General features: G+C 30.9%; 2 protein-coding genes across 2 annotated transcripts; both read right to left on the bottom strand.

Moving 5' to 3' along the window:
- Positions 1–39,934: 39,934 nt before the first annotated feature.
- On the bottom strand, positions 39,935–95,970 carry LOC147070945 (uncharacterized). Its single transcript, XM_085949268.1, has 9 exons — positions 95,961–95,970; positions 92,689–92,999; positions 91,203–91,319; positions 79,226–79,417; positions 73,262–73,484; positions 69,038–69,255; positions 56,905–57,038; positions 55,503–55,737; positions 39,935–39,970 (listed from the first exon to the last, which is right to left on the bottom strand). The coding sequence occupies exons 1-9, from the start codon at positions 95,968–95,970 to the stop codon at positions 39,935–39,937; spliced, it is 1,476 nt and encodes a 491-aa protein (XP_085805394.1).
- A 2,670-nt stretch (positions 95,971–98,640) lies between these two features.
- On the bottom strand, positions 98,641–111,633 carry LOC147070944 (uncharacterized). The gene is made up of 8 exons (XM_085949080.1): positions 111,566–111,633; positions 110,175–110,396; positions 108,832–109,085; positions 107,354–107,583; positions 105,890–106,017; positions 104,942–105,109; positions 100,322–100,472; positions 98,641–98,971 (listed from the first exon to the last, which is right to left on the bottom strand). The coding sequence occupies exons 2-8, from the start codon at positions 110,314–110,316 to the stop codon at positions 98,641–98,643; spliced, it is 1,404 nt and encodes a 467-aa protein (XP_085805206.1). The 5' UTR covers positions 110,317–110,396; positions 111,566–111,633.
- Between the last annotated feature and the right edge of the window lie 32,546 nt (positions 111,634–144,179).

Raw genomic sequence — 144,179 nt, 5'->3', positions numbered from 1 at the left:
CGTCCAGTTGTCCAGGCGCCAAATCGTCCGAGGCTCTTATTTGCTGCCATGTAACTTTGTGACCTGTTGTTGTTTAGCGTTACTTGAGTATCACTGTATGACTGTATTTTACTAGCGGGTGTCCACTCGCCGAGCAACGTGCCAGGCCCATTACAATTTTACCAGCTTGTCAATCTTTATCTCCCCGCATATTATTTTCTGCCTACAAGCGGCAAAGAGTGGAGGTAGGTTGTTAAGATCCGACATAAATAGTACACATTAAACTTTATAGGTCATAATTATTGGTTTTCATCATACAAAGAATAAAAATTGCAGATGGTGTTGGTTAGTATTCAAAATTCATTAAAACACTGCCTAACCAAACCGTAATAATTTAAGTATGATATGGGTATTCTGACAAAAATAGTGCATACTTTTTCAGTGGTACTTATTTATTTTCGTTGAATTAAGAATATATATTTCAGATAGCGTTGGTTAGTCTTTTAAAAATGCCTTAAGCCCTGTCTGAACCAAACAATAATAGACAAAAAATATTATTCTGTCTCTAAAATAACTTAATTATTTATAAATTAAAGACATAATTTTAGATACTCGTATTTTATCAGTATTTGGCTTGGTTCACTCAGGATGTATTTTAATTTAAAAAATTAACCAAAACTATCTGCAATTTGTAGCTTTAGTTCAATGAAAACAAATACGTATGACTGACAAAGTTTAGTGTGATAATATTTACATAATTATATTATGTTCGATTTAAACAGCCTACTTCCACCCTTCGTTACTGTTGTCTACTTATCCATTGGATTTTTTCGTAGTCTTTCCGGATTATGTTTAATATGCATCTTTTCATACCACGTTGCGAGGTACAAAAGTTTTTGGAATTTTGGCGATCTAAATGTAAAATAGCTTCTTACAGTTAGGGTACCTTGAACTGTTTGAAAACCACTTACATTAGGCATTAAGAGTACCTATCTATACATTAATAATGATTACAACATTTTTTGTTTTACATTACTTACATTATAAAATATATAAAAAAATAATTCATTGGTTGGTAATATAACCTTTCTGAATATTTTATTACTAGCACAGTTTTACGTCACAAAAAAATGAAACGAGAAAAGCCATAAAACAAGATATCACATATGCATAAAAAGCAAATAAAACCTTTTTGACTTTCCACGTTCAAATAAAATTTTCAGATACTACGTTATACGTATTATGTGTACAGTGCTTCATTGAATAAATTAATGCGAATTTAACTTTAAAAGAAAAACGTTACATAACGTAATTAAATCATGGAGATACTTGGGTTGAAAATACCAGCTTCGATAACGAAACCGGTCTGGTCCTTATAGAAGTCGTCGTGAAAGAAGTATTATCATTTTACAACGCAAACATTGTGTTTTGACGATTTACGTCGACAATGAGCTTTTTTATTAATTAAAAATATATATGCAGTATACTGCATATATGACGCCTAATGACAATAGTATGGTGAAATCATGTTGCAATAGTAGAAACGGAACGATTACCTTGCGAGATAATCACCTAAATATGTTGTGACTACAGAAGAGGTTAAGACGATACATCAGTGAAACGGCAAATAATTTTCAACTATAGGCGCGACGAAATTTTGGACTCGCTGGTATTCGGAGAGAGAACGTCGAGCTGGGAACACGTCAGTTTGTTTCGTGATGGCGACGGGGGTATTAATTCTTAAATCGTGTAAAGATGACTAAAAACGTCACCCATTTACAAGGAAACATGTCAATGAACATATTATTATTGTTACTAATAAAACAATAAACAGAACATTAAATGAACGCATGTTGGATTTATATGACAAATTATATTTCGTTCGGCATGCGTCATTTGCACCCACGACCCGCAATCCGCGCATCGCCTAGCCACGATCTTTTAAGACCATGACTCAACTGAGGTATAGCCTTAATAATGTGCAGGGTTTTGAATGTGTGAGTGTCCTACGAAAATAAACCACATATTATAAAAGTGCAATATTGCGTTTTCCAATTTCAAATACACCAATATTGAATGAGCGTCAGTGCATAAACCGAAAGCAGTTGTCAGAATGAAATACATGTGTATTCTTCACACGTGCTTAAGTTTATCCCACACTCGAGATTGGTTGCCTGTTTCTCCACATCCATAAGGTATTTCAGTTCCCATTATTTATGAGTTCCCTGATTATGACTTCGCCGGAATCCCATATAGAACCCCCGGATGAGAACCCGGAACATAAGGTATATAAAATATATGTACTGGGCCACGAGAATCAGTAAAAACTTTCCGATTCCATTTTTTCTTTAATTATTAAGATACTTAGTAATACTTATATTTTGGCCGGCCTCCTAAAACATGGTATAATTTGCATATTATGGCTACATAATTGACTACAAGAGTACTTAGTAGGTATTCTATATTGAAGTTCTATTGCTTGCGCTTTATGTTTGAATGTGTATTTCTGCACGTATTACCAGCGTCGAGGTAGAAATGGTCCAGCTGTCATGGCGTCTAGATTATGTACGCCAAATCATCTCATAGTTTAAAATTTGGAGCTTTGACTTAGATAAGAAAGAGGAAAAAGAGACTTTAAGCATTTATCCAACAAATAACTTTGCAGCCCCAAACAGTTTGCAACCAAGTTTTGTAAAACACCGAGATTTACGCGTTATAAATTTACTTTTTAAATTTATTTAGAAGAATGTTTTTACACAGACATTTTTTTCGGTTGGCTTATAAAGTTTTTGCGTATAAAAAAACTTTGGAGGTCGTTTTGGATTAAATAAACTTGTTTAAATTAGTGACTGACGTTATGTTTGTAAGATTAAATATTGTTTTCAAGTTTTAAGTTATTATGAAAGATTAATACAATTTTGCTGGCAAAAGAATTATTAAGACTTAGCAGCTGATTTTATTAGAATTTTAAATTCGTATAATTTTTACTGGTATTATTATAATGTTAATTAGACTACGTATACAAAATATTAATCATTAGGTCCATAATATTAACTGGTTAGTTTCAGTACTTGTGAATAATGTTATTTTAATATTTTAGTGCCTATATAAAACAGTACGTACTTTAATGTAAAAAGAACTCTGAAGGTTAACTAACACTTTTTTTTCCGACCATGTCCGATCCTAATAGGATCATATGGGCCTCCACAAAGTAGAGGTTTGTATTAACAGATTTTGTTTTTTTACGAGAAGTAGATGTCAGCCACTTGCTGAACCTATTAGGTCCGTACCCTGACTCACACACAAATTGAAAAACATTATGTGTACTTGCCAGACCCAGGATTCGAACCTGAGACCCACGGCGAGATAGTCCAACGCTCAAGCCGCGCGACCACCGTGTTTATGTTTCACTAATTCAATAATACAGTTTTTAAGATTTTTTAATAATATGTTTCTTTAGTACATATAATAAATCTTGTTAGTAAGTATTGCTAAAAGGTAAACCTGGATCACTAAAAATCATTCAAAAGGAATAATATAAAACTAATAAGAAATATTTTTTTTTTATATTTTTATAACTTCAACTAGTTTGTTCACTTACTTCATAATTTTATACTGATAGGAACATAATATAATAATTCATAGTTTAATTTAATGTATACTGATATCATTCTATATTAATAATTAATTGGAGTATGGCCCATTTGCGGGTATATTGGCACTGTTTGCTAGAAAACTATATCAAAACAACTACAAATTGTTTTTTCTGTAACCTTAGTTCCAATATAGAATGAATTTAAAACATATATAGCGTGGTCGATTTTACAAATAATATTACAAAAACAATTTCAAAATCTAAGCTATATAGTTGTAATATTGAAGATATTTAAATACATATATACAAGTGCGCTGCATCTAATATTAATATATAATTAACTATTTCTTTTATTCAACGAATAATTCACAAGATTTAAGAATATATCATTATGATTATTGAACATATATTATTTTGAAAAAAACACTTTCTGATAGAGTATATGATAACCAATAGAAAAAATCTTTTTTTTTGAAAAAAGTAAGTCACCCCGACGGGGAATCGAACCCTGTATCTCCCGAGTATACGCCTCATCCGTCGCATTACCATTATGCTACGGCGTGACATACTAATAGCGAACAAATTTAATGGTAATGCGACGGATGAGGCGTATACTTGGGAGATACAGGGTTCGATTCCCCGTCGGGGTGACTTACTTTTTTCAAAAAAAAGATTTTTTCTATTGGTTATCATATACTCTATCAGAAAGTGTTTTTTTCAAAATAATCTATGTTATATTAATATTATTAATTCAAAATAATTCTACATAAACCTGTGTAAGTACATAAGTTAAATATTGTATTACAACACAATACTTTAATAAATGTTATGGATGATTTGATCTTACCGTTAATTTTTAGAACTTTAACTTTAACTTCAAATTTCGTGCGATTTTGTAAATAAAATAGTTTATAAAACAACCAACAGACGCCTTCCCAATCCCAGAGTGGTTTTTTTATCGGTACCGACTGCAAAAAAAATATTTAATCAATATCGACTACCACATTCATAATATTATTATCTACCCATAACGCAAACTAGAGCTGAGGTTTATTTTGTAAATGAATTACGACACTACGCCATTATTATATTCTTTGAGAATTTCAAAGCCCTACACAAAGTCCATTCTGTATCGACGTATTACATAATATTAATATTATAAGATAAAATTTATTTAGATGTTTTTTGAGTTGTTTAAATAATAATATTGTAACGTCATGGGAACTTCATATTATATTAAATACACAAAACTGCCATATTGAAATCTCTGTCAAACCTTTGTCTTATATTATAATATCTACTACTTGAAGCCGAAAGGTCTATTAGTGATGCAAATACATCAAAAATTACGGTAAGAATTATACTATTATTAATCACCGGCTTATTATTGGTTTCATTATGTTCAATGACTTGAGTTACCCCATCTTCATCCGTCATATATATGCAACCATGATTTGTGCACGACCGCCTTTGTGTCTGAATGAAAAGATTTTAGTGTTATACTTATTTGTCCCCACACAAAGCTGCATGGGACTGATGTATCAACCATGCACCTTGGTGATTAATGAAAGAATTTAGAAAGTGATGAATCAAATAAGAGATAGAAAATTTTAAGTCCTCCCTAGAATGCAGCAATTTTTTTAAATACCTCAAAATTGACCTTGATTAATATCAAGTCGGAGTGATCAATTGGGACCGTGTGTGGATGAACCCTTGCCAAACAGTCCATCAGCGGGTAGTCCCAAGAAGACGTGTTCAGTGTCTTCATGATCGTGCCCGCATGTTCTGGCCCATAATCGTCCAGAACATTCTATCAGGCATATTCACGATAAAAAACCGTACTGAAAAATGTTGTTTTTGACTAATTATTATAATTTAGTTGCGCACTTCGGCTAAATTTAGATTTTACAAGTATTAACTTTAACGAAATAAGCTTAAATACTGTACTTAATATCAAACATTACTATGTTTTCCCACAGTTGAGTTGAACCACCAAAAGCCTAGAATTAACATATAAATCCCACTAGATTTTTCCCTAACTTCTCCACAAAACTAGTTATTATAATTGCCCGACAATCGGCTTACTCACAAGTTGGCAGTAGCGCCAACTTTTACGGCCATATTAACCGGTTGTGTGTTGTAAAATTTTAAGATACTTTACAAAACTTTCCGTGCATGAATTTATTTTCCGCATTTAACATATTATATTTTGTACTATTACTGTAGAGTCCGTATTAAAAAAATCTTTTACATACTTAAGTACCTATATTATTTTGATTACAGTAGCGAAGACCCCTCATTAAACGATTATTTACCTTTTGTATTGAAAAAATACTGAAGAATTGACGTTGGATTTTATGTGTCACATCGTGTCAGGAAAATTGCACGTATGCAGTTTGCCGTATCACAGTTCATCATAAACTGTCGTATCAGAAAACTTTAGCCATATAGCTTTGGGGAATTTGAATTTAAATTCTAATGGATTTAAGTGTTGTACTATTCCATTATTTACAATTACGTATTAAAAACCACAGAAGAAATAGGTGTATATTAAATTTAAAAATAAACTCATATACTTAGTAGGTATATATTTATATAAAACTATGAATCATTAAAAAGTAGATTAGTAAGTATCAAGTATCAAGTCGTTCTAATGATGGCATCGTTATTATCACAAATTTGATACTAAACAATATCAAATTATTATTTGAATAAAATCTAATAAAATAATTACAAGATAAAAAGAACTTTTTAAATACGTTTTTAAATTTTTTGTTGAATTATTATGCTCAATATGCTCAAACTTGTACTTGATATGAAGTAAATAAAAAGCAAACAAACAAACAAATAAAGAATACTGAAATGTTATTTTGATTTCCATAGTAACGCACGTTTATATTAATAATTTAGTTGCTAGGACCACCCGCTTAGTAACCAATAATAGTGTATTGAATTACGGATTTCTTCCAAAATAACTTTTCATACAAAACAGAATTAATTGAAAATGAATTCCATTCTACTTAAAGATGGCTAAAAGTATTAAAAAATTGCATTGGCATCGTGTTCTGATATATTCTAAGAGTTTCAAATGTCTAGCTAGTCGGGAAGTTAGTGAACAATTGATTGCAATATTTGTACTGGATAAACAACCACCGGACAAATAAGAATACGACCTAATAAAAACGTTGTAAATAAAAAATGGAACATTACTAACTATCAAATGCTCCATGAACAACGAGTTATTTTTCGTTTTCAGATTTTATATGATTTAATACCGTAAAAAAGATTATAATTCGTATTTAAATGTCAATAAATATTTATTTTTCATAGATTGTTTCTCATTTTTTATAGAAAGTATTTTTGGTTGTATATATTATAAAAATGTATAATTGATAGTTAACTTAAGGGGGGACATGCTCGTCGAAGGTCAAAATTGAGTTTTTATTGTATTTTCAAACCATGATCCTGGACACTCCTTAAACGTTGTAGATAATCTATTTATATAATTTTGAAGCCTTATTATCCTTTATAGTTATTTTAAACATTTATTGACTGCATGAAGTATTTTTATTACATAAAATAGTATTCTTTTAAACCTCTCGCTCTAATGTTTCAGAATATAGTCATATTTCGGTACATAACTGTGCAGTGGTGTTAAGATTTTTTACATTTATTAATTTTTAAACGCATTTATAAAACTATTTGTATAATTTATTACGAGACAATTTTTGTAAAATATTCACGATAAAAAATTATATTGATAATCTCTGTGATCCCAAATTTGACAAGAATTAGGCATTTTATTATTCAAAAAATCGGCAAGATTAACACATTTGAAGATAATTCTAAAGATACTCATTATAAGCTATGTTTTTGACCATTCAAGTGTGATAAACATCTTATGAATAATGATTGCTTTATAATAATTATTGACCTTTGAATAAGGTAGTGTTTTTTTGAAATAAGCCATTTCTTTTGTCATTCCCCAGTAGTTAAGCTACAACATACGGCCGTAGCCATAAATTGACAAACTATAATTGAAGTAGGGAGTAAAATGATATTGACGCGCGTGTTTGAACATGTACCGTTTAAAAAAATAATAAAAAAAAATCAGTTAGGTACATGTTCAAACACGCGCGTTAACATAATTTTACTCCCTATTTTAATTATAGTTTGTCAATTTATGGCTATGGCCGTATGTTGTAGATTAACCACTGGGGAATGACAAAAGAAATGGCTTATTTCAAAAAAACACTACCTTATTCTTAGGTCAATAATTAATATAAAGCAATCATTATTCATAAGATGTTTATCACACTTGAATGGTCAAAAACATAGCTTATAATAATTATCTTTAAAATCATCTTAAAATGTGTTTATCTTGCCGATTTTTTGAATAATAAAATGCCTAATTCTTGTCAAATTTGGGATCACAGATATTATCAATATAATTTTTTATCGTGAATATTTTACAAAAATTATCTCATAATAAATTATACTAATGGTTTTATAAATGCGTTTAAAAATTAATAAATATAAAAAATCTTAACACCACTGCACAGTTATGTACCGAAATATGACTATATTCTGAAACATTAGAGCGAGAGGTTTAAAAGAATACTATTTTATGTAACAAAAATACTTTATGTAGTCATTAAATGTTTAAAATAACTATAAAGGATAGAAAGGCTTAAAAATTATATCAATAGATTATCTACAACGTTTAAGGAGTGTCCAGTATCATGGTTTGAAAATACAATAAAAACTCAATTTTGACCTTCGACGAGCATGTCCCCCCTTAAATATCAATAAATAATATAACCGTGAAATCAATACACATTATTATGTATGAATGTAAGTTAAAACTTATATTCTTTACAACTTGCATCAAAATTTTTCATAAATTTTATATGAACGATAAAGATAGACATTGCCAAATCTGACCCAAATAATTCTCCCATAACGTCTCAGCAATTGATCAATGTGCCACCAGAACAAACAAACTTTGTACGAAAAGTATAAATTGGACTAGAATGGTCACTTAGTTGTCAGATATACGAACTCTATGGACCAAATTCCCATAAGTGCAAGAAGACCGCTGCATTTGTGCATTTAGTGCATTTCTCATATTGATGGTCCAATTTATAATGTCGCAAAACTTCCTCGGTAATGTCGCTACTTGGGCGTGTAGATTACGAATGCATGCTAAGGGTTTGTGAAACAAATAGATAACATTGTAACGAAAGTCATAACTTAACAATTTACCATAATGTACACTTTAGTTAAATTTCTCCTCTCGAATGCCATGTGTAATTTTACAATGTAAGATTATATATTTATATTCTAATCGTGTCACTTACTATAGGTTTAGATAATGTTTATTTTATCATTATTAATGTATTAATAGATAAAAATATTTACCCCGGATAGAAATTGAACTTATAACCATTGAATTCCAAGGCTGTAAATCTGTGAATCATCATAATGGTCGAGTGGAACTATTTTGTTCTCTTGTCTCTTTTAAATTAAGTTACTCTAAAATTTACCACTCATTATTACTAGGCGATTGTTTTTGTTTTTCTTATATTGCCTGTCTTTTCATCATATATTTTTTATGTTTTTTAGTCGATCTTATTCTTCATTTTCTAATATTTCCATATATTCTATATTTTTTTCTTTCAATCAATGTTTATTAGCCAAATTAACCTTTTGTGTCTGCTTCTTATAAGTACCATCACTTATTTGGATAGTATAATTACGACATTTTCCTAACAATTAATTATCGAAATTTTCTGTTATGAAAAATTATTTTTATGTATTTATTGAGGCATTTATTTACACCCACAGGTATTTATTCATCACCCACGGTGGCCGCGCGGCATAAGCGTTGGACTATTACGCCGTGGGTCTCAGGTTCGAATCCTGGGTCTGGCAAGTACACATATTGTTTTTCAATTTGTGTGTGAGTCAGAGTGTGGACCTAATAGGTTTAGCAAGTGGCTGACATCCATTTCTCGTGAAAACAAAATCTGTTAGTACAAACCTCCTTTCTATGAAGGCCCATATTATGATCTTATTAGGATTGGACACGGTTAGAAAAAAAATATTGAAGAATGCTTCATTCTTAAATCATTTCAATTTATATATTATGTATATGTTAATAACCAATGTTTCTTTTTTAAGACATCTTTGACAGTGCCTTTTAACCTTTTTGCGTTACAGCACATTACTTTTATACATACGATTAATTGTAGTGTCAAATAATAGCACCTGTAAACGTGCATCAATTTACTGGCATCATAGTGCTTAAACTAAGCTATCACCATAATAACTGTTTACACGCAAAATTACTGACTGTCTCGTTAATCTCATTCTTCAAGGGTAAGCAATAGGCGTTGTTGTCAATGTATGGTACTATTTGACAGGTTATGAAACTTGGTAAACATCATAATGTTATCGTTTAACTGCGCATGCTTATACGTGATGCAAATTGAAACTATCTTGTGAAAATTCAGAAGCCGCTAAAATTTTCTGGTCCATGCATGCAGTCTTGCAATATTCACGATAACGTGTTTTTTTCATTTTATTGTTATGGTCGCGACAATACGTACCTACTATCGCCGGTAAATCCATACACGTGCAAACAGGCTATGTGGCTGTAATGCAAATATTTACGTAGGTACATAATATTGCTACAAAACTTAAGTTTAAGGCTTCTTTGGCAGCTAAGTCTAAACAATATGTAGACAATATATTATATGTTATTTCTTTGCTGTACCTTTTTCAAAATATAAATCAACACTTCAATGATCATTTAAAATACATTAATAGTATTTGCATTTTGTTTTTGAGACCTTATTTTATTGTATAACATTGTTTATGTTTTTTTTTTATTATTAATAATATTATTTTCTTCTTCTCTCTTGTTATATTGTAAATATCATATTGTGCACGTTCTGAATTATGTGCACAATGTTTTGCTTTCTTAAATAAATAAATATCGTCGGAAGTGGTGGGTCTTATTAGAAATTTTAAACTATGGTTCTAAGTAACATGTCCATATTTACTTCAAATTCATTGTTAAACTATCTGACAATTTATCTGTAAATTTAAAAACGGATTTCAAGTACATTTTAAATAGAAAAGAGGAGAGTTTAGAGTATTTATATTTTAAGTCAACCAGTAGAATTAATTTTTGACAATGAAATTGAAGGAAGGTTATCAATTTAGTTTATCCATTCTACGGTGAACAAAATAATTGGAATCTCAAATTATCCATTCATTCGGAATAACAAGCTACCTATTGTTATACAAAATTTCAAAAATTGATTGTGAATCGTTGTATTGTACCGGCCGTTTTAATATTCTCATCGCAATTTCGCATTCGCGAAAACTTACTATAAATTTTGATAATTTTACCAACGGCATAGTCGGTAAGTTTTCCATGGTAGCAGATGTCGTAAAACTAAGCTTTTCCGATCCACGCTTTTACGCCATCATTATTCAAAGAATGTAATATTCTACGTGATTTCAAGGATTTCGTCACTTTTATTATTTCTTGAACGGGCCGTGTTTTTGCATTTTAAAACATTAATATCTACGGCTATGTTTAAAATACTATCGGATAAATATATCTTTTGCAAAGACATGGCGGGAATTTTAATATTTATATTATTATAGTAGTTTTAGACGAAAATTGTCGCACGTTTAAGTCGTCAAGTACACCTAAAGCATGAAAAAAACATAAATAAATGTACATTTCATAATAATTATTCAAATATAACTGTAGTAGCCAGTGGCGCACCCAGGATTTAATATTGGGGGAAGGGGTCCAAGGAGGAGAATGTAAATTAGTCCTATAGGCTCTTTTTCTTCTTTACAGCTTAATTTCTCGTTTATCGGTCTTTTGTCTATTGCACTCGGTGTACCTACACCATGGTCCCCACATCAGGCTAGGATATTTGGGGGGCCCTCTATCTACCGTTAAGATTAAAGGGAGTGTAAAACAATACATTAACGTTTTTCAAATTGTGTTTTAGTTCAAATTAAGGGTACTTACTTATACAGTGAATTATAGGCGATTTTTAATAAATCTACTTTAATAATGGAGCTGTCGAGCATTGACACATAATAATCAAAAAATATATTGCACAATTATATAAGTAATTGAAAATATTAATGGCCATGAAGTGTAATAGCGCCGCAGGCGACTTTTTTACTATTAAAGCTAATTTATGATGTGTGTTTATCTCACTTCTCTGGTCAACCCGACATGCCGGGCCCCCCCACAGCCCGGGCCTCCAGGCTAGAGCCCTGTCAGCCCTCCCCAGCCATGACCTACACCACTCCGGAATTCGGGTGGACACCCAGAATTTTTCGACATTTCCATTAGAGATTGAGTTTCTAAAAAAACCCGACATTAGTGTTTCGAAATTTTTGTGTTAGAAATTAAAATCTAAGAATTTTTTCTAAAGAGGGTGCTGGAGAATTTCAAATCATTTTTTTGCCGTGTTTTTATTTGTCTAATCTATTGGCTTTCAATTTCAATGTTTTGGGGGGGGGCAAGGCCCCTTGCCCCCCCCCTGGGTGCGCCACTGGTAGTAGCAAGTTATTCGATGTAATGACTACTTAAAGTACGCACATATTATATCGCTTTTGTAGCATTACTAAGTCATGGTGAGTTTCTCAAGGGTGTTGAGTATCATACTAATACACGGCATTCCAGTCATATGAAGAAATTATTTAGTCAAACTGGAGTGTTCGTTACACGATAGTATCAGTGTACCCCTAAAATTTGGCGTTGAAATCAAAAGTTTTTTGGATTTGGTATGATGTCACATCCCCATCCAGCTATAAATACAAGAGCACAGGTGGTACGAGTAAATATGTGTTGAATTTAGCAACAATATCCACGCGACTCTCAATTCGTTGAATGCTGAGAATTTTCAGAGAAAAAACTCTCACTTGAAATTTTGATGGTCTTAGTCTTGGCTATCTGCTCCGGACACATTAACAGATATAAAAAAAAAACTGCTAATGCTTTACATGCAAGGGCCTCATGATACGCTTGATTAATACCGAGTGTGGTGCGGGGCGGTTGATTTGGATGGCGTCTTTATTTGTGTTGTACAATAATTAAGGGTCGGGCCGACTTTAGGATATCTTCCCTTTCTACTGACATTAAATTTGGCAATATTCCCAGAGTATGTGATCAACAATTTATAATTTTTCATAAGCATAATAATATAAGAGATTCTATTAGACCAAACTGATAGTGTGGACGCAAAACCATAGTATCTGATAAAAATCGATTGATAGATAAAAACTGTATAACCACAAACGTATATTATTCAACACAATAAATAATTACCGGTGCTATTAACACTATTTGATGTGGCTTAGTTCTGCAACATATTTGATTTATACACTACCAAAATTTATTTAATTTGAATTCATCATATTCTTATACAAATTGACATTTTCAGAGCATTCAATTCAATCATTCTCAAAATCGTGTTTCCTATCGGACACCATATTAATCATTTATACATTTCTTGTAATTTCGTTTATTACTTTCCGTATATGTACCTACTCGATATGCTAATACTGCATTGTATGCATTTGTCAAGCTATTATGAGAGTATCATATTATAATTGGTCATCTTTGACGTCCGTTTCAGTCAGTGTATTTATTAGAATTTGAATTTACGTCTGTTTTTTCTTTAACCTTACCATTTTAATACATATTTTCCCTGTCTCACTCATTCCAACATAATAATGCATTACAGACAGAAAGATATATAGATAAATCAATACAAAAATATAATGTTACTAAGATTTATTGGAATACACAGTATTTATTTATGTATAGATGTGTAATAGTTGATGTAATTAGAATCAGACTCGATTTAGTTTATACTGTGTTCTAACTATTCCATAAATGTGCTATGCATGTTACCATATTTAATGGCTCGCTGTAACTTGCGGGCTAATCGTTACTAGAGAGGTAATCATTTAAATCTAGCTCTATCTTCCTAAATTTGAATAAGCCTCGATTTATTCAGGAGAACTGAGAGAAAATATAATTATTAAATCAAGGATTTGAATGCTATTTTTAATATTTAATATTCTAGGTATTTTTATTTTCTAACTGAATTGTTTTAACAGAAGAAGTAAACGATATTTTATTCTAAAAACGAGTTATTAAAATCGTGGTTATAAAGCGTAAAATAATTATAAAATGGGCTGAATCCGAAACAAGGTTATAGCAGAATTCAAATTAACGTAATAAAATACTTTGTTATAAATAAAATACCTATCAAAATATATTAATATATTGTTAAAAAACAATTGCGGTTTATTTCTTTCAGAATTATGGCTTTTTGTTCTTCTGTAAAGCTTCTTTGATTCTTCTGGCCCAGGACTGTTGAATTATTGTAGGTACATGATTTTGCCTTTAATTGATTGTTATCGGTTGATGAAGAACACCTACTTCAAGCCATACCAAAAATATTATTAATTTAGTTTTTTTTTTTTTTAGTTCCTGCTTTGTCACCCGTTTTGTTCTCAAGCATTTAATAAATACCTACTCTTATTTGAATTAAAATTATTAATAAAACCGAATTTGATTGTCCTAAATACAGACCTAACAAATTAACGTTAACATTATATGATTCTATGAGTATATAAATCCGATAAAATAACATTTCCATTTAAATTATGTATAATTCAAATGACAAAAACCATAATTATTTTCATAGAAAATTTATGAGAAATGCCACCACCATCTTTAGATTAATAAAGCCTGAGCATAACTTTTTGCACAAGCAACGAGTGGTCCACTGTTCAGCTGTCAACATCAGATCCCAGATTGCTTGACATATTGATTCGCCCTTTCTCGTTTCAAATTGAATTATAAAAAAAAATCTCAATTCAAATATAGTAACTATCAGTGTTATTAATAAATAATATACATTCCTGTTATTTATCAGCTGTCAAAGTCAGACTAGTCCTTCACACAAAAACCGGTGGTAATATCGATTTCCAAAAAATATGTAGCATTGATCTATGCATTACATTTGTAGAAGGTGTGTCAATGCTAGTTTATTATTTATCATGTAACTTATCTATTCAAATCAAAATATTCCCTGTGTGAACACGACAGATGCGTCAGTATGAGCACTTGATAGAACAATGACAGGCAATGGCAGTTAATACATAGACAACAACGGGAGGGGCGGAAAAACTAGGACCAGTCGTTGTGAATGTATCGGCTATCTACTTGAGTCGGCAATGGAAATGCACAATTTGTGTCTCAAGCCGAGAAAGAATGTTTTTTTATTATTTCTTATGACCTCTTTCATTAGCTAATCTAAACTATTGAAATAATGATAATATTTATTGGTTGTTTATATTATAAAATTCCCATTTGTAGTTTCTTTTCTTGATTGACAGGGAGACATTAACAGTTCAACCTCTTACCCCAAACGGTACACAGTCAGTAATCAGATAGCTAAATCGGACATACCGACCCTATCTTTTGGCGTATGTAACAATATTATATCCATCTATCTTTGACGTAGGTCACATCCATAAATAATTAGTCAATTACATCGTTTAATATAAATTTATTCACGACACTGTGTTTTGTTAACGTGTTTTTGTTTTATTGATGATATATTCGCAACACATATTTATTGAGGTTATTATTATTATTATATCGACGACAATAAAGGCTCTGGCACACAAAACGCGATCTGTTGTGGCGGGCAGCGATCGCACGATCGTCGTAGCGGTCAGCGATATAAGTACGTCCCATAAGCCGTGATACATTTGTGAACGATCCAGTATTGTGGTTACTTCCTAGCAGGCAGATGTGTATTCATTTTTATGGTTTTTGTTCGGAATCAGTAGTTTGGATAAGGAGAAACTCCTTTTTCTATTAGTACTACAAAGTAATAGAAAAAAGACGATGTTGGGTATAATAATATGACACCAATACGAAAAGGAAAAGATTGAGGGAGTACCACCGCCTCTGTATTGCGCTTCAATCTCATGAAGATAGATTTTTTCTATATTTTTGAGTCGTAAAAATAAACATGTTCTTTCATTTTTTCGATAATTTCGTCACAAATCGCGTAGTCGTTTTTGTAATTTTGTACAACCGCTGCTTGCTGCGACAGATCGCCCTCTGTGTAGCTGGGATGATTCACTTTTGTGTATACAACTAGATCCCCGCCTGCCGCAACAGATCACGTTCTGTGTATCAGAGCCTTATTGGTTTGTTATGTCGTAGGTTCAAAACTCGGGTTTGGCAAAATCATATTTTTTTTTTTAAATATATTTGGAACCAAAGCATTGTCTTAAATATGTTGAACAAGTGGCAAACATTTATTTTTCTCATCGAATTGTAGAAGAAAAGGTATATTTTTATGGATTATTTGTTAGGTTCGATTAGGTGAAGTTAGGTTAGGTTGTGTTAGGTAAGGTTGTGCTAGGTTAGGTTTTCTTTCTTGAATATGACCTTTGATCCTGCCCTCAACTTCCTCTCGTGCAATGACTAATAAAATTTAGCATAGTAACATGTGGTTTCCAAAATCACCATTGATCAGTATGATATAGTATTTCAATTCATCAATTTTGTCAAAATCGGCTATGTAAATTGTCGTTGTTCTCGCCTGGCTTCCCGTAAACCGACTTGTACCTGTAAAGCTACTGAATTAATTTTACTAAATATACCGAAATAAATCATAAAAATTCATTCATTATCCAATTATAATTATTGTAACCATATTCCATTATTAAAATTCATTCTGATTTTATCTGATATAATATTTAAGAGCGGTAATGTCTATTTAGCGAATAATTAACCAGGTTGCTGGCTTTTAGCCATTTCGGAGAGTAATTTAAATTAATTCTCCGGTGCATTGAGGCATTCATTTAGGGGAGAGATAATTTGCAAATGAAGTGAGGCGCCCACTGCCTTTAGACCATTCTGTTTCTTTCTTAACTACGCAAAATTATATTACTTTTTATGCTAGATCCGCTCAATTATTTTTTATGTAATTGCTAGTCGAATTGGGGCATTTTATTGTACTTAAGGGTGGATACAAAATAGAGGAAAACAGCAGAGAAAATACATTCTGAGTCTCTTTTTAGGAATATCAATATTCATTTTGATCATCGAAATAATCCCTTACTAAAATTAAAATAATATAATTATTACACTATTATGTGAGTATTATAAATTATAATACTAATTTTGTCATCGGTAAATTGACATGTTTATGGTGGCCGTGCGGCTATCGCGTCGGTTTATAATGTCGTAGGTCCCTGGTTCAAATCCCAGGCCTGGAAAATTTACTTGTTGTTTTTCAATGTGTGTTTGAATATGGGTTAGTAGGTTATGCGTAGGTTTTTCGTAAATGAAAATTAAATAAGTATTTATACTTCTTCCACTCCATGGAAGCCCATATTATTTTCTTAGGATCGAGCATGGTAAAAAATAAATATATATATATTGAAAATTGCACGACACTGCAAGATTCGGTAAATATTTTTCATTCCAAGCTTTAGCCATTGTCATGGCCGTGTGAAGTATATATACAATCTCGGTATTGTCTGATTTTTAAAACCGGTATTTCAGTATAGAAAAATACTGGGATACCGGTTTTGAAATACCAGTATTGCAATTCCTACGCCTTGGTGCCAGTGTATGACAGCATTTTAAATTTGTCAGGAGGTTATCCACTCACCACACGACATTAGTCCATTACGAGTTCATCTGCTTGGCGAGCTCTATCACATCGTCTGCTTCCTTATTTATAGATTTATTTTGTAGTCTATCCACGTTATGCCTAACATGCACTTTTCTATATCATGTTGTGCTACTCGTAATTCGTTTATGTCTCTTACATTTTCCTTATTTCAAATGAATCCTTGAGTACTGGCAGTAAATATTGGTTGAACACTGTATGTTTTGTAGGTGTTCGTGGGCATTGAAGAACTAGGTACCGAGAAGAGTGAAGGTAGCTAGGGGATACCTTCATCGAGCAATGAATTAACTACGGCTTTAAATGACGATGGCTGATCACAGAGGAAGATCACGACCATCACCCTCCAAAGGAAAATACAACCACGCAATACAACAAACCTTGCATCTATCCCAGAGTCCAGTGGGATTTATTTCTTTGGAGGAGGCCTTCACTCGAATAGGGGTTCTTACAAACCAAACAAACACATAGACCAAATATTATTTAAGTTACAAATACAAAAATATATACTATATAAACGTTACATAGCACTGTTTAATATATAAACATTATTTATCAGTATTATATAAAATATATATATCTTAATATATATTATATGTATTATACAAAAATATACTTAGATGAAATATAAAAAAATCATAGATAGACATATATACATAACAGATATAATTATAGGTTATATATACATTAGATATAGTCAATTCACTGTCATTTACTTTTTATCTGTAAGAAATAAAAAGGCTTTTTTATTTTATTTTATTTATTATTAATGACGATGAAATCGTGTAGCTACTGAAATTTTAAATGTGTGAATAAATAATTATTCTGTGCTTTTTATTTATATCCTTATTCAGATATCCAAGCAGTAACTTTCCTTAGTCAAAATCATGCCTTGATAAGTTATTGATTTATTAGCATGGAATGATAAAAACTCACACCACTATTTTGTACGTCATTTTTTCAACCAGCAAAATAATATTTCTTACCAAAACTTTAACAGCCAGAAGGCTTGTTGTAATTAATTATTCCCAGCAGATATAACATAATATTATTTTGTTTATAAACTAGCAGTGTTTAAGAAGTAACTTAGTTTTGTTCAAGGCATTGAACTGACGTTTGGTCGGCCTATAAATAAACTGTGAGAGTTAAACTCGAATATCAAACATCACTTGAAAAGTAATAAATTGCTCCGAGTCGAAACTTGTCCCTAAGTTTTTTTGGCAATCATTATTACTAAGGGAAGGTGTATTAGTGACGTCGAAATGGCCCTACTCAGCCAAGCGCGTATACTATATTGTTCAAGATCGTATCTCCGAAAATATGATTGTAAAAAAAGCTGTTGCGATGAAAATAGATTCAGTTGTATGAAACATTTAAGGGTGTGGTTTATAATATTGAAAATAATACCTACATAAATTATAGACTAATGTGATTGTCTTGGTAAGTGAAGGGTTCCAGAGACAGTCACCGGCTACTAAATAAAAAGAAAAACATATTGACTATAATGCATACTTAACTCAATATAAAAAGTATTTTTTTATCGGTGTCTTGAAGCTTGAATAATAAACGCTTAAATATACCATACACATTTTTTGAATATAACTCCATGTTAACATTTTTTCATAACGTCATGGATTTGCTAATATTCTTGAGAAATCAATTTATTTATTTAAGAAAACAAAACATTGTGGACATAACAAATTTAAATTTAAGGCGTTCACAACATGAGATTTACATTATAACAAATATTACCCTTACAAAAGAAAAGACGAGAATAATATATAAAATAATAATAATAATAAATAAAAAAACATACTTAAGTACAATTTTATGCAGAAAAATAAAATTTTGAATACAAAATACACGTCACCGAAAATTTCTACATCTTTGGGAAGCACATTAACTAGTCTTGCACCCCTCGCTAATGGTGTCTGATAGCCTTGACATGAGGAAACGGTTCCGATCCAGAATAAATCAAGGCTGCGACCACGTAGGTAAATGACAGGCGCATGTAAATTCAAATTTATTAGGACACCAGGATTGGAAACCATCATTTATGATAACAGGCAAGTTACAGGTTATGAGACGACCGTGATTGCAAATTACAGGGAGTTACTTCAAGACAGCCGAGCGCGTAGGCATGTTAAACATATCGCGCCATATCTGATACGATACGAATAGGTCCGCGTTAACTACAGAATGATTCATAAAAAATGGACCTGTTTAATCTTCGTTGCACTAAATCTGATACGGTACCCCTCAACATAATTAAAGTCAGTGTCTGGTATTCTGTGTACCCCACCCCTAGATCCGTAATCCACTGACGAGCATCCATCTTAAAATTACAGTCAACTGCTTAAAGTGCCAAAGTAACATCGACCATAAATTAGACGACTGGACTGAAAGTAAGAACGAACAGTTTCATAAAAACATTAATACAATTATATTTTTTTTATTCAGTCTCAAAAACACATGTTTTTTAAAAAAATATAAGATTCTTTATTATATAAAGAAATCACCCTGAAAGTGTAAGACATAAGTGTGAGTCTCACTCGGTTGGTTTTTTAATATTATCATGTATGTTCCTGAGGTTTTTCGTAGTTATGTTATTCCTATAACATTACAAATAAATTTTCATTGAACATAATATCTGTTATGACACTTATTCTAATAATTATGAACACGTGTGTTATATGTTTTATAATCCGGTCAGGTTTAATAAAGAATACTTTAAAAAGTACTATAACCACGTATATTTTGAAATGTGTATTTATACGATGAAAAAAATAGACCATTTTAATGACATAATATAACATCTTTCATACACAGTCTACAGATTGTTCTAACTTATCTATTAATAATAACCGAAATTAATATTTTTATTTGTTGTATAGCACTTAGGGCCTTAAGGGTTTCATGTAAGATTATGTATTTGGGCTTAGAATATTGACGTTGACAAGTGAAAATAGGGTGATGTATGTATATTAACTAAAGACAGCCAAATATCAGAATGGTTTACACCATCTGATGTGTGGAAGCAGCGACGTAAAAAAATATCGTGCCTGGATGAATCGAGTGTGAGGGAATTCTTCGCAAAGTGTCAATTTATCGGCGGAGAATGGAAGAAAAACAACTTTATTCAGTTTCCTTTATATTTTCCTTTTTTTACAATTTGTAACGCGAAACATTTCTATTGTTTGCATTTGATTTGAGTAAATACCAAAAGAATACATTTTCTTAGGAAATATGCGAAAAAAAACATGAAATATATATTCATCCGAACGATCTAACAATGGGAAATAAATTCGTATAAAGCATGTTAGGAAATAGGGAAAGAATAGTTTGAAGGTATTTAAATAATAACATCTGAGGATGAACATTTTATTCTTTTTTTATATCGAAAGATATAAGCCAAAATAGGGCGTAACAAACAAATTACACCTTTAAAGAAGATAATTTAGAAATAGGGATGTTATTACTTAATACATATTTTATACTAACTACCTTATTAAATATAACTGTAGCCGAGTTGCGTAATAACTTTTGCTGAAGCAAAGAAATAAAAATAATTTTCGCCACAATGGACTTTGCACCCTGTTTGTATTAACAATCTAAATATTATATAATAAATATACATGCATAAACAATAAGTATATAATATTTAAATTATTCAATTTTTTAATAGACTATTGAATAAATTCTGTATTTAAATAACAGGTAGGTATAAGTATAAATAAAATGACTGATATTTTCACATAAATAAATAAATAAAACAAATTATAATATTTCTAATATTATTATTACACAAAGTATTAAAATTCTTAGAATAATATTATTAAAAATTAAAAAGCTTTACAAATTCAATGAAAATTTTCTTCTGGAATATTTAATAAATAATAATGTACAAGTTTTATAGTACCTATCAACATTTTCAAATAATTTTAGATTTAACATAATATAAATTTCTTTATCAGTAATAATAAATAACGAGATAATATTTTTAAAAGTATAAACAGTGTGAATTCTATATTATCGAAATTTGTTTCTGCAAAAGTGCGTATGATATGACAGTTTTAAATTTTACGATAAAGCGAAATAAAGTTCAGTATTAATTGTATCAGGTTTGCATATTATAATAAATTACTAAATCTTTATCCAAAAATCAGATAAAGTTCATCCGGTGGGGGTTTTTGGGATGTCTAAATTGAAATTATAAATAATTTTACCACAACATTAATTAACACGTCCTTTACGCCCTTTTGTTGAAACATCGATATTATGACAGATACTTCAGAGATCTGTGCTTGTGAGTGGATGACACAAGATACAAGGATGGAGATGAACATAAAAGAGTGAGGCAGTTTTAATCCCGAAGTACGACGTATCCGTCACAATATAAAAAATCACCCTATAGTTACATTAAGTTTTGAAGATTTGTATAAATAATGGTTTATATTACGGTTACAATATATAAACAAATAAATATAATATTTTATACTGTCACCGTCGTAATAATACATCGATAAGATAAGTGTACCGATTTATTATTGGAATCATTGACCAAAGCAGAGCCATTTATTTTTAAATTCTCGTTGTTTTAATAATACGTGCTTCCATGGTAAAAATTAATAATATTGGCTTTTAAAATAAAATTAGTATACTTGAGAAAGAATGAGAGTTCAGTTGTTCTTCGCCATTAAAATACGAACAAGATATCATTAATAATTACAAGATAAAAAGAACTTTTTATATACCACGTTTTTTAATTTTCTGTTGAATCATATAAACTTTACAATTATAATTTAGGACAAATAAGGCAATTGTCAACAAATCATTTTTTGCTATTTTGCGACTAACAAAAAAATATAGAATACTGAGATGTCATTTTGATTTCCATAGTAACGCACGTATATATTAATAATTTAGTTGCAAGGATCACACCCTTACCAACCAATAATAGTGGATTGGATTAAAGATTTCTTCCGAAATAACTTTTTCCTACAAAACAGAATTAACTGAAAATGAATTTAATTCTTCTTAAAGATGGCTAAAAGTATTAAAAGAATGCATTGGCATTGTGTTTTGGTATATTCTAAAAGTTTAAATTGTCTAGCTAGTCGGGAAGTTAGTTAAAAAGCGATTGCAAGATTTGTACTGGATAATCAAAAAACAAGAATACGAGCTAAGAAAAACGTGGTAAAAAATGTAGCTTACAAGCCTTGTTTTTTTGGGCCGAGAGAGCGTACTGTAATTTTGAGCCTCACCAATAAGTAAAAAATATATTCCATAATCGTGCTTTGATGTTCATCAGTAACAAAATAAATGTGTTTAGTAGGACTCGATCGTAAATGAAGTACATATTATTCTCAATTGCAAACACGTCGAATCGAAAGTGTGTTGCCATACAATACAAGATAATTAATATATTACATAATAAAATAATATAGGTAAATTAAATTGAGTACACGTTCACAATTACTTATTTATACGATTCCTTGGGTAAAAAGTTCGAGAATTGAGCTGGCATTCGTTGAAGGAACGAAGATATACTGTTTTTTAGATATTGAAAACGGTATCAAACACTGAACACCAGTGAGTTTTCCAGTCGAGTGTATTTTCCAGCCCTAGAAACAAAGCAATTTTATATGTTTGTGTATTGAAATTTCATTCAGATATCTTAACAGATTTACATTTCAGTCGAAGAATTTTTTTGAAATTCCATTTATTATAAGACAGTGGATTTATTGATTTTCCTGAATAACGTAGAATATTTATGAAAAACTATTGGCCCGTTTCTAATTTGTTGTAAGACAACTTATTCTTTTGTAAATGTCTTCAGGTATTACTAATATACGTAGATTTTTTTCTTTTCAGTGGGCATATCCAACTTCAAGGATTCTGTGATCTACTGTTAAGTATCAAAACTAGCTATATATATATATTTTCTAAAATCGTTAAATTTTAGCTCATATAAACGATAGAACGTTACAAATTAAACAACTCTAAACAAGGTTTTCATTATAACAAAGAAATATTCAATTTCTCATCTGTCGTGAAAATCGTTAATATTTATTTATTTATTTAGAAAAAGAGTATTACGGCATTACAGCGATTGGCCAATGCGCCATAATACATAATATTATATACAAAATTATAAAAATATCTTAATTACAAATAACAACTAATATAACAAGAAAGTAGAAAAGACAGCTTGTGTTTATGTAAATATTAAAGAAACTTGATAATATACACAATTATAAATTTAACCTATTTAACACGTACACAAACATTATATAGTTAATAAAAAATAAATCAACCTTTATGGTGCCATTAAATAAGTTAATCGCACGATATACAGCATCATTAAATATAACATCTGTTTATAAATATGTTTTAGTGTCTGGCGTTTCCTGTCAAACTATACTTCTACTATGCAAACTATGCAAAAGCCTACATCGCGACGGTAAATATAAAATAAGCATCAGTTAAATGGTAAAGATTTGAATCTTTTCTCTCTCTCTTACCACTGTGGCTGGTCGTGAGTGATGCAATACGAATCAAGTGATACAATAAGATCACGCGGGCTTCCTCGCTTATATATGCCTATTATATTGTAATGATCGGCACATACTTCTTTTACTCAAAATTATATTTTACCGTAATACATCAACATCGCATAAATTATATGTGAACTGTAACATCGTACATTTCGATAAACTCAAAAAAAAATACATATAACTTAGAGTTAGAATTTGACTGACAAAAAATTGTTTTACCCCGTCTTAAAAAACAGTAAAAAAATAAACAATAAATAATTGTACCTAATTTTCAAAATTATATTTTACCATAATACATCAACATCGCATAAATTATATGTGAACTGTAACATCGTACATTTCGATAAACTCAAAAAAAACATATAACTTAGAGCTAGAATTTGACTGACAAAAAATTGTTTTACCCCGTCTTAAAAACCAGTAAAAAAATAAACAATAAATAATTGTACCTAATTTTCAAAATTATATTTTACCATAATACATCAACATCGCATAAATTATATGTGAACTGTAACATCATACATTTCGATAAACTCAAAAAAAATACATATAACTTAGAGTTAGAATTTGACTGACAAAAAATTGTTTTACCCCGTCTTAAAAACCAGTAAAAAAATAAACAATAAATAATTGTACCTAATTTTCAAAATTATATTTTACCATAATACATCAACATCGCATAAATTATATGTGAACTGTAACATCATACATTTCGATAAACTCAAAAAAATACATATAACTTAGAATTAGAATTTGACTGACAAAAAATTGTTTTACCCCGTCTTAAAAACCAGTAAAAAAATAAACAATAAATAATTGTACCTAATTTTATAATATATTAACGCAAATTTTAAATTCAAAAAATAACTGAGACGAAAATAAAGGAATCGTTTATTTTAATCGGGTCGAGAAAGAAAACAAATAATATGATACCCTTATAAATAGTTTAAAAGATCAATTTGATAAGAAGAAGGACTTTCATTCCTTCTGCGATTACCTCTAGTATTCATAATATACTAATTGTATTCAGAGAAAATCATGAAACGTTATCTTAAAATTCGAGCATTATACTAGTGGCTTCAAAGATATAAAATTTTATTATACTACAAATTAAAAAAAAATACTTACTCCTGAAAATGAATACTGGTAAATATAAAGCATTTCTCGGCTTGTTGCTACGAACAACAGGGGATTTTCTATCTTCTTATCTGAAAAATAAAAAAACCAATTGATATGTAATAAATTAGTTTTATTTTTATAAATTAATTAGAATTTGAGAATTTAAACAGTTTTTTTATTATAATAGATTTGTCGAATTATCAACCTACTGACAGTGGTTTTTCTGTTTCTGCTTTGAACGTTTGGTTTAATTAGGCATTTACAGTTCCATTTACTAATTACACAATATTGTGAATAAATTAAAAATAATAAGTTTATTTTTAATACAAAACACATGAAGGTAGTTATTTATTAAAATATTTATTAGAATAATACTAAATAATAAACAAATTTCAGTTTCAATTTCCGTTGATACGATCCCAACGCCCAAGTGCGATTTTTTACGTCCCTCCCCAACAGCCATTATTCGTCGCTGATGTTATTCATATAAATGAATTTTCGTTACGAATTCAGAATAAATTGTATTTTCCGTGTTATTTGAAAGCGGAAAAATCGTTAGTATGAAATATTTGATCCATTTATTAACGAGAAAACATTATTTATTCAAAACTTTGAAAAACTGTATTAAAAACACACACACATAAAGAGAGAATATTTCAAACACAAATAATAAACTCGGCGTTCGGGGAAATTACACCCGCTCAAGTTATTTGGTAAAAGCCATACATCTAAATTTACAAAAAGGTTTATTCAGCGCCTCAGTTTTTACACAAAACCAAAAAAGGTCTATCAACATCCCTCATAAGAGAGAGAAAAAGACTTCGTGGAACTAGAGCAAGGGTGGTTACTCCAAATAGCAGACAGAATATAATATTGCTCGAAAAAAAAATGTCCCACTTTTTTATCCCGACCAGAAATGATTGAGTAACCTGATATGCCATGTGAAAGTCACATCTTGTATTACGACTTACACCACTCTTAAAAACAAGAAGGCTTATAACAATATTGACTACGTTGTAGGTCAACTTATTTGCCTAAGTTTTTTTGTTATTATCAACGCGAAGAAATCCAATGTTTAGTTTAATGGTACTAATCCTGGTAAAGATTTTTTTCGGATTACTGATGGATAAAACACGAGTGTTGCTAACTTGAAATACATGAAAATGGCAAGAAATTGAAGAACTCTCGCTATGGTACTACTAAAATTATCTGATATTCACGATTATAGACAGTTAAAACTAAATACCATCAGTTTAATGCTTGTATTCTGATAGTGGTGTTATACGGTAGTTAGAATAGTATAGTATATAATATAGTATAAGTATCAGAACAAACAGATATATAGTTATAGTCGGGGCGGATATTAGATATGAATTTAAGAGTAATGCCGAGATACAGGAGAAGCAGTGCAGCGTCTCGTCATATTGAGGGTGATTTTGATTCAGCCATGTGCTCCGAATACATTAAAACTCAACACTAACTGAATTCTAATAACCTAAAAGTCCACTAAATTAGATCTACGCGATGCGTACGGTAGAAATTTAGGATGATTGCACCAGCAGAGAACTCGCAAAAAGACTGGCAAACGACAAGGTTTCTTAAAGTACTCAAATGCTTTAACTAAGATGTAAATATAAACTTGGAAGGAGAGGAAGTTTTTTTATCATATTTAAAAAAAAACCTCTTCTTACAATAGTACTACAGCCAATCAAATGCTGGGCTCATCGATAAATATCTTTTTCCATTCTCCCCTGTCTCCAGCGTTTTTTATGATTGTTAAACGCCAAGCACGTCGTTATTTATATACCTACCAAAGCTTTGGTATTTTCACATTTATACCTCTAGAAATCAAACCCGGAATCCCGGAAAAATATGAGAATCTAGTGTATTGATATTAAAAGCATAAATTTGATTTTTTATGCAGTGAAAAATCATTATTGAGATAAGCAATCATGTAAAATTGCAAATAGTAGTTTGTAACACGTCAAATACATGGCCATAATATTTAAAATTTGTAATCTACGCAGAATATATTATTTTTCTTCAGTTACCAATTCAACTACACTGAAAACTATTTTGAATTGCTTAAACTTTCGTAATGAAGAAACTTTGTATCACAGTCTCTATTAGAACCCCTTTGTAATAATTTCATTTTGAATATAAATACATAGGTAAAGTTGTTTCATAATAATTGATATATTCATGTATTTTAATATTGACGAATAATTTATACGACTAGGAAAAATTGAGGCGTCTGGAAACTTTAGAAAGTTTCCATAAATATCCATAGCTCAGACGATATCTGCTTTAACACAGTAGTTAAAAATATTAGAAATCCAACAAAATGACGTTTAAAAACAAAACAACTTATTAAAAAAAATCTACAATATTATAGTGCAGATAGTAGTTTATTCAAAGCACAATTTGACAGATAAGTCCAAAATTTAATCAAATATTCATGAACGGAGAAAGTTGTTAAGAGAAACTAGTGAATAAGTTCTTCTGAAATATATAGAATAAACAATATTTATCAAAACATTTTTTCATTTTTTATCCTAACAACGATTCGGATTGATTGAGATGCTTATTTAAGAACAAAGTATTTTTTATGAAAAAAAATATTACACATTTTGGTTTGGTCCGGGCTTATTAGTAAAATACTTATTTATTTTACTCCGTTTGACCCGGATTTTGTCATGAAGTATTGAGTTTTGGCGTCTACACCAAAGATTATTTTTTTTCGTATATTTAGATATTGAGAAAAAACGTTATGTAAGATGTTTAGAGATAGATTCTGCCGATAAACATATTCTATATTACATTTTATTACGTACGTACTCAATGCTATTTGAAGAAAATAGTTGATTACTGTCATTGTAACATGATACTCGTAATAATTGAGGTGCTGAATGAAAAGGATTCAAAAGTTAAATAAACCGATTTCAAAGTTTAAATATACCGTAATATTCCTAATGACATGTTTCAGTAATATGGTATTGTTTCCAAAATATAATGATTACTACTATTAAAAAATATTTATTATGTCTAGGTTTAAAAATATTGTCAGTATTAAAAGAAATTAAATTCAAGCAAAAAATTAAAAACATACGTAGCTCACTAAGAATATAATTATAACATTAACTGGAGAGATATACATTGGTTTTTAAGTGTGAATACTAGATTTAACGTCAAATGACGAAACCATAAAAATGAATTATGAATTGGAAATCATAATATATGTTGTAATTAAGTTTGCTTAAAACTTAAAATAGAAATGTCAATGAAAAAGAGACAAATTTTAGAAAAAAAGACATTTAGACGTACTCGGACATATAAGGTGCCGAAAAGATAATGTTTAGAAATCGCACAACTATTGATAAAGATGTAACATAATGCACAATACTGATAAAAAATAAATTGACTTAGAGAGGCCGATGATTGTTGTATATAGATAGAATCCAAGCGAATGAAAGTAGGCACATTTAAGGTTGATAAAAACAAAAATATACAATATTATTTTGTCTATAACTCATCCTTTCAAATTTTGTCTAGTCTACCAATAACACACCCAAAAGAAAACGGACAGGCAAACCTTGATAATCCCCATTTCGGGTAAAATTTGAATCTCCCACAAAGCCGATTAAATAAATAAAAAAAGATTCATATAATATAAATTTCGGCATTGATAATCGTCCGTAAACTTTATTTTTGGAAAAATTGCTGTCAGTTAAAAAAAAGATTAAAGAATTGAATCGGAAATGGATATTTTAAGTGGATTTGAGATCATCATAATCATCATCTGATGCGCTGTTGGAAGAAGGTAGCCCATGGTATCCATATACTATTCGTTTTCTAGTTCCTTGCTGCTACGTACTTGATCCGGAGTATGGAATCTAATCCCGAGCCAAAATTTTGACTCCGGGATTTCGGAATTACAATTTGACGATCCCGAAAAATAGTCCCGGGACCAGTCCCGTGATTGGCATTTTTTTCGATAGTTAATATTTTTTTTTAATTATACAAAATAGCATTGATATATAATCGGTCAGAAATGTGTATATAATTTATACTATTTAAAACATTATTTAATGTTAATATTATGTATGTTCAATCTTGGAAATATATGGGTTTAATGGAGTAAAAATAATATTGTAATAAATATAGATAATAATGTGAAAGTAAAACAAAGTTTTTTTTATTTATTAATAAAATATAACATTAATAAAATTCGGCGTAGATACAAGTGCCTGCCTGCACGTCCGTGGCACTGGAAGCTTAGACGCCGTTTGTGTGCCAGAACGTCAGTGGCGTCTGCTTGGATAAATGAACGAATTTATTATTTTTCTGATGTTCTTAGGATAGCACATGACAACAAAAAATGATTATTTAGTATCCATGAGCATCCGGCGATTCCCCTGTGCCATGTGCAGGTACATACTAACTAACATAATTTTGTACACTAACTAATTATTGATTGTGATTGATACAAAAATCAATGAATCGCGGAATTCATATGTATCGAAAATTGTCCGGGATCCCGGAATTGGATTCCCTAATCCAAAAAGTTTGTAGCATCCATGTTGCTGTTTAGTAACTCTCTGGTACTTATGTATAAGCATATTTTTTGAGTAGTAAGTTATCTACTTTCTCGGCGGAATTTAAAGCCCATCGGTTTGGGAACCTCTATCAAAGCATTGTATTATTTCCAGATATTTCAGAATTATCTCTAAAATACGGTTTCGTTATATATATATATTTCACAAACTATCTTGTCGATAAATACGGTCGTAACTTTGCCAAATAAAAACTTTTTTTTGGATACTTTTGTACGTTGAAGAAAATATTCTAAACAATCTAACTCTATTTTTTTGTGTTAAGTGCGTTTATATAATATACTTATACCTACATATTATAAGTAATAGTATAAAATAATTTTCTTCATGATATTCTTTCATCAGTTTTTCTAAGTAAAGTGTATAGCTACAGTATAATAAAAAAAGACAAGGTAAAACCTATATTTTTTTTTCTGTCAAGTTCTCTGTCACGTTTTTCTATTTTGATCAAAAAGCTTTTTTGCCCATTTTCCATATTATTTGACTTGATACTAGTAATTCGATACACACGTACTAATACAGTGAAAAAATATTTTATTAAAATTTGAGGATAGCCCGAGACATAAAGTTAATAATTTTAACCTTCGTTAACCTTCGTTAATAGATAATACATATTATATGTGTTTTCCAAATATATTTTTCCATGTAAAAAGCATAGGTGGCGTCAATCTATCGTTTGAATTCAGTATGAAAGGCGCTGGTATATCATACGGGTGTATCCTCGGTGAGGTCATAATATATTTATGTGATGTTCACATGTCCATGATTGTTCACAACTGTCTTGTTTACTACACTTCTATTATTGAACGTCATGGAGTAGGTATATGTAAATTTTAATTTAATTTTTAATTAAATGTATAGAAACTCTACCTGAATAGTAGAAGGTATTTTTAACACTTCGGATTATATTGTATAACTTACAATTTGGGTATGATACGCTAATAGCCTTCACTTCAGCTCCGTAACCAAACTTTTGATACGACATATATTTGTCGCTCGACGCGTCATATGACATGATCAATAGTGGCGCAAGTCCTTCTTGGGCCAACATTAGGAAGTTGTGATTATGGTCCACTATTGCACTGCAGATTAGGCGACAGTCGTCGGTGGCGATCGATTGCAGGAAATCAAACTGGAATAGAAAATACAGAATTGGTTAACATGTTTTGTTTATGTTATATCAAACGAGACTTTTGCTTTAACACTAAGTTGACATCATATATCGAAATATAATATGTTTTTGTAGATAATACTCGTATATTACTCAGCAACTACCTAGTGCCCGCAATTAATCTACTTAATGTAATTCATTTAATTTTTTTCCTTATTCAATTAAACCACATAATATCAACCATATCTTTCTAATATGATAAAAACAATCTGATGCATCGCACGCCGAAGAAATTTTATACAACTAAACTAACTATTTAGCTACAGATGGAAACAAGTGTAATTAATAAATAATATTTTTTAAATAGTAAAAATAAGACAACTAAATACGGCCTACGATGGCCGAGATGCTTACGCGTTGGTTTATAGTGTCATGTGTCTCAGAATCGAATCCTGGATCAGGCAAATACGCATTGTTTTTCAGTTTGTGATTGAAGTCAGAGTATGGACCTAATAAGTTGAGCTAATTGGCTTACATCCATTTCTCGTAAAAATAAAAATCTGTTAATACAAATCTCCTTAATGTGGAAAGCCATATTATGATCCTATTAAGATCGAAAAAGGTCAAAATAAAAATAAGAATACAACAAAGTGTTAACTAGTACAATGTAAAGTTAAAAAAAATATTTAACACATTTAAATAAAATATAATCGTATTAGTTTTACAATATTTGAGTTATATTGACAGCTGTGTCGGGTTATAAACCCATGGTTATAACAGTCTACGATAGGTAACCCTAAAAATTCAGACAACACGGGTTAATGTTCAAATAATCTTAATATTTGCGTTACGCCTCGTTTACAACTATGGCATAGTTTTCATATTTTTTACACAATTTTATTATTTATAAAATTCAATTTATATTTTTTAGTATTAAAACAATTTGAAGGGAAGGCAAATTAATGGGTTAACATTTTTATACATTAATAAAATTGTGGAACTAAACTTTTTATAATGTATTTATTTATCTCAACTTTCTCAATAAGGTTAAATCGATAACCGTTATCACATATAGTAGATAGATACACAACATGAGTTAGATCTACACTATTTACATTATTTTCTAAGATGTATCTGGCAAATTGTTATAAATTTTATATGTTTTCCGTGAATGTATTAAATTTGTTCCTTATATCTAGTAATATAATTTCTGCCTGTTTGACCAAAATAACCTGTGTGTCAAGTTTGACATTGCAGCCGTACCGCTTTACGTATTTACTATTTTTATTTTTCAAAATATGAGTACATAGGTTTTTTTTCGAAATGCAACATTTAAATAATAACGTTTCAAAAGGTAGTCTCTATTTAATGTTACTTATAAAAGTAATCCAATCCGATGATGTCCAGTTTTTACACAAATTTAGATTCTTTACTCAAAGCAACAATTTGCGTAGATTATTGTGTGTTATAATACCAGAATGTTGTAAAATTATTATTGTTCGTTAGAATAGGGTTATTTAGAAAAAATCATTTAATTCGTAATAACTCGTATCTAAAGTAATTTTATATTAATCTAGGATGTTGGTATTCGAATTTACCGAATATTGGCAATTATTAATAATTCGTGTGCAATTTGTATAATATTGTCATTATTGACAATTAATACGAATGTTAAATAACCGTTTGTCCATATGTCAATATTGATTCATTCACTCTGGAATAGTACCATTGTCAAAGTAATTTACTCAAGCAATCATATTTTCCGATAATAATCGTACGCTAAAATGATTTTGGGGTTGCAATCATGAATATTCAGTAGATTAATGTCCATACGATGAAATAATGTAGAATCGAGGAAATTATTCGAAAATAAAGCGAGCTTTGTAACCATTGTGTAATCATAATTATAGACGATATTATATTGGCGATCAAATCTTTTTTTTTATTGAGAAATGTATTGTTTTATAATATCAAGTTTAATGTTGTTTTATTTGCATTGTTAGTTTAAAATAATTGAATAGTCCAAAACTTTACTAAAAAATACTTAAACGCAAATATTCACCTAAATTATCATATTAATAATATCTTTGATGAGAATCATGAATTTGAGTCTAATAACAACAAATACTCAGAATAATTATTTTTAAAAGATTTGAGAAAAAGTCTCGGGTACAGACATAATTTTAAATAAAAATAATATGCCAACTCATAAAAATTATAGTTATTAATAATATGTGTTATTATTATGTACAAATTAACAAAAAATTTACAATAAACATACCACATAAGCGTGAAATTTAATAGTTAGAAAATAATATGACATAGTTAGACTGCGTCAAGCGAAAGAAAACGATATGATAGGTTTCATGTTAGATCATTCGGAAATAATAACGGTAACAATAGTTAAATTTATGATATGTATTTATTAGTTACAATCTTCGTTTTTCAAGATTAAATTGTTCCACTAGAAGTGAGATTTGAACACATATCGTATAATTGTTTGGTGAGTGTTTTAACTACTGAGTTCAAATGCCTTCCGTGTGAATTATGTCTACTGCAAGATAGTGTTTAAAATTCCACAAAGAGATGAATATCATCTTTAAGATAATACCAGCACTGTTTTAATTCTAATAGCTTAAGTGACTGGCTAGGGTACTCATTTAGCAGGTGAAAATGTGTTAACATCCAAGTCCAAGGTCTCTCATATAATTTTTTCAAGGCTTTTCAATGTTATGTATTTTCGAGAAAGAATGATATACTCCGAAAAATCATATCTATCCAGAAATATTTGTTTATAGTATTTTATAATAGTATTTTATTTATTTAAAAAATAATAACGACTTTACCGTTTTTTAAGTCGAGAGGTTATAACAATCGCTTGATGAGGCGCTGGTTAGAAACATTACAAAAAAAAAATGATTTAATTTATAAAATTAACATTTGGATATTTTCGTATCTTTCTTAAATATCCACGGCTATGCGCTTGAATGGAATTAGGTATCCGTGAACTGTACATATTTTCTCGTAATCTTCCGGGAATTTGATTTCAGCTGAAAATTCCGGACTTTGCTTTGTAATTATTTTTAGGATCTACCAAATTCCTATGAAAATATTGTTGTCGAATACTTTACGGATTTTTTTAATAAGACTTTTGTTTCTACTGCGGTATTCAAAAGTATTTTTTCGAAAACATCCACTAAGAGTTTTGCAATATTTATTTAATAATATTCTTGACATGACTTTATCAAAAACTTCATTGATTAAAAGAAATATATTAGTGAATTTAAAATCGATTTATTTTTGTATTAATTGTCAATAGTAGATGCAGCAATTGTTCCATATACGTAGTTAATAATGCATATCGCATGCAAGATGGTTGTTTTTTAAAACAATAGATATACATACTTAAAATTAATAAAGCATAAAAGATATTTCTTCAAAGAATCAGTGAAATACTATTAATTCATGTACAAACACTTGTATTTTCCATACATAATCATCATGGACTCTGAGGGAAATTTGATTCCTTCAAAATTGTGTATTGGCGCCGGATGCTTCATATTTATTGGACAGAGCACAAGACTAAATAGTGAATCATCAAGATACACCAGATAAGGAAACAGTTTCCAACAATTTGTTTAAGATGCATTCTGAAGTTTTTTGGACATATTATTCGGCGTGGACCGGATAATCTGGAGTGACTGATAGAGAGGTAGAACTTTGGCATGCTATACCCGAATGAATGAGCTTACTGGGGATAGTCTTCATTATACCTCGAAAAAAGCAGAAAACCGAGAGGGTTGGAAATTCTTGGTTGCTCAGAAGATAAGACTGAATTTTAGGGTGAAAATAATAGTAGTAAAAATATTTATTAAAGCTAGCCTTGTAGAGAAAATTATTAGCAGCACTGGAAAACCTTTAGAGCCTTTTATGATTTTTTTATGAATACTAAAGCTATTTTAAAAGCCATAGGTCACGGATTCTATTCAACAACGGGGTAAAAATGGATGTTCTATTTTTTGACGTATGTTAAGTCCAAGAATCTAATAGATTATGCGTAATGGATGTAATGCTAATATCCATGTCTCAAAAAATATTTTAATTAACCATTTGTTATTCATTCAATATAACTTCCAGTCTGTGAAGGTCCATATACCCAACTTAGGAGTAAACATAATTTTAAGAATCTTTTCTCTATTGAATATAATATCTACATAATTTATTTGAAAACATCTTTGAAAAAAATACGACGCCGGGCGGGATTCGAAGCAATGTGTTCTACCAATTGAGCCACCTGCGTCTTACCTAATTACAATACAATTAGCTAGTATCCATACATTTAAAGCGCTTCAAAAATTGCGTTAATTTTACCAAAAGGTTTTTGTGTTTCGAATCAACTTACGAGTAAAAGCTTGTACATATTTTTTTAAAAAGTGAAAGCTAACTTGGACAAAGAAGAAAGTAGTAGTAGAAAGCTTGACTCACCGTGCCTGTATTTCCATTAAACCTAAATATATACGAATCGCCGACTTTGACGTGTCTCAAAGAATCGTATGAGTTTCCAATCACAAGGTGAGTGCCTTGTTTTGTCTCCCAAACCTCCAAAGCTCGGGTCCCAAAGCTCGGAATCCTCTGTACTACCGTACTTATATGCTGAAAACAAAAAAAAATATTATATATTAGAAAAAAATACATAAAAGCTTTACATCGTACATAGAGTCTACTCAGACCATAACGTGTAATGTTACTTTCAAATATCACTCAGTTTTTTGCATTAGGTATATTGTATTTGATATTACAGTATCGAAGTAGGTAATCAACTGAAAACCTACACCATTATTTTATTACGGCTATAGCGCTAATAATGTAGTGGGAATGCACGTTATTATAATGAAAAACATTGGTTCAAATTCCACTCGGTCTTTCTTCTAATAGATATATTTCTGAGGTTTTTTAAAGTTATTTATTTTCAATGGATACTCTTTTATTCTAATAGTTAGTGTAGGTACTTGATTCTAATCCGAGGGCTCCAGAATTAGTTCTCGGCGAGTTCTCGATATATTTATTAATTCATACCCAGTATGTTTATGTGGTTACATGTAGTTTACGGTGAGCTCTATTACCAGAAAGAGATGGCTGTATAGAATTAAGATAAAAAATGTTCATATTTTATAAGATTAAATAAAACAGTAAGTTAATATTGATAGTTGCGACTTTGTACTTATGAGCACCTACTTTTGAATTATTTAGAATTTTAAATAAATATATTATATGGTATAATTGTTTCTAATTTACTTACCTACGTATTTTCTTCTGTGTTTTACTAGTATTCCGCTGGGTTTTATTATATATTATTTTAGAAGTGTTTTATTTATACATGAAGATTTCAATACTGTACGGCCATCTATTTCCGATATAACAGCTCACGGTGAACTGCATACGTATGAATTATTTGACAATGTTGACAATTTTACACTGTCGCTATTATAGTACTTTTCCATTTCGACCACATTTCATTATTTGGCTTTATATCAGTCTTAAAAACGAAATATTATATACCTACATTTCATAATAAAATAATTAAATATAATTTACATATTATTTTTCTGTCGTCTCTCTATTAAAAAATATTATTATTATGTGTAAAATTATTATAAATTATTATTATATCACCCTCTAGAAAAATCCCAAAACTAAACAATACCTACTTCAAAATACTAAATGAGACATTATACCTTTTTCCACAGAATTGCGATAGTTCTTAGAACTTAAAAGCACATAAAGAACTAAAGTTTTCCTTCAATATAACGATTTATAAATTTATTCCTTACAAATTATTTCTGCCGTAGCATCTTAAATTTAAGTGTGTCATCATATTTCATGTATAAAACATAAAGTCTGTCTCTCCAATTCAATTGTGATATCAGGTTTTTACAGCTTTAAGGCCAACGTTCCCTCTAATTTTATGTTCTCGATGTGCACTGTGAAAAGTTCTTATGTGATAATAATATATACCAGACACAAAAAAACACTGTAAATCAGATATCATAGAGTTCACAGATACACGAAAATATTCTAGATGCGGTCATTTTATACTTATAAATTTACAGATATAATTTAACATTGCAAAAGATCGTGTGCCAATTAATCACTATTTTAACATTTTGATTTACCTTTTAAATTTAATTAAACTATGTAAGGCAATTCAATTTATCATGTAATTTCTCTTAAAACTCTGTGTTTACGTGCAAGCCAACTTTTCATAATATATATATTTATGCCATGATGTTCAAGTGGTTACGTATCAGGATTATAACGTTTGGTTCTGTGTTTGAATCTCAGGTCTGGAAAATTCATATGTTATTTATTTTTCGATTGTTTAGACCCAGAGTATCGACCTATTAGGTTGAATAAGTGCCTGTTTATATATATATATATATATATAATAACACCCGTTTCCCGTAAAAAAATGTTAATATATATATTATTATGTGACTATATCATCAATTTCAAAGTTGTATTTGACTAGTTTAAATTATTTGGCTAAAACTTCTTCGTCTTTGATAATATTATAATATAATATGTACAATAAAAGGAAAAAAAAACATAAAAATAATAGCCGTTGGTTGCTACCATTATTAGAAATAAATAAATTATTTTGTTAATAATCTCATTTAGACTTAATTATCGACCATAATTTTATAAAAGTACTTAGCTAATATTTTTTATTAATAATTTTCTTATAATATGAAGATTTCAATTAAAAGTATTTTAATTATTTAAGTTGGAGCATTCCGTGCTTTGGAGATAAAATATGCTGATGGAAGTTCCAGTGCAATGTGTCATTTATATATGCAAAGCAATATAAACGCCTTTTATCATTTCAGAGTTTGTTTGAAAATTTGAGGTTACACCTGGACGCCATCTATCAATTAAATTTTGTAATATAATTTGGTAAATTCCCAGAAAAGCTAATTAAAATATCTAATTTAATTTAATTTTGTTTCACATATTCAATAAATAATTATAAGCATTTCATTTCACTTCATTTCATTTTATACTAAAATGCACCAACAACATTATTCACTGAGAACTAGTTTCGGTTTTACACATTTTTTACACATATTGAATACCCAATTTAAACATTTTAAAATTTTAATTATGAATAAATCGTTTTAAATTGCGTACTTCTTATTTTACCGCTATGTGCCTCTGCTATGTGAATAATTTACCTTATATATTGAGTTTTATAAATGTATTTCTTTCTTGCACGATCTACAACGAGTGAAAAACTTTCCAAATCTTTTTACGAAATCCCTTTCGTACAAGTATATAATATTATTATTAAGACAGCCAAAACAAAGTTTGATTCATCTATCCTATATTATTAAATTCCCGAATTCCAATTTCAATATTATTAAATTTATTTATAAGGCGACTTCCAAGGAGAATTTCCGTTGAATATTCATGATTGGTTTATAAAAAAAATACTTTCGTGGAACATACTTTTGTCCTGTTTGTTCTCAGAAAGGGGATTCGAATTAAGTTTTATAAGAAATGATAATAATTTATCCGGTCCATTTCAGAATATACCTACATATACATATGCTTTCCCGGATTCCTTTTCATATGATTATTTAATTTTATTTAATGACAGTAAAATAATACCATTTATTGAAGTTATACTTCTTTTGGCGCATTTAGGAAGTCAGATCAGAGTGTATTTTTGACGTGTGACATGTAACACATAATTTATTTTTTCACACGAAAAAAACGCACTCGATTGGATTCGAACCACCGATTGTTTGGTTATCAGCCGAACGCACTACCTTTACGCCACAGTATGATACTGCAATCGTGACGATTATACAGTATACTATTATAGTTTAGAATTGTTCCGTTGCCTAGGGAGCTAATTTATTATATTACAACGATTAAACGTCAGTAAGTAATATAAGTTAAAATGTATAGAAATAAACCAACGGTGTTCCAATAAGCGGTCCCTTTTCTTGAGTGTGTAATTTAACAAGATAATCTTGTCTGTCACAAGTTTTGTTTTTGTTTTGTTACGCCAAAGAAGTATAACTTCTAACGCGCGTACATAAGTACACACAGCGATTTTTGTAAATGTAATTAGTCAAATTGTGGTGAATTGATATAATATTACTCAAAATAAAATAAAAGGATGCTGGTGAAGCACATTGAAGCAAATCCAGTGGTTACAGGTTCAAGTCCCATTGGACGTCGTATTTTTTGTATGTATAATTATTATTGTTCTTATATACCTACTTAGTTTATCACCATAATAATGTATATCATACTGATGCATTATAACGTGGTAGTATATAGTCATTATAATGTAGCATACTTGCTTAAATTCATGTAGTACGTAATTTATTATTAAAAGCGATGTCAAGGCATTTATATGAACTACGAGTCTCTCTCGCTCTTATCATGTGTATGGTTAGACATTTAATGATATGTCGCAGTAACGTCAAATGAAAATGTCTCTACATCAGACGCATGTATTAGTCGGCGAAATAGTTGAAAGCTAGATGAAAAACCGCAAATGATAACAAGAGAAACGGAATGATATGTGGGGACAAATTAATAATATTAAATTACCAACTAGTCTAGTATTAGATATACTAGTTTATAAAGAGAGAAACGTTTGTTTGAGGTTATTAGTTTCAAAGTTGAAAACTTTATTTTTACTGTTTTATATTTTTCTTGGTTATGATTCTGTAAATATTTTTATCCGCGTGTATCAGTGGTGAAATGTGACTTTTAGAACGAGGTAAGCTGCGGAGATCAGAATCAATAGTTTATTCAAAATAATTTTTTGTTTAAAAAAAATTATTTATTTACGTGATTGAATGCTATATAAGTTATTATTTAAAATTATTTAATTAATATTTATTTTAATAATAATATATTATTCGCAAAAATTTTAGGCTTACGCATTTGTGCATATCGTTTTGTATAGACCGCTACAGACATCCCAGGTCACGTGATATAAAGTCAATCCATCACTATTCACGGTAAATAATGGTGGATTCGCTGCCAAACCTTATGAGTTTGGACTTGTTAGCCGGCCAACATATCCATGTGGCAGAGAACTTCAGGAGCAAACCACATCTGAGAATATCCGACACTGTGCTCCGAGAGGAAGAGATGCTTTAGTCGGTTCAACAAGCTGTTGGGCCCATCGGGCCGTCAGGGTCCTGATCGTCACAAAGGCAAATTATATTGAATTAAATAAAAATGCCACGTCTTCTTGCAGACGTGAAGATCTCTTTACAGAGTTTCTTTGTCCGTATTGTTTAAGCTTTTTTTGTATTTTATATATCATTAGATTCATTTATTTATATTAAGTCTCCGTGCCTTTCTCTCCTATAAGTCGTCTTTCAATAAACTCAAAGCTCACTTGAAACTGTGACCCAAGACTTGGGTATCTGCTCCTGAGACATTCCCAGGCGTAAACAACTGCTGATGCTTCATATCCAAATGTTTTGTTTCGTGATATGCTCGATTATGACCCAGTGTAGTGAGGGTCGATGTTTGTGTTGTCATATAATATAATTATATATACATTTTTAATACACATTAAAAAAATACTAGAAAAGAGTTTGGAGTAAGTGCGATTCGAGCTCAGGTCTTTTATTATTGTCTTGTGTTTTAAACTATCAGCTTGATCTATTTATGAATCTTACTATGATATTTTTTCATGAAATATTGTGTTTTTTTTTTACATTTTTTTAAAAACCATTTTGCGTTAAAAAAATTCCAATAATAGCTGTCATACGATTGTCTACTCAATCAAATTCGTCTGACGTTAAAAAGGTAAATGGTATAATTTAAGAAATACACCCGAAATATTAGAACACCAAAGCCATAGGCAAAATACAATAAAGGTGTTGATAAGGGCAAGACATATAAATTGAATGACCGTCATCACATAACCAATTGATATAAAAATATCCCAAGGGATCGTAAAGGCTGACATAAATTTCGGAATGTCACATATACGTAATAAAAAGCTGCGTCTCCAAATGAAATATACAACGTATAAATAATATTCATCCAATCGTTTCTCACTATTTTTTGCGACGCGAGTGTTTTGCCAAGGTTTGAATTGATATTGGTTCTGAAATGGGAGAAAAACCCGGTGACCTTAAGGTGTTTTTTGCGAAACATCGTTGATAGGTTTACGATATGGCCGGGATTTCAATATGCTTGTAATAATATACATTGGAAGCTGTATCACAGTTTATTAATTTTCTTTACTATTCTTTTTTTAACAAAAAAGATAGCTTTTTATTTGAATAGTTTTCCTCTTTTATATTATATATTATTACCACCTTTACCAGGAACTGTTTGAAAAGGTTGAGTGATTTAATTTATTCACCGGGAGGATAGACACATGTCAGAAAATAGAATAATACGGATAATTAATATTTGTGAAGTAAAAACCCGTTTATGCGGCAAGCTAATTGTTAAACTTTAGAAAGATTACACAGTTGTAAGTATAAAGTATGTAGGTATCTAGTATATCCGGTCTCACTTCTACAAACTAAACAGACAAAATATCTCAATCTCCTGAGTTGCAAGGATGGATCATTATGGTAAAAATAGAAAGCAAGTTGACGTTAATTTTAGATATTCTTTATATTTAAACAATTAACTGTTTACAGTGTTTTCAACTAAGTAAAATTTAAATTGTATAGTACGCACTTTTATTTTCATCTGGTGACAGTATCTAGCCATCGAAACAAAAACAATGTATTATCAACTTTGATCAATGTACGCTCTCAATAAATATATATATACCTCTTTTTGACACACTGATTATACAAGGTGTTTTTTTTTTTTTTTTTTTAATTGTAACCTCCACTTTGTGGACGACTAAAATGCTTCGTAGGTTTCTTCTTTGGTTAGGCCAATTATTGTCGCATTCACCCTTTCTTCAACACCATCAAATCCCCCAATTATTGTCACAAGACCAGGTGAATACCAGTCACGGAGCATGATCGAACGTGATGAAAGTTACAATTAGCTACTTTAAGACAGCCGACGCACCTAGGCTTGTTTAAGCTAAAACTCTATCTGATACGATACAAACGAGGCCACATTAACCACATAGTGAATAATCTAAAACGCATCGCGCGTTGCGTCTATCATCCATCCTAAACTTGTCCATCATCATTTATCTCAAAACCCAAGTAAAATCTTGAGAGTGACATTCCGAACTGTCGGTTTACCAGTGTGTAATTAAGTGTACGCCGAACCAGCTCCAGCGCGCGCAAGCCCTCCCAAAATAAAAGTTTACTGTCTGGCATCCTGTTTAAACCCCTCCCCTAGATCCGTAATCCATCAGCATCCGCATATTACAGTCCACTGCGAAAAGGGCAACCATCCTTTTTTTAAATTTATTTTGAGCATATTATCAGTATACACGTATGTGCGTGTGAAATGAGCGGAAGAGCTTATGTAGTTTATCAGCAGGGGTGGTTCTGAGCTAAATTACAAAAATACATATTTTTGAATTCATTTGGTTTATTGGATAAGTGAGTAGTTTACAAAATACAACATAAAATGACTGGCAGAATGCCATTATGGAGACCTGTTTTCTCCATCGCCAATCCTTGGGGTTCTACCAGCTTTATGTACTATCAGGGGAATTTTTAGTCTAACTAGTGATATACATTATTTGTTTCGCTATGTTTATTTCTTTTCTTTAAAAGATATACACATTTTTGGAAATCACTACCTAGTGCTTAGCGACGTATATTAGCGAAAACATTAAAACATTACGTTTTATGTTAAAACGTATTAAAACTTACCAAGTTATTGACATAAACCAGTCGTATTAAGGTACATAAAACCTTTAAAAAGAGCAATTGAAGATAATACTGAAATTTCATAAAAATAAGCGACAACTAAGTTGACATTACCGAAGAGACACTCACTTATTAAAACGGGCTGATTTTTCAAATTGACTAGAATTACACAAAAAGGCTCTCGACGATTGATTATCGGCCGGAAACGCCGCGACGCCTCACCATCAAAATGAGAAAATGACATTTCACCGCCGGAAGTTGCGCGGAGGGTTGTTGAACTGGCACAGCTGCCTCCGAAGCGGAGTAAAGTGCCTCTCGTAGCATTCGATCTGTGCCAAACCGTAGACGGTCTACGACGCTACGGAGCTAAAAGCTCTACGCCAGATAAAACGAGGCAATATTTCACAGCCGGTGGCTATAAAATCAATACATGTTTACTGTACGTATCTACAATGCCATCTGGTTGTGATAGTAAACAAAATTCAGCAATATATACAATTTATATACCTACTATCATTATATAAATTATAGTTGATTTATAGTTTTTTATTAAATAAATAAGTTACAACACTTAAGAATGTAGCATTCGTTATAAAACCTATTTTAAATATTAAATACCTTGATTCAAAATCACAAAAAAAACCTAGTGTCTACCTCACAGTTTCTATCAAAAATATACCAAATCAAAAATAATTTTAAACTCTTAATTTACTATTTTTAATAAAATTAAAATAACAAATATAAAAACGCTCTTATTTAGTGGAGTATTGAATGATCTAAGCCCGCAATGACGAAATATTTTTTGATTAAAATAATCAAAAATCGCTGGCAAGGTCTGTGCACCATGCCCGAGGAATAGCTGGCGTAAAAAATACTCTAGAAAGGGGCTTTATCAAAAATTTGATTTAAGGAACGTTATTCAAACCCTGGGGCACCTAAACATATTTAAAAAATAGCCTTCCATTCATCGCTTTCGCGGCAATTTCGCAAGCCGGCTGCATCACAAAAAGACGCTTGGGAATGAGGGGGGAGGGTGGTTTCGGGCAGCTTTAATGAGATTATTTCACGGTGTGCCCTTCCACATTTACAATTTAACGCGGGCAGCTTTTTCAGTCCATCCTGTATTAAGGAGGAGTTTTTTTTCTTCTTTTCCTCTTAAGAAAAGTTTATTCATAAAAGAGAAAGCGGAAAACCTGGACGCATTTTTGAGATTAACTAATTCGCTATGGCCTTTCATTTTTAATGCCGGTTTTCACATTTTTTTAACATGCATGCGGAGGTTCTTTTTGAAAGCATTTTAAAAATAGGCTTCTAAATAAACGAGATGTAATTAGTGTAACGTTTACCTTTTAAATGTTTTGGACGATTTAATATAGCAGTATAATTTGACTCATTTATTTTAAACACAATGTTTTAGAGTATCTTAAAAATTAATTACGGATTTTTAATTAATCGAATTCATATTATGGATAAGAGAAGGGAAGATAATAATTATTGATACCTTCAAAATGTGACGTTGGAGCCAAATGCTTTGCGTTTCTTTAATGGAGCACATGGTGAATCAAGCATTGACGTTATTGGGCCCATAAAATCATACACGTCTCGCACCACACCCGGTCGTAATCAGGCATACATATCACGGAAACATATTATGTTTGATGTAAATCATTAGTATATTTAGGACTCCGTTTGCGACACTTCGTACCCTTGTAGCACAGCCTCAAGAGTTCCGTCGTCGTGGCCGACCCTCCCTCACTCTACAGCGGTCCTACAAAAACCATCTACGCGCTGCAGGTATCGAATTGTGGAAGGCGTAAGAGTTGGCGATGGACCGAAAGAAGTGGCGCGAGCTTGTGCTTGGCCTATGCCCCAACGCTGGGTCGTGACAAAGTGAAAGAAGAAGAATATTTAGGACTCTTTTTTTATGAATATCTCAAGAGCAGTCAACCAAGACTTAAGTCACCATGGACCCAGGTGTGCTTTGACTGAATTTAATAATAAGTAAATAACAAAATCTAATACAAGACCATCAAATGATCTTAGTAAAGAGATCTTCATGTTGACAGTAGGGATGAAGCTACAAATTTTCTTAACACAACAAATCTAACCTCTATAATAAACAAAAAAATAACCAAGCAATCACCTAAAGAATCCAGATAAAGTAACGTCTCTTAAGAATGTATCCGGGCTGCATTCTGCAGTTTTTTTTAAATATTATTCAGCGCGGGCTGGAGTGACCGAGTGAAGGAACTTACTGGGGATAGTCTTCACTCTTCTCTGAGAAAAGCTGATGAATGAGAGAGGCGGAAAACTTGGTCATTCAGAAGGTGACTGAATTTTAGAGTGGTCACAATCCTCAGTCATGAGTCACTCGTTTAAAGTTACTTGCATATATAATTTTATTATATGAATAATGCGTACAATAGTAAAACAAGTATTACATTGCTGGGAGACTAACCCTACGACGAACTATATCTCTGTAGTATAGAAATAGATAAATTATGAAAAATAATAAATATTTAGAAATATACATGCGTTTTATAGTTTCAAAATACAATATACTATAAACAAACTCATTGTAGCGGACACCATTCAAATAGTATGCTATATAATTTTTTTTTTTAATTATATGACGCGATATTCTTCATGAAAAAAAAATCCACTTCATTTTCTATGTGCAAGTACATACTACCATTATTATTGAAGATCGCAGACCGTGTGAAGTCCTTTGAACGAGCGATTTCTTTGAAATCTGGCGCGAAAAATGACGTCACCACTCACAGCTGTCAGATCCTTTGAAGTGGTCGTCTTTCTCTTTTTGTGTTGCCCGCTCTCCGAGTTTGCCATATTCCGTTTTTATGCAGTATTTTTTATGTTTATATATAATTTATTGTACATTAAACAAATTGAAATAATATTATTATCAGTGGCCAAGAATGACTTTTGGAAGTAGCTAGGCTGTCGTGCATATGTAGGTAATTGTCTTTCATACGGGACGTATGAAGATAATAATAATAATTATATCATATTACTATTAAAGTACGGGTTTACACTAACGTCAACAAAAATCGTCACAAAAAATGGCGTTTATAAATTTAATTTTAACACGAACAAAGAACAATAATAGAATATTTTTTTAAAATGATGTAATTTTACCACGTTTTTATTAGCTAGTATTCTTATTTGTCCGGCACAGATATTTTCTTGTACAGTACAATTTTTTTCTTGTTTGTCCAAGATTTTTAACTAACTTCCCGACTAGCAAGACATTTCAAACTTTTAGAATATATCAGAACACGACGACAATGCATTCTTTTAATACTTTTGGCCATCTTTAAGCAGAATTGAATTTATTTTCAGTTAATTCTGATTTGTATGTTTCGGAAAAAAATCGTTAAAAGTAATATTTACTACTCACTATTATTGGTTGCTAAGTGGGTCCTAGCAACTAAATTATTAATATTATATACGTGCGTTACTATGGAAATCAATATGAAATGTCAAAATGACATATCTGTATTCCATAACATTTATTCAGTATTTCTATCAAGTACAATAAAAAGTTTTTATTAATACATAGATTTGTCAAGTTTGTATGATTCAACAGAAAATATAAAAACGTGGTATAAAAAAAGTTCTTTTTATCTTGTAATTATTTGCTTAAAAACTGATAGTAAAAAGTCTTCTACTTTATCATCTCTTACGATAACTTTCCGGTAGATTTAATGATATTCTGTACAAAATACATTACACTGAATATACGACGCATCGTATTTAAAGGTAAATGTTGTGACAACCATAACAATCTTATATGTTTCGCATCGACGCTTTAGAAAGTCTGTTAATGATATAAATAAACATATTTTTTTAAATGTAGGCTTTAAATAATCTGCTAGTAAGGAGGCTTTGTCACTGTTGTAAATATTTAGCACAAAAAAATACATAATAGGTTTATATATTAGTTCTATCTTGTAGGAGGTAAAAATCCAAAACACAGTGACACAGCCTCATTATAATTTTAAATAGACGTTCGAAATTTAAAAAAATAAATTGAAACAGTATCCAAATTTAACATTTGCGTTCACCCGTAAATATAATAAAATTATAAACTTTCTAAATATAATTATTATTCTATTCGTGATACCATCTTCTGTAAAAGTTTCTTGTAGTAATGCACTTATAATAATGTAAGATCAGGTATTTGTACAAAAGTAATATTTAAGATCAACTGTTTTTTTAAATAAACACACTTATTACGTTTAAGAAAAAATCCAAAAATAATAGACAACTTGTCAAATAATGTTACTAGGTATATAAATATTATACTAAATATACAGATATTATTATCTTCCACCAAATATGAGAAAATTTTTTCATATATTATGTTTAACTTTTACTGACGACTGCATGAAATATGATAATAAAATTTAAACAGATATATTGACCGAATTCGATTCGATTTTATTATTGATACGAGATAGACAACGGTGTGATCTAAGCATGCGCTCTTCACCTCACCACTCCACCACTACAAAACCATTTTATCTACTCGTGATGCAATGTTACCATCGTCTCCGATTAATTAATCGACCACGATTGGATATGAGCGCGCACCGCTTTAGCCGCAGATCGTTTCACTACTCCTGCCGCTATATCTCTCTCACCACTCATGGTAGAATTTAATTAATACTTGATAGAAAGAAAATGAGCTTAACACACAGATGAAATAAGAAAAAAATACACAGTGACAGTCCAAAATATACACATTGTTATAATTTAAGTACATAGTGATATGTATATACGTATTTAGGTAAGGATTGACATAATTACATTATTTTTGTAAAGTAGATTATAAATCAAAAGGTAAAACAGATTTCTGTCATTTATATTTTTCCCAACATGAACTGCAGGGGTTCAATTCTTTTCCGCCTCGGGTGAATTGTCATGATAAAAAGTTCTGGTCGTTTGTGGAACGTATTGCCAGTGCGTGTAAGTTTTTCACGCTTCTATTTGGTAGAACATGCACGTTTGTATTATTCATAGGTATGTTTGACATAACACAATTTCACCGTTTTATTTTATATTTTGTCGTACCCAAATAGTTTGCTTATAACAAGAGGGTGCTTTCAGTAGATACACGAGTGTTTCACAAGCATAGTGGACCAAGTCCATTCTGGATATTTTTGAGTATTTTTTATTTTGTATATACTATGCCTGTGAACCATTCGCATAATACACTTGATGGCATTTCTAGAGCGACACATAGTGTCTTCTATACGATATTGATCGATCACACTATAGGTCCATAGGAATTGAGTCGTTGAAATGTTACAATGGTGTACATTCAGTTGTAATATAATAGGTAATATGATTTAATTGTGATTTTAAAAAGTGAGCGTTCACTATTCGTATTTTTATTATCATCATCAGCTTGCTTGAAAGTCGTTTTAAAATGTACCATGAGCAAGCTCTTGAAACCACGTTGCATCACTGGATTTGTATATATATATATATATCGTTCAAGATTGACGCAAGAGTGAGAAAAAAAGAAGGTATAAATCCCTGCGCTTTAAATCGTGGTAGTAGTTTATTCAACGAATAAGACACAATATTTCAGAATGTAACATTATATATAAATACTGAATATAAATAAAGAAAACTTTTCATGCATATACCTACACACACTAGAAAAAATCATTTTGTAGGAAAAAATATACTTCATTATAACGAAATTCGACAAGCATTTCATGTAACAGCTACTAGTTAAAATTGTCGTAATTAAGTAAGATGTCCGTATTTTAATTGGAAAAGCATACTGACGCAAATCCAGCAGCTACAGGTTCAAGTTCCGTCGTGTGTCGCATATTTTTTCTTCTACAAAATGATTTTTTCTAGTGTGTATATGCATGAGATATTATGTATATTCAGTATGTTAGTATCTTCAATGTTGAATATACTAGGGAACAAAAAAAATAGACAGAGCGTTACCTTCTATGTATGGTTATATGAGGTATGATTTATCTACTTAAACAGGAGTTAAAGAATATGTGATTTTTTCAATATTTACGTCTATATTATTGTATTATAATAATATATTAAAGTTTGTCACGCGAACGTAACACGCAGTCGATATAATATTTGAATACATTCATTTCAAGACAGTATTTCTTGCGTTTACGTTACGTCATGTAAATTGAAGGTATTATATTTCGCCATATCTCAATTCACCGTAAACCATCGTACCGGAAAGAGATGGCTATATTTTTTCCCCGACCGTGTCCGATCCTAATAAGATCACATGGGGCTCCACAGAGTAGAGATTTGTATTAATAGATTTTGTTTTTACGAGAAATGGATGTCAACCACTTGCTCAACCTATTAGGTTAATACTCACACACAAACTAAAAAACAATGTGTGTACTTGCCAGACCCAGTATTTGAAACTGGGACCAACTACGTTAAAAGCTAATGCGCAAGTCGCTTAAAATAAGATCATAAAACTTACTTCTCTTCTGTATGCAAAATACTCCAGTGGATTGATTCATGGAGCATTGTAGACAGTAAAGTTTGATATTTGATAGACACAACATCATCTTTATGGGCACGTACTTTTGAATCATTCAGAATTATAAATAAATATACACGATATGACTTTATTTCAAATTTACATGTCTACTAGGGATTCCAATGCCGGGATCCCGGGATCCCGAACTATTTTCAATACCTATGAATCCCGGGATTGGTAAACTTCGGGATTGCTTTTTTATTATTTTTTATGGAAAATAACATAAAAACGAAAATATAACAGAAAAAATACTTTTAATAACATATACTTGACTACGATAGAAATAAACTGAGTTTGAATGAAGTTTGATTTATTACCCATGTGTTACTAATTCATTTTATTTTTTCACATAAATTATTAAAAATGAGAAAGATTGGCAAAAATCAATCGCACTTTCTTGATATGAATTTGAGAAATATAATAAATAAATCAAGAAACATTTAGTTAGACGTTTCTACCAGAAAATGCTATTCTAGAGACCCATTGATCATAGAGAGAATATCACCGGATATTTCATGAACACTTCATGCTAGTTTGAAATAATTGTCAACACAATATGTTATTTTTTGTTTTAATTGAACTTGTATTTGTTAGCTTTTCATAAATAAATATAACTGTTTTACTCTCACATTATTATTTATATTACAATATTATTTACTCCATTACACCTATGTATTCCCAAGATTGGACGTTCACAATATTAACAATAAATGTCTTAAATACTCGTAGTATAAATTATTTATTTTATTAATTTTTGACCGATTTTATCAATGTTTTTTGTATATATAAAAAAATTATGTTAACTATCTACCAACTAACTAACTACCAATCCCGGGATCGTCAAATTGTGATCCCGAAATCCCGGGATCAAATATTTGGCTCGGGATTGGATTCCCTACTGTCTACCTATTTTCTTATGTCTTGCTCTGCATTCTAGTAGTTTTTAATACGTATTTTTAAGCGTTTTATTTAGACATGAATTTGATCTCAATACTATACGGCTATCTACATACGTAATTTTTTTTGGACACAAGCTATAGCATCGCATGTCTATTTTCTCATTAAATAATATTAATCTGTTCCGTGGAATATACAGAAGATCATGAAATTGAATATTATTTTTTTTTCAAATAATTAAATAATAATTGGTCCCGATATGTTTATAAGAAATAATTACGATGAGTTTGAAAGTTTTCAGACAGAAAGTTTAGCTAATGATGGACTCATTAGCTAAACTTTCTAGGTTTTAATTAATTAGGATCTTATTCATGCATCCACGCCGTACAAAATTAAGGGATCACCGACTACATAAGTTAAAGGGGTGCAAAAGTTACTAAGCCACCAACTGCCGCAATTCAGTGAGTATATTATACGCCGGTTGTGTATATATGACATAACGTAGTGTGTTATATATAAGTATGTACGTCTAACTTATTCGATGACCTTTCTTGTTAGCTCGCGAGCAGGTCCTTTATGAATTATGTTGTTTGTTAGTGAAAACTAAAATTGTTACACAGGGCATAATAAATCACGGCAAGAAAGGGTCATCCTCAAATAACGTCAGAGCAATAACAAGCTGAGGGCGTTCAGATTCAAACTGTCATTATTTTTTAAAGTAATGTTGAAAATAATATTTTGCAGCTCCTTAATAATGTCAACAAAAGTGACCTCTTATTGTGCCTAAAACGTTAAGTGTCCAACCAGGCAGTAATACGTGCGAAACATAAAATGTTAGTAAAATAGAAGTCTAAAAACTCAAAATTAACACATCGTGGCAAGGGCATAAGAAAATGCGATATAATAAATTTGCTAAATACTTAAAATGAAAATTGGTTGGACACATGACGTCCCGAAGAACGGACAATCGATGGACAGATCAAGTCATTGAAATTATAGGAAAGCTTTCATCCAGCATGATATTTCAATCAATATAATTAGTAATTGTACATATTATGAGTGATAAATAATATTGACGGCTATTTCCAAGTCTAACTTTGCTAACTTATTTGAGATTTGTACTATTCCGTTTGAGTCCTTTTTCACTGTAGGTTGATAGTATTCAATTTTAAATTTAATATTATAATCAGTGAATGTTAAATTTTGGTCCAAATATTGTTTTATAATGGAAATGGTGTTTTTTTGTAGTTAGAGACAGGGTATGTATATTATTATATACCTACTCAAATATAAAGTAAAAATGTTATTTTCCCTGTTTAAAAATATTGTAATCTTTACACAGTTAAAAAAGAAAATGAATGAGTCCAATGTTAATATGTTACTGTATAATTTTACATATCGTGTACATTATATGTATTTATTAGGTTTATTTACGGACTTAGATATTATAATAATTAAATGGTTGTTAATTATAATGAATATTTTTTTAGAAAATTTGTAATCATAACCTTGTCTGCAGTCAATAAAAAATATGAAGTAAAGACGTCATAATAAAAACCGCCCATAATCGAGCATTCGCATTTCGTAGGCCATTGGGTTTTTGTCACTGTTTCTAGGAGATCATTCCACGAAGAAATTCATTTTTCTACCGACCCAGATGACGAATACGAATAATCTTTGGAGATTATGACTGTAGGATTTTGAGAAAAGGAGTCTCCAGTTTTCGAGCTAAGGTGTTAACTCCTCAAAAATAACAATATAAAAATAACTTTTTATATACCACGTTTTTAAACTCTGTTGAATCATATTATAAACTTGACAATTCTATACATTAATAAATACTTTTTTTTAAATTTTTTGATGAATTATCCCATCAACTTGAAAGAAAACGATCAAATGCGTAATAAAGAGAGCAATTATAAGAAATTTTCAAACATTTATTAATTGAATAACATATATGAGATTTTTAAAACTTGTACTTGATAATATGAAGTAAAAAACAAACAAACAAACAAAAAACAAGAAAGCGAGTTAATTCTTTTTTCAAAATCGCCGAACGCCGTTACGCAAAAGTGCAAGCATTTTATCGGATTTTTTTCCAAACTACCTTTCCATACAAAACAGAATTAACTGAAAAAGAATTCAATTCTGCTTAAAGATGGCTAAAATTATTAAAAGAATGCATTGTCATCGTGTTCTGATATAATCTTAAAGTTTAAAATGTCTAGCTAGTCGAGAACTTAGTTAAAAATCGATTGCAAGATTTGTACTGGACAAACGTGGTAATAAGAAATCCTGACAAAAACAGCTGATGACTTAAACTACCCTACGCTTAATATCAGTGGTGAAATCCGCGGGCGTAATCTAAGGAGGCGGCGTTAATTGGCAAAATAAATTATGAAAAGGCCACGCATACAATCCTACCACCGTTTTACACACAACTATACAAAATAGCTATTTAATACTACACGTATACTCAATTTATGTTATTACACACTTAAGTAAAGTTCAAGTTTATTCAAATGAACTAGCCGTGGTTGAGCTCTCAGACGTTCTTTGTAATATTCGTAACTTAGAATATAATAATATTTAGTATACGTCTTTTGTACTTGCCTGCGTATTTTATATTTTTATTTTTTATTGAAGATTGAACGAACATGAGTTTTAGGAATGTAACTTTTTTCATTGAATATACATAACTTAACAGAAAAACCCGAAAACATAAATATCTTAGCGTAGCTATCGTGGGAGGTAAATATCTGCAAGATAAGTTAGTTATCCTAGCCCAGGCCAAGCAAGGAAAAAACGAATGTTTGAAACCAACAGCTCAGTTCAAGCTATTTATTTAGAATTCTCTTAACTTGTATGTCTCAGAGGCTTAAGCTTTAAGCTTATTTTTTTTGTTTATTTTAATAATTGTATACATTTTTATCTACTTATCGTATTGTCCCTTAACGAAAAGCGGCCAATAACGAGTAATCTTTGTTTTATCATATCGTCACATCACTGTACAAGCCAATAATTGTCGTAACTCTTACTTTTTTACCGAAGCAACACTTTGATGGCAATGGACTTATTACTTACTCTTACATGAACTAGCCAAGTATCATAAAATCCAAAAAAAATATTTCATATCAAAATAATTCAAAACTATTTTTAAGCCACTTTTAACTTGACAAAAAATATGTCAGCCAAATGCTGTAACCCTCTAAACGTAAGCCAGTGGTGTGTCAATAAAAAAAAAATCTCAATTTGTAATAAAAATAATAAGTAAATCCAATGCCCACAGTTTTTTCACTTCCTGAACAATTTGATATTTGAGGGTTACGACAATAATTGGCCTGTACAGTAACGATATGCTACCCGGAACAGTTTGGTGAGGATACACTCGTACCAATAACAGACGTTCATAAGTCACAAAATGTAGTGTAGTCCTCTGATACGTATACCATTGAACTTTCTCCAGATTTGGAAAATGTTTTATTTTTGTCTGCCCGTAATGCTGTCGAGCAACTGTAGTTTTCTGCTTTTGATACTTCGCAGAACTTCTCAGTCAGAGCGTCTATTGAGTCCAGTCTAAGAAAATGTAAGGAAGCTTCTATACAGCTATATCTCAAAAGCCTCAACTCTGTGACATCTCCTGGTTTAGTGTCGTTGCCTTCATACCATAGAAAAGGATTGAAAATAACATAACGGCAAACGATACACAATCTCAGACCTAGGACTCAATTGCTGAAAGGCTCCCCTTACAATTAATTTACTAAGGGTATGATTTCTCTTAAATAATAACTTAAATGTACTCAAAATATCACTTTATAATTGTAATCATACCCTTACAGTATTAGAAATACTCAAATTTATTACTCAAAAATAACCAGAACGGACTTGGTTTACTATGGTTGTGAAACACTCATTTTTGAACTCCCAAAATATTTGTTCATTAAGGGGGGACATGCTCGTCGAAGGTCAAAATTGAGTTATTATTGTATTTTCAAACCACGATCCTGGACACTCCTTAAACGTTGTAGATAATCTATTTATATAATTTTGAAGCCTTATTATCCTTTATAGTTATTTTAAACATTTGATGTCTGCATGAAGTATTTTTGTTACATAAAATAGTATTATTTTAAACCTCTCGCTCTAATGTTTTCGAATATAGTCATATTTCGGTACATAACTGTGCAGTGGTGTTAAGATATTTTACATTTATTAATTTTTAAACGCATTTATAAAACCATTAGCATAATTTATTACGAGATAATTTTTGTAAAATATTCACGATAAAAAATTATTTTGATAATCTCTGTGATCCCAAATTTGACAAGAATTAGGCATTTTATTATTCAAAAAATCGGCAAGATTAACACATTTGAAGATGATTTTAAAGATACTTATTATAAGCTATGTCTTTGATCATTCAAGTGTGATAAACATCTTATGAATAATGATTGCTTTATAATAATTATTGACCTAAGAATAAGGTAGTGTTTTTTTGAAATACGCCATTTTTTTTGTCATTTCCTAGTGGTTAAGCTACAACATACGGCTGTAGCCATAAATTGACAAACTATAATTAAAGTAGGGAGTAAAATTATGTTAACGCGTGTGTTTGAACATGTACCTAACCGAATTTTTTTTTATTTTTTTTTAAACGGTACATGTTCAAACACGCGCGTCAATATCATTTTACTCCCTACTTCAATTATAGTTTGTCAATTTATGGCTACGGCCGTATGTTGTAGCTTAACCACTGGGGAATGACATAAGAAATGGCGTATTTCAAAAAAACACTACCTTATTCTTAGGTCAATAATTATTATAAAGCAATCATTATTCATAAGATGTTTATCACACTTGAATGGTCAAAGACATAGCTTATAATAAATATCTTTAGAATCATTTTCAAATGTGTTAATCTTGCCGATTTTTTGAGTAATAAAATGCCTAATTCTTGTCAAATTTGGGATCACAGAGATTATCAATATAATATTTTATCGTGAATATTTTACAAAAATTATCTCGTAATAAATTATGCTAATGGTTTTATAAATGCGTTTAAAAAATAATAAATGTAAAAAAACTTAACACCACTGCACAGTTACGTACCGAAATATGACTATATTCTAAAACATTAGAGCGAGAGGTTTAAAAGAATACTATTTTATGTAACAAAAATACTTCATGCAGTCATCAAATGTTTAAAATAACTATAAAAGATAATAAGGCTTTAAAATTATATAAATAGATTATCTACAACGTTTAAGGAGTGTCCAGGATCATGGTTTGAAAATACAATAAAAACTCAATTTTGACCTTCGACGAGCATGTCCCCCCTTAATACCACATTGTTTACCAACACATAAAACTTAAAGACATTTATCTCAGAAGTAGATTTTTGTGGATTCGTTCGTTGTTGCATAATACGGTCCAATTAGCGTCCAGTAAACTTACTTGGTTAAAATCAAGTCTGACAATGACAGTATCCAAGTTATTGGAGTCGCTTTGAGGGTGGTACTGCTGGCTGACAACTGCGTAGTATTGGCCGTTGCTGAAGAAAGACTTAACATCGGAGATGAATCCTGGAATCTCGGGTTTTATATCCGTGACGGCAGCATCTCCGCTCTCAGGCGGTCCGGACCATGATATCCAAGAGCGTTCGTCTACCGCATCATGATCAGATTGTGGTCTGAAAATATTTCTTTCTTTGTTTTATTTGTATAATATTATATTGTTGTGTCACTCATTTTAACATAATAAGTTAATACGCTTGACCACGGGTGGTAGGTTTTTCAAATCCCTGCTACCACTGCTAGCTCGAATTTACGCTGTGGTTGGTTATAACTAGCAAAATATTTTTTGTTATGAAAACGTGGAACTGCAAGTTGATTTATTACAAAAAGCCCACCCAAAAATCGAAAAACAAAAAAATGCTCCCAGGTGGGGTGAAATCACCACCATTCCGATTTTCAGTTCAATGCTCCATTTCATAGCTTTATCCCCAGGCATTGGCGAAAATATCTTCCGTTATACTTTTTGTTATATATACATATTATATAGCAATGTCGCATGTTCTGGGTTCTTATTTTTTTTTCAATATATGTATGGACCTCGAGTATGTTCTCGTATAAACAAAAATCTGCTAATACAATCGCCACCCTGTCAACGTTCATATGATTCTCTTAGTATAAAACGCCATAGTGATGTAATGTGAAAATTTAATATTGCAGTGACTCAACCCAATAACCTTTTGGTGAATGCGCTGCTAATTAAATGGCAATAACGAAAATTTTAAAGACATATGTAAACATTCAGCTGCATTATTTTGATTTCAAACCTTATTCAAGTGATTGAAGTTAATTCAAATTAGTATGTAATTATATCGAATGAAAATAAATATTATGTATTGATATTTTACTATATGACATAACTCTGCAAAAATACTTCACACCCACAAAATTTTTGTGCACCTAAATAATATAATTTCATTAAGTAAGCTAGATATTTAGTATTTTGGTTTGAAATTATAAAATATATTTGAAAATTAGATAAGAGTATATTGATTTCAAATAGGGATGAAAATGTCCACATTTTTATTACACTAAACAATAAATTATATGTTAAACTACAATATGTTTATTATAAATAAAAAAAAAGTGTTAATTCAACGATATGTTTATAATAGCAGAATTTTCATGGTGAGAGAAGGGACTCGTGTTAAAAAAAAATTGGCAGGACCTCGATATAAAATATTTTCGAGAAACTATTTATTCGTGTTTACGATTTAAGTTTCCACATTCAATTGAAAAGTATAAGCGAGATTATTATTCTCAACATCGGTGATAAAATAACAAACCTGCATTGTTGCTCTGAATATAATGTAGTTGTCATCAGGTCCGCAGAGTATCCTGGTGGAGTGAGAAGATGGAATATTCGCATATTGTCTGATCCAGGAAATATGAACCATGTTCCATCTTTCATGATCTTAATCTAGAAATAACACACGATTCAAATTCATTTAAATGAAATTATTATAAATGATATTTTTATCGTCGATGTAACACAATGTAGGTAACCAAGGCTTGAACAAAAACGATGCACGAGTGCGAGTGAGAAAGTATTAGACACCCTTATAATATCTGCGACACGCGCTAGAGTAAGATAAAAGGTCTACATATGTGTGAGCTAGTTTCCAAAAGTGTCGCTGGCAAATCTTGACGAAACGCTTCACATAGTGTCGATAACCTGCGAGCTCGTGTTGCTAAAATTGCTATTTTTTGTGTTAAACATAAAGTCAGTGGTAAATATTTTTAGTTAATTAAGTGGAAAAGATGGTTTTGTGTGTTGTCTTAAAATGTGATAGCCGTACTGATAAGCAAGAAGATGGTATTACGTTTCATAGGTGAGTTGATACATGTTCGTGATAATTTATTTGTATATTATTATATATTTTAATATCAGTGACCTAGTGTTTCTTTAAAATAACTTAAATTATGAATATCTAGATGTATCTATTTATAGTATATGTAGGTAACAGTTTTTTTTTTACAAAAAATCTCCATAATAGATTCTGCACACTTTATCAAATGTCGCAATGCCAAGGCTTTTCTATTTATTTTTAGATTGTTTAACCAAGTGACGACTCTTTTCCATTCCAGTTAATTTGGTGATTGGTTGATTGGACGTCTACCATCTTTAAACTTCTAGTAAATTGCAAAATTAGAAATTACACCGTTAGAAATGCTGGTTAATAATGCAAACTTATATAATATAATGTAATAAATAAATACACCCTCGTTTTTTGGACTCAGATAATAGGATATGTACTAAAGAACACATTTGAAAAATATATAACGCCTGACAGGACTCGCACACGTGTATATTTGATACGCCAATGTACTTTGCCAATTGAGCCATGTGCGTTCTATCTAATTACGACGAAATCTGGATATTTTCAAATTTACGCATGTTCAATTAAATGAATGTTACATTTTAAATCTTGTGAATTATTCGTTGAATAACAAAAGATTTTCTAAATTAGCAAGTGCATGTATATTATTACTAAAATTTGGAGATTTTCAAACGTTGGTAAGTAATTAAGGCAATTGCTAAAAATTAACGCATTTTGTTAAAGCGGTTCTAGATGTAAAACTTAACAAACTTCGTTATAATTAGATATGATACACGTGGGTCAATTGGTAAAGTACATTAACGTGAATCCAGTGGATATGAGTTTGAGTATCGTTGAGAGTCATGTGTTTTTTTTAATCTACTAGATATATATCATAGTTACTTCTCTGCATTAAATACTTATAATCAGTTCTATTTCCTGTGAATCTATAAACTATTTAATTATCAGAAATCTTTTCCCACAGTAATTCCAACAGAGAGCAAACAAAATTATTTCACGTCATGTATACAAACATAAACGTGACCGCAGAGCACATGACGACCAACAAAACGTACCGCAGGGTACCTTACCATGTGATGTCGCGGACATGAGCAAGAGGGTTGCAAGCCGCAGAAATGTCCGGGGGTTTGGTCGTGAGCCTCGACCTGGGCCTCCACCCCCAGAGACCTCGTGACGGCTGGGGAACAGTCGAAGATGCTCACATTCACGTGGTTCCAAATGTCGGCGTAGACGAATTCCGTTGACATGTCTGGAAATTATTATCGGTGTAGTATGTAATTAAGCAGAAATGAAGCAAGTCAACCATATTATGTGTTCAATAATTAAATTTGTGACGTCAAATAATTGTCTGTCTGCACGTATTTTACCACGATTTTCTTATTTGTCCGGTACAAATGTTGCAATCGATTTTTAACTAGCCTCCTGACTAGCTAGACTTTTAAAACTTTTAAAATATATCAGAACACGATGCCAATGCATTCTTTCAATACTTTTAGCCGTCTTTAAGTAGAATTGAATTAATTTTCCGTAATCCAATCCACTATTATTGGTTGCTAAGAGGGTGGTTCTAGCAACTAAATTATTAATATATACGTGCGTTACTATGGAAATCAAAATGACATTTCAGTATTCTATATTTGTTTGTTTATTTGTTCCAAAATAGCAAAAAAATGATTTGTCGGCAATTTCCTTATTTGCCCTAAATTATTAATACATAGAATCAAGTCAAATTTATACGATTCAACAGAAAATATAAAAACGTGGTATATAAAAAGCTCTTTTTATCTTGTAATTATTTAGTGATAATGTGGAAGGGTACCTATTTTTAAAGAATAGTTTAGTAATAGAGTAGTTTTTTCTCCACTCCATGGTATTTGCTTGATAGAGGATATGCCACATTGCACATGCGGGCATGATCATCAAATTGTTGAATACGTTATTTAAGATTGCCCGCTTATGAATTCTGAATGAGTGGAACTGTTAGTCTGTAGTGGCGGAGAACTACAGGTTGCAAACCACATCCTCTGAGAATGTCCGAGAATGTGCTCCGAGAGGGAAGATAATAATGTTTAATTCGGTCCAACCAGCTGTTGGGCCTGTCGGGCCGTCTGATCTGGTTGCCATAAAGGTTAATTAGGTATATTGCATATAAAAAAAAATGCGGTGGCTTATTGCGGACATAAAGATCGCTTCACATAATTTTGTTTGTCCGTATTGTTTTTTGTATCTTTTAACATAATATATCATTAAATTCATTTATTTATATTACGTCTCCGTGCCTTTCATGGCACTTTTTATTAAATTACGCCTTTCATTAAACTAAGTCAACGCTCGCTTGAGAGCGTGGCGATCTCAGTCTCGGGTATTTACTCCAGAGACTTTTTTTTCGACCATGTCCGATCCTCATAGGATCATATGGGCCTCCACAGAGTAGAGGTTTGTATTAAAATATTTTGTTTTTTACGAGAAATGGATGTCAGCCACTTACTCAACCTATTAGGTCCATACCCTGACTCACACACAAATTGAAAAACAATATGTGTACTTGCCAGACCCAGGATTCGAACCTGAGACCCACGGCGTGATAGAGACAGAGACAATACTAGATGTAAACAAATGATGATGCTTCACATTCATACGTAGGGCTTCATGATACGGTCGATTAGGATCGAGTGTGGTGCGGGGCGGGTTGGCGTGTAGGGATATATGTTTGTGTTGTTAGTCATTCTACATACGGGTTCAATTGGCTACGCAGACTAGATATCAATTAATACAAACTTTGAGGCATTTGAAAATTTTGTAGCATCGTGTTGAGATTCCTCATCAGAATCATTATTGTATTCAATTCTTCATATTCAGTATGCTGATATTAAATGTTACCAAGACTTGCAGAGCCAGTCCAACCCTTTTATTTTCTCTCTAATTTTTTTCGTTAAAAATCATGGTGCATGGTTGTACAACAGTGTGGCTCCGTATCGAAATAGCAAAGTAAGCATGTAAAATATGTTTTTTTCAGAAACGTTTTAAATGTCATGAATGAAAGCCATGTATATCTACTGCTGTACATATATATGACTGGTGGAGATGGGAAACCTAAAATAACTCCCTATAGCCAAGCAATTCAGTTGCATACATATTAGCTAATTTTGTCGTAAATCGGTATAGCGCTTACTGAAAGGAAAACAAAGAAAACAGGTTCAAGTCCCGCTAGTTATCTTATCTTTAATTTTTTCCCTAGTGGTTATATATCTGAGGTACTTTCAAATTATATACGTTTAATAATGCATGTTACATTCTTAAATGTTACAAATTAGTCATTGCATAAAAAATAGTTTATAAATAAAGTACGATGTACCTAAATGAATTTACGCCACTTGTTGTGTGAAAAAAAGTAGATAGATTAATACAATACACTCACTTTTTAAATACTAGAGTGATTTTCAAACTTTCTTATTTGGTGGAACCCCGGGGCATATTGTAAAATCTCGGGGAACCTCTACATAGATAGCACATATTGACACACATATAGACAAATTATAAAGGCGATGTGTGAATCAGTAGTGATATACCTAAGGAGAGTTCTGTCTACAAGAGGACTCAAATTGTTACCTCTTTCTCTTATATAATATAGTCTCAAATTTGATGTTATTTAATTATTTTACGGAAGCTTGCAAATAAATTCGTTATAATTCTGATTTATAAAACTAAAAATTATGTCTAAAGAATATTTGCACAATAGGTACAAATTTTTTATTGTCCACAGAATGTGGTCTCAAAAGTTGTATTATTCGCATTCCTCCCTTAATTTGCCACCATGTGCTGCTTGTAAGCAACGAGCAAAAGCACGGTCTACATATTGTCTGCATTGGACGTCACTGAGAGTAGCTAGAAATTGATTTGCTGCACTTTTTAATTTATATACAAATACTTGTAACTGTCATGTTAGCATCCATATTTTAAACGTTTTACATAATAAATACATATTAGGTGCAACGTTCATGAGTGACTAATTAATTCGTCATGTTTTGTTCCTTTATCCATTGATGCTAAAATATATCTTCTCCCAAGTAACACTTTTGCGAAGTAGGTAGATAATTTTTCCATCATAAAATATTATCATTCCTCTTATCAATTAAAACTTTCCAAATACTCCATTGTTTAAAGTAAAAAGTTTGTGTTGTAGTAGGTCATATTATTAAATATTTTTTTTACTCTATTAGCAAATGCAAATTCTCGCAGACCACTTGGCACATCTCACGTAGCTCCAAGGTGTCGTGAGACCTAGTTAGGTATCACTGACTGAGAGGTTGCAAACGTTTAGTTTTTTTATTTGAAAAATATTTATCTTATTGCCAAAATCTTTATATAAAAATTAAAAATTTCATTTATGAATAAAAATATTTTTTCAAGTAGGTATGCATAAACCAACAAAAGTCTACCGCTCACTTTGCGTAAGTCGTCTCCATTTAAAGTAACGCATACGTCATGGAAAAAAGTCCTATATATTATAAGACTTACCCCGTATATCATCGGCGAAGGTCACGATAGTCTGTTGAATGTTCTTCGCCGCGCCGTTGGACTTTTCGATTGCCTCGTGGAGGGCGCGCGTTGTGTGCTGCATCGCCTCCCCCATTTCAATCTCATTCACATTCCCGCGGGAGGATATGTCTCTTGAAACGGTCAGCTCGGCTTCGAACGTCTACAAGTTGAACAGGCCAATTTGATATAATATAAGTCTAAGACTGTTGAATTCAAACGGGGTTATATAATAAAATAATATAGACGCTGAAGGAAACTTTCTCTAAAAAACGGTATCTAAAAACCATTATTGTATAATATCATTCAATGGCTCTATGGCTATTTGATTTTTGAGTTTTGTTCCATCGCAATTTAAAAAGATGATCTCCATTTTATTTACTGCTAGTTGCACATTTTTTTTTGTATTATTAATAACCATGTCCTTGATTTTTCGTACAAGGTGGTTGTTATTAATTTTGGACAATGACAAACACCCAGGCTTTGAGAAAACACATACATACTGTGTCCTCACGAGGAATTGAACCCAGAACTCTTGGACGGAAGGCCAGCGCCTTACCCACTGCACCACGAGAGCCGCTTAGTTGCACACGTTATTTACCCACACGTGCAAGTTGATGTGTTTATATTATATTTAATTTAGAAGTAACCCACAACACAAAATAATATTATTATTTGCGTTAAATGAAAATTTACAATTTATTGTATTATATCGTGTAGGAATTTTGAAAAAAACGTTCATTGTATTATGGCTTGAATTTAAAAGAGAGAGAATTGTATAGTAATAATGATTGGCAAATTTTTATTGCATACAATGACATTTGTAATTTGCAATCGGTTGTACAAATGAACGTAAAACTGAAAACAATCTTTTTACTATTGTGTAAATTATAATAATATTATAATTATGTACAAAAACCATATTATTATTTCATCTACCAAACAACTGAACAGTGAACACAGAATCTTTTACATAATATACTCGTAAGTAATATTTTACAAATATGAAAACTGAAAAATCTCAGTTTACTTCATATGAAACTAAAATATGCGAAGACTAGTACTGCCCTTCTTAGGAAGAAGGCAGTAACTGACTCTCACACACTTTTGAGATAAATAATATAATGTGTTTTTTCTCAAACTTTAGTACTTACTGTGAATTAATAAAAAAACGGTTGCAATTTTTATTAGTAGGAAGTTAAAATAAAAACAAATTAATAATAAACAAGCAGTAACTGCAATGAATATATGTAATTACTGCCTTTTTGCTAAAAAAATGTATTATTTTAGAAGATGTCTATTTTTTCATTAAGGATTTTAACGCTATTTTAGTGATAATACTAATTTTAAAGTGAACAGAATATATAGCTTTCAAAATTACCTACCGGATGGCATTCATAACTCAATTTCACAAATTTTGCAAGTTACTGCCTTCTTCCTAAGAAGGGCAGAGTAGCTTATGTAATTATTGGCAGTTTTACCCATTTTCCGGATGCACATTAATTTATAAAAGCTCATTTTGCATTGTATATTATAAGTACAAAGATTTTTCTACTTCGTCTATGATTAAATTGATTTGAATTATTACAAACACATGCGTTTATGAGCCAGTATTTGAGGAAGAACAAAAACATTAAATTTGTTCTGCTCAAAAGAGTATACATTATTCCTGCGCAAAGTGTTAAAAGTAGGTTTAATTTTGCATCCACAGCTTAATAGAAACTAGGTAGAAGGTTTAAATCCCGTAGCGGTATCAAATGCACATTTTACTAATAATTTTAAACGTACAACGTCGTTAATATGGGTGTAACACCCCATGATTACTTTTACTAAAGAAATAAAAAATAATAGGTATATGAACATATTTTAATATGAAAACATATCATGCATAAACAAACCAGATTTTTTTTTTAAAATAAAATACGACTTCCCTACAGGACATCACACCAGTGTGCTTTTTAAATTAAGATACGGGCATCCTACTTAATTACGATGATTTTAACTAGTAATTTTTACATCGGTTTTTGTAAAAAAAGGCATGAGATGTTTTCAAATTATGTATGTTCAATATTCAGAACGTTATTTCTCAAATCTTGTGTCTTATTCATTGAATAAAAGAAATAGTGTATTAAATAATACATGAATTAAAAGGTAATGAATATGACTTTATAATTACAAAATATTTTTTTAAACCGTTAAAATGACGGCATATCAAAAGAATTTACGATTTTCACACTATCACGATGTAAAAATTAATAATTTTTTGAACCACTCAACATAATATTATGACAAAGAAAAATTCTAATTAAAAAGCTGTAATGGTGGTTAATAACATAGTGATAAATTTTATATAACATGTTGATGATTCATGATGAAAATAAAAACTCTACTTTAATATATAATTGCCGCCAAAAATATTACATTTAATTTGTCGACGTGACGTTTTCCGTTAAGTTTTCGGCTTAATCCTAGCTTTAACCCATGCATTTTTTTCAATCTATATGCCTACTTATACTCTAATGTTTTTTAGAAGCGCCACAAATGCCGGCATACGGGTGAGCCCGGAAAAGTGGCGCAAATTTTTATTTAAATATTATGTATGCATCATAATTAAATTAACATAATGTATATAAAGCCAACATCAGAGTTTGTGGCGCTTCTAAAAACATCAATGTGATTCAGCACATGAGTGGCCAAAATTCAACAATCGTTATAAATATGTTAAACTATCTCACACTATGGAGGACATCCGTCATTCATGCTTTGTTTTATAGTAATTGAATATTTACAATTTATTCAGTATTAACGCTCAGAATACTAAACGCACATATTTCATGTTTGACATTGGCTCATATAGACTTATATAAGTATCTTTCTCATCGAGTAGTAGACGAGGGTTTCGTTTAATTTGTCTATTTCTCCAGACGACAAACTGTTTCAAAAGCGTAATTCTCTAGCCTTTTCAAATATTGTATGATTTAAAAAGTGACATTTCATATTATATAAGAAATAGAAAAGAAAATAATTAATTTGTCATATCATTCTGACACGTGATACATATTATATATTATAGTACGTTGTAAGGTAAAAATAACAAATAAAAAATAGTTTTATAGCAAATTTATAAATACCTACTCCTAAATTATTAATTAATTTGTATTTTTCTATTATTTGTATTACATTAGTCAAACAGAAAATTTATTGATAGCAAGTTGACACTATTGTGCTTTAAAATTTATAAGACAGGTTTGCACTACGATAAAAATGCCTTCAATAAGTACCTAGTGCAAGTGTACAAATATTTTGTATATCATTATTTATATTTTTACATAGATGAATTACTACAAAAACGACGTATATATACCAAAACGTTAAAAAGTGTAGCAATATAACTCATGATGCTTTCTTTCAATGCGACAACGCAAACATGTTTTATGATTACTAATTATAGACTAGAATTCCCGTCAAATAATTAAAAAACCTGGTAATTTCGAAATAGATATTCAGTTTATTGTGTTCCTCCATTTGGTCTAATTAACATATATAAACTGTGATAAAAGGTATTTATATATGTTTTACTATTTCTATATTTTTTCATAGCTTTCAAAGAAAAATATAAAGGTTCAAACACATGTAATGAATGATATTTGTTTTTGTTTTACATGTTTAATTATGCAATAGAAATCCATCAAATTACAGCATCTAAAATATAATAAAAAAAATCGAAAATCAAACCTAGAACCATTGATATGAAAAGCCAGAGAATTTTGCTACTAATAATGGCAAATGAATACACATGGTATAATATTAACACTAGAGAGAGCCGTAAATTTATCTTATTATTTATTATAAAAGTAACCCAGTCATATTAGGGTTTTACCTGAAAAATGACTGAAAAAGACTATGAATTATATATGTATAGTACCTAATAGTACCTAGTAATACTCGTGCATGCTGTGCTATGGCCGCCATATTGAAAAATGGTGAAAAATTTTATGTTTTTCAGCTATGAATGGCTAAAAATATTGAAAAATATTTCAAATAAAAATTTAATAAAATAAAATATCCACAACTTTTATAAGAGAATTTTTTCGTATCTAAAACGATTACCGAGGTTAAGGGTAACACAAACTTAGACCCCTCCAAACCAACCCATTCCGCACCACACTACACGATTAGTTGTAAAGCATCAGCAGTTTTTTACGCCTGGCGAGTGGCGATGTCTCAGGAGCAGATACCCAAGTCTGAGGTCGCCAAGCTATCAAGTTGTGAGCTTTGACTAAATTGACTTTATTTAATAAAATGTGTTATGGAATAGAAAAACACGGAGAAATAAATGAATTTAATGATATAATACTAAGATTATACGGAGATACCAAACTACATATATATGAAGAGAACTTTATGTTCAAAATAAGACAGCACATTTTTTTAAAAGCAATATAATTGGCCTCTGTGGTGACCAGGTCAGACGGCCTGGTGGGAGGTTAAGGATAGAAATAAATGTATAATACTGATTTGGTAATTTTGAATTTTAGTGACAGTGTGAATGTGTGAAAATATAAAAAAAAATAATTACACGATAAAAATACTTTTTATATACAACGTTTTTAAATTTTCTGTTGAATCATAAACTTGACTTGACTAGCTTAAACGATCAAAAAAAATTGTATTCGATAGAAATAATACTGAAATGTCATTTTGACATTCATATTGATTTCCATAGTAACGCACGTATATATTAATAATTTAGTTGCTAGGACCCCAGACCCCTAGCAACCAATAATAGTGGATTGGATTACGGATTTATTCCGAAATAACTTTTCATACGAACCAGAATTAACTGAAAATGAATTCAATTTTACTTAAAGATGCCTAAAAGTATAAAACAATGCATTGGCATTGTGTTATGATATATTCTAAAATTTCTGTCTAGCTAGTCGGGAAGTTAGTTAAAAATCGATTACAAGATTTGTACCGGACAAACCATCGGACAAATAAGAATCCGAGCTAAGAAAAAAGTTGTAAAAATGGCTGAACATTAATTATTAATGAATCATAGTGTTGTTCATGATGCCGGAAGTATGCGATTATGGGTAAATAATTATTTTTACATAATATGACAAGAGCGCAGTCAAAACTTTTTAGATTTTTCATTATACAATATAATATATTAAAAAACACAGCGATTTTTCAGATAGATATGTCTGACAGAATTTTATTGTTTCTCTTATGAAAGATTTTCCACAAAAACATATTATTATTAAGCCTTTTACATGAATAACGCATATTTTTTCGTTATGAAGATAGGCAATATCGAATATTTTCCATGTTATTTAAATTACCGAAGAGAAAAGCATCTGGTATCACGCAGATGCCATGCATAATTTAAGGATTTATTTTGAATGTGACAATTTTCATGGTTTGATGGCGCATGAAACTGTCAAAAAATCGTGACAAGTATATTTCAGTGTATTGAATAAGCTTTTTGCACTCGCCGCGCATTAAATTATAATCTTCATTAGAAAACATAATATTGACAGATGTAAATTAAAATAAATTATTTATAGAAAATTTGTTCACGCTATCAATAAACCAATGAATATTCATTGGCGAGGGATGGATGTAGGTTAGATTGGATATAAAAAGTGCACACTAAACTTTGTCAGCCATACTTATTTGTTTATATTAAACTAATAATACAATTTGCAGATGGTGTTGGTTAGTTTTTAAAATTTAATAATTAAGCTCTGCCTAAATCAAACTATAATAATTTAGGCAGGTATGCTATGGCTGATCCGACAAAAATCATGCATTATTGAATTAATAATACACAATATTATGGTGTTGATTAGTTTTTTTAAATTTGTTAAGACGGTACTTCAGTGAAACGGAAAATAATTTTGCGATGAAATTTTGGACTCGCTGGTAATCGGGGATCAAACGTCGAGCTGTGAACACGTCAATTTGTTTAGTGATGGCGACGGGGGTATTAATTCTTAAATCGTGTAAAGATTACTGAAAAATATTACCATTTACTTGAAAAAGAAAACATGTCAATGAATATATTATTATTGTTACTAATAAAACGATTACTTGGTTACTTATAAATGACAGAACATTAAAATATGACGCATGTTGGATTTATATGACAAATTATATTTAGTTCGGCACGCGTCATTTGCATAATCCGCGTATGACCTAGCCACGATATTTCTTTGCCCCAAATGAGGTATAGCCTTAAGCCCTGCCTATACCAAATATTCTTGTATCTATAAAATATCTAAAATGATCTATGAATTAATGGCATAATTTAAGATATTTTATAGATAAATTAATATTTTTGACTATTATTAAATTTACTATGGCTTGAATTAAAGAAGGCTTAATTGAATTTTAAAACAACTAACAAACTCTATCTACACATTGCAATCTTAGTTTAATGAAAACAAATGAGTACGTTTCACTGACAAAGTTTAGTGTGAACTATGTATGTAGAATCTTAACAACCTACCTGTACCCTTCGCCACTGGAATATATATATTATTTAGGTCGACCAACTAGATCAATCACAGAACAACACAATATGAGGTATAAAATAAAAGAATAAGTAATTGACACAATAACAGGCGGACACAGAAAGCATAATGCTATACAGTTATTAAAGTTATACATAACACCTCAAAGAACAAATATATTATAATCAATATAAAAAATACGACGCCCAACGAGATTCAAACCCGAACTCACTGGAATTTACGCCCATGTGCGCTTACAATTAAGATATGTTCATCCTATCTAATTGCGATTAATAGAGATTAATTAGTAGTTTGTACAATACTCTCCCCGAAGCGCTTTATAAATTGGGCTTTTTTTCTCTGAGGCGTTTTCAAATTACGGATTTCAACAAAAGAATGCTACATTATTAAGTCTTGTGAATAATAATTCTTAGAATAAAAAAATATTAATTAGACTATACTTATGTTAGTTATAAAATATGTATATTCGTTAGAATAAAAACATAATTATAAATGCCACATACCACATCTCCATAAATATCTACGTCGTCAGTCGCGAAGACAGTATTCTTGAAGACTTCTTCGACATTGAAGTCATTCATGGTATCAATTTTTGCTGAACCATCCACGACGACATCGTGAACATAAGTCGTGTCACTTGCAATGTTGAATTTTTCACCTTCCATATCAATTATCATGTTATCCAATCCAATTTTGTTGATGGACTCCACCTGGCAATCGCCTGAAATTTATAATAAGATTTATTGTCAATTACTACATAGATACGGTAATACTTCTGATAACTAAAACATCCCTAATCGTAAATCATACAGTGATAATTGTAGATGGAATAATCGTCGATCGTCGTACGCGAAAAATCGAAATTAGAATATTTTGGCCACGACCTAAATGACATTTCACGATCAGGGGCGATTTGAGAGTTTGCCAGTGTAATTTGAGCTTTAGATTCGCTCTAACAGTATAATACTCTGCATACAAACTATTTGAAGTGATACCAAAAATAATTACAAGAAAAAAAGTTTTTTTTTATAAACAACGTTTTTAAATTTTATCTTGAATCATTAAACTTGACAATTCTATGTACATAGTATTAATAATTTAGGACAAATAAAGCAATTGTCAACAATTTTTTTTTGCTATTTTGCAACAAACAAACAAATAATACAGAATACTGAAATGTCATTTTGATTTCCATAGTAACGCACGTATATATTAATAATTAAGTTGCTAGTACCACCCCTTTAGCAACCAATAATAGTGGATTGGATTACGAATTTCTTCAAAAATAACTTTTCATACAAAACAGAATTAACTGAAAATGAATTCAATTCTACTTAAAGATGACTAAAAGTATCAAAAGATTACATTGGCATCGTGTTCTGATATATTATAAAAGTTTCAAATGTCTAGCTAGTTGGGTATAAAGGTCTAAGATATGTACTGAATAAACAACCACCGGACAAATAAGAATACGAGCCAAGAAAAACGTGGTAAATAACGTGGTAATAAATATAAGATTATAAGACTACAACATTTTTGTGCGCATCTTATTCAAATTTTGTTAATGCAAAAAAAACACTTTTTCACAAAATATCGGATTTTGCTATGACAAAATCGAGCAAAAGACATTTTTTCGAAATTGACTTTTTTATTATTTTTTGATAATGTCATTTTCAGCATCTATAAGTGACTTAGCATGTGTTATTCTATTACGAAGTTAAAATTTTATTTAGTATGGTAGGTATAGTTAGTGAAAGTATATTATATGATGAAACCAATTTTTTTTTTTTTATTGTTAAGTCTAGTTGTCACTTTGCTCTTTATTTTGCTAATGTTTTTAAAATAACAATAACAGAGTTACTTTTATATAAATTCCTTGGAAATTAAGTAAAAAAAAAGCTTTCAATAAAATAACCTTTTAGACTAAAGGGACCAAAACAATAGAAAACATGAAGATGTTGAAATAAAAATAACCATTGTAATATATTGTCTTAATACGTATGAGTATGCTCATAGAATATATTAAGTATTTAAAAAAGATTAATATAATATAAATATCATTATCTTTAGGATTAAGACTTTTCAATGCGTACTGCATCAGCGCATTTTGGGAGTGTAATTAAATTTAGAATTCATCAATTGATATGTCATTTTTTAGATGCCAGATTAAAAGTACTAATACAAAAACAGTTTTTCATTATAAAAAGACTAAGCTCGACTATATATAGACCGTTGCACTGAATTTTGTTATTGATTATCTTCGAATGCAATGCAATAACCTGTTTGCAATAAATGAAAAATTTCGATTGCATATTTATTCAAATAGTTTTCCATTTTGCGTTTAAAAGCACTGCTGCCCTTTCACTGATGTGTATAATTCAAAATAAAATACCATGTTTATGGACTAATATTTTAAAGATAGTAAAGCATACAACATATATTTTGACCCGGACACGTGCCACAGATCAAAGGAAAAGTGCTCCACGGTGGGCGTGAAATATTACCTAATAACTACGACTAAATTATATTAGACGGGCCGAAAAACAACATACTTTGCTATTTTAATTTTATCAATCAATTTAGATGAAAATCAAATGAAAAAAAATCTGAAAGAATTCTTTTCGATTCAACAAAACGCCGTTAATTTTTTTTCCTACGAAAGAATATTGCCAGGTTCACTTGGGAATTTGCGAAATTTGATTACAATTTTCTACATCTAAGCGTTTTTAATTTTATTCTGATCTATTTGAAAGGACAACAATTTATCTCATTCATTATTTAAAGATGAAAAAATATTTTTTTTATAGAATCCGATTTGGAGAATAAACATGGTCGTAAATATCATATTATTGAACCCTGAAAGAATGGTTACTAAAATATTACCATCAACATTCTGATAGTCGGAAAAAATATGTAAGATATTGAAAATGCATGTAATATCTATTGTATTTTAAAAGGATGCATCCAGATTATCAATGAATACAAAAAATCGCCTACAGTATATTGATATTGACCAATATTGTACTACTGTTCTGAGACGTAGAAATCTACGTTACTGTCAGTATTCACCACAAACTACATCTGTTTGAATGTAAAATCCTGTGATTTTTAATGATTTAAAAACAGGATTCGTAGTGATGTAATATCTCTTAGGCATTCATAGAAATGGGCGAGGAGATCAGACTGACGGTACCTCTTTGCCAAGATGTTAAGCACATGTTCGACATATTTTTGTATATAAGGTTTATTATCAAGTGAAAATACGGTATATTGACAGCGCCACCTTAGTTGATTCAGACACATTACATATTAAAAATGATATTATTTAAAAAAAAAAAAAAAAAAACCTAAATACCTAGGTTACGACAAAATTTGTGTATCTAAAAAGACAAGAATATGTCATCATTTTGAAACGAAAAAGTATCAAGGCCTTAGTGTTAGGCATCTTTCAGTATTAATTTTAACTGTGTTACAAAATATCAATATTTCAGCTGAGGCAAACTAAAACTGTCTAAATATTCCGAAAAGAGTAGATTGCAGATTTTAAAATATTTTATTAATCTAACTATAAGTAATATATATTTATCAATAATTAGAATTATAATATACAGTAGTTTGATAATAACATACATTCAAAACAACTTGTCTTACGTTAAACGAGGAAAATGAACATAACAGTTTCAACCAATCACTATGGTAATTTATAGTTCTGTGAAGTCAGAGCAACTAACTGTATTACCGTAGATGAGTTTTGTATGTATAAATTTTAATGGAAAATTTACATTTTATGGCCAGCAACATTTATAGTTTTGCAGAATTGAAATGGAGTTGAGAATTGTGCCACTCACCGTACAACGGACACCAAACGAGGTGCAAATAGGGATGTCTGAAAAGTATTGATATATTAAAATATTGATACTTTTTACCATGTTGACGGTAAATGTAACTGTATTTATTATTGACATTCAAAGATGACTGGGATCTATTCACACGATTGTATTATAGAACGATTAGTATCCACTGGTAAGTAGATTGCTTTTCATAGAGTAAATACAATTTAGTTTGGAGACAGGCAGTTGTAGAATAATAATATTATAGTGCACATAAAAATACATTTAAGACCGAAATTTGTTTGTGAAAAAAAGTAATTTAAAGCAATTTTTTATTAATTTATTGAATACTATGTAGGTAAAAAATAAATAACTTCAATCGATCCTACATTTAAAATAATATGAGTGTCAAAAGGGTTGAAGTTATTAGTAAATAGTTCTTAGTAACCATTGATTCCTCGAATGAAATATCACAAAAAAAAATATATAATGAAATTTTTGACGAGTCACAGGGCCAAAAATATCTGCACACAATATTGAATATAGTAATAATATTTAAATCTGGTAGTATCAATACAATTAAGAAATATAAGGGAGTAGATTAGATTAGATTTTAGATAGATAAGAGAACAAATTTTTACTAATGGCTTCATTTGGAAGCTTGTCTCAGTTATTTATTAAAAAGACGTATTGTATCCATATTTTTTTCGTGAAAATTTTGATAAATTGTCTTTCCATATACATTCCTCAATTACATTTTAATTGAGCGATAAAGCTCTGATGGAGACGGATCATTCAATATTGCGACTTTTTAAAAGCAATACCAGTATCAATTCTTTGTTTTTTGAAAGGACATCCCTATGCGGAAAGCTCCTTAAAAGATATAAACAGGATTACCGATTTTCACAGTCTCAAATGTGACGTCACCGTGTACATGCTGCTCGGGTCCTCTTAATCTGATTGCGTTATCCAGCGCTCCTTGCAAATGGACACCATTTACTTCGCCCACGTCGAGGTCGGTCTCTATTGAGAGGGAGGCGAAGGCGGCCGAATTGATGGGGCGGCTGTCGCTGAGGGACGCCAGGTCGTGTACTGACACTCCGTGGATGAGAGAATCGGTCTTTATTAAAACAGAAATATTAATTATAATTATCTAAATAAAAAATATAAAATTAACACAATATGAATTATTACCTCACTTGTTTGAAAGTTTTACTATTCACTGGATACAATATTATTATAGCTAACTTAATAATCGAACCAGAGAATAAATTTATACCCTAGTTATATACGAAAACAACTCAATATTTCAAGGTTTTTTAGTTAATTATATCATTTGTTGTTAAAAGGTTTATTAATTATAATTCAATATAAAAACAAGCCAACAATTTCTTAAATGTCTCGTAAAATTTAACAACCCTTAATCATTTATTAAAAATAAAACATATATAAATTAACAAGTCTTAATAATGTATTTTATTATATCAATGCTAATTAATTAACGTTAACCTTGATTTATAAAAAAAAAACAATACTAAAATAGGATAATTTGAAAATGTAACGCTTTACAATCGCTACGAATAGTAAAAAAAAAACGGAATTTCAATTTTTGCAATCAACTACAGTTTAAAATAGTATTGAATTATCTCGCACCGTGAGTGTAAAACCAAGGCATATTTTTCAATTTCGAGATTAAATGCAAAAAAACCGCAAAAGTCGTGAACTTGATAATATAAAAGTGAAGTAACTGAAAGAACATGCAATATAATGGATATATAAACCAAATATTAAGGTTTTTTTTTAGAAACTCTATTTCTCCTAACAAAACGAAGACTTCAAACCCTAATATATCCAAAATATGTCTTTTGCAGATGCCTTGGTTTTACACTCACGGTGCGATCTGTTTATAATATTAACTAATAATTGTATTATATCGACTGCTTAATCTGAAAACCAGCCAACTGTACTTTATACAAAAAATTAGATTTTGATGGCATTTTATTATAAATCATGATTTCTATGCTCACAAAAAATTTCAAACTCCTATACCTATAAATAATGCATTATCGTTCTTCAAACAAAACAACAACAACAACTTTACTGTAGGTGCAAAATTTCAAATATCGGAAATGGAACAACTCTCCTTTTTATATAAATTTTACTTATAATATAAAAGAGAAGCTAAAATAGTATGTTGATAGTGCAGCCTATTTATCAAAAAAGTGTATTTTTGAAATTATTGTCAAATTTCGTTCGATAGTATTAAAGTATTATAATTTTTTTCCTTCCTGAACAATTTGCCCAAATGGAGTTAGCCGGTTTACAAATTAAGCAGTCGATATAGCGGCCACCCTTTGGGGAACTAAAAATGGTTTTGAAGATTCTACACATAAACGATACCTAATAATTTTTAATTGATAGGTGCCTATAGTAAAGATAATTTATTATTTCTTACATATTTTTATGTAATGAATTATATACCTATACATCTTGAGAAATTAGCTATATCTTTAAATTATATCAAATTATCGTTATGTAATCGTAACTACTATTTGTATAAACATAAATAACTGCAAAATTTTGAAAAATACGAAGGATTTAGAAATTTATATACAAATAATTACAAGATAAAAAGAACTTTTTAAATACGTTTTTAAATTTTCTGTTGTACCATATAAACTTGACTTGACTAGGTTAAACGATAAAAAAATGTACTTGACATATAATATTGATTTCCATAGTGAGGCACGTATATATTATTAATTTAGTTACTAAGACCCTAGACCCCCCCTAACAACTAATAATGGTGTCGAAATAACTTTTCATACAAAACAGAATTAACTGAAAATGAATTCAATTCCACTTAAAGATGGCTAAAAGTATTAAAAAATGCATTGGCATCGTGTTATGATATATTCTAAAAGTTTCAAATGTCTAGTTAGTCGGGAAGTTACTTAAAAATCGATTGCAAGATTTGTACCGGACAAATAAGAATACGAGCTAAGAAAAACGTTGTAAAATATAATCAGCGTATAATTCTAAGATGATAATATAGGCTTCCTGTATTAAACATTATTTTTGTTTTTTTTTTTACGAGAAATCGATGTTAGCTACTTGCTCAACCCATTGGGTTGTACACATTGAAAAACAATAAGTGAATTTGTCAGACCCAGGTTGTAAACAGGGTATCCTCGACATTATAAGCTGACACGTTACCGCTTGACCATCGTGCTCATAATAATTAATTTAAATAACATTCGGCTAACTTTCAAAGTGAACCGATTATGAAAATATAATACATTTAATTTTCACGCGTTAATTGGAATTACTATCACTGTAGATAAATTAACATATTGATTACAGTCATCGTGCGTATTGTTATTCTCCCCATTTATTATAATAAATAATTAACTCCGTCTAACAGGCAGTTTTCACAACTACTATATATTATATTATATAATGTATACTTGCATGATATGCATATAGAGCCCGAGTGAAGTTATATGGGTAGTAAAAGTCGTGTAAAAATGTGACACCTGTTTCGTAAAATTACAATACTTTACCCCGATCTTATTACGTTTTTTATTGACCCTATAATTCGACACGAATTAGGGGCACCTTTATGAAGGTAGCAGAGACTTTTATTAGCTATTTCCTCAGCCCATTGAGTCAATGCTCTAGTTTCGAGATTCGAACATACTGAAAGAATAATAATATTATCAATTGATATTGCCACTTTATTCTAACCCGCGAGTCATAGTGTCAGAGGTGATACTTCTGTCCACTAGTGAGATTTACAATCACGCCTTTCACAGTCCAAATGAGTTGTCTTATATATTTATTATTCATGCAAATATATGTTATCAACTACGCTAACTTAGATATAAATGAACGTTATTTTTTTAACAAATGGAAAATAAATTAATCACATTTTGCTTGAGACGAATCTTTCGATAACAAAAAAAAATATTCAAACGTTATTAAAAAAATTATCACTTAAAATCGTATGTTACAAACAACATTATAAATCACTTTAAAAAATGGCTTCCAATAAGCCTTGATAAGTTATAAACGTTAAAAATCAACGATTTTCAAAAACTAATAAAAACTATAACCAATTTGAACGTTAGGTAGAATGCGGTTTACTTTTCAGTTTATAACTTTTGTAATAACAACCAAACAACACAATATTTCAAGATCATCACAAGATGTTACGGAATAATTTACTATCAAAATATTGTTTGTGGCTTAGTAGAAAAAATTGAGCAAAACAAGCAAATTTTTTAATCACAGGCTTTTGCTATTGGATCTCGTGAGTCGATATGAAGTTTAAATAATCATACTATATATTGTAAAAAACAATTAAAACATTATAAACTATGTAGATATAATAATACATAGCATATCTTATTGTATATCTAATAAAATAGGAAAATAACCACGAATCCCAAAGTATATTATAACTACTCAGTTAATAAGTTAGTTAGTCTGACTCTATAGACCAGGGGCGGGCAAACTTTTTGGATGGAGGGCCAAATTCAAGAATTAAAAATGAGCGGCGGGCCGCAAGTAAAATACCATTTTTAGATATACACTATTTATTATCACGAAAAATAAACATTACAAAAAAATTAATGAGAAGAATGAAAGTGTTGTACTTTTTTTTTCAAATTCAGGTGTTGATTTTGTGATTGATATTTTCAAAACTGCTTGTAAATGGGCATCGGAGATATTTGATCGTAAAGAATTTTTATTGAGGTTCATGATCGAAATTGTTTGTTCACATATATAGGTTGATCCAAAAACAACGAACATTTTTCTTGCATAATCTTTTAGTTGTTCGAATTTGTCTGAATTAAGGGCATTGTAAAATTTGGAGATTTCTTCACGACGATGCAATTCTCTTAAATCAGTGTCAAACTGCAGATAAATGATCTCAAGTTGTAGCTCTGTCGGTACACTATCAAAATAGATCGCGTACTATTGCTAAACAAATTTTAATCTACATCAATATATTTTTTTTAATTATAAAAAAGTTATTCGTAATCAGAAGTACAATTAATGATGGCAGGCCGCAAAAAAATATCCGGCGGGCCACATGCGGCCCGCGAGCCGCAGTTTGCCCCTCTCTGCTATAGACCATTCAGTTCGAGAGCCGACTATACAATTGTCTTTTATTATAAAATCTCTATCCCGAACTCTTTCATAAAGTCGGTCACACTCAGTCTCTTTGCGTTTCTCTTGGCATTATCCATCTCTTCTGGGAGCGCCCTAGTGGCCGAGTACCTATAGGGGTTCCTTTATAAAGTTTTACATCCATAGCATCTAACAACGGGACAGTTTATCTATTTTTTTGCACTCTCAAGACATTTACTGTAGGCTTTAATTGTTCGCATCCTTAATAGATAATTAATTTCTAAATATAATTACTAGTATCTCAAAATATTTTTTGGAATAATTAAACCATTTTTAAAATTGTTGTAAGTGGTAGTAATCTATTAATCACAAAAATATGACGTGTATCTGAACAAAATACGGTATGAGAATTCAAGGTGTGGTCATAAGTAAGGCTTGAAAGAGTCATCATTTTGCGAGTATGGTGAGATTAAGACCACAGAGCACATTGTGGAGTCGTGTAACATATTATTATATGCCTTCCCTGGGGAAGTTTCAACCATACACCAGACCAAACTGGACAACATTGTGTGGATGGATGCCTTGTCAGTTTCACTGTGACTTTTATGTTACTAGCGCTGTGATTTTGTTTTCTAACAACTTTGAACAAATAGTTTTATTTTTACAACGTTTTTCTTAGCTCGTATTCTTATTTCCTTATTAACCTAACCGAAAAAATCCTTTTTTTTAAACGGTACATGTTCAAACACGCGCGTTATCATCATTTTACTCCCTACTTCAATTATAGTTTGTCAATTTATGGTTACGGCCGTATGTTGTAGCTTAACCACTGGGGAATGCCAAAAGAAATGGCGTATTTCAAAAAATCACTACCTTATTCTTAGGTCAATAATTAACATAAAGCAATCATTATTCGTAAGATGTTTATCACACTCAAATGGTCAAAAACATAGCTTATAATGAGTGTCTTTAGAATTATCTTCAAATGTGTTAATCTTGCCCATTTTTTGAATAATAAAATGCTTAATTCTTGTCAAATTTGGGATCACAGATATTATCAATATAATTTTTATCGTAAATATTTTACTAAAATTATCTTATCATAAATTATACTTATGGTTTTATAAATGCGTTTAAAAATTAATAAATGTAAAAAATCTTAACACCACTGCACAGTTATGTACCGAAATATGACTATATTCTAAAACATTAGAGCGAGAGGTTTAAAAGAATACTATTTTATGTAATAAAAATACTTTATGCAGTCATCAAATGGTTAAAATAAATATAAAGGATAATAAAGCTTCAAAATTATACAAATAGATTATCTACAACGTTTAAAGTATGTCCAGGATCATGCTTTTAAAATAGAAAAAAGCTCCATTTTGACCCACGCTGAGCACGTCCGCCTTTAATAAGTAAACAGTCTTTATTTTAAAGTCATCCTTTTTACGATTACTTAATAAACTCACATGATATAACATTTCAAACATTTTAAAAGCTTCAACGTCAAATTACTCAAAACTAGTATTCTCCAGTTAGTGTGTTCTGCCAGAACAGAGACGATATTATCAGCGCTCAGTAAACATAGTCTATTAAATGTGAGAATATAATTTTATATTTACCGTAAATAAGTAAGGTAACTGAAACTGACTTTTCAATTAATACCCTCATAATAATTAATACGTTTTATGTAATTAGGTAATTATTTTAAATAAGGCTTACCTTGAGAGTTCCAATAGAAATACTCCCTTTGATCACTTTATCTCCCAGAATTTCACAATCTCCGTCTTTTCTAACAAGCGAATTGTTTATCTCCAAAATATCGAGTCCGTTAACTAATTTTGATTGAAGTTCCATTGATTCGACTTCGCCAACTATTAAATCTCTTTTGATTACTTTGGAGCCTGTAATGACCTGAAAATCAAATATTTCATTCCTTTAATTCTTGTTGAAATGTATAATTTAGGTTCAAATAACAAAACATAACTTTCAACAAAGTGTAATTGTATCTTTATAGTAGAGACATTCTATTTAAAATAAATAATAATGTAGCACTCTGGTATATTCGCTGATATTGTTTTATTTTGTAGAAATCTTCTTTTGTTTATATTGTAAACATCGAGTACCAGAAATTTATACTAAAAATTAATACAATGGTGAAGGGTAGGTACGTAATAGATATAATGTTGTTTTTTAAGTGTTGCTTAAACTTTGTATATATTACTTGAATATTGAAATATTGACAGCTGTTTCTTGGTATAAATTATACCGGCTACAACAACATTAAATATATTTTTAATAAAATATATAATTAAGGACGAATGTTCAATCTCTCTTCTTCGTAAACTACTTTTTAAAAGCTTATATTATAATAACACTAAATAAAATAATAGAAAAATATAAACAAAACCTCACAACGCTATTTTAATAAGGGTAGAAAGAAAACTGTTTTTGAGAACATCCCCATTTTTCAAGCCGAGAGTTTGCTATTTAGATATTGGTATTTTTAGTTAAACCGTAACCGCCAGGATAGGGTATACCCCAAATATCTATACACCACCACACCAATGATGTTGAAATTTATTCCAGATGGAGCCTTCTATAATTTACCTTTAAAAATGTCGAGGTCGAGTTAAGTATGCAAAAAAATATAAATTATCTTTATCTTTTTAGTTTTTTATTGAAATAAGTGATGTTATTGTTCATATTGATTGTTGAAGATAACATTTTATGGACTAAAAATATTGTATACTATGTTGGCGAGCACATAATAGTGTATATTGAACAACAGATAAAACATTCGTTTTGATAAGAATACGATATAAAATAATTACAAGATAAAAAGAACTTTTTATATACCACGTTTTCAAATTTTCTGTTGAATCATAATAATATAAACTTGACAATTATATGTATTAATAAATACTTTTTTTTGTACTTGATAGAAATATGCACTGAATAAATATTATAGAATACTGAAATGTCATTTTTACATTTCATATTGATATCCATAATATTGCACGTATATATTAATAATTTAGTTGCTAGGACCATCCCCTTAGCAACCAATAATAGTATTTTACTTTTAACGGATTTCTTCCGAAATAACTTTCCATACAAAACAAAATTAACTGAAAATGAATTCAATTCTACTTAAAGATTGCTAAAAGTATTAAAAGAATGCATTGGCATCGTGTTCTGATATATTCTAAAAGATTAAAATGTCTAGTTAGTCGGGAAGTTAGTTACAAATCAATTGCAAGATTTTTACTGGATAAACAACCACCGGACAAACAAGAATACAAGCTAAGAAAAACGTGGTACAATAATCCTTTTTCGCCGTAAATTTAATGTTTTTTGTTAACAAAATCGTTACGTAAGCTTTTTTCGGGATATTTAGTTAACTCCTGTATTACAAAAACTGTATAATTAACGAAAACATAATTATAAAAATTATGGACATTTTATCATAATATACAAAATTCCATTTTCTTTAATTGTAAATACTTAAAAAACATCGTGTTTAAATTAATTTAGTACATCAGATATCAGTAAAAGTTATTTTAAACACAATATGCATTATTTATTATATTTAATTTTGATAACATTGCATATTATAAATATGAATTCGGTAAACTTTTCATTAAAGTTTGTAATTGACTTAATGAACGTGTTGTGGACATTTATTTATATTAATATTATGAAGGTCGGTGTCGTTATTCTAAATTTTAACACGACGACATTTACAATAATAAGTACTTATCTTATTATAATATTTTGTGTGACCATAACATTGTTAATTTAAAGGAAAAAAAAGTACTTCTGAATCGAAATAAATACACCGAAAAATTATAAATATTATTGTCAATAAAATATCTAAAATTTATTCAATGAAAAATGAAGAAATACTCAACGAAATGGTTATTATAATATAATCGTATTATCTGACACATCTATACAACGTTTTTCTTAGCTCGTATTATTATTTGTCCGGTGGTTTTTTGTCCGGTACAAATCTTGCAATCGATTTTTAACTAACTTCCCGACTAGCTAGACATTTTAAACTTTAAAAATATATCAGAACACGATGCCAATGCATTTTTTAATACTTTTAGTCGTATTTAAGTAGAATTGATTTCATTTTCAGTTAATTATGTTTTGTATGAAAAGTTATTTCGGAAGAAATCCGTAAAAAGTAAAACTATTATTGGTTGCTATGTAGGTCCTAGCAGCTAAATTAATAATATTAATATATACGTGCGTTACTATGGAAATCAATAAGGAGCGTCAAAATGACATTGTAGTATATTTAGTATTTCTATCAAGTATACATTTTTTTGATCGTTTAACGGCCCACATGCTCGTCGTAGGTCAAAATTGAGTTTTTATTGTATTTTCAAACCATGATCCTGGACACTCCTTAAACGTTAAAGATAATCTATTTATATAATTTTGAATCTTTATTATCCTTTATAGTTATTTTAAACATTTGATGACTGCATAAAGTATTTTTGTTACATAAAATAGTATTCTTTTAAACCTCTCGCTCTAATGTTTTAGAATATAGTCATATTTCGGTACATAACTGTGCAGTGGTGTTAAAATTTTTTACGTTTATTAATTTTTAAACGCATTTAAAAAACCATTAGTATAATTTATGACGAGATAATTTTTGTAAAATATTCACGATAAAAAATTATATTGATAATCTCTGTGATCCCAAATTTGACAAGAATTAGGCATTTTATTATTCAAAAAATCGGCAAGATTAACACATTTGAAGATGATTCTAAAGATACTTATTATAAGCTATATTTTTGACCATTTAAGTGTGATAAACATCTTATGAATAATGATTGCTTTATAATAATTATTGACCTAAGAATAAGGTAGTGTTTTTTTGAAATACGCCATTTCTTTTAGCATTCCCCAGTGGTTAAGCTACAACATACGGCCATAGCCATAAATTGAAAAACTATAATTAAAGTAGGGAGTAAAATTGTGTTAACGCGCGTGTTTGAACATGTACCTAACCGATTTTTTTTTATTTCTTTTTTAAACGGTACATGTTCAAACACGCGAGTCAATATCATTTTACTTCCTACTTCAATTATAGTTTTTTTAATTTATGGCTACGGCCGTATGTTGCAGTTTAACCACTGGGGAATGACAAAAGAAATGGCGTATTTCAAAAAAACACTACCTTATTCTTAGGTCAATAATTAGTATAAAGCAATCATTATTCATAAGATGTTTATCACACTTGAATGGTTAAAAACATAGCTTATAATAAGTATCTTTAGAATCATTTTCAAATGTGTTAATCTTGCCGATTTTTTGAATAATAAAATGCCTTATTCTTGTCAAATTTGGGATCACAGAGATTATCAATATATTTTTTTATCGTGAATATTTTACAAAAATTATCTCGTCATAAATTATACTAATGGTTTTATAAATGCGTTTAAAAATTAATAAATGTAAAAAATCTTAACATCACTGCACAGTTATGTACCGAAATATGACTATATTCTAAAACATTAGAGCGAGAGGTTTAAAAGAATACTATTTTATGTAACAAAAATACTTTATGCAGTCATCACAAATGTTTAAAATAAATATGAAAGATAATAAGGCTTCAAAATTATATAAATAGATTATCTACAACGTTTAAGGAGTGTCCAGGATCATGGTTTGAAAATACAATAAAAACTTAATTTTGACCTACGACGAGCATGTCCCCCCTTAATACTTTGGACGCGGAAGACGCACACGGTGCGTAATGACCAGGCGGCCGATCGATGTAATTAACGTGCATTTTAAAGGGGGCAATTAAAATCTCATTATCTATTCAGCAGCGAAAGCGTTAAGCTAGTCAAGTCAAATTTATATGATTCAAAAGAAAATTTAAAAACGTCGTATTTATAAAAAGTTCTTTTTATCTTGTAATTATTTTACAAGTAACCTTAAGATTAAATTGAAACGTTATTGAAGCGTTCTTAACACGGTCCAATGTCCAACACCTAATCGGAAATAATTCACGTTCACAGATTATATTAGTATTCCATAACAGTATTATCATATTGGCGACGCAAGCTCAGTTCGATTTCAAGGGTGACTGAATACTCTGTGCTTAATCCAATGACACCGAACTTCAATTTGATTGATGACTGCACGAGTGATGCTCTTGTGGAAACACGTTGTAAATGCATTTGACAACAATGCATTTATAACCCAGGTTTTTGATGTTTACAATAATACATATTATAAATGATAAATATTATACAATAATAATGCTTAAATCTGATAATAGTAGGGTAAGTACAGTACATACAGTAACCGGCCACTCTCTTGTGACCACTTACCAACAAAACACCCAACAAATAGAGATTTAAAACCCTTAATTATGACTATTTGTTACTAGATGTCATCGACAACCGTATATTGTTTTTAGTTTTTTACATTATTTATCGCACTAAGATTAGAAGTGTCAATTTTATTAACCGGGTTTCACGTTTATATTTTGTGTTATTTGCTAAAGTTTTGTTAAGAAAATTGTGAATCTATTTATTTATGATAATTTCTAAAAAAATATGAGAATTTCGAAAAGGAAATTAGATTATTCGATATGATAGAAGTAGCTAAGAAGATAAAATGGGACAATGGGCTGGACATACCACTCGGCGGCGAGTGGGAAAATGCCTTCATATAGTGGTAACCAAGATACACTAAACAACTACAAGAAACCATAAAACCCGTTGGATAGACTAAGTAGTCATAAATTTCGGTAAATATAGTTAGTAGAAAATAACTGGAGACCTAGAAGGGTGAACAGAGTAGAGGAAACCTTCATCCAACAGTGGATTGACTCTAGTATCTTCAAATGTGTTAATCGTGTTCATAAATAAAATGCCTAATTCTTGTCAAATTTGGGATCAAAAAGATTATAAAATATAATTTTTTATCGTAAATTATTAAATTGAATTAGTATTAATATTAAATTAGTAAATTATTAAAAAATCACTATATAATGTTAACATTAATTTTAGTTATGGTTTTGTAAATGCGTTTCAAAATTAATAAATCTAAAAAATCTTAACACCACTTCACATGGACGTACTGAAATATGACTATATTCTAAAATATTAGAGCGAGAGGTTTAAAAGAATACTATTTTATGTAATAAAAATCCTTTATGCATTCATCAAATATTTAAAATAAGTATAAACGATAATAAAGCTTCAAAATTATATAAATAGATTATCTACAACATTTAAGGAATATCCAGGGTTATGCTCTGAAAATTCCATAAAAGCTCTATTTTGACCTACGCTGAGCATGTCGGCCATTAATATTATTGCAAAATTTATTAATGATATTATTTTCATTATTTTCAGGTAAGTCGAGAAATCATTACTACTACATAATGTGAAAGGGTGTGGTATCACCATTTCGAGAAAACAACTACGTGAGTAGGTATAATGTAATTTTTATCATTTTAAAACTTTGTGTTTTAGCAATTGTTCGAGGGTAAAAACTTTGCATAATTCAGTGATTAATATAATTTGTGTGATTATATGAAAATATTTGAAATTTACTCAACCAGCTTTTGAGTAAATAATATAATGTATTCTGTTATTCATCTTTGTGTATTGTCTCCTAAACTAAAGTTGGCCAATCATTATTATAAGCCCTATTTTATTCATTATGACTCTGAAGTTTTGCGATACTTTGGACAAATCACAGAAACAGATTTTCATTGAAAGTATGCGCCACCTTCTTAGTCTTATTTTATACTGTATATTTCCATATAAAATTAACTGATCATGTGCATATTAATTATTATAATTTGGTATGAAGAGATAATAATGGGAATTTAAAGCTTTCTTTTGGTTAAAAATGTTGAATCATACCAGTGCAAGAAATGATAGATTGGAAAATATATGAAAATCTTATAAATAAACATATTGGAAACAATAGAAAAAACTTAAATAAAGTGTTAATCAAGTACCTACACGACTTTAAGATATCGAGTGCTCTTAACTTATTAACTTACTGATATTTTTGGTAAATTGTTTCTTCGAGTACTTAATTGAAAATATTTTTCTATTTTAAATCAAGAAAATGGGATTACTAACATGATTTAAACATAGCGTCAAGAGTAATCCGTGTTTAAGAGCGTACTTTAGTGAAACGGAAAATAATTTTCAACATTAGGTGCGACGAAATTTCTCACAAGTCGCTAATCGAAGACAGACAGGTAGGTGTCCGCACGTCGATTTGTTTTGTCATGGCATCGGATGAAAATATTCTTAAATAGTGTAAAGATGACTAAAAAAACTTTACGTATGTACTTAAAAAAGAAAACAAGTCAATGGATATACTATTATTATTAGTAATATAACAATAAACGTAACATTAAATGGACGCATGTTGGATTTTATGACAAATTATATTTCGTTTGGCACGCGTCATTTGCACAATCCACGCATCGCCTAGCCATGATCTTTTTAGACCATGCCTCAACTGAAGTGTAGCCTTATGTTATACGCCGTTGTATTTGTAAAATATTTTTGGCCCCTATGGTAATTGAGTGGTTTAAAAGCAATAAAGCTAGTCTCCAGCACTCGCGCATTGAGATATGCCGATAAAAATAATGACATAATTCTGACAAAGTTTTAGGTTGGTACATTTTATTGTATAATATGCTATATTATTTATTCTGATATATTAAATTTGTAACGAATATTTTCCAGTAAGTATTATTATTATGTACATTATAATATTGAACCATTCCATTATTTTGATATCCACTCATTCGATACAAGATTTAAAAAAAGATAAACGAAGATCGTAAATATTTCTATTTGCATTAGTGGTCGACACGTAAACTTTTACAAACCGGATCGTTCAATATTCATCTAATTTTAAATTAAATTTGTTAGATCAAACGGTCAAATAAATTTTTCTACGATATGAAGCAATATTCATAAGGATTTTTCATAGAGAGTCCAATTTTCATATATTCACCATACCTAGATACTCCAAACTTTCAGTCTAGCGATAAACACCTGACTTGTAGGTATAACTATGAGTGTCCTTCTCGAGTTAATGCAAGCTATCACATTCACGCATGATTATCGAAAGCTCATGGCCAAACGGTATTTATTATTAAAACCATTAGTGTCCATTTGTATAGTCTACGCTGTTTTGTCTTAATATACTGCATGATAATATTAAAGTGAACATTTAATGCCCCAGATGGCAACAATTTATGACATAAGTCTTCCAGTTGCCACAGAACTTGCGAGCCGTAGAATACCGAGCAAAGAGAGACGAACCTGTTGAGAAGGCTCTTCAACAGTCAATAAATAATTATTCTAGTCACGATCTTCAGCCATGATATCCTGGCGAAGAGTAATATTATATTTATCTAAATAATTTGTATTTTTCCGTCCCTTGTGTGCGCGCCTGATAATAAATAGACTATTCAATCTCTTGCAGCAACATAGATTTCATGAGGTAGACCCACCTTTATACTTTGTAAGTGAATAGAAACATATTAAATATATTGAATTTTATGAGAGGAAAATCGCTTTATGTATGGAATAATAATGTCCCATTAAATCTTTTGCAACGAGACAGGGCAGTTAATGCACAGTATTGTTCTATAATTATTTCAGCAGGAAGCATAAAATAAGCGTTTACCAGTCTCCCTACACAATTCAGAAGACATTATCTTAAGTCGAGAGATATAAAAGCTTTGTGTATAAAAGCTCCGCCTAGCTCGAGCTTCTTCTTGCGCTGCAGGAAAGCTCCCATTAATTTCAATTAAGTGCAGTTTTATAATATAGAGAATATGCATAATCGCAATAAAAATGACAAACGGGGAATACGGCCCGGGTTTAATTAGAGCATACTGCGACCAAAATTGTACTTTAATTTTGCAGGCAATTGCCAGTAAATGCATATTTAATATTTAACTCTGCAATGACGCTCGAGAAGTATAAAGTAGCATAGAATTTATTATTTTAGTATGTAAAGGTTATATTATGTTATTTTGTGTAAATAAAATGTATTTAGAACTTGTTATAAATTGATCAACGCGTGTAGAAATAGAATCGGCGTCAGTGCTGATTGTAATTGTTAGGAAACTCAAATACGAAGATACAATTTAAAATTATCAAAACAATCCGTGGTATTCGGTTAGTACCGTTAGCACCGTATCACAGTTCACCGTGAGCTGTCGTATTGGAAAGAGAAGACCGTAGAGCATTGAGATAAAAAAATGTTCAGTTATTCGTGTAGTAGTAGTGCAGACATTAATGTTCCAATTATATTAGATTCAATGAGAACATTATTTAATAATTAATTAGATATTGATTGGAAGATAATAATATAAAATATGATTGTATTTATAATTTACTTATATACTTACTTTTTTATATCATTCCCTTGTATTCTGGTAGTTTTTATTATGTTATTATGTATTATGTATTAAGTTTTTATTTTATGATGAATTTGGTATCAATCTGTATGGTCACATATTTATGATACAACAGCACATGGTGAACTGTAATACTACCAATTGCATCCGTAGAAATAATTTCGGGACACGATTCGGATAAATCTACATAATATTTTTCTAATATATTACTATTTATACCTAAATACGTATATTTTATTACAATGTTTTTCTTAGCTCGTATTCTTATTTGTCCGGTATTTCTTTGTCCATTACAAATCTTGCAATTGATTTTTAACTTAGACATTTGAAACTTTTAGAATATATCAGAACACGATGCCAATGCATTTTTTAAATACTTTTAGCCATCTTTAAGTAGAATTGAATTCATTTTCAGCTAATTCTGTTTTGTATGAAAAGTTATTTCGACACCATTATTGGTTGCTAGGGTCCTAGCAACTAAATTATTAATATATACGAGCGTTACTATGAAAATCAATATGACATGTCAAGATGACATTTCAGTATTATTTCTATCAAGTACATTTTATTTGATCGTTTTAGCTAGTCAAATCAAGTTCATATGATTCAACAGAAAATTTAAAAACGTTGTATATAAAAAGTTCTTTTTTATCTTGTAATTATTTCTTATTATATTTAGTGAATTACATATGTATTTACGAGTATCTCGGCGAAAATAGGGGTTTTTTAGTTTTACTTTGAAGAATTTCAAATCGATTTTTAAGATAAAAAAATTCATCGAGTTATATTGTGTACTTTTACCCAAAGCTACCGTTAACAAAATCATTATAAAGATGATTTTTAAAACTTATTGTCGACAAAAATAAACTTCATTATAAACACCTAGTTTCACCGGAATATTATCCCAAAATTGTCTTTCAGATCCATGAGGCTATACTTCAGCTGAGGCATGGTCTAAAAAGATCGTGACTAGGCGATGCGCGTATTCTGCAAATGACGCGAGCCGAACGAAATATAATTTGTCATAAAAATTCAGCATGCGTCCTTTTCATGTTATGTTTATTATTATATTCGTAATAATAATAGTATATTCATTGACATGTTTTCTTTATCAAGTACATGCGGAACGTTTTTTAGTCATCTTTACACGATTTAAGAATAAATTCCTCCGACGCCATCACAAAACAAATTGACATGCAAACAGGTCGACTATCGCTCTCCGAATGGCAACGCGGCCGATATATTGTTCCACATACAGTTGAAAATTATTTGCCGTTTCACTTATGTATGCTCTTAACTGGTATGGAAAAGTATATTCCGGACATAACACTATAATACTTAATTGAAAATGAAATAATCAAAGATATGTGATACTATGAATAATATGTCAACTTATCTTTTACCGAGCGTCCAAGTTTTACATGCATATGTATATTAATTACCTGTGAGTGCATTATGTAGGTTATCCTATTTAACATAACCCTTAGTTTAATGACGGCGGAATATTATTCGTTGTACTCTAATTTTGAGGAGTGGTGTTTGAAAGAAAGCAAAACTTTTCACGCGGTGAATACATTTTTTTAAGTTCATGTACAGCTTTCACATGATTACAATAATAATAGTATATATATATATATATATATATATATATATGGTTGTACATAACTATACTTAAATTAAAATTTTATAAGGTTTTATATATCGCACAATAAGGTGACTCTACATTCTGAAACTTTGAGCAGCTGAGGCATGGTCTAAAACGACCGTGACTAGGAGATGCGCGGGTGCAAATGACGCGATCCGAACGAAATATAATTCGTCATAAAAATTCAACATGCGTCCTTTTAATGTAATATTTATTATTATATTCGTAATAATAATAGTATATTCATTGACATGTTTTCTTTTTCAAGTACATGCGGAACGTTTTTAAGTCATCTTTACACGATTTAAGAATATATTCATCCGACTCCATCACAAAAAAAAATGACGTGCGATCAGGTCGACTTTCCCTTTCCAAATAGCAGCGCGCCTCAACGCGCTCTTAATAGCGTACATAAGTGAAACGGCAAATAATTTTCAACACTATGTGGAACGAAATTTCGGCCGTGTCAATTTCTTTTGTGATGGAGTCGGATGAATATGTTCTTCAATCGTGTAAAGATTACTTAAAAACGTTCCGCATGTACTTGAGAAAATATGTCAATGAATATACTATTATTATTACGAATATAATAATAAACATAACATAAAAAGGACGCAAGTTGAATTTTTATGACAAATTATATTCCGTTCGGTTCGCGTCATTTGCACCCGCGACCCGCAATCCGCGCTTCGCCTAGTCACGATCTTTTTAGACCATGCCTCAGCTGAGGTATAGTCTTAAGAGCATGGTAAACTTCGTAGTAGACTTTTTAACAATAAATGTTTGTTCAGGTAAGTGTCACTTTTGAAATTTATATTTGAAATTTACAAGTATTTTAGCCTTAATAGTGCATCGGTTTATAAGTCTTATCAACGCATTATCATGCTGGTTAAAATAGAAACTGTGTGAAAACGAAATATTTTTAATGATAAACTTGTTTATAATAAATAATTTTATTATAGTCTGCGAAATATAAAAAACTTATAAAATGAGTAAATATTATTTTTTTTTAGTTTTATTATAGTATTTCGCACTTATCTGCTACAGTAAAATTTATTTGTTAAATATCAGCCTTATCTATAGCTTATTAGTATAATATTCTGGGAAAACTTTATTAATTAAATTTTCATGATGCAATTTTCAACTAATTAGAATGTTACATCGTTATAACATTTTCCAAATAGTTTTCATTCTAATTAAATGAAGAATGTGTGGTGAATAATAAATTAATTATTGATTTATATTACACATTGCATATTATTATCTATAGCAGGCAATGTGAAAATCGAACAAACAATTTCTTGAAAATGGTATGTAATCAGTACCATTTCGATATATACATATTTTAAAGCGAAAGATACATAAACAATAAAATTTTGAAAGCAAAAAATATTACAGCAAATAAGTGTTAAGTTTGCAGGTCATACAAGGTATGTAATCATATTAATATATAAAATTTAATAAGTACCTATACACTGACATACATACCAAATGCTTTTGCCAATCTTACCTTTGCATTGTCATTTTTTTGGCAAAAAGAAAATAATTGACAGTCTTCGTTATATGCACCGCGCACTAAGCACTAAAATTATTATTAGAAATCTTACCTGTGGTTCCTCAGAATACTTTTTCAGGGAATCTTTAATTATATGTGCCAAGTTAATATCATTGACGAATGTTGTACTGTCGACATTTTCTGCTGATAAATTTTCTTCAAAACAAACCTGAAATTTAAATAAAATACACATATTATAATCATTTGAAACTTAGTAGCTATTCGATTATAATTTAGTATTAATATTCAGTTTATTATAAAAAAGACATGATATTTGATCAAAAAGCTTTCAGTAATTTCCGATTAAATTTAATAATTCCTAGTAACTACAATGTATGAGATGTTTTAAATCATGTATAAAAATGGTACAAATGCAGTTCGTTGTAACACAGTTAGCTGTAAGCTGCTGTTCTGGAAAATGATGATCGTATAGTATTGAGATCAAATGCATATATGAACAAAACCCTTAAAAATACATAATAACAAAACGGAAACCATTGGAATAATATAGGGAAAGACAGAAGCCACTAGGTATGTAAGTAAATTAGAAATATAATAATATCATATAATATAAGTAGTTTAAAAGTAGGTTATCGGTGCTCGTAAGTCGTTACCAATTTGTAACAATTAAAAATCTGATAATAATAACAATCAATATCAAATAAATGTTTTTATTGAATCTAATAAAATTGGAAACAATCTGCAAGTAAACGAGGTATCCAAATGGGTTTGTAACATACGTGTATGTTATATGACGTTGTACCGTAAAGTGCTCAAAAAACAACGTTTTTTTCATCTCAATGCTGTACGGCCATCTATTTTTGGTACAACGGCTCACAGTGAACTGTGTTATGGTGAACTACATACGTACAATAATTTAAATGTAACCGTCTTAAATATTGTTAAGAAATAATAAAGGCTACCGTTCGTATTATTTAAAAATACATTGGCAACTTGGTTTATAAAAATTGACGATGTTATAATTATTTATAAACATATTTATATTTTATGGAAAAATTTACTTATTTAAATTAAACTTAAAAAATTATCTAGAATTATGAATTATTCAAAAATATTTTCTGTACATTCCAGAGAACTACAGAAATGTTCTTAAGGCAAGATTTTTTGGTACATAATATGTTTTTTTTAATACCTGTGTAATATTAAGTGATTTATTTTTAATAAATTAAACGCTAATTTTTTCAATATTATAATATATTCAGACTCGAATAGGTACAGATCATGAAATGTTTTATCAATTGAAGATTTTACAAATACACTTTTTGACTTAACTGAAAATTTAATACACGTGTCATAATAAGGAATATTTTGAAACAAATGTTTGAAAATGCCATAATCTTCCTCTGGTGTTGAGTTGTTTATTTACAAATGAATAAGTTATACCATTCGGTAATAACAATATTTTACATGTAATCACAATAGGTTGTCGTTATAGTTTCATTATTATTTAATGTGTAGGAATCTACTTTATATAACATGGCTAATTCACAAAGCGTAATGAATGAAAATTAAATTACTTCTGCCTCTATAACGGCGTCCCTATCCGTCAGCACGGCCTTCTCAAGGATTCTTGTCACGGCGCCTCCACCCTCCCAGCTGACCGCACCGTCTACCTTCACCTGCGACCACAGCCTCGAGGGTAGCTTTCCCTGACGGAGGGCTTCCGCGGCGCCTTGGACGTCGTGGGGGAGTCGGGACGCCACGACGCTTCCGTCCGTCACTTGCAGACTAGCGAAGGAGACGTCGGACTGAATGCTAATAGCGTCGTGCGTCACATCGATTAACTCGTCGGTTTTAATGGTATTTATTTCGTCGGCGTGCAGCGCATCTGTGAAAGTTGTAATTGTGAAGATCGTTTAATTAGAGTAAAATTTATAGGAACATTAATAGTCTTTATAAGATTACTATATTTTGATAGATGGACACTAAGGAAGTCTGGCGAGTAAGTTAAGTAACAATATCATGATGGCAGTATACATTCGTCCGATTTACGATGGTAGATAGATTTTGTCCAGATGGCTCGTGTCCCACTGCGCTTTACGCGTGAGTACCAAAAATGTACTGCGCCCATATAACGCGTTACATTGTCATTGGCAGTGAACAAGCTAGGTGACGTAATTCACTTTTGAATAGCCATAAAAAATAAGCGCGAGTTCAAGAAGAAAGACTGCAACTCAGTCGTGACACATAGGCCCTAAGATTTATTATTTCGCTTTAATTAATTTAATACTGGCAATATATTACATTCTTCTAGGTACGTGACATAATTCATTTTGGAATGGCTATTAGCGTCGCGTTGTCGAGAATCTCGCGAACGCTTGCACTTGTCGTGCGAGAGATAATAGCTCGCGAGTGCTATTGGACGGCTCAATTAAGTCACTTGTACCTGGAGAACGCCAAATTGCGCCATCTGGATAAGATCTTGCCTAGAATAAACATACTGTTCCGCTTAACATTTCCCTCGCCCATGACCATATTTTTTATATTTTTATTAACCTTACATTGCTCAGCTCAGGGTTTTCCTTCGTGTTTGTGTATTTTTACCATTCCATATTACTTTACGAAAATTAACATAATCAATATTGAGTTAGGTACTTCTCTTATCCAAAGTGTAAATAATTTATAGGTTCGAATTGAGTGTTTGCCCGGTAACTTAGATAATCTATCATACTTTGATATAAATATGTTTTCTTTTAAATTACTTTCATCTGCCATAATGTTTTTAGATTATCCAAAATTTTGAGAATATCATTGAAAATTGTAAATATTATCGGTGAATTCAGGACTCAAATCGTGATATTTGTGTCTTCGAATGATATCAGAAAATTTTTCTGTTCGTTATCAAGGTTACCGATTGTTAAAAGAATATTAAATGTAGTAGCTAGGCCCATAAATAAAAAAATACATTTAATTACTGAGTATTGTTTCTTCATATAAAAGTTATAATGTATGGAAACTTCAATAATTCATATCTCGTAAATTAAATAACAAATTTAGTTAATTTGTATTGCGTTAGCAGATTTAGCATTTCAGCGCTCTAGCGCTTAGCATTTTCGATCCTTTAAATTTCGGACATACTTTGCATTTAATTGTATAGATTTGTAGTGTATATTACTGTATTTTCATGACATCATCAACTATGGAAACAAATAAAAGAGAGTATCGTGAATTCTTATTGAAACTAAATGATTAATTAAACAATAGAGACAATGGTGAATCATTTTAGCCGATGCCAAAAAAATGTAGAAACGCAAAATAGATAATGTTATATAGTAATACACACCACATAAAAAGACAGAAACAGCGTGTCTGATAAAACTAAATGATTTGTTATAGTATTATATGTGGATAGACAATAAAAAATACACATAGCTCTGACATCTTATTGGTTCTTTTCTAATATTGGGTGGTCGTTAATGATATACCATTTTTTTAAAGGCGTCACATTAAAAGCAGTCGTCATCCCTAAATTAGAATATTTTCCAATAGGCTCTCAGTGTTTTGTGTTCTGTTAGTATCAGTGAGAGTGTGATTGATGGGTTGATGCTCCCACAAGATACAGTGATTTTCTGGCAACGAACGGTGCGTGTGTGACGACCATTAGGATCCATTTGAAAAAGGCTTATGTAACAAAATAATATAAAGGTTAATATCCCAGTCAATTATCAAGCAATTGGAAGAGGCCGTTACGCGTCGTACTTAAGCACGAGATGATAATAACGTTTTAACGAGACAAATTCTATTTTTATGGCTGAAACAATAAAATCTTCAATACGCAGACGTTGAAACTAGTTTAGCGCAAGGATTAAGTGTTCTGCCAATGGGACGAGGAAGCTTCCAATTCAATGGTTTTATTGAAAATACGTGAAAAGGTTTCCTCTGCGCCTTCCCTTCAAAGGGCGACTTAACTGGGATATATTTGTTTTCAATTCTTCCTTAGGCGCGATAAAAATATACCGGACATAGGCTTTATTGTGTTTGGCGCCTAAACATACGCGGATGAAGTGTCTAGGCCGATTCAAAGAATATCGAACAAACCTATACAACATGTTAGATTGGACAAATAGTAACACTGTTCACTTCAGATAAACAATCTTAACTCAATATATTACGATAATTAGGAAATAAATTATTGTAAATTGGCTGGTATTATAACGCTCATATTGTCACCTCAATACTACAACTAGATAACTCTGATTTGATCATTGTTGGGAAAATGAAATTAAAATTTTACTTGATTAACATAAATCTACGCTATAATTATTACTTCAACAAAAAATGGTAAATTGTGCCTAATTTAAAACAATTAAATAATGTTAAAAAAAATATGTTGATATATTATTTTATTCATTTAATGCATTTATTATTTAATATTTAAAAAAATATAGTTCCCATTAACTACTGACTAATCAAGTTTTATCATTTTGTAGAAAAGAAAATGTAAAATCATATTCAATAGCTATCTCAAAAACAGTGAAAATCAAGTTATCTAGTTGTAGTAATAAGGTGACGAAATTATATCTGCAAAAAATACAGAGTTAGAAATAAAATTTTATGAATTAAAATACAATAAATAATTTACAAAAATATTTATTTAACGCCTGTGTACTATCTTTGCCCCTATATAAGTGTGAGACGTAGCATCTTACGAGGGCCCACAAGTCAATTTACGAGCTTTTTACTGAAAAGCTAGTGCTCAGATATGCTTTTACCACACGTTAAGAATTGGTATTAATTAATATACGAAAAAAGTTTAAATCATACATAAACTTTCTGGCAACAATCGTACCTTTGACCATCTCACCCAGGGATATATAAAAAGTGAGAAATTGGTTGCTTTCCGAGTGAGGTTGTCACAAGTTTAACATCATGAGCCTGGGGAAATATGGATAACACGTGTTGAATAATAATATGTTACGTCTAATAGTTATGTACGTCCGTATCATAATAAACAATAATTTTTGAGACGTGAACGAAACGTGTATTCAATATTATTCCAATCCGTGTCCTTTGTGTTTTTTTTGCGATTTATGATAAGATCGTTATATAAAGTAATAAGCTCGGCCCGATTTCAAGACCTTAGTAGACGGTAACTGGCTTTTATATTTATATTCTATTATTCTTTTCTGTCGTCTCAGCCAATGAAAATCGAGTACCCGCATGACAGAAACAATTATTGTGGCATTATAATGCAGTATATTGCAAACAAGAAGGTCTCTTCATTTACATTGTTTGACAGTTTTATATTAGCGTTTAATTTATATTTTATTAATAATTCTTGTCTCTTCTTAGCTAAACGTCATGTGAACTCAGATAAAGCACACTAAGGTGCGTGGTGACCTTGGTATTAGGTAATTGCTCCTGAGATATTCTTAGGTATAAACAACTTGTGTTACTTCATATTCAAACGTAGTGTCTCGTGATACACCTGATTAAGACTGGCTGTGGTGTAAGACGGTTGGTTTGAAGGGGTCTATGTTTATCTTGTCTGTGTGAGAAGGAAATCCAGAATAATTGTAATACTTTGTATAAATAACATACCGGTTCTCATTAATGGGTGGAAGACGTGACGAAAAATATGCGGTACTTGATCAATGGCACACAATCAGAGTACCATATGAGTGCGAGTACCTACGGGTGCAAGTCACGTATAAAGGAACTGATATTCGGGAAGATTGAAGGCAAGCTAATATCTGGTCGACATCGTATTTGATAGATGGATGCTGTTGAGTTTGATTTAAATATTTTAAGAATTTAAAACTGGAAGAAAGCGGATTTGGATATATCTGGATATGGAAACAGATACTAGAGGAAGCCATATACCAAATAGGGTTATAGCGTAAGGAAGGTGAAGAATAAATATATTTGTTTATTTTAGTAATATTATTATATAATTTTATAATAATTAAGTAATAATATATTCTCGTAATAATAATATGAACTAATTTTAAGGGCACATAACCTGATCAGTATCGATGTGTGTTTCAAACAACTGGCATAACTTAATTCCGCCAGAATACATAAGCCTACGAGATGCAATCCCATATTAGAAAAGGGTCGAGGGATGATTTTCAAAGCTCTTATACCTACACACATCCCCTCAATACCCTTCTAATAAATACGTAGGCTCTAAGCAGTGTAAATCTAATACTTTTGATATCGCCCGGAAACAGTGAATGGTCTTAGATTATAACGCATTTACATATTAACTCTAATACGAATTATGTACGACTAGGGAATTAAATTCGCTAAGTGACGCGGAGGTTCCTATTCAAAAGTTTACTCGTAATAATCTGTTACATTATTATGAGCTTAATAGAGAAGTTTATGTGGCATTAAGCACGGATAATTATTGATAATATTAACATATGCATTTAGCTTTTGATTGATTCAAGATTGATCAAACAACATGGTGTCTACATTGAAGCTAATTTTTCGTGAATTAAGACATATTATTAAACAAATTCTATCACTGAACCACAATATTATTGCATTGCGATATAAATTAAATATTCTTTTAGACACCATTTGCTTGTTTAAGATTTGATTTTAATTTTGTGTTCTCTTATTTCTTCTTCGGCCATATCCGCCCCTTAATTGGAGCATATGGACACCACGCGGCATATCCAAGAATCCCTGTCGCTCGCCAGTCTTCTTGCTTCATTCCAGCTTAAACCAGCATCCCGTAGTTCCGCCATATACACTCTATAGATAGTATTTAGCGACCTTCCAGGATGCCAGAATCCGGTCAGATTGAAGAATAGGCAAGCCAGGTTGAGGTTCTCTTCTGGCATCCGTAGCACGTGGCCGAGCTAGTTCCAACATCGCCCCTTCACTCTCAGCGGAATGATAGCCTGCTTGATGCGTTCACTTATCTTCTCGTTGCTCCTAAAGTCATATTACCACACACCCAGTATCCGTTACAAACATCTGTTTTCGAAGCTTAGTATACGGTTGCTCTGAGCCTTCGTATGATGTCATGATTCGCTATCGCAAAACAGCACCGTCAGAATGCAAGCGTCGAATAGGTGACATTTGGTTTTGACCGAGTACAATCGTGAGTCCCAGAAACTCCGCATCGAGTTGAATGTTGCTCCAGCCATTCCCATTAAATAGTGAGCTCTCTCTGATTTGAGCTTTTGATTGATTTTTAATGGTATCAAAATTATTTTTATTTTGACACATTTTATTATAATATATTACAGTTAAATATAATTCTCCGATATTAACCCGGTTTGTTTAGAATTTAAAAAAGAATTTAGAAATACATTAAAGCCATTATATAGATTAATAAGTTGTGAAAAAGAATATATTACGTACTAATTAATCCAGTCCGACCATTGGTATGTTCAGTACCTGCGTTTTGGCGCTTACAATATATTAACTTTTTGTATCGTGTACTTTTAACGTGTCTTTTGATAAGCGGTTCGTAAATTATAAAATTTGATTCTTGTTACATTTTTTTTATCTCAGAACGGATTCAAGATCCAATTAAAAAAAAGAATATATCTGGTGCCATAACAGGTGGTGTAAAAAAGATATTTTGAACATTTAGAACATTTATAGGTAATATTGTAATTGTTTAAAAATATACCTGCGAGAACGTTTTGGACGACGTGCTCTCCTGATACCTCCTGATCAGTACTATGGGTTAAAGCATCGTGGAACATTCTGTCGAATGGTATATCGTTCACAAGGGAAGATGAGAATTCACTTGTGACCGTTATACCTCCTTTGAATGTCTTCTCTCCGCGCACTTCAATGTCTTCACCGTGCCGATACACCACGCGTCCCATGTATCTGATGATAAATAGAAAATTGACACAAAATAAAAGATTGATTAGATAAATCGAGCTAGTGGCTTACATCCGTTTCCTGTTAAAAATGTCAAAAACGCGGCCAAGATCCTCATTGGATTATTATAGAGCCAATGAAAAGGGTATTGTATTTTATGTATTTAAAATTGATTGAATTTTTCTACATATTTTATATTGATAATGTAATAATATGATGATGTACGTAAATACATTTTTTTAAATTATTAGGTACTATAATATGTAGCACCTATAATTTAGGTACGTATCACATGTAAAATAATAGAAAAAGGTTGCCTTAAGTCCTTCATATAAAGTTGGTAACTAGTTCCATCATTTTTTACTGCTAACTGCCAAAGAAAATGTCCTATGTAGTATATAAATATAATAATTAACAAAGATGTAAAAATGGTCAAAATAAAGTTTAAAACCTTCTGTAGTCACGGATACTCAAATATATTTTAATCGAAATAAAGAAGATTTTTTTTTCATTAAGTACTTATGCACTTAATGGCACAGGGAGTAAGATCATGTTAACGCGCGTGTTTGAACATGTACCTAACCGATTTTTTTAAATGGTACATGTTCAAACACGCGCGTTACTATGATCTTACTCCCTACTTCATTTATCATTTTATGGCTACGGCCGTATATTGTAGCTTAGCCACTAGGAAATGCCAATAGAAATGGCGTTTCGAGGCGTTGGCGTTTCGTTGGCGAGAAAAGTTTTATAAATGCTTTTAAAAATTAATAAATATAAAAAATCTAAACACCACTTCACATGGACGTACTGAAATATGACTATATTCTAAAACATTAGAGCGAGAGGTTTAAAAGAATACTATTTTATGTAATAAAAATACTTTATGCAGTCATCAAATGTTTAAAATACATATAAAGGATAATAAGGCTTCAAAATTATATACATAGATTATCTACAACGTTTAAGGAATGTCCAGGACCATGCTTTGAAAATAGCATAAAAGCTCTATTTTGACGTACGCTGAGCATGTCCCCCCTTAAGTAAGAAGTGTTTCTTTTACGTGGCCTGTTGATTGTTAAAAAAAAAAAGTAAATACTAGTATATTAAACTATGTCTTATATTCAACGAATAAGGCACAATTAATACTTGAGAACATTTTATACATTGAACACGTCAGACATACTAGTTAAAATTGTCATAATTAAGCATACTGGCACGAATCTATCGATTACGGGTTCAAATCGTGTCGGGTGTTGTCGTATTTTTTATTTTTTTTCTTTCTATTATATTAAATACTAGTTTATTAGGTATGTATAAAAAAATGTAAAAAAAAAAACTAATAATAAAATTCACCTATCGAACTCTAGCTCGTTGACAAGATTGACTCCGCTAACTTCATTCAGATACACTCCTGACGATGCCCGGACCTTAACTCCAGATAGTGCAGTGTTCAGGACATCAGATAGACCAGCTAAAGAACCTCCTTCCACTGTAACTTTATCAGCTAGAAATAAAAATTAAAACATAATCAATGGATAATACGTGCATTTTTTTGTATCATTGACAATGTCCAGCCATGTAGGGGAAGCTTGTGCTAATCATATTTTGTAAATTTTGAACTAAAGTCAATGTTAAATTAATAATGAATACTGAGTAAAAAATAGCCTTCATCTATGTCGATGGCGTTGTAACTAAGTTTACGTAATTTAAAATATTCTGTGAGATTTGACGTTTTCAATTAATTCTGACACTCAGGTCCTCATTATAAACATACCATATGATCATGAGGTTCAATACTTTTTGAACAAAATAAAATATAGTGAGAGGAAAGAGAGCAAGGGAAAGCAATACAATAAGCTTAGTGTAAATAACGTCCACAATAGTAAACTTAACAATAATTACATTAGCCCTACATAATTAATACGTACTCGAAGAAATTACTACTCTACATTCATGGTTAAATAGTTCCAATATACCAAACATATCCATCGTGTCGATCGCACTATAGGCCACTAGGAATTGAAACATCAACTTTGTGTTACAACTAATCATTTTCTTGGATTGATGGTCAATGATGTTGCATAAATATTTTTTTTATTTACGACGATAATCAGTTGAAGTAATAGAGAGAAAATTTCTCAAAATGATTTTAATATTAAATTTAATGAGTTACTAAGAATTGGTTCCATATCTTCTAAAAGTACGTATATTTGTTTAAATTTTGACTGATTGGGCCTCTGGGCACCCACCAACTAGCGGGTGGTGAGTTATTTATACCTCATTTAGTTCTATGATAAATCCAGCTCTGATTACACTATACAACTTTAATAAACCATTTATTTTACTCAATGAATAATTCACAAGATTTTGAGAATGTAACATTCCATATATTGAAAATACATTACTACATGAACATAATCATGTATGAATATGGTCATATAAGTAAGATTAGGTTAGGTTAGGTTAGGTTAGGTTAGGTTAGGTAAGGTTAGTGTTAGATTCTCAAAATCTTGTGAATTATCAAAATTGTTAACAAGTTTAAGTAGACGAGAGCCGGGCGTCGGTTAGTACCCGTAATTAAGGTAATTAATATTCCTTAATTTAATGCACAAAAACCGATAGTCAATAATAACGCAATTTGATAAGCATTTCATGTTTGACCCACTAGTTTAAATTATCGTAATTAGAGAGGAGGCTCGTAGCATAATTGGTTAATGTACAGATTGGCGCGACACCAACGGGTTCAAATTCCGTTTGAGTTTCGTATTTTTTTCATAATATATGACTTTTTCTAGTGGGTATATATATCTACTTATATCTAAGGTGTTTTCAAGTTATACAACTTTAATTGTAATTAGAGATGTATTTCTAATATTTTTCTTGTTTAAGTAGAATATCAATATCTTTACATAAATAAATAAATGGGTACCTACTATTTTTTTTAAATTATTTATTATTTACAATTCCATAAACTGCCTTCTACCACTTGTAATAATAGGTTTAATTGTGTTGGTAAATTTTCCTACGTAGGTACTTAGTATATTCATATAAATCACAGGACATGAGAGAAAAAGTCCAATAAGTTAAAAAATAATAAATTATCGAATAAATTTGACACGCCAACGCGTGATGAACAATTGCACTGTCAGTATTGTCAGGAGCGCTCGATAAATTACGTGATCCGGTTGTGATGACGAGATTGATCGGATGTCCCGACTCGTCGGCAGGTGAAACGTATATTGTGCGCGAGTATACGGCATAGGAAATTGCATCACGGAAATCGAATGTATGACGCGAAAACCATATATTATTATTTATTCAATATGCTTTTCTGGGATATATGATTTTATTATGCATAGTCTTGTGAAATATATTACCTACTAACTAGGGTTTGCAACTCTGGAGATAAAAATGTTTATTTTCCGGGATTTCCGAATTACTTTTCATATTTTTTCACACACATTATATATTTTATTTACTTATAAAATAAATAATAAATACTATTGAAATTTCAGAAAAATACATTTTATATTAAAATAATGACTGGATTATATTATCAGAAATAACAAAATGTATTTAACTATAATATTTTAGTTAACATAAGATTTCCAATACTTAACTAAGTATACATATAATAGTTGAGTATTTGTTAAGTAAGTGGGTACTTTTATTAATAATAAGCATACATAGATCTGCGAGAAAAAAATCACTTTATCTCAGGATTGAAAGAGATACTAATCTCATCATAATCCCCGAATTAAAAATTTGGTCAAAGATTCCAACTTTCAACGTGTGAAATAAAAGTAATAATCAGTATTTTAAAGTTTTTAAGTAAGACATATCGATATTAAATGTATATTAGAAAAATTATTAAGTTAAATAAAAAAATAGTATTACTTTAGAAAACCCAAGAGATTGATTAAACCAAGTAACTCTAAAATACCTTCCTTTCATAGGTAATATCTATAGTGTCAATAGAAATAGGATGACAATAATACTTCGATAATAATTGAAATAAAAAAAAATAGAATTACTTACATATTGCCGTTTTTTTATTGGAAGTACCTAAATTATTCAGTATTAAATAGACTTATGATACTTTCAACGTGTTAAAAATAATAATTTGTAAACAAAGTATTGTTACAAATTTATCATCTATTTCGGGCTATTTTTTCTTAACCCATAACGATCCCATAATATATTAATATAGGTAACTAAATATAAATTTTAAATAGAAAAAAGTTTTAATAATTCAGTCCGTTTGGAATTAATATCTTAATCATAAATTTACCGTATAGAATAGGCATTCTGATAAATTTGCATTAAAAAAAATATACATACATAGTTTTTGACATTAGGTAAAGCCATCAAAGGCGTTGATTGATTGGTCAATTAGTATTAAACAGTATGTATCCAATGAGGTATCGGACGATTGATATGGAGCAATTTGCAACCGATGAAGTTTTATACCGCTAAACTGTGTTTTATGTAATTTTTAGCATATGGGTGATTTTTTGAACCTACTTAACTTTCCAATTTTGTTTATTGTTTTATTTTTAGAATATATTTTTAGAGAATATTATAAGATATTTTAATAATTTAAATAAAAGATTTGAATTGCAACGTCAAATATTAGGTCACAGTATACAACGTCTCCCTGTAACGACAACATAAATTATTTGATCGCACAGAAAGCTCGAAATTCATTGTGAGTCGAACCAAAATTGATAGCAGAAAGAGTAGTTTCCAAAGGAACATAACATTCCAGAGACAATGATATTACACTAAGATCTGATCGAGATGAAAACTGAGTATCTTGTATTACGATAAAATACGTACATTCATCTTTGGCAGCTGCATCGAAATATTTTATTGAAATACTGTCTACAAGTCGTTCAGGTCGTATTTTATGTTCGAGAAGCAGTAAGTACTTTTATGGCATCTCTGTCAACATGTTGGAATGCATTATAGCTCGGGCATTCACCAGAGATATTCAATCAGTATTCTACGATCTTTATATTACCTATTTGTACCTACCTAATATAAGGTACCGATATAAGGCATCTGACTCATGTATTCTGATATCTGGGAATTAATTATAATTACTAAAAATAACTCATGATCATGATATTTCATTTTGTTCCCAAGCTTAACAGTTTAACAGTTTCACATAATTTTCATAGATGCCGGTAGTTCCGTTTTATTACATTACTTGGTTGGACCACTATTATTATGGTCGCCTTCATCACTATATTTCCGTCCTACCTCAAATCCTCATTATTGTCGTAAAACCAGACGAAACTCAGTTGCGAGTTAGTAGCCGACCGTTATTAATATATAAATTTCATTCATTCCTCGACTATGCGCTTAGAAACACTTATCACCGAAACTTTTGAATAGCAAGTACCGCGTACTAGGTGACCCAACAAACAATACCGCGCGAGTGATTGTATAACCAGACAACGGAGCAAGATCATCAACAGCATAAAAGGTCAGTGTCTGGCATCCTAACATAACCCGCCCTCCCAGAATCCACATCCACCATCAAAACCAATTACAGTCCACTATAAAGTACCATAACTATAAGTAAATGGTCTGAAAAAGTAAAATGGCCGTGATATAAAGAACACGGTACCTAACGGATCACTATCTGAGCTATCTTCTTTCGAGACCAACAAAACCTTCACAACATGTTAGAAAATATATAATGTAATATGTAAAAATCTTTCCGCCAATTTTTATTATCGGTTTGTTCTTCACTTTCCTCTTCTGTCTTTAGATTTAAAAAAAACTAAATAAGAATTTATACACCTTTTTTGTGCATTAACAACTGTTATTTGTCAAACTAACCATACTAACGGTATTTTAATATATGTTGAAAATAGAACAGCCATATTAACATACAATTATTGTATGATGTAAAACTTATAATTATATCTTGAACTAGTAAATACGTATTGCAGTTTTCTTTACCGTGAACATTTTTGTTGAATACAACATTATGAAGAGTTGCTGAAACGTTAATCTTTGCAGCTGCCTCTGCTAGTTCCGCCACCCTTAACCCGTTTACAGCGTGCGCGGTCATATCGCTGTGCACAACTAAATCGCCTTGTATACGAGCTGTATTCATTTTCAGCTCACCTGAAAATGCAAAAAAAGATTAATTACAATGACATAGTATTTACTCTATACTATAAAGCACAAAATTTGTTCCGAATTCAAAAGCTCCGAAACTTCAGACTCTAGAGCTCTAATTCGTTTCCCCACAATTAGGATCAACGCATGCATTTTGAGATTTTGTGAGAAATTCACGAGACAATATTTTTTTTGTACATTATTACAATTTGAATTTATGGACGTACCTACCTAAATTTAATATTCCATTAATAATTTTTTAACCTTGGTTACAGAACAACAAATAAGTTTGAAGACATTAAATTATTCGACGTCAAACATATTTTGATTTGAATTCCGAATTTGTCGACTGTATCTACTATTTAACAACCAAGTGGCGAAATTCTCAAAATTAGTTTGCCTACATCTTAAAAGGGTGTATTGAATTTGTCATTAATACTAATTTTCATATAAAAAATAATAAATACTTTATTCTCACAATGCGCCTACATCTGGGAAGCAATTAAGTTTTGAGTTTTCAACTTTTCTGGCCCATAGCTCTAAATTGTCGGCAAAAAAATCAATTAACAAAAATTGTAATGATCTTTTTATTCTTTAGCAGCACGCCTGAAACCTCGTGTGGCACACAGCTTGGCAGACACTGAATAAGATAATATATTCAGTGATTGTCTCCATCCCTATAGCTCAAATTGGCTGTACACTTTTTGAAAAATTGCTTCATATCAAACTAATTGATAACCATCCCGACAACGTTTGCAATGATACAGATTACATTTTTTTAATTACCTTTAAATTTGGCCTTATCGTTTGTCTTCAGAATAATATCTTGCATGTTCAAGTCATTCATAAATTGAGTTTTTAAATTTCCAATCACCAAAGCGTCCATGAAAGATTTTCTCCCAGTTATTACGTATCTGAAAATGTAAGTTACTTCATATAACACGATTTTATATACGGTTTATCTCGTCCCGCAAGTCATTTAAAAAGGTAATAAAAATGTGTTTATTAATTATGTGAAAAATTAATATCATATTATCGAGAATCAGAACGAGTTCAAAGTCGGTTACCTCCATATTTCGCTAGTTTTGAAATAATTGCAAAAAACCGTTAAGCACATTTTGGACTACAAAGATTACACTATTTTTCATTAAACGAATAAATAAGATGCCAATATACTTTATTGAACAAACACAATTAATTGGAAATATCTCAAAATCTCATTTCTATATATAACACCCACGATGGCCGTGCGGCTTAAGCGTCGGCCTGTAGTATCTTGGGTCCCAAGTTTGAATCCTGGGTCTGACAAATACACATATTGTTTTTCAATTTGTGTATGAGTCAGAGTATGTAACTAATAGGTTGAGCAAGTGGCTGACATCCATTTCTCGTAAAAATAAAATTTGTTAATACAAACCTCCACTCTGTGGAGGCAAGCCTATATGATCTTATTAGGATCGGACATGGTTGGAAAAAAATATATAGCACTAGACACGATACGATCATGTATCCATCGAAATCCGGTCAATGCGTTTTTTAGCTTATTTTTTCGGTATATTTAGCTATCTGTGTCCCTCCGTATTTACTACTCTAATGATGGCGACTGTCTTTTGCGAGTTGAATCATACCAATAATGGGCACACATCTTGATTACTAGCCAGTGTCAAAAATCTCTCTAAAATTTAGTTTTTATTCCACAAATAATTTATAAGGTTTGATAATGTGACATTCTTTAAAGAACATGCATACTTTAGAAACAGATCAGAATCATAGCTTTTTCAGTATACATAAAAGGATCAGGACTGTCATGTCCGGTGGTATATCTTGTTTTGAAGTGTTTTACACATTAAACATTTAAAAAGATACAATACTAAGCTTTATGATATGTATATACTCCGATGCATTTTAATAAATTAAGATTGGTGGATTATGATAGCTGGATTATATGCAATATATAAACCATAGTGAACCTGCAAAGAGAGTGATATGCGCAGAGAAGAAGACACCCAACATATTTTTAGAACAGGTAGAACACGGCCAGTTTAGAAAGTGACAGATAACGGACATTATTGGAAGAAACCAGGATACATCTTTGGTTGTTGTGGTCTTAATGATAAAAATGATACCAGATATGCTTCATGTGGTACGAAATAATATCTTTGAAATTTTTGAAGATTCTACGTTAAGCTACTAAATAACTCTGGTAAAAAAACTGCCGCTATGAAGCCAAGAAATAAAAAAATCGCTTACGTCCCAGTTTTTTTCACTGAAGACCTACTGATCTCACTGATGACCGAGCATTCTGATCTAACAGAACTGGTGACGTCGCGTTTCACGTCAACGTCTCTGAAGTTCGCCGATAAGTTCCGATCATCACGGACCGTCGAGAAGAGTCCGTCAACGAATTGTCCGTTGACAATCTCAGCCGATATCTGCGGAACGGATACTCCCTTCGTGAAGGTGGCATCGTGCGGAATGATCTGAAAAATGCTTACTGTTATTAACCTTTCTTTTGTTGTGGTAATATTTCCGTTTAGTTCTATTCCGTCGTAATGCGTTACCGTAGTCAACGTGAAAATATTTATTCAAGATTTTTTTGTATTTGTTTTGTTAGTTATTATAGGAATTGTTATAATATGCGGTAGAAGTGGATGAACGTACATATTATCTGAAATATAAAATATTTAATATTCTATGTAACGCGTCTTTTTTTACACCACACAATGAACAAAGTTCTTGCGTTGCAGTGCGAAAGCCGCTGGGTTTTCATAATATGAGAGCTTCGATTTCGATTCCCGATGGAGATACAATATATTTATGTGATTTTCTTAAGGCCTGGGTGTTTATGATTGTTTCACTTTTATTACTAAATGGCACTGCTATTAAGCTACACTATTAATTATTGTCATTGGGTATCTAGGCTTGCTATAGTGTTAAAAAGAATATATATGTATAATCTATATATAAAATTATTATATATGAGAACTTTTAATAATATTTATTTAATTCACCTTACACAATTTTATTAACATTACATACTTTAAAAGTAAAAAAATAAATATGCGAAAGTAATACAAACGCAAGGACATCACTCTAAAATGACATATTATGATCATTCGTCTTCGGAAAATTACCCCCCCCCCCCATCAGCGCTCGAAATAGAAAATTTTACGAACCGGAGCGCTCAACAATTTTCTGAATATATTTATATAGTTATCAAATTTTATGTGTATTTTATAAAAAGAAGTGTGTTAGATTTTCTATTCTATTGCATATCTAGCTCAGATGGTCAAAATATTTTTACCACGAGACGGAGCAATAATTTGACCGATTTTCGAATTTCGATTCCCGAACAAGAATGGCGCTCCGGTACGTTTCGGTCCATTTCAAGCCCTGCCTCCCTTCCCCTTAACAAAACCTTCCGGAAATTTAGCCCATCACGGAAAAACAAAAACTCCTATTCTTAATTGAAAGTGATTTTCACAAATAAAAAAAAATGGTGGCACAGAAAAATACGGACATTAGTTTAATATATACTGATATGTATATTTTTAAAAAAGAAAGAGAGGGAAAAAAATAATGAATAACATATTGAAATTTTAAATCTCTAAATTCCATGCTTTTATACAAAAGTAAATTATGTTTTAGCTATCACGCTGGACAATATTATGAATGAATTTGTTTTCTATAATAACGTACAATCAAAATACATATAACAAAAGTTATACCTGACTCTTTCCTTTCACCCAAAACAAAGATTCCACTTCTGTATGAAAATCTTCATCAGCTACCCTCAAGCCAGCCCGTTGGCTGAACTTTAAATCTTGCACTGACAGCGATCCTTGTATGGTGACAGTGCCATTGTAAAACTGGAGTAAGTCTTCGTGTCTGATCTCAGCAAGATTGCAAAACGATTGGTTGCCAGAACCACAGTTCAAGATTAAATTGTCAGCTATGTCCAGGTTCAGAATTGTCGTCGGAGCTGTAGGAAAATATAGTAGGTATAGTAATAATAAATATGTTGATTTAGAAATGTTCTACTGATTCAATGGGATAGATGCTGAAAATAACCATTTTGAATAAAATATAAATGACGGACTGGGTTTTTTAAACATGAAAATGCTGGTCGTCAGTGAAAGCATTTGATAGTGTGACCATGGGAACGCAATTGGCTTCTCAATGCTATAGATATAATGATATACAACTAAGACGATTAAAAAAATTAGGCTTCTCAATAGTGGGGAGAATAAAATTGAAGAATCTAATCTAATAAGATCATAAATGGGCCTCCGCAGAGTGGAGGTTTGTATTAAAAGATTTTGTTTTTACGAGAAATGGATGTCAGCCACTTGGTCAACCTATTACGTCCATACCCTAACTCAAACAAAAATTGAAAAACAATATATTATGTATTTGCCAGACCCAGGATTTGAACCTGGGATCCACGACGGGACGCTATGGGCCGACGCTTAAGCCTTGCGGCCATCGAGAATATCAAGAAAAAGAATTTAGAAGTGCATAATATACAATATTTTAGTAAGTTTTAATGCAAGATATTGATGCCCTATATAGGGAAACACCTCAAAATATCTTGTTCTAAGATAATGGTGGCTGAAAATTTTGCACAAATTCTTATTTCAATGTTAAAGCCTTGATTTTTTAGGTAAATTTGTTTATAATATTATTTAAATTGAAATTTTACAGTTTAACACATAATTAACTCAGACATTCCGGTTTATAATTGAATTTGTTATTAATCCCAGAAAGGGTTATTTGATTTTTTTACCCGTTGAAGAGATTTTTTTATTGAATTATAAAGATAAGACATTTCTAGATTGAATGGCATTATTAACTCAACACCTTGAAATGTTGAGTTATTTCCATATAGAACTAAGGTATTGATAAGTAATAATAATGCCCAGGGCTTGCATTTTGGGTGAGTTATCGAGTGTATTAATTTAAAAATGCAGGATATTTATAATATTATAAATAAAATAGTATCGGAGTAACCAAAATACAATATGCAATTTTTCAATATTATAATAATTTTGTAAATAATTTCGTTACCCACCGTTTATAATGTTACGTTTGCTGGTCAGTGCGACATCATTTGCCAAATTGACACCATTTACTTTCTCGACATTCAGATCACGAACCAAGATGTTTTTAAATTTAAATCTGGACTGGACCATTTGTTCCGTGGTTTTCGTCATGAACTCATTCACTTTTTTGCCCTGAACCGTGTCACATTGTAGACTTTTTACTGTCAGGTTTTGGAGAAATTTCAAGCTTCCTAAAAAAATAGAAAAACATACAGGTACTTTTTTCTCTTTATCACTAAAATCGATTTTTTTACTTACGTGTACGATTGTTGCCAATTTTACAGTTAGAGGCCACTAACGAAAACTGTTTTTGAGGCCTCATTGTAAAAAATCGCTAAAATGTGTCTTTGATAAAGTGGCGGTTATCAAAAAAAAGTTTAAAAAACATGTTATAAACATTTTTCAATTTTTTTTAAACTTAAATAGCACACTTTATCCTCGACCAAACACTCACTGCACATCAAATATCGAGATATCAGTAATTAGACATGACGTCCCAATAAATAAAATGCGTCTTACAGATGTTATAATGTAAATATAATGCATCAATTAAATGGCTTAATTACTAATCGACGTCATGGATTACACCAATATTTTAATTTTTATAACGTATCTACCCACTTAGTCAGGTGTCGTTTTTTTTTTCTTCTAAAAAAGATTTTTTCTAATGGGGATATGAATGAGATATTTTCAAAAGTATGTATGTATAATCAATGTTTTATTATTATTATTACAACGTTTTTATTAGGTCGTATTATTATTTGTCCGGTGGTTGTTTGTCCAGTACAAATCTTGCAATCGATTTTTAACTAACTTCCCGACTAGCTAGACATTTGAAACTTTTAGAATATATCAGAACACGATGCCAACGCATTTTTTGATACTTTTAGCCATTTTTAAGTAGAATTAAATTCATTTTCAGTTAATTCTGTTTTGTATGAAAAGTTATGTTGGAAGAAATCCCTAATTCAATCCACTATTATTGGTTGCTAGGTCCTAACAACTAGATTATTAATATATACGTGCGTTACTATGGAAATCAATATGAGTGTCAAAATGATATTTCACTATTATTTCTATCAAATACATTTTTTTTTGATCGTTTAAGTTAGTCAAGTCAAGTTTATATGATACAACAGAAAATTTAAAAACGTTGTATATAAAAAGTTCTTTTTATCTTGTTATTATTTCATAATATCTTTTCACCATGAATTTGTAGTTAATACCATCATTATGATTGTACCAAATGAAGTTATAAAAATGTTATTGGGTCTGTAAATTGTATTATTAATAATGATAAAACTTTAAGTAAAATTGAAGTCGTCATAATAAAAAAAAGATATTCTTGAGTCGTACTTACATTAAGTGTGAGTGATTTATAAACCTCGAATCATTTATAGAGACACGCAAACTAGACGGTAGACTGTTGAAAAAGTAGTGTTGCCAACTCTTGTCAACAAAAAAAAAATAGCCAGCAATATTTTAAATTGGATTTTAAAAAAAATGTATAATATAAGGTATACAATATAAAGATTGATGGAGAATTTATTTATAGTTTCGCAACTATCAAATTGATTTCTTCTTTTATGGCATTACAACTTAAAGTAAACCAACTTGGGTGCCTAAAGTAGACATACCCTTCCACGCTGCCCCACCTTCTACTTTATTTTTCCAATTGATCAGTCTTAGCACTACCATATTATTACTCTACGGAAATGTTGTCTTCCAGCGCTCCCTTTCTCTTTTGGACAATTAAGCATATGCATATTATCGGTGATAGTTTTTCCATACATATCACGTGTCTGACATTAAACATCATTAAAAATCTTGTAACTATCATGATTATAACACCGTCGCCAGACACCTTCCTTCCAAATTGGGTTAAAGTTCTTTCACAAGATTATTCAGTTAAACAATTGTAGTTAATACATATAACTGATAGTAAATGTCCACTTTCCTTAATCGTACTACAATACTCATCTAATCTCTGTATTGTATAGGAGGACTTTTAGTTTCTTGATTATTTGAAGGATTTAAGGTACCCTAATGATACTATTGTATCATAATTCAGTACTTAAAATACTTATTGCATTATCGCCACTCATGATTTGAGATCTACACAAATATGTATAAGCTGTCTATATGCATATTTATATTGTCAAGTGTGAGGTGGCTCTATTTATTTATTTATTTTATTTATTAAAAAACAGAACGTTGTGGACATAACAAATCGAAATTCGGGAACATTAGATTTAAATAAAAAAAAACTAGTTCTACTCAAAAAGGTTAAATAAAAAAACATAATTATGTAATATATACCTATAAATTATTACCCTCAGAAGAGATAAAGAAAACATAAATAATCCTATACTTATAATAAAATCAAAATTCAAAAACAAAATACATTACGTCACTAAAAATGTCTCAGTCTTTGGAGAGCGCATTGACTTTTCTTGCACCCCTCGATAATTATGCTTATAAGCTTGACACGAAGAAACGGGTCTGACCCAGGATTGCCACTATCGGCCACTAAATTATGGCATTGATTTTGCGATATCTTTGTAGTTGTTTAAGTCTTGGATTGTCTCAGGAGAAACTGCTGAAGACTTGGAGTACCCAAACCTAAACATCCGCTTAAGTGAGCGTTATGGATCAGTTTATTAAACGACTCATAATAAAAGATTGGGAGAAATAAAATATATGACTAAAATGAATTGAAATTTTAGTCACTTTTGCTCAACTCATTATCAAACACACATTGAAAAACAACATGTGATTTTTTACCAGACCCGGTATTTGAACCCGGGAAACATGACATTATAAGCATAATAAACGGTTCAGTTACATGACTACTAGTTAATTTTGTCGTAATTAGGTAGGTCTTAGGTAATCCGATCGATTCAGTCGTGTTGGGTGTCTTTTTTTTCATATTTAATTTCTAATAGCTATTTAATATGTGTTTTGTATGTTTAATACAGAATGTTACATTCTCAAATCTTGTGATTTTTTTGTTGAATACAAAAATATATCGGTTATTAGATTAAACTTTGTATGTTCCATTTGAAATGCCATCGTGTTAGTTTTAAAGCAAATGCATTATTATATTTCAGCTTTTTTTACAAAAAGTATAAGCTGTCTGCGTTGTCTAAAAATGCTAAATTTAATATCGTACGCCAGATGCGTATTTTTCAAGCTAAATTATAAATTACTATAATTAATAGTAGCCACAACATAGCTTGTTGCTTCCCTCGAAGAATTGTTTGACATAACATTTTATGGACATCAAAAATAGAATACTATCTTATTTTAAGGAAACAAGAGTATTTTATTATTTATAACTACTCTCATTGTGTACGAAAGATAGAATATTTTGTTTCGGAAAGTGACATGGTATAAAAGTTGACTATAGATCTATCAAAAAAAAAATACTGAGTTGGCAACGTTTAAGCGCAGACACTTCCAATAGACAAAAAACATGAAAGAAGTAACGTCATAATTTTAATAAACACCCTCAGTGCTTTAACGTGGATTGCAATCAATAGAAACGTAACCGAAAGACAAACACTTTTTTTATATATTTTTTGGCAGCCATTCATTTGGAATAAGAATTTGCCGTCTAGACAAGGACACTCCAGATAGGCGATGTGCACATTTTCACGACTTTTTTTGCGTTTAATATTTTTTTGAATTTCGCTTGACTCGCGTATTTTTACTGCCAGTCGAACAATGTAGGGAGACTGTAAATTTTTATTAAAATAAGATGTGCATTTTCCGTTTTTTTTGGTTATATACAGGCTTTGATAGTGGTATGAAATGTTCATAGGATTATCTGATTTTGTATAAATATATAGTAATGGGAAAAGCATTGCCATTAGGTACTGTGTATTTATATAAAATCACACTGAAATACGCACTGACTGGTGTATGTGGGAATTTAATTCAGTGGAAACTTTCCAGCAGGATTGTTGCTTAGTTTCAATATTCCGAGATAGTGTTTTTTAACCTTTTTATACATGCGGGCTGCCGGTGAAAATAATTGAAATATTTTTACGGACCACCAACACATAAATAAAAAAATATTATTTTGTTAATTACATTTTCAAATCATTTATTAAAATAATAAATAAATAAATTGTAATAATAAGAAACTTATCAGTACTGTTGTTGCATAAACTGCTGCAACATCTTTGCTACAATAGTAGATAACATGTCTAACGTACCTACTGAAAACTCTTCTCGCATGAACACGTAGTTGAAAATGCGAATAATAATTATTTGTGGACCAGCAGAAATATCTGCAGAGCAGCAGCGGTTGGGAAACAATTTTCGAAGACATTTGATTTCTTCAATGCTTTCGATTGCAAACTATCATTGCCTATTATCGATATATTATTTTGAAATAAATGCCTACTACCCAGATTGAATTAAAACTGATCTTCAATGACTGCTTTAAGTGACGATATCCATTCAGACCGTCATTAAAATATATATAATAGGTAATATACCTATTGTGTTGTATTTTAAGTAAAACTACTGTTGACAAAGCCCCTCTAAAACAACTAAACCGGTCATGCTCAGTATTAAATTATGATATTTAGGTTGGTACTCTATGATATAATATATTGTTTGTGTACATCAAATGTACATAATTTGAAATTACCCTAAAAATGCAGCGAATGGGACATGACCTTACATCTACTGTACATTAGGCGGTAATTAAACATCACATAGTAATTTCTTAAAAACTATGCATTTGCAACAAAATAATGCTTATTCAATTAAGCCTATATTGCATTCATGCATAATTAAAATATTCAATTTTACAATTTCAGAAAACACTTTTCTTGTGGTATAATATATTATTTATGTAAGAACCCTAGTTATAGAAATATGACCATTTTTATCTAAAAAAATATATGTTATACTTTTAATGGATAGTAATCGGCTTCTCATTGAGCGGACATCATGGTCCAGTGTTCCGGGCTCGATCCCGGCAGGGTCAAAATATATTTATGTAATTTTCTCAAATCCTGAGTGTTTGTGATTGTTTCACTTCTGTTACTAAATACACTACTGTCTATGAGCCTTATGGCTTGTTGTAGTGTTACAATAATATTATGTATACTTACTTTCATATAATATAGTTTTTTAAATTCAAATTTAAAGTGAAAAGATTTGACGTGCAGCCTTTAAATATTCAAACAATTGTATTACCAGTAATGGTAACATTGATATATTGCAGCTACGTAATATGAATTATTTTCTAAATTATTAAAATAAGGTCTATTTATTACTTCATTCGGCATACATACACGGCGTTATAAATTTTGTATTTTTACTGTTTATCTAATACTGTATCTATTTTTTTGTTTTTAAATAGGGTTTATTTCTATTTCTTTGTTTTTTAATGGTAATGTTTTGGATTTGTAATTTGTTAAGTTAACTCTCACGCCCAAGATGACTAAGCGGCTAATATTATGACGGCTTATAATATCATGGGTATCAGGTTTAAATCTTGTGTCTGGCAAATACACATTTCGTTTTTCAACTTGTCTTTGGATTTAGAGTATTTACCTAATAGGTAGAGCAAGTGACTAACATTCATTTCTCGTAAAAACAAAAAAAAACTGTTAATACAAACCTCCAGTTTGTAGAGGACCATATGATTTTCTTAGGATCGGACATGGATAAAAAAATTACTTTATATAAATAAATAAATAATTGAATTTACATTTTGAAACCGAAAAATCTCCCAATTTCAGTACGATTATTATAGTAAGCAATATTTATTTATATAAAGCCGTTATTATGTAAACAGAGCTAAAATTGATAATATTAAAATAACAAAAACATTGTGCGTATAATATTTGTGTCTCTGGTTTTGTTTATGTATGAGAAGAAAGCGACTTAATAATATGGAGTTATGTTGATTTATTCCAAAAGAAATTAATTTACCGTCAATTTCGTTGTGTATTCCTTTCTGAAATGAGGCGTCCATCATATCCGTGATATTAATTCCATTAATTCTCTTTACGAACAGTTGACTCACGGTCACATTATTTTCACTTCTTAAATTTTTGATAGGCACTCTGTTGTCTAAAGCTCGTTCGATCCAAGGAGTTAGCGGTTCCTGAAATATCACAAAAAACAATAATAAAATCTGATTCCATATAGGTGCATAATAGTGTCATTACTAATTAGACGTGGAAATAGAGAAAAGAGGTAGACATTTTAAAATTTAACTTAAATTAAACTTTTAAATACTACCCATGTCCTTTTAAAATGGTAGATAGCTTTCAGTGGCGAGGGGTCGAGGTAGGCTTTTAAGATTCTACACAAATAGTGCTTGCTAAACTTTGTTAGTCATACCCACGTATTTGCTTTTATTGAACTAAGAGTACAATTGAGTGTTTCACAAGCATAGTGAACCAAGTCCATTCTGGATATTTTTGAGTAAGTTAGGTTCAAACATAATATTTGAGTACTTTTTATTCTGTAAGAGTATAATTTCTCTTACATAATATCTTAAATGTACTCAAAGTAATACTTCAGAATTGCAATCATACCCTCACAGGATTAAAAATACTCAAATATTCTGTTTGAACCTAGCTTACCTGAAAATAACTGGAAATGACTTGGTTCACTATGCTTGTGAATAACTCAATTTACAGATGGTGTTGGTAAAATTTAAAAAAGGAAATAAACCCTGCAGGGGTTGGTTAGTTTTTTTTTTAATTAATTAAGCCATGTCTAAACCAAACCATTATATATAAAATATTCTTCTATCTATAAAATATTTAGCAAGAGGTATGGTTTAATCGCATAATTTTACATATGTTATACATTTTTTGACTGTTATCTACTAACGGTTTGATTAGGCAGGGTTAAATTGAATTTTAAAAACATATTATAGTCTTAGTTCAGTTAAAACAAATACATTTGACTGACAATTTTTAGTACGCACTATTTATGTCGGTGTTCATAGCCTATCTTCACTGATTGCTTTATATTGTAGCGAATTGGCAAGCGATATTTTTTGCAGGAATAATAATTTGCCACGTGGCAACTAAAAACAGCGCTCGCGCCAAAGAATTATACCAGCGGGTAGCATTTTTTTATGGTTCTTGAAGAAAAATTCCATGTGATAAAAAGTCGTTGTACCCTCAAAATAAATTAAAAACACGGTGACAACATTATATTATTAAGGGTATTTTATTCATAGCAATGCAATGCCAGAACATGAATAGTGAGAAAGGATAATACTTTGCAACCAATGTTCCTTCCGCCTCATTAAGCTTTTGCGTTCCAAATAGTACACAATTAGTCCTTGGACCACCCGCAGAGAAGTAGGGCAAAAACCGTCTAGGTGGTGCAGAGAGGCTAAGTGTGATTAACTGAAGAAAGTGAGAGAGAGAGAGCCTCAAAATAGAAAAGCCTTAAGGACGATTGTGCAGTCAGCCATGGACCTGAATTTTTAAAAACGACAGTTGAACACAATACCTATAATGTTCAGAAAGGTCGAGTCGTAATTTGAAATGAACATTGTGAAAGACACCGATACGTTGTCGTCCTTTCAGTTGATGTGTATGGCTCAAAAGCCTTATGCTTGCATGTTAATGAACAGTGAATGCATGGAACCATGGAAACGTTACTCTGTGATGATTTTGGACAGATTAATGAAGGTCAGTGGTAGAAGTGAAAAAACCTGTCAATAGACTATATCTACATGAGCATTCACATCTCGCTCAAAGCATTTAGATGGGGTATTTCAGACACCTAGGTCATGTACGATACACTGGTTATTCGCAGCAAAATAACTTACATGTAGGAAGAAAGGTGGTTGCATAAGTATGGATAACCACGCAATGTTGAGTGTGACATTAATATTTTAGGAAAGAATAGATTAAGTCGTTTCTCGACGATACTTATAATTTTATGTTTAAATTTTACTTAAGCGGCTTTATACTGAGCCAATTCTCTAATAGGGAGCTTCTGAAATATTATGCATGATACGCGCGCAGTATTTATATACTAATGAACATGGCACTGCAGTTAGAGCGTGTCGACGCATGTCTTACTTGATTCCAAATGCATGCAATTAGAAACTTTTTTTTTTATTATTCAATTAGGATAGTGGAAGAAGAACGTTTAAAATCAACCAAATCGCATATATTACCGATTTTTTTGTTGTTGTTGTTGATTAAGACCTCTACATAAACACGAGCATAAAATTGTATGCTTGCAGCCGAATAATAGTGATGTAAAAATTCATTTAGCTTAAATTTATTACACAAAAAATATATTTAAAACCTTACAAAAGTATATGTGATACGCGCCAATGTTGCCTATTAACATAGAAAGTCAATTTGTGCGTTCAAAATAAACAAAAAAAAAAAAATTGGAAGTGAAAGACAAAGACAAAGGCTCAGAATCTATCAGATCACATTTCGAAAAAAACCACTGTTATTGGCAATATTGCAAAATGGCGTTATAGTCATATAAATAACATCAATCAAACAATGTGTCAACTGCACGTACAAATTGACAGAATATCGCCAAAACGAGTAGACTGCGTGGCTTCCTTAATCATGTGCCCTCGGAATTTGCTTTGGATGCCTACCATGTCATCACTAAGGCAATGAGAATAAATATATCATATATAAGTTATATATTATTTACCTTCTTCTCATACTATCATAAATGCAATATAATTGGACAAAGTTGACAATCAACTAATAATACATACCTACAGTTATTATTAAGATACGCTAATAGGCAAATAAAAAATATTTTTTATTGAGACGGTAGTTTTTAAATAGTCGACTAGTGTGAAGTAGGGAATCCAATCCCGAGCCAAAATTCTGATCCCGGGATTTCGGGATTACAATTTGATAATCCTATGATTCCGGGACCAGTCCCGGGATTGGCATTTTTTTCTATTGTTAATACAAAATTTTTATATTTACAAATAACATTGATAAAATCGGTCAAAAATAAATCTAGTATAATTTATACTATTTAAGACATTTATTGTTAATATTGTATAACGTTCAATCTTTGAAAAACATAAGTTTAATAGAGTAAAAAAATTGTAATATAAATAAAAATGTGAATTTAATATGAGATTGCTGTTTCTGATAAAGACTTAACGGCCCACGTGCTCGTCTTAAAATATAGTCATATTTCGGTACATAACTGTGCAGTGGTGTTAACATTTTTTACATTTATTAATTTTTAAACGCATTTATAAAACCATTAGTATAATTTATGACGAGATAATTTTTGTAAAATATTCACGATAAAAAATTATATTGATAATCTCTGTGATCCCAAATTTGACAAGAAATAGGCATTTTATTATTCAAAAAATAGGCAAGATTAACACATTTCAAGATAATTCTAAAGATACTTGTTATAAGCTATGTCTTTGACCATTTTAGTGTGATAAACATCTTATGAATAATGATTGCTTTATATTAATTATTGACCTAAGCATAAGGTAGTGTTTTTTTGAAATACGCCATTTCTTTTGTCATTCCCTAGTGGTTAAGCTACAACATACGGCCGTAGCCATAAATTGACAAACTATAATTAAAGTAGGGAGTAAAATTATGTTAACGCGCGTGTTGCCTTTCCGCTTCATAAATTTAATTAGTCAACCAAATATGAAACTGCCGTGAAACGTATGAGATCATGGTGGAATTACTTTGTAGTTATTTGTTATTAAAAGTATTTTTTCTGTTATATTTTCGTTTTTATTTTATTTTCCATAAAAATTGATAAAAAAATCAATTCACCATGTTTATCAATCCCGGGATTCATAGGTATCGAAAAAAGCTCGGAATCCCGGGATTTGAATCCCTAGTGTGAAGTCTTTGCCAATGATCAACACTATATCATTCATAAATATAGATAAACATCAGTCAAATATATTTTTTCGTTTAAACTTCCTGAATTTAGTAATTTTGTAATATATCCACGAAAGCTTACCATTATTGCCAATTATTTACAGACTATATATTTACTTTTCCGTTACGTGCGTCGCGTTGCGCCTCTCTTATCAAATTACGCAACGCGCCTGTGAAATCCCCAATAAATGAAATAAAATAAAATAATCGATGACAATATGGCACTGTACCTTATCCAGTCTCTCAGCTGATAGCGAGCGAGCCTCCACCCTGTCGAAGGTTTTCGTGCCCATTATCGTTCCTTCGAAGCCTTTCAGGACGATTCTCTCAGGGTCGATTCCATTTATTGTTTTCCTTTTGTCGATTATGACATTCTTCGCTGACAGAGAGTCGAATGTGACGGCTGAAAAAATGGAACATAGTCATGTAGCTATCTTCACTAGGGACTGGAAATCCGGATAGAATTTTTAATACCCCAATAATTACGGGATTAGTATTAGAATTTTTGATATTTTTTAATACTTGTCATCCAACTACGATTAAAAAAAAAACAAAGACACAGTTCCTATCATGATTTTGTGGTAATACCCGCAATCCCCAAAAATCATTTTATGTATGTCAAGAGTCAAATCTATGTTATCTAGACTTTTTGAAAGACATTCTTTGAGCTGTCATCTCTTTTATTACGATGAAAGTGAATATTTACCGACTTAAAATATGAAAAAAAAATGGATTTAATTTTTTCACCCATAAAGTATGAAATCAATTTTTAAAATATTAAGTCGCAATTTTTGTACCTACTGATTCATTTAGAAACTGGTCCACTTTTCTTTTGAATAAACGTAATGCCGAAATTACATGAATTTAGAATTTTAAATGCCGAATTTTTGGGATTTAGAATTTTAAATGCCGAATTTTTGGGATTTAAGATTTGCCTAATTATTATAACCCAAATTAATACATATTTTTATATATATTTAATATGTATTACATATTTTTAATATATATATTAGATTTCCGGACCCTGCGATTATCTGTATTAATGGCACCCAACTCGAGCAAATCAGCAGCTACGTCTATCTCGGACAGCAGGTGTCCATAGACGGAAGCATGCACGATGAAATTGCTCGAAGAACAAAGCTGGGATGGACTGCTTTCGGATGTCTGAATAGTATCTTCAAGAGTGACCTACCATTGTGTTTTAAGCGTAGGGTGTTCGACCAATGTGTGCTACCCGTGCTCACGTATGGCTGCGAGACGTGGACCCTCGACACAAGAGATGACCAAAGGCTAAGAGTCGCACAGCGAGGCATGGAGAGGTATATGTTGGGCATCACGCAAAAGGACCGTAAGAGAAACGGTTAGGAAGCAGACAAGAGTACGCGATGTAATAGACGTTGCCAAACAGCTGAAATGGAGATGGGCGGAGCACAATGCTCGCCGAAAGGACGGCCGCTGGACAAATGCCGTCATCTAGTGATACCCAAGGGGCACGAAACGGCCACAGGGTCGCCCTAAAAGCTGCTGGATTGACGAACTGGTAAAGTTCGGCGGAAATACGTAGCAGCGAACGACACAGGACCAAAAGAGTTGGAAAAAACTTGGGAAGGGCTTCATCCAGCAGTGGATTGACCCCGGCTGATGATGATGATGATATTAATTATTTAAAATTAAACAATTTAAAGTCTTATATTTCATAAACATAATATTATAGAGGTATTAAAAATGTTTTGATAATGCGCCACATTCACATAATCAATACACATAATATACGGTATTTAGCGCAATATTATTAACAAAAACTAATAATAGGTAAACGAAAAATAATAGGTAAATCGTACAATAGACTTCTCTCCTATTATAGGTTATTTTATAGACTGTGAAATTACGAGTGCTTTAATATTATATCAATATAAATATATCTCATCCATAACGATAATTCTTTAGGGATCATTTGATTAATATTTATTTATAAATAGCGCAGGCACATATTATTATTATGAAAGAAAATAATAATTTTATAATATTTTTTAATGAGAAAAAAATCTCTTCTTCATGTTTCATTTTGTATATTGTTGTTTTATTTTATTTTTTATCTTCGTAACATTATTAAAACATACCATTCTGTAGAAACGTATTGAAATGCGGGGATGTAAGGTTCTTGGTGGTGACTTTCTTCCCGTCCACCAAGTACTCTGGTACATACTGAGTGTCAGAATTGAAAATAAAACTGTTGGAGGTGAATGGCTTACTGTTGATACTTGCAACGTTCAATTGTTTCGCTTTCACATTGTCAGCGATCAAATCGCCTTTTATTTCTAGGACGTTTGTTATCTAGAATTAGAGACATTGATAAATGAAACTTTTTACTCAACTATTATAGTTAGCATCAACAATGAACATACTAATCTATGAAAAAAATATAATATTCTTCATCCTAGCCCTAAACACCTATTTGAGTTTCTGCTTTCTATAGCATCTGCCTCCAATCATGTCTATCCAAAGCCGCTTCTGTCTAATTTTAAATGCCTGAAGTCATTAAATCCAACTTGACATTATCTCTCCATCTTGAAAAAGGTCGACTAGGTCTTTGTCTTATTTTTTCATCATATTATTTGACTCGTGAATATCAAAGATAATCGAGGATGCTGTGTAAATTTCCAACCATCTAAGGTGACCCAATATTATAACTAAACTGTACAGCTGCTATTAACTCTTTAGTGCCAGACCCAATTGCTCACGTTAGTGTCACCCGTGTCCATATGGACACGCAATTATTGTAGTACAGTTTACTTTGCCTAATTGTTATTTTGAAATAATATTTTGTTTTATAAACGTTAGTCAGTTGAAATAAGTACACTGCTTCAATTGTTCGTCATTTGAATTATCTAGCTGACATAATAAAAATAATATCAAGTTTCAAAGTAGCCATTCATTTTATAATCACAAAATGATGGACTTATGTTAATATTAACCATGGTTTTCTGATTATATTGTTTCAAAGAATAATATTTCTGTCATTGAATGAATTATAAATGTGTTCAGTTTCATGATATGTAATTACGAAATGGAATTATTTTTGTTTATGTGGTGTTATTGCATAATGAATTAATGCGTGTCCATATGGACACGCTTGCCACTTAACACTACAAATTTAAATAATGATTTGTTATCAGTGTTATCACTATATTTTTTATAAAATATATTATTCTCATTTTGTCAAATTATTTAGTTTCTGGGATATGTCCAAGATTGAAGAAAGAGAAATGCTGGTAAATAATGCATTGAATGCACTTTATAAAGCTAGTGATGATAATAATGTCGACGAATATAATATAATATTATTTATTATTATTAAGAAAAAGAAACATCTGAAATCAGAACGCAGTGAAGAAAATGCAATATTAGCTTGTGTGTAATGTGTATTGAAAACTATCATACTTTATAATAATTCTACTAATAAACCATACAATCCAAAAAAAAAATTGATATATGGACACGGCTATTATCTCAAAACTTAAAAACGATATGAAAATTTTATTTTCACTATTCATTCTCTGTTATATTACAAATAGATAAAAATATAAATAAACAATTTTTAAAACAAATAAAAATTCATGTCACACCATCAACAAAATTTATGTGTCCATATGGACACCTGTGCCACTAATGAGTTAACCCAAGTGTTATTCTTACAGATATTATAATTAATACATAGCTTTAATCAGTGTTATTATTATTTTGAATTAACTCTACAATCTGATATGAATCATGGCTACCTCAATGAGAGGTCTCCTAATAGATTTTTGTTTTACGAAAAGTAAATGTTAGTTACCTGCTTAACTTACTATGTTCATGGTCTGATTCTCAGAATACACAGTGAAAATCAACAAGTAAAATTCCCAGACCCCGGATCCAAACCCGAGACTCACAACTTTATAAGCCTGCAGGTTATAGCTCGCTCATCGCGTGCGCAGTGGTGAATAAAAAATAATTATAATACGAGTATTATATTTATTTCAATTTACAATAGACACATCGCAAAAGAAAATTGGGTTGGCTCCATCTTTTAGCCGCATCCATGCGCATTCGTACTTAAAACTGTTAGTTTTATATGTACGACTAAACCATCGAAAAATTAAAATGCACTCCTAGCCTAAGTGTGAGGCCTCAGTGCCAGAGTACGGCGCAGCGTTGAGCATTCTGCGCAACTCAAACGTATAACCGTATAAATGTTTAACCAAAAAAAGACATTTTCTAGGACCATTTTCACACACGGTTATACGTTTGAGTTGCGCAAAACGCTTAACGCTGCCACTCAGGATGTACACTAAGGTTTGTGAATAGTATGAAATTACCACTATCGGTTCATGTTTCACAAAGACTTTTGATACTCCAAAATCCAGTAGACCAATTGCCTCCTCTGCAGTGGCAGCAGCTTCTAATAGCATTTCTGTATCAGCTATTAGGGGTTCCTGGTCATCATCACACGCCACTTCTACGTTATCGATTTTCGAGTTCATCATATTGACTTTCTCGGAAACTTTGAGGACTCCGTCTATCACTGAGCCGTCTCTGGTTACTATTTTTTTGATCTGGATAAAAAAAACAGACATTTTTAATAAATACTAGTTTAAGAATAGTAATTAAATGGACAGTAAAAAGCTCATTTAATATTTTATTTAATATTAGTTTTTACATTATAAAGAATTGTTTCAACTTATTATATATAAATAAATTTTACTCCATATTCATATAGTTCTTGTTAGGTTACTAGAAAACTTACCTAACCTAAAAATTAGGCATAAAAAATTGAAGTGGAAGTCATTGATAATTAAAAATAATACGTAAATTGAATGGTGACATTTAATTTAATCTTGCATGTCCAACAAGTAAACTGTGATCTACTAATTTTAACCAGTACCAAAAATATCGGTGATCTACCATACTCTACAATATAATAATTGCCTTATAATAAATTGAATAAACGTATTAAGTATATTTGGCTGGGCAATCACGAAGAAATATTCAATCTAGCATAAGTCGTAAAAATAATACCTTTTGGTCTTATTTTGGGCATTCATTATCAAATTATTATGTTACTTTAAAAAGCGCCTACTGCAAGACGGCAAGAAAAAACTATGCCTTAGTTTTATTGAAAGTTAAAGCAATAGTCTTACCCTTGATTCAAGTTCATCGATTGTCTTTTGTCGGCCATTCAGTATGGTTTCTATGTCTTCCATGCATTGGATCATGGGATCATTTTGTGGTGCGGAAACTACAACATAAATAATATTCAAATGGATATATATATATATAAAATAACATATATATGATGATACCTTAATAAAATATAAAAATAACGTTGATAATTTTAATTTAAAAAAATGGTTAAATAACTCAGTTTATTATAGTGTCTAACACTTAACATATTCATATACAAAACGATAGTATTGGTGATAAAGAGTAGCTCTTTTACTTTTAACCGTATAACTGGCACGAGCGAGTTTATTCGCCATAGTCTTGTGAACCGTCAGGCCATAAGCGAATTAATTCGCGAGATCTTTTTGACCATGTATATTTTCAAACAAATATTTATTAAATAGAATATTTTTTTATTCAACAAATAAGACACAAGTTCTGTGAATGTAACATTATATATATTAAATATAAACAATTTGAAAACATCTCATGCATATACACACTAGAAAAAATCATTTTGTATCAATAATATAACGCAATTCGATAAGCATTTTATGTAACAACTACTAGTTAAAATCGTCTTAATTAACTAAGATGCCCGTAGCTTAATTGGATACGCATACCGGCGCAAATTTAGCAGATACAGGTTCAATTCCCGTCGGGTGTCGGATTTTTTTTCTACAAAATGATTTTTTTTAGTGTGTATAATATGTATGGGATATTTTCAAATTATGTAGGTATATTGAATATTTAATATTTTAGAGTGAATATTTTGACGAAAAATATAGAAATAATGTGTCAATTTGGTAAGGTTTCACAATCTTTCATCATTTCTCACGTGATTTATTTTATTCTAAAAATAACTCGCCATGAGGTGTTCACCTAGTAAAATTTGGCTGCCAGTGAAAAGGTTAACCTACTTAGATGTACATTTTAAATCATCATACAATGAATAATATGTTTATAGGATAAACACCAATGTTTAAAACCCGTATAAATTATACTTCAAAGAATAAAGCAATTATTATCCTTTACTCCACCCACTCTTGGCACTAAAATAAATAACACGCTTGGCTGTTTATCATATAAATCGAATAAAAGATCGACGACCTCTGCCTTTTCAATAACGGAATCAAATACCGGGCTATATATGATATATATTCCGAAAATTCCTAATACACCACAGTTTATTGTATACCGACGAGTATGTCATAAAAAGTTTCGGGATTTTGATTAATATATGCTTAAAGAAGTCACATATTTCATAAGCGATGTGGAATTACTGACATATAGAAAGAATCTAACAAGATATTTATATTTTTTGCATTATGATACTCGTAGCTCATAATAATATGTAGATATATATTATAGACATATGAAAGTGGTTTAGATTAGGGTTTGCAATTCTGGTATCCCGGCATTGTAAATGCTGCAATCAGGTGCGATTATTTTTTTTATATTTTCACAATAAATAAATAGCATATTTTTGGTAACCTAAAATTTAAAAAAAGTGATAGGCTTCTTAATTAAAATTTTTTATAAAGTTTATTATAAATCTGACAAGAGACAAAACCCAAGTCATTAAACTGATCTCGATCCACGAGCGAAAATCAAAAATAATAAACACGACTTCTGTCCGCCTAGTAAGTTTGTATTAATTCCGCCTCCTTCTAACTGCAGTCTGGGGTACCTCAGCTCCTTTCCGACTTATGCAGGATGAAGAAGAGAATTCTGCCATTCTGGGTAGTATTGACCTGTGTGTGCCTGATAACTATGTTAGAAATCGGGAGCATCCGTTATTTGTTCTCTCAAGGCGCAGAACTAACCTACCATTGGCAATGCCAATTGGGAGTGCAATAACTCTGTTAAACAAAATCGCTTCGTATATTGACATATTCCACTACGTGAGAATGAGTATTATAGGTGGGGATTGTTTTATAAATTCTTAAAATAGGGTCTCCTTAGATAATTCGGTGTATTTCCTTGTATCTAATTTATGATTTTTGTATTTACACTTTCTACTATTTAATAACACAATACTGATCTATTTCTTCTTTTATGTATACTGTTTTAATATTATTTCTTGGTTTTGAAATGTCAAGTTGTGAACATCTTAAAGTAATAATTTGTAATGTTCACTATATGCTGGAATAAGCAAACGTTGATTTGATTTGATGCACTCTGCGTCGACGCATTTTTTACCTACATGTCTGTTTCACGAAATTTTTCAGAATTCTGACTGATCTCGAGAAATTATATGCCGGAGAATATTATTATACTAAAACCTACTTTGTAATATTTATGCTAGCTCCGCAGTTAACCCTCGTCATATCTCTATGAGTCAGCTCGAAAATGATTCCGGTTATAGATTAAATTTCTTCAAGGGGTTTTATTGTTCTTGAATTATTGTTACCGACAATATTTCCGACTGCCCTTAAATGAATCCTATTGCATAATTTTATTTTACTCAGCGTCACTCCAACTACGTCATATTTTCTGTAAAAAACTACCAAAAACACGCTTACGTGGTACGAGTATGTTTATAAAAGTGATAAAATATAATATGATTATCACTTTCAAAAATCTTTTAAAAAAATGATCTTACCAACAAGATTAGTCTCTAAGTTGTAATAGAGCAAAGTAAGATCAATAGTCCCGGTACTCTTCGAAATGATCACAAGAGCATTAGAGCCATTCATGATTTTGACGTGGTCAATAGAAACTATTTTTTTACTATTCGGTAATCCTAATGTGTAAAGATTTCTCAGATGATCTTTTTCAGGAAGGTATATAGTTATATCATTCTGAAAAAAAGACAATTTTATATTAATATGTCGATGTGGAATGATGTCAATAAATAATAATATTCAAAATATATATTTAGATGATTTTATTGTTTCATTTAAAAATGTCACTCGTGAATAATATATATTCAATAATGAGTATACACACAAGATTTAAAATATCAAATTACGTATTCTCATTGAAAATACGTAATTTCGAAATAAATAATATATAATAAAATGAGCCTCTTTTTTCCATTATATTTTCCAATAAGTAGCTACATTTTTTGAGTTATATCAAAATTATTAATGTAGTAACAACAGTCAAAAAATCAGAGAAATAACCAAGCTTTGAGAATATTACATGTATTATGTAAATCTATTAAAAGCTGTAATATAACAAACTCATAGACATGTTATTTAAAAGTATATTATAAAAAATATAAACTGCTACCATCTTAATAAAATATCAGATAGCACGTATACGTTGTCGTATAAAACGCATGGCGCCTACTGTCACGCTATCGCGGCGACAAATTTAGTATATGGTTTCGTCATTTTGCAGAATATTTTAAACCAGCACCATCTCCGTAAATTCACTAAAGAATGACACTAATGAAGAGTGCCTATGATAATGTATTAGTAATTTTAATTATTATTAATAATTATTCATGCTAATTTCAATTAATTTTAACAGTTTCTACTTGTGCGTACTTTAAAATACTTGCGGCATGACATCCATAGATAATATTTTGAACAGAATCCAACCTGCAGATCATAGATAATAGATAACATTCTTTTCGAAAATACATAGTGCCAACCGCTAAAAACAAAAAACGTGATTTTAACATGACTTGTAGTGTGAATGTAGGCATGTGGAATATGATAAAAAAACGTTCAAAACGTCATGCAGGTGTCGATGCAGTGTACTTCAACGTGAGGTGACCTCATTATTGTTTTAGTAATTTCGGCAGATTTTGCCAACTGACAATGTTTGTTTATAGGTTCAAAATGTGCTACGGGATGAGAGCATCAGTCTGATAACATTTTAAATACCAAGAACAACGACATTATACACATTTTTCCCGTAGCGGCAGCTTACTGTGACGTCACGTGATAGTCCACGACATGCACCTCAATTTGGTTCGCGCTTTTGTATCAAAATAAACGTATTGTATTATTGAATCCAACTGCAAAGGAAATGTCCATTGTCGATCACCTACCCCTCGTGACTACGTCCAGTTTCTCATCATTCACTTTAAAATATCATAAGCCTCAGTATTAAGTATAACGTCCGCAATGGGTATGGAATTTGCATACAGATTTAAAACTCAATAGATAAAAGAAGATGTCAACAAAAATTTCAGTTTTCTTTGGTAATCAACACCAAAAAATTACGGGGTTCCATCATTTTGGGCCATTTCCCAATCATTATATTGGCTTCATTGTTATAAAAAAACTTTTCCAACCCCAGCTCTAGAATTTAATAAACCATACACTGGAATTGAATGAGAATCGACGTTTATTTTAAACATTGATTTGATATTATTTACCTTTGTGGCCAGGAAAATAAAACTACGACCGTCGATGACAGCGGTCAATCCCGTTGAAACGTTCCGGAAATCGAAATTTCTTCTGGCAGGTACAAATTCTCCACCTTCAAAACCGAAATCAAAAGCAGTTAATAATAATTATTAGTTTTAGAAAGTTGACTTCTCAAAGCCTTTCATTGAACCGTAATATAGAATTCTTGTGTAGGGGTTTTAATTAACCGGTCAAAATAAAAATAAAACCGGTTTTTAGGCAGAGATGAAACAACGGTTATCAGGTAAACATCGGTTACTAAAAAAATGGAAATTAATGATAACGTTATCATAATATGAAGCGAAAATTATTTAATTATATTCGCATATTGGCATGCTTTGAAAATTGCCTTCCTTGTTATACAATATTTTATTTATTTATTTAAGAAAATAAAATATTGTAGACATAACAAATTAATATTCAGGACGTTCACAACATGAGATTTAACATTATAATAAATATTATTCTCACAAGAGAGAGGATGAAAATATTATTAATAATAATAAAAAAACATAAACAATTTATACAATGAAATAAAGTTTCAAAAAAAAAAATGCAAAATACATCATTGAACATGTCTATGTCATCAAGGAGCGCATTTACTAATCCTGCACCTGCCTGATAGGCTTGACTCGAAGAAACAGTTCTGATCCACACTCTCACATACTAAAGTGGAACATTTGAACCGTCTGGTGAGACGAATTAATTTACTGTTGCCGATACTATTTCCGACTAGATAAATTCTATTACTCCACTTATCTTGCTTGACATGGGTAGTTCTTACAATAAGAGTTATATTAAAAAATGGTAAAGTAATCAATTAGTATAAAATAACAAAGAAAATATTATTATATTATTTTTATATTTTACGTACTTAAATAATTCTTTTTTTTTTTTTAATTTTATCAGTTAATGTCAAAAATATACCATTTTTATTTAATTATCAAAATTTAAATCCGCCACCATGACGATCAAAAATGTGGCATGCAACTCTCTAATTAACTGTGGGCAGAAAATAAGTACCTAAGTAAAGTAAAACTAATATGATGGTATTAAATTTTAAAATTATTAATTTGATAGCAAGCATATTCTCAATATCCATCTCGCTGATCCCTTCATTGTTGAATGTAATAATGTATTAATTCATTAATCACCCGCGAAGTTGAAAATTACACGTGCACACGTGTGTGCGTATGTACACACGACCTGAGCCGTGACGTCACACCAACCTTTGCAATAATACGCACGGTTTGCTCTGTATTAGCGGAAATTTTATTAGATTAAGGGTTTAATTATTTGCTCACGAAGAAAAGGCGAACGTTTCATCATTTAGCTTTCATATTCCTTGATTATATGAAAGTAAAATAATAATTTAAGATTTATTAAATTCTTTTAATTAAATTAATTAAAAATCCGTTTTTATAGAAGATCCATAATTTAAAACAACCTCAAAAACGTATCCATAAAATCTCTGAATTTCACAACATTTTTATTAGCTCGTATCCTTTGTCCGGTGGTTGTTTATCCAGTACAAATCTTGCAATCGATTTTTAACTAACTTTCCGACTAGCTAGATATTTAAAACTTTTAGAATATATCAGAACACAATGCCAATGCATTCTTTTAATACTTTTAGCCATCTTTAAGTAGAATTGAATTCATTTTCAGTTAATTCTGTTTTGTAAGAAAAGTTATTTTGGAAGAAATCCGTAATCCAATCCACTATTATTGGTTGCTAAGGGGGTGGTCCTTGCAACTAAACTATTAATATATACGTGCGTTACAATGAAAATTAAAATGACATTTCAGTATTCTATATTTGTTTGTTTAGTTTTTTATTTACTTCATATCAAGTAAAAGTTTGAGCATATTGAGCATAATAGTTCAACAGAAAATTAAAAAACGTTATAAATAAAAAGTTTTTTTTATCTTGTAATTATTTTAAACCAATATTGTGACTTAACCCCACATTCATCGCTATTCAAGCAAAAGGTTTAACAATCAAACTATTGGCTTAAATACTAATCATATCACTTTTGGGCCTTTGAATAGTAGTTCAAAAGTAAAGCGTTTAACCGATATAACATATAAACCTTTAACGTTATGATAGTCGAAAAAATACGAGTACCTAGCGCAAAGTGGTATGGCTATGTGCATGTTGAGCATAACATGGAAAGACGAAGAGATGAAGATGAAGAGGCAGATAAGACTATGCAATGTGATAGAGGACCCCGAACAGATGGAATTGCAGTATGCTGAACTACTCGCTCGGCGACTGGAAATATGACGTCATATGGTGGTTACAACTTTGCATGGTTTTGGAAAAAGAAAATTTCGACTAAAGATTACTAGACGACTTTCAAGTCGCAGAGGATCGACTCGCCTAACTCCCTGATTTTTTGGCCAGACGAGAGCGATCAATGCTTCAAGTCAAAATATAAACCATTTCATTTTTTGTTTGAAGGGGTGGAGAATATTTAACCACATTTCTAGCTTAAAGTCTGTTCGTTGTAAAACTCGTCTAAAAAATACGTTCGCCGAAAGATAAACTGACTATGTATTCGATTTCAATTAAATCACCAACCCTTAAAAATAAAATTACAAATCGTAACTCTCTGTCGGCCATTGAAAAGTAATTTGAAAATAAATAATTACGAGATAAAAAGAACTTTTTATATACAACGTTTTTAAATTTTCTATTGAACCAATAATGGTGTCGAAATAACTTTCCATACAAAACAGAATTAACTGAAAATTAATTCAATTCTACTTAAAGATGACTAAAAGTATTAAAAAATGCATTGGCATCGTGTTCTGAGATATTCTAAAAGTTTAAAATGTCTAGCTAGTCGGGAAGTGAGTTAAAAATCGATTGCAAGATTTGTACCGGAAAAATAAGAATACGAGCTAAGAAAAACGTTGTACTAAAATGTACCGTTACCATCGCAACAATACATCGGTTAGGTTAGGTTGACTAAACGGAACCAGTTTGATTTTTGTATTAAATTTGTGCTATTTAGCAAGGCGACCTGCGCTTCGGCGAAAGCGGTTAACATATTATATAAATGCTTTTAGATTATTATATCTGATAAGGAGTCGGTTGTTCTTCGACCGTGTTAACAAGTATCTAATTCAAAATGTAATTTCTCCATACTTGTTTATGGGGCAAGTAAACGTGCTGTAATCTCGAGCCCCTTTAAATAAGTTAAAATAAATTCCATATATAATGTTAAAAAGCTGTATATATTTTTTGGTTGTAAATAAAAAACCTAACTATTTTCTATAACCCACCACCAAACATTCTCAAAACAAAATCATAACGAGGTTTCTGCCATTCACCGTAAAAGTACTATAATAATGCCTGTACACGTGCATGGATTTACTGGCGGCAATAGTGTTTATTTTAAACTATCATGACAATAACACTGTTTTCACGTAAAAGTGCTGACTGTCTCTTCAATTCATTCTTTAAGAGTGGGAGAGACGCGATGTTGTCATTTTATGGTACTATTTCGTACTATCTGATAGTTGGTGAAAATCGATCAACCTGGAAATTCGTTTTTTTGGCGACAGGTTCACCACTATCCAGTGACGTCCCTAGACAAAATGCCGCCCCTTGGCAGCGCCAAAATACCGCCTCATTTAAATACAGTATTTTTTATTATCCTTTCATGACTCCAATATCTAAGAAATGTGTTGTATGGATACATTACTAACAAAATATATACCACTCTAAAACATACAAAATTAAATTAATAAATATTTTTTCCCAAATGTGGGGATTTTTTGATGTTGGTAAATCTGCACGTGTCGTTTATCGTCACCAAAAACGTCAAAAGGTAACGGAAGTAAACTAGATATCGTGAGCCCGACAAAAAAATACAGTTCTGTTAAACCTTGTATGTTAATTAACACATTTTGTTTCCAACCAGTGAGTTGAACTTTTTAATGGACACATATTTTTGTTATTACTAAGTTATTATTATTATCTATATATACCAAATGTTTCTACTCGATTTACCGACCTTCGAGTAACTGCCGCCTTCAAGCGACGCTCAATCTGACTACCCCATGGGACGTCACTGCCACTATCGTTCTACTGCTCAAGTGCATCTTGCAATCATGCCAGCTGCAGGATAATACATGTTAACTCATACATTTTCTTTCTGTCAACAGTAAATCCATGCACGTGTAAACAGGGTATACGTGTAACATGACAGTATTCATATTTAGTATTGAATGAAAATTACAATATTATAAAGAATAAAACGATCCGATAAACTTTAAAGCAGGTATTGAATAGTGGAAATAATTTTTTTTTATTATTATTTAACGATTGTAGAGTTAACTGGAGATTTGTCCTTGTAATATGACATCATATCATCGATCTAATTAGGACGGACGACGTGTTAAGTGAAATTAGTACACTTGAGCCTTGATATCGTAATGGATAAGCAAACATCAAACCAAGATGCTAACTTCTCCATCATGTCAAGCATCCACTTATTGACTGAGTGAATTTCTGACTGTGCACACATTGTTGATGGAATATTGTATATATTAATATTGTAATCGAGTGGCTTTGTCGAGACCGCGAAGGAATATATTAATTGGTCGCAGCAATCTCCAGACATACCAATATATATATATTATTATGTACCTACGCTCAAAATACATTTCTTATTTTTTTGGTTACTTTATTTTATTATTGTTAATATCAATCATTATTTACCATATTCATCATTATTATGGACTAACGTACCGTTTAAAGGCTGAAAACGAAGCGTTTGGGAGTATTTTTGGGAGCTAAGGCTGAAAATTTATAGATATTATAGAAAATTGTATATAATATAATTACTTGTCTTTAATCAGGTTAGGAATCAACATTTAATCATTGCATATACTGACTTAACTTACTTCCAAAAGTTGGTATGTCGATAATTTAGATATTAAGAGTTAAAAACTGATTATCTGTCTATATAAATATGTATGCTAGAAAAAAATAAATATCATCCGATATAATAATTTATATAATATGCGCGTAAAGCACAAAGAATTTAGCATTATACTTGATTTTAGAGGGCATAATAAACTTCAAACTGAAATTATTACAATAACATGATTTCGAGACCTTTGGCCGTAAGCCAACAGTATTATATTTATTCCATTTATTGCTTATGCTTTTCATACAAGATGGTTCTGTTGTTCTATTAAAATTTAGAAAATGTTTGTATTGCGTACTGTATATTAATTATATTCCTCCATTTAATTCTGTATTTTTTTGAGCAAACGTCAATAATTATTGACAGTGATATGTATGACGAGATCGCACATTGTGACTTAGCTTAAAGTATTCAACCAATATAATATGCTCCAGTGTTTAAGTATGCGTGAGAAATATACAACAAACTCTTAAGTGAGAGAAATTCAAACAACGAGCAACGCTACCTGAGATGGAAAAGTGCACATTGGGCGTAACGTGGAAAGACCAAAAAAGATATCAATTGATAAAGAAGTATATATGAGTATCCGATAAAATGGCAATAGGCTGAGCATGTTACTCGACGAGTGGACAACTGCTAAATAAATACCGTCATAGACTATACTGTGGTACCTAAGTGGCAATAAACGACCACAAGAATGCCATAAAATCCACTGAATTATTAGACGAATGCATAAAGTTTGGTAGATGTACGTAGCAGCCAAGAACTGGGGACTGAGAGAAGTGGATGGAGCCATAGGAGTCTTTCATCCAGCAGTGGATTGGTTCCAACTTATGACGATGGTATACTTTTGTCAAGCTAATTTAAAAAAAATCTATATATTGCAGACGTGGATAAAATAGCTGATATTGATTATTAGGGGAAAAAATACTTTATGTAAAAATATAAAAATAATTATGTTTTAGTATAACTAATACGTTAGGCCTCAGTGGCAGCGTTTTGCAGTGCTGAGCGTTCAGCGTGCATATTGTGTGCACTCGTTTAACATGCACGCCACATACCCCGTTCAGCAAAATGCAGACACACTTAGAAGTAATGAGTAATTAGTTTACATAATATCTTTGCAATAGCTCTGATTTTTATTCACAGTTATAAAATGATAGTCTAAAATTAATAAAACTATAAGGAGACAATTTATAACATATTTTATTACCCTTTGTCAGTCTGAAGATGTCGCTAGGTGCATTTTTGTTAACTATTAAGACATGAGCAAAGTGATCGGGAGAAAAGTCTTCGTACTCAAGTACAAGGGATGCTTTGTGTGAGGGTAAACTGTGAAGCCGTCGAACTCCGATGCCTGGTTGAAATTTCCATACCGAAGAGGTTTCGCTCTAAAAACATAATTCCGTCTAATAACATATCTTCATAAAATTTATAACATTTTTAGTAATACTAATAATTTTATTGTATACTTACCTAGTATTTCGGTGTCGATAATTTTTCATTTGGTAGTTTCATTACTTACGAATGTAACAATAATTAATTAATTGCCAGCGTAAATAGACATTATGCTTAGACAATCATTATTAGTACGTAAAGTATTTTTATGAGTCACGGTTAACATTAATGCTTGAATCACATTACAATCACATCACGTGAGATTACATATTAGAACCACCAAAATATTCAATAATAAAAATTAACAACACACAAAAATACTGTGTTAATACATGCCGTTTAGCTCATTTCCAAACCACTAGCAACGATACTTTTTGACTGACACTTTGTTTTCGGCTCAAAATGTGCTACGGGATGAGGAATCTGTTTCATAAAATTTTAAAAATCTATCAACTAAACAACATTGCACACTTTTTAGTCGTGGCGTGAGCTTACCACGAGCTCACGTTCGCTCATGTAACGTAATCATAATGAGTTTTTAGTATAAGGATCTACGCACCATGTAGAATAGAATTTGAGGTATTTTTGGGTGCTCAGGTTGAACAACATGTCGAATTTGTATAAAAGTCATATAGGTACTTAATTAGATCATTATGATCCCAAAGAGTTATCATTCGGGTGACATAATACCAAAAACAATAAAAGTGTATTAAAAAGTCATATTCTGATACAATATGAAACATTTTCGTTCATGGTCAAGGCAGTCTTTTGAATTATTGTTATGTAAACATGTGCAGTAGGTATACTTACTACTACTTACTACTTTAATGTCTGACAAATTGAATTAATGTTTAACCTCCCTTTTACGATGCTAATAAATTCTGTCCGTTCTGGTTATGTCACACTGGGTTACCGTATGAGATTGACAATATTAGAGTAGATAAAAAGAAAATGCCTGCTTTGTGCAACACAAATAAGTCTAATAAGATTCCATTATCATTATTTTGTTTTATCTATAAAATGATCAAAAAGGCGTCAAAACTTAATTATAACCATATGAGTATTTATATACATTCTTACAGCCTACAGGTTATAATACTATCTTGATCTAGCCCTTAACTTTCAAATCTATTTCTTACAATTGAGTATGTCTCTCTTTGTCGCATATACTTTTAGATATATCTCTTTTGTTCGTAATGGAATGCGATGCTCTATTTGCGATGTGCATTTATTATTTATGACAGGTTAATGAAATCTGACGGCTATCTATCAATTATATGTTTACATTAGATATACTGTTGATGATTTTAAGAAAAGGTAAGATGTTGACTAAGTACTTATTAAGGCGATACTTCAGTGAAACGGCAAATAATTTTCAACTATAGGCGCGACGAAATTTTGGACTCGCTGGCATTCTGAGAGTGAACGTCGAGGTGTGAATACGTCACTTTGTTTCATGATGGCGACGGGGGTATTAATTCTTAAATCGTGTAAAGATGACTAAAAACGTTACCCATTTACTTGAAAAAGAAAACATGTCAATGAATATATTATTATTGTTACTAATAGAGCAATAAACAGAACATTAAATGGACGCATCTTGGATTTATATGACAAGTTATATTTCGTTCGGCATGTGACATTTGCACCCGTGACCCGCAATCTGCGCATCGCCTAGGCACAATCTAGACCCTGCTTCAATTGAGGTATAGCCTTAATTGAAATATTTGCAGTTTAATGGGCTGGGTGACATTACAGCAGTAACTGTAGTATTAATGGTACGAGGTCCCTTAAATACTATCAGTAAAATAGTAAGCAATATTACCCACCAGTTTATTTTCATGTGGATTCTCCGCAATGATTATATAAAACAAGTCTTTTCTCTGAATTACAGCCATGTCTACAGCCCCATCAGTTTCCATGGTATACAATTCGTCCATGTGACTTCCATGCCATTTGTAAATTCTGAAAAGATACGACACGGTCATTATTTTTTATACTGGTGCGGCACTGCTTGGTTAATTATTTGAAACTGTATCGTAGCTGAAGTATTACGATTTAAACGTATAATATTTTTTAGCATTTTAATAGGTAGGTGGACAGATATATTTTGTTTTCCCAGTTTTACCAAAGTTAAGTTAGAAAATACAAAATGCCTGCCTGCAAGATGATCAAAATGCCTTCCTGCTGTAAAAATATTATTCCATGACTCGGCTCTATGTCTTTCGGCATCCAGCGGAACTAAGAACCTGTTTCATTGTAAAATTCGTGACACTGTTGATTTTATCCGTCCATCTGGGTCTTCTTCATTCTCTTCAACTTCCACTTGATCAAAATATCACGGGATTTTTTCAAGAAATTATTTTCTCTACCTAGTTTTACTCACAGACGTGAACCATGAAGTAGTAAGCAAATTTAGTAGGTGATATTTTTTTTTGTCATGCTGAATTGCGCCGTTGTTAGTGTGTCTTTTCACAAACTTAATTTCATTTTTGTTCGTATAAAATACCAACTAAGAATTCGGTTGAATAACCGTGTAACATTACCCGGTTTTCCGTTAGTTTAGAAACGCGCGATTTCGGTTTAAATCCGTTTGAATGCTCTACTATAAACATAGATACTATTAACAGATTATTTTTACTGGAAATGGATGTAAGCAACTTTATTAGGTCCATACTCTGACTCATGTATATTTGCCAGACCCAGGATTTAAATTTGGGACCCATGACGTTATAGACCGACGCTTAAGCCGTTCGGTCATCGTGGGTGTGGATGACAATATGATCATATTAGGATTGGACATGGTCAAAAAAAAATAAACATTGGTACCAAATAAGCGAGAAGTTCGTTAGTTTTGACTGAAAATATGACGAGTGAGAGAAAATTATGCAATAGGCTTCATGTAAGAGCAGTCGGAAATAATAAAGGTAACAATAATTAAAATTACCCTACGTTATTCGTGTGCAGTTAGAGGAATCGCATTCTGCGCAATTTCAAGGTTAAGTTGTTTCAATGTAATATAGACTGTTGACAGATCAGAAAATAAACTACGTTTCTCATAATATTATGTATACGAAAAGTATGTTAGCACGTGGAGTATAAAGCCTCAATGACATTGAGCTACTTTACAAGCTGCTTGTTGGCAAATTTAAAAGCGGGCGAGTCTGCTAGTGTGATTGTGATGATGACACACAAAACTTTCCACTCACTCAGAAGCCAACAAGCTAGCGAGTTCAAACCATCATTTTTGTTACTATTTTGACAGGACGTATGAATTAGTTCGTTTTTTTACCCGGAGGTTGCTACTATCGCTCTACTTCGTAGACACAGTAGGAACACACGCCAGCGTGTGGCATGTAAAGTTGACCGGCTTTCAACTTTTCTCTGAAGATTGTTTACAATCTGCTTGTTAGCTTGTTCGATGATGACACTGGGCGAGTTCACAAGCAGATTGTAAATTCGCCAACAAGCAGCTTGTAAAGTAGCTCAATGTCATCGAGGCTTTAGATGTTATCATACGACATAGACATAATAAACTTTCTGATTTATTACTTCCCATATAAAGTGTGTTTTTTGATAATTTGTTTTAGATTTTAATAATGAAATGCAGCTATGATACTATTTATCTCAAGATATAATTAGATGGGGCTGAAATAAGAGAACAAAGTCGTTAACTTCAGTAATGGTACCATTAATTTACCATGGTAGCTAATTGGCATTCTAGGAAATAAAATAAAAAAGGTCGTTAACATGGCATGGCCGTAAACAGATTGTCGTTCTTATTCCTGTTGCTACGACAGCATAATCAATAAAGAAAATATTAAAATGTCCTCAACATTATAAGACACGACATATTTGTCAAGTTGAGTTTGATTTTAATCTAGTTTTATAATCGAGAGGAGATGAGTTTTAAAACTAATGAAATACCTAACTTAAAAGTACAAACCTTAATTAAATGTATAAAATAAAAATTTGTAGCTGAAATGAACAGATTTTATTTAAGATCAGAGTCGATATGCTTTTTTGTCTTTTATTACCCGAAAAAATGTTTACTAGCGAAGTCGAAAAGTTTTTTTTTCGTTTTATTTTCCGACCATGTCCGATCCTAATAAGATCATATTATGGGCCTCCACAGAGTAGAGGTTTGCATTAACAGATTTTGTTTTTTATGAGAAAATGAATGTCAGCCACTTGCTCAACCTAATAGGATCATAATTCATACACAAAATATAATAAAAACTATAGGTGTATTTGCTAGTCCCAATATTCGAACCTGGGACCCATGATTCCATTCAATTTCTTCCTTAACTGTTTCAAATACAGTTTTTATTAACTGTTCCGACCGAAATTTTTAGCTGCAAAGTTTCCAATTTTTCCGATTCTCGAAATTCTCATTGATGATTTATTTAGAAATAGGAATCTTGACAACATAGAAAATATATTAGACGAAGATCTTCTTTTCTCATTATTTTTCAAGAATTCTCGAGACGATGAATTACGATCACAACCTCTACAAAATTTACAGAAAACACCGGGGATTCAAGCTCGGGTTCACTACTGAGAATGTTTAATTGAAATTAAACTGTAGTGAGAAAACCCACGGGATACGGCGTGATAAAGTATGGGATTTTCGAGGGATTGTGTACCATTGTTTAAGCCACAAAAAATTAGACGCTTCCGCACTACCTATTAGTGTCAAACTAGTGAAATATTATTTATCATTATCTCAAAAAATAGATCAATGCCGTTTTATCTTAAACCAACTATGTAGAATCAAATATCTAGCGGTGAAAAATGAACAACTTGCATGATCTATCCACTCTACCGCATCGCTTCCTGTCTACTCTTCAGTATTTATTACAATGTATTTTGTGGTAAATTTATACGCGCGCCATCGCTCCGTCGCCGCCTGTCAACTTTGCGTCATAGACTTACATGGATTTTGCTTTTCCTGTATTCGCATGTCTGTATAGTATCACCAAATAAACTTGTCCGTTGTACTGTAAGAACTTTGCGTTTATTATTTTGTTATTTCCGCTTGCTATGGTCTGTTGGAGAACGCTCTGTGACCATCCGCTATTATCGTCCTCAGAATCATTGGAATCCTTTGGATTGGGTAGCATATAGAGCTGGCAGTATGGATGATTGAATGCAATCAATACCATGGTGATGCCTTTATATTCTGTCGCCTGGAAAAAACTTAAAATTATTAACAATGTCACAAAATTAAATCATCTAATCGAATACTAATAATACTCCAAGATGTTTTGGATAACAGACACATTTATTATGAAGTAAACGTCATCTTGTTTATTTTTACTTACCTTATTACAAACTTAAATTTAAATCGAAAATAATTATTTAAATCTAATAAAGCCACATTGTCTTCAACGATTATTAAAGGACGGAAAAGATTTGCATTGTATAATCAAATTATTCATTCTAAAATTATGCTTCACTGGGTGCATCATTTGATAGACTACGTCAATTTTCAGAAGTAATATTTTTTCTTTCAAATATCGAAATATTTGAGCTGTCAGAATAATTCATAGATAATAATATGAAAATAATTACAAGATAAAACGAAATTTTTAATTACAACGTTTTTAAATTTTCTGTTGAATTATTATGCACAATATGCTCAAACTTGTACTTGATAATATAAAGTAAATAAAAAACAAACAAACAAACAAACAAATATAGAATACTGAAATGTTATTTTGACATTCCATTTTGATTTCCATAGAAACGCACGTATATATTATAATTTAGTTGCTACGACCACCCCCATAGCAACCAATAATAGTCTTTTACTTTTTACGGATTTCTCTGAAATAACTTTCCATACAAAATAGAATTAACTGAAAATGAATCCAATTCTGCTTAAAGATGGCTAAAAGTATTAAAAGAATGCATTGGCATCGTGTTCTGATGTATTATAAAAGTTTCAAATGTCTAGCTAGTCGGGAAGTTAGTTAAAAATCGATTGCAAGATTTGTACTGGACAAACAGCTACCGGACAAACAAGAATACGAGCTAATAAAGACGTTGTAATTAAGATAGGTAAATGAAATTTATGTGACATTTTGTGTAGGTAATTATGTACAATATGTATATTATTTTATTAATAGTAATTATATAAGATTGCAATAACGTTTTTTCTTCTTTAAAGTTTATATTAATTATTAATAGTAATTCTCTACATAAGATTGCATATTTTTTCTTCTTTTATATTGTAAATAATGGCATTATGATGTTATAGGTTTATAATATCCTATGCAGGATTATTTGAAACCGGACTCTCCGAAGTAATATCATTATTAAAATATATAAAGTCAAATTGAAATCATTGAAAATGTCCCACTGAGGCGGAGGAAATCGGTTATAATCTATTGATTAAAAGTGGAATAAGTACTACAAAAAATTGCGTTTTATTAAATAAAAACAACTATATAAAGTCAATTTAATTTGACTGATGAAGATTTAAAAACTATTTTAAGATAAATAAAACTATCATCCTTCAGTCAACTTAATCGCATCAAACTGAGAAGAAATCTGTCTGAATGAGAAAACCATGACTCCATCCAAACTATATATTACATAGAATAATCGGCATGCCAAAGCAATGGGTTTTAAGACTTATTTCAATTTATTTTTATTAAAATCCACGACTAGGATACCAAGTGTCCTGCAAGGTCTAATGTATCCTCCAGATAACTTTGCCATTTTACACAGTGGCAAGAATTTGTGTGTATACCCAACCGTATAATTGTATTAGTAAAAGCCAGCCACTTGATTGGTTTACTCACGTACAGTGTATAATAATTATATTAGGAAATTCCAAACACTTGATTGATTTACTCACGTTTTAATTCAAAAAAATCTATTCCAAATGGCAAGGTTAGGTAGCGGCTACTCTACCTGTCAAGGTTCTGAGTAGTAATGTAACCACCTAAACCATGGCATCCTCAGAAGATCCATGGTCATGAGGCCTGAATCATCATTGGGTGGATTCATGCAAACATGAGCAGATCGACTGCGCTAGCGACTAGCCCGCAAGCTTAAATGTATGAAAATTTATAGTCATCTTTTTTGCAACTTCAACAAATGAAATCATTCTAGCCCTTAATGTATGTAAAATCCTGCATTTCTTTATACCTACATTAATTCTAGAAGCAAGCAAAGTAAAACCTAGCGTCATTATAAATTTTATACTTATTCAATTTTAAACATACAAGCAAGCTGTAATTTTAATGCAGCAATAATAATCCCAAGGCACAGCCCCTTTTCAAAGCATGTACCTAGAGAAGGTCTGGTTGAATATTTCTGTAGTTAGCAAAAATTCTCAGAAGTATGAGACCCAAGGTACCTACCTGCAAGCCAGGTACATAGGGTGTAAAGGCTGTCTTTGTGTGATTTTTCAGTGATAGAATTGTGAGTTATTTGTTGTGTATTATTATTACCTACTTTAATTTTTGGAGGCTACCCCAGCCTCTAGAAGATTGTCATTCGGTTTTCGAACTCTCGAGCGAGACGACGGCAATTTTTTTTTTTTAATATTTTTGTAGTATTTTCTACGCTGTACTTTTACTGTAACTGTATTCCGAACAATAAAACGCCGTTTTCGCCAATAATTCCGCATTATCAATCAATATAAGCATGTCCCCGAAAGAAGAAGCCAGCCGACGATATCACCGTGACATTACATCATCAGGGGGGGGGGGTCCAGCACTCATCTTACACCCCCCCTCCTTTCGGAGGTGACAGTAATAAAGGTGAATGAGAATAGAATGGCTGTTTTAGAGAAAAAGAGTTCTACGAAAGCACTGTGAGAAAACTCAGTGTGTATTGTATTAGGTACAGTCATGAATGAGGATGTCATATGCCACATCTAAAAAGTAAGAAGATTAGTTGGACGTCTGAGGGTTTTATGAACAAATCGTATCAGCGGCATTACTAAATATAGACATTGTTGTTAGCACCAATATTAAGAAACCTTTTTGGAATATAACTAAAATCGACACCAAACTAGAGTAATCAATATAATAAGTTAGATTGAAAGGGAAAATTTTGTTACCTCCACAAATGCTGCATCATCAACAATGTTAAGTATGTGACCATACTCCAAGTATAAAACGCCATTTTCGTGCTGGTGA

This window comes from Rhyacophila brunnea, unplaced genomic scaffold (assembly GCF_057557595.1).
Source record: "Rhyacophila brunnea isolate RB1 unplaced genomic scaffold, BYU_Rbru_1.0 scaffold_21, whole genome shotgun sequence".
NCBI lineage: Eukaryota > Metazoa > Arthropoda > Insecta > Trichoptera > Rhyacophilidae > Rhyacophila > Rhyacophila brunnea.
This window is presented reverse-complemented; position numbering and strand designations above follow the sequence as displayed.

What these genes read in the sequence shown, in the direction of transcription:
- LOC147070945 (XM_085949268.1), bottom strand. An exon ending in ATTTGAGACTGTGAAAATCG is followed by an intron (nt 69,256 to 73,261) that starts GTAATCCTGTTT and finishes TATAAATTTCAG; the next exon opens with GCGATTGCCAGGTGGAGTCC. An exon ending in TCAGACTTGATTTTAACCAA is followed by an intron (nt 39,971 to 55,502) that starts GTAAGTTTACTG and finishes TGTGACGATCAG; the next exon opens with GACCCTGACGGCCCGATGGG.
- LOC147070944 (XM_085949080.1), bottom strand. Translation starts at nt 110,316, where the DNA reads ATGACGAAAACCACGGAACAAATGGTCCAGTCCAGATTTAAATTTAAA. An exon ending in CAAACGTAACATTATAAACG is followed by an intron (nt 109,086 to 110,174) that starts GTGGGTAACGAA and finishes ATTTTCCTACAG; the next exon opens with CTCCGACGACAATTCTGAAC. An exon ending in AACGAGCTAGAGTTCGATAG is followed by an intron (nt 98,972 to 100,321) that starts GTGAATTTTATT and finishes ATTTATCATCAG; the next exon opens with ATACATGGGACGCGTGGTGT.